Source organism: Pteropus medius, unplaced genomic scaffold (genome assembly GCF_902729225.1).
Source record: "Pteropus medius unplaced genomic scaffold, Ma_sr-lr_union100, whole genome shotgun sequence".
In the NCBI taxonomy this organism is placed as follows: Eukaryota; Metazoa; Chordata; class Mammalia; order Chiroptera; family Pteropodidae; genus Pteropus; species Pteropus medius.
The window spans coordinates 16092396-16236132 of record NW_024342467.1 but is presented as its reverse complement, the minus strand read 5'-3'; the positions used below and the strand labels follow the sequence as shown (position 1 = coordinate 16236132).

General features: G+C 43.5%; 4 protein-coding genes and 3 pseudogenes across 8 annotated transcripts in view; 3 read left to right on the top strand and 4 right to left on the bottom strand.

Annotated features, from left to right (window-relative positions):
- PLEKHA8 (pleckstrin homology domain containing A8) overlaps nucleotides 1–37426 on the bottom strand; it is a 63011-nt gene extending 25585 nt beyond the window's left edge. For all 3 annotated transcript variants that reach the window (XM_039862635.1, XM_039862634.1, XM_039862636.1), the window contains exons 1-12: nucleotides 36961–37426; nucleotides 21831–21947; nucleotides 20773–20928; nucleotides 19291–19415; nucleotides 16257–16415; nucleotides 15225–15265; nucleotides 13642–13799; nucleotides 11675–11834; nucleotides 11202–11287; nucleotides 9234–9292; nucleotides 8721–8851; nucleotides 8013–8083 (exon numbers count right to left, since the gene is read on the bottom strand). In XM_039862635.1, the coding sequence (XP_039718569.1) occupies nucleotides 8013–8083; nucleotides 8721–8851; nucleotides 9234–9292; nucleotides 11202–11287; nucleotides 11675–11834; nucleotides 13642–13799; nucleotides 15225–15265; nucleotides 16257–16415; nucleotides 19291–19415; nucleotides 20773–20928; nucleotides 21831–21947; nucleotides 36961–37411 (1714 nt within the window). In that variant the 5' untranslated portion in view covers nucleotides 37412–37426. The remainder of the gene's footprint in view (nucleotides 1–8012; nucleotides 8084–8720; nucleotides 8852–9233; nucleotides 9293–11201; nucleotides 11288–11674; nucleotides 11835–13641; nucleotides 13800–15224; nucleotides 15266–16256; nucleotides 16416–19290; nucleotides 19416–20772; nucleotides 20929–21830; nucleotides 21948–36960) is intronic.
- On the bottom strand, nucleotides 6405–6523 carry LOC120602496 (uncharacterized; annotated as a pseudogene).
- Nucleotides 37427–39062: 1636 nt separating the features above from the next.
- Nucleotides 39063–48945, top strand: FKBP14 (FKBP prolyl isomerase 14). The gene is made up of 4 exons (XM_039862637.1): nucleotides 39063–39455; nucleotides 41808–41959; nucleotides 44109–44236; nucleotides 45912–48945. The coding sequence occupies exons 1-4, from the start codon at nucleotides 39259–39261 to the stop codon at nucleotides 46068–46070; spliced, it is 636 nt and encodes a 211-aa protein (XP_039718571.1). The 5' UTR covers nucleotides 39063–39258; the 3' UTR covers nucleotides 46071–48945.
- An 8038-nt stretch (nucleotides 48946–56983) lies between these two features.
- Nucleotides 56984–115548, top strand: SCRN1 (secernin 1). 3 transcript variants are annotated; one of them, XM_039862633.1, is made up of 9 exons: nucleotides 56984–57185; nucleotides 74165–74324; nucleotides 85634–85815; nucleotides 90990–91192; nucleotides 94157–94351; nucleotides 96530–96695; nucleotides 104630–104810; nucleotides 107084–107243; nucleotides 115277–115548. In XM_039862633.1, the coding sequence occupies exons 2-8, from the start codon at nucleotides 74166–74168 to the stop codon at nucleotides 107240–107242; spliced, it is 1245 nt and encodes a 414-aa protein (XP_039718567.1). In that variant the 5' UTR covers nucleotides 56984–57185; nucleotide 74165; the 3' UTR covers nucleotide 107243; nucleotides 115277–115548. The 3 variants fall into 3 exon arrangements, with proteins under 3 accessions (XP_039718567.1, XP_039718566.1, XP_039718565.1); XM_039862632.1 differs by lacking the exon at nucleotides 115277–115548 and adding an exon at nucleotides 107521–111250; XM_039862631.1 differs by lacking the exons at nucleotides 56984–57185; nucleotides 115277–115548 and adding an exon at nucleotides 57669–57690 and having other exon boundaries at nucleotides 107084–111250.
- Nucleotides 83661–83778, top strand: LOC120602544 (uncharacterized; annotated as a pseudogene).
- LOC120602499 (uncharacterized) lies at nucleotides 105264–105381 on the bottom strand (annotated as a pseudogene).
- Nucleotides 115549–115616: 68 nt separating the features above from the next.
- On the bottom strand, nucleotides 115617–138172 carry WIPF3 (WAS/WASL interacting protein family member 3). Its single transcript, XM_039862630.1, is given in 10 exon segments — nucleotides 115617–115702; nucleotides 117686–117759; nucleotides 124269–124370; nucleotides 125344–125493; nucleotides 128862–129349; nucleotides 129351–129408; nucleotides 129411–129569; nucleotides 132404–132538; nucleotides 134609–134741; nucleotides 138097–138172. Coding segments are annotated over 10 exon segments (1383 nt in total). The 5' UTR covers nucleotides 138157–138172; the 3' UTR covers nucleotides 115617–115678.
- Nucleotides 138173–143737: the final 5565 nt, after the last annotated feature.

Genomic DNA, 143737 nt, shown 5'->3' with positions numbered 1-143737 from the left:
GTCTAATGACAAGACTATGTATCCTAAAAGTCTTGAGCAGGGAAAAAACCTACAGAGATTTTTTTTTGAAAAGAAAAATAGGTATTCCCACTCTTACCCTGTATCAACATATCCCAACTCCAGCTTATTATCATGGTGGGAAAGGTTTAATACATGTAACAATAAAAATATAACGATGCAGTTTCTTGAAATGCTGTGTGACCCTGAGCCAATCCCTTAGCTGCCCTCTCTATCCACCTGTTTCACTCTGTGTTAAATGATCTCTAAGGATTCTTTCTCATTCTAGCATTCAATTCTGGAACGTCAAATGTTTGTCCTAAGTGTCCCTAAGATCCTGGATATACAGCATTAAACCTAGAAACCATTACAACTATCATGAAAAGAATGGCTTAAAGTTACTAAGCTAGTTATAAAGTAATTGGTCAGGCCTATTAATAAGTCATTCATACTCTAGACCTTAAAGATAAAAACATTATTTTTATCCCAATGTGTTTTAAAGTGAGATTTAAACACCGGTATATGATCATTTTAATTACAAAAAAATTAATCTCAAGAACAAAGTTACTGCACTTTATGCAAGGGATGTGTTCCTGAAGGCTTTAAATAATTCGATGTATGTAAAATTCAAAATCAATTTCTCCGTAGGAGTAAATGCATCCTCAGGAGGCACAGATCTGTATCCCTGTAGCGCATTTTTATTTATTGCTCCATTTTATTTCCTAAGCATGATCCCCAGCAGTTTACAATGCTTACTCCTAAATTAACACAGAGTATCATGGGGGTGGTTTGACCTTCTTCACCATGTCTGTTCCAAACTTATGTATTTTCATGTGCTAGTTTCAGCACTAGTACAAGTACCACCATCATTTAATCAATGCTTAGGTGACATTATCATAGGATGTAAAGATATTTTACATTGTAACAGGAGTGGAGTGCAGTTCACTGGGGCTGAAGACCACTGGGACTGTGGCCGAATTTTGAGGACCTTTATATGCCATGTAAAGGGTTCTGAACTTCCCACCTGAGGCACAGTGGCAGTTTTACGAAAAAATATAACACGTACTTTAAAAAAAAATTGTATTTTATGAGTAATGCATGCACATTGTTTAAAATAAGGGAAACATAAAAAGGAGAGAAGCAGCCTACAATCATGCACTCCAGCACTCAGGCACTCTGCGGGTATAGCCTCTTCCTCTTGCTTTTTTATATAGATTGCTTATTTTTTTCTACTAACAATCATGGGCAATCTGATCTGGAACTGTGGCAGGGAAGAAACCAGGTGAGACCCGCACTTCTCTATAGTCTCAGCATCTGAGGCCATCCGTGTGCCTGAGCCTTCAGCTCCAAAGGCACCTGGCCGGACTAACTACCTGTATATGAGGGCTCTGGATCCAGTGCTATGCCAACCTCAGAGACTTTATACCTTCCCTACACTTTGCCATTTAAGTCCACCATTCAAAAAAGCCTGAAACATTTCGCCACGCCCCTTTCAAGGGACAGCAAGAAAACCAGGGTGCTGAGTCCGAATAACGTGGGCGGCCTGGTCTAAGGAAGACGGAGTGCTTGTTCTGCAGCAGTTTGCATCCCCCCACCTGCCCTTCCAGAGGAGGCAGCTACGCCTTACTGTGTCTGCACTTTGCGAGAGAGGAGTCTCCCCGGGCAAATGTGAGCCAGGTGGCCTAACGGGAAGAGAGAGGTGTCAGAGAACCTGCGTATCGTGACTCAGTCTCCCTGAAGGCCACCACTGCAATTCTCCTAAAACCAACAACGAAATAAAATCATTAAAAAAGACTGGCCCAAAGTCCTTAGCTGACTTCTAGAGCTGCAAATATCCTGGCCACGTGAGGCTGCATTGAAATAAGATGAAGTCTAAGCCTGACCTATTTTGGTTACCTAGAGATTAGATAATGAAATACATTAATCTTTACTGTAATACCCATTCATTACCATAATGAGTGTTCTATAATCTGGAAGTAATTTTGGCTTTTGAAAGACAGAAATGATACCCTTCTCCCAGTTCTTTGAGATGTGTCAGTTCCTCAGAGACTGAGTCAAAATTTCTGAGCAGGAAGCCTTTGACAGTCACCTCACCCAGTTCTCTTCCTTTACAAACAAACAAGAAAAGAACAAAACAAAACAAAACAAAACAAAACAGAAGACCCAGAGAGGTAATGACTTGCCCAAGGTCACAAAGCTAAAAGCAATGAGAACTTGGGGCATTCTTGTTACATAGACCATTCTGCCAGAAAATGAATGTTTATTCTTTGGGAAACAAAATAACGAAAATGAAAAGATGTACCCTTTTCAGCCATTTCCTGGGGAAAAAAAAGGGCTCATTCTGTCATTCTGTTTACGGGAAAAATACAGATATAATTTCTTTATAGGTAACTGAGAAACTTGCTGTGAGGTGCTTAGAGATTATGCCAACACTGGTGGTAGTATCTGAGAGATTACTGTTGGTGGATGACTATTCTGTCCAGGAAATGAACATATGAGAAACTGTTCCTCTGTGGTAAATCTATAATTGGTAAGAATTTGTAAAGTTACTTTGCGTTGCAGAGAGGACAAAGGAGAAATGCAAATCTAAGTTTTAAGACAAAGTTTAGGAATTAGATAAGCAAAGCCAGAGAAGGTAGAGTCAACCTTTCGCTAAGCTCAGGAATCAACGAGTATCTCAACTCTGCAAATGAGCTGAACTGGGCAGCCCTTAGGCCAAAACTGAGAACCAGGAGAGGTCTGAGAGTGAATAAAGAGTGAAGAAATATGAAAAAGACACAGAGAGGAAGAATGTGTATAATGTGACACCATGTATATGAGTTTAAAACATGCAAAACAAACTAGATACTGTTTATGGACATACACATCCATAGAGTTAAAGTTTAAAAAAACATATATAATGATAAAGAGCAAATTCAGGATGAAGATCCTCTCTGGACAATGAGAGAAGTAATGGGGACAAGGGGTGGTATGTGGGTACAGCACTAAACTATTTCACGTATTAGGTCAAGTGGTGATACTTGTTAAATGCCTGAAATATTTATAATAAAAAAAACTGAACTACTAGGAAAGTACCCTCTGAATTCTTGACAGTGACTAGACTTCAGGCAAAATGAAACATCTGGAGAACAGCCAACCCAAGAACCAGTGGACGGAGGTGAATAAGAACTGAGGTGTCCTCTGACGCGAGGCACTACTGCGGCCGGAACGGGCAGCGCCGTGAGCCAGCTCCGCCATCAGAGGCTCCTGCTGAAAAGAGCAACGCGATCCATGGGCTGTTGTACTTTCAGAATAATTAGTCACAGTGTGATCTGACACTAAATATCTGATTATGGGTTTGGACTTTCTCACATAGCTCTCCTTGTCTTGAAAGCCTTTTATAGTAAACAACGTAACTGAGCATCCTTTTAAAATTTGTCCTCTTCTGTACTAGAGATCTTGGTGGAGCGAACATTTACCCGACCTTTGTGGAATTGTTTTGAGGTGAGGGATGCACGATATGCTATCTGGTACTGAAGGAAGAGTCCAGAGCATGTCATGTTTAGTACAACGGGGCATGAAATGCCAAAGCAACTTTTCTTTCTGCTGCTTACAAGGATGTTCCCCAAAAGCTCGTTCTGACGTGGGATCTGTGAATGGAGGGGCTCGGTCATAGGGCGGGTCATTAAAAATATCTGCCTCGTGGACCCAACTCTTTTCTTAGGATGACCTCTAGAGAACGTCATAGGACATTAGGGGTTCAGAGCAGCTCTTGGCATGAGCCCAACCAAAATATTCCACTCTAATCATCATTATGGTGGCTCAAACGCAAAAGTGGGTGTATAAAGCCCAAGGCCTCCTTCTGGATGCCAGGGACTCATCCTACTACAGCAATACAATTGGTCTACGTGTGTTTTTCAGAGTGTTAATAGATGCCAAGGCTTCCAATAAGTCATTTAGGACTTTTACACATCATTTTCCATTTTCAAGGACACTTAAGATTATACAAGTTTAATGAACATTTGCCTCAAAACCTTTCTTAAGCAGTGTTTTCAAACATGGGAGTGCCAGTCAAGGTTTATTCTTAATTTATCCGTCTTGCTGTTCCTAGGTTAGGAAAAGTTTTCAGTCATTGGAGAACTAGCTAATTATCACGAAAGGAAGGTAAAATTAACTGAGGCTGAGGATAAGTGAGCTTCCATGTCCTAGCTCTTGATGGTGGGTCTCTAACTTTAACATCAATCAGAATCATTTGAATGACTTATTAACACATGGATTGCTGGGCTCTGCCAGACGTTGAGTCAGCAGGTGTCAGGTGAGGCCTGGTAGTCTGCATAGCTAATACGTTTCCAGGCGATAAAGATGCTGCTGTCCTTGGACCACTCTGATAAGCAATGACCTAGCTTTGAGACCCCACGGAAGGTACTCATCCTCTTTAAACCTGTTTACTTGCTGTAAAAGGGGAGTATGTGGAGGAGTAAATAAAATGTTTATCACGAACCTAGGGTCATACCTACACTGCATGCTCTGTAAGTGGTAGCTGTACTCAAATTCAATTTTAAAATTTAAAACATGCAAGCTAATTTGCCTATATATGGCACATAAATTGCACACATACCCCTCCTTGTTTACTTACATGCCCAAATTTCCTCATTTCAGACAAGATATCAGTTCTCCTTATAAAGGCTGTGACTTCAAAATGAGAAAAGAGAAGCCTTTAAACCAAGCAGAAATATGCACTGAGGAGCCTGTGGGCTCTCTAAACAGTTGACGTGTAAATAGTTCTCATAAAACTACTTGTTTACACAGAGCAGCTGGTGTCTGTGCCTGGAGGGGAGGGTGAGCTGGTTAGGGGAACATTTTCTCTCCACATTAAACATCAGCAGAAAACTAAGGATCCCTAAAAGCAAGATAGAATTTAAATCATGCACAACTCTGAAATAATCCTGGATCTCGGGATGCAAATCTCAGATCTACAGCTCCCCGCTTTCCTTTTCACTAAAGAGTGCTGAAGGGGAAGAGAGGAAAGGAAAAGCTAAGATTAGCTGTAATCACTTCATTTTTGAAGCAGCATTTGCCCTTCAAGTCTCCTCTCTCTTCACAGAATCAGCATTTCTGCGTCCCGGCTCTAAATCCAGTAAAATGTCGAGAAGACAAAGGGGTCGAATGAGGGGTGGAGGCTGGGCAGAAAGGGCGTATCTTGACTTCCTCTGCACCTCCAGGGGGCAAAGCTTTTCTTTTCAGTCGCCAGTGTCCGGTAGGCACGTGGGTTCTAGTCCGTCCTGGCTCCAGCAGAGGGTAAATGAGATGAGCATCCCCCTCTTCCCCTCACACACAGCGGAACAAAGCAATGGCAGCGTGTGGCGTGTAGAGCCCACGAGGCACCTAGGGCCGAATCCCCATCTTCTGCATTTCCTGCAGGTGGAGAAGTCTCTCGGCCAGTGTGAAATGTCCATGTTAAGAAAATAATCTGAAGAGAAATTTCTGGCTTGGCACCTGAGCATTGTAAACTTTTCATTTCTGATTTGGGACAAATAAACCCCATTTTCTGGCAGATTATCGACTTCATGTCATGACGATAAAAATATGAATGACGACAGAAGCTAATTTCTACTAAGTGCTCATCACGTATCGCTTTTCTAATCTTTGCACAGGCACGAAACTACTTAATCTTTACAACAACCTTGTTCGGGAAATCATCTTCCCATTTTATAGATGAGGAAACTGTAACAAAGGTTAAGTAAACTGACTAAGGGCACAAGGTTGTGAGTAGCAGAATCCAGAAAATGCAGGATCTGGACGTCTCCACAAGTCCTAAGTCCCATAGGTACGGGTTAGGGGGCAGGAACAGTTATGGTGGATAAAAGTTTAGTACGGGAATCAGGACACCGAGGGGAGAACGTGACTGAGATCGCCCTGTAAATTCAGGATACGTGAGAAGCCCACAAATGCAGGGCGCTGGCGAAGCCCGTCTGTGGGAGAACTGGGGGCCGTGGCGGCAGGGGCCCAAAGTGACCCTGATTCAAACCCTCTATGGTCTTAGCAACTATTTTAATCTTTCATCTTTCAGAATTCTGGTTACTTAACCTGCAAAAGTGGATTGATCTGAGGATTAAGTTGTCTAAATTCTTCACAAAGTGTTACTGAAATATCAGCTTCTATTGTTTCATGGCATATCAGCGAGTTTCTAGGCAGAAAGGCCTCGGAAAACTGTGTGGAGGCAGAAACCTCAGGACTCGTGGTCCAGAGGGAGGACTATCAGGAGGAGGCGGACTCACCGAGACCGACAAACTGCTGCAGTGGGCGCCGGCTCCTCCTCCCCAACAGAAGCAAGCACCTGATTCATTCATCCCTCTATCTATCTATCTATCTATCTATCTATCTATCTATCTATCTATCTATCTATCTATCTTATTTATTTATTTTTATGCCTACAGCACTTGGTATTCCTAAGTGGTCTCCCATCCAAGTACCAACCAGGCCTGACCCCACTTAGCTTCCGAGATCAGATGGGATCAGGCACATTCAGGGTGGCATGGCTGTAGACTCATTTCACTATTTATAATCACGGCTACTTAGAGCTTGACCATGTGCTTCTCTACATCATAATAACACAGCACTTCAAGGTAATATGAAATTTCATTCCCCATTCCCCGCCGCCATGCCTCAAGGCTCACACTGGAAGAATTTCCCATAAGCCAAGAGAGCAAGTTCAGCCACTTTGTCAGGAGCACTATGAGGATGCTGCCAAGTCTTTATTATTTTTCAAAACTGGGGTGATAGATACATCGATCCATCCATCTGCTCACCTACCCACCCAATGTTTATTAAACATCTACAATGATCCAGTCACTGCACTAAGATGCTGGAGATACAGGATGATCTCCTGTGACCAAGGCCTTGATCCAGTTTCAGCTCTACTAATGTGGAAAGGAGGCAAGAGAATGAAAATGTTAAGTGAAGCTATATTCAGAGACGGCAGTGAGCTGATCAGCCCTGCAGCCAGACCACAGAACAAAAGATTTCTGCTGGGATTGCTAACAGCCCATTTCCACACACCCTGAGGGGAAAACAAGAAAATCAGAGTCTTTAAGTGCCGCTCTACACAAAATAAAACCATTCATTCCCTACGGCTGAAACCATGGGGAACCTGTGGATCCAAGGCTGGGAACCCCAGCAAGCCTTTCACTCTGCACATTTTACCTTTCCACACTCCGCACTCATCCTTCCTCACTGCATGCCCATAGCAAAGGAAGATGGGTAAGCAAAGTCTTTAAAGTGTAACTCACAGGAGCTAAAGAATAATATATAAACTGAAATCCTGGAACATGGGGTCCCTCTCAGTGTCCTCACTGTGTCTCTCTCACTGTCCTGTCTCTACTGTCTCTGTCCCTGAGTCTCTCAGGCTCTCTCGCTCGCTGCCTCTGAGAGGAGACCTCGCTGTCTGTGGAGTGTCACCCCTTCTCTAACAGACTTCCCTTTTGACTCTAACTTTGGTGTTTGAATTCTTTTTCACGCTCCGCCAAGAACCCTGTGTCTCCTCTCTCAGTGCGGGGCTTGAGTCCCCACAGGGGGAATCTGCCCTGTCCTGCGTCACTGCCACTGCAACGAGGGGACGCGAGGGCCTTGAAGGAGGACGAGATGACGACCTGCCCAGATCTCACTCCAGAGCAAATTCCCAGGGTTCCCCCACCCTCTCCCTCTTATGGTCTCTAAACACTAACTTCTCTTTGGACATTGATTTTAGAGGGCTGTATTATATTTGAAGATTAACGTAGGAAGAACTAATTTCTTGGAAATATTGGGTTTTCCTATTAAGAGATGGCTCTCTGTTTATTTAGCTCTTAAGATACACTGATTTTTAATAAGTTCGATCTAGATTACCAGGTCACTATAAGAAACAATTAATAATAATAAATAGAAAATAAATCAAATCTTGAAAAGCAGTAACTCCCCCCACACCCTTGTCTCTTCTCCCAGGGGGCTCCGTTCCACATCCTCTTCAACCGAGAAATCAAAATATGAAGAACACTCACTTAGGGCTGTCTGGATATCTTTTTCTCCATTTTTCACTTCTGTCAAAAATCCTTTCAAAAATTTGAGACCTCTGAAACAAAAAAGAGGAAGAAATATTATTTTCAAAGTTCCCTTATGTTGACTGGGTATACATGAACAGCAAACATCAGCTTTTATTTTTTTCAGTAATATCTTGGGCACAGCAGTAAACAGGTCAAGTCACATGGCGGTTCCTCGAGTGTCCTCCCTGTCATTTCCCTTTAGCTGGCTCTGGCCCTTCTCATCCGATGCACCTAAACGGTGGTTTTCAAAGTGTGGTCCAGGATCGGCAGCTTCGGCATCACCTGAGAACTCGTTAGAAAGGCAAACTCTGGGGCCCCACTTTGGACCTACTAAATCAGAAACTCTGGATTTGGGGTGGAGCCACCTGTTTTTCACAGGCCCTCCAGGTTGATTCTGATGCCACTGAAATTCGTGATCCATTGACGTAGAAAGAAACCAGTTGACTTCATCATGCTTTTAAAGCCCTGTCTCATGGACACTACTAATAATGTTGATCACCATCACGAGGTAGGAAAAAAGTGGTGCTCTGTTTGTTAGACCTTCTAGAAAAGGCTAATGCAGTAGGGTTAGGTCCCTTACTCAGAAGCTGTCTCCTTTATGTGAAAATGTTTTTGCTGGTGACATTTCCACTGAGCTGGATTTTGGCCGCTGCCCTCCCGCCTCACCTCTTCAGCCACAGGAGGGCTTCTGTGGCCGAGTTCCTAACCTGGGCAACATCGGCCTCCACCTCGTGCAGCACTATCTTCTGGAGGGTGGTAAACTCCTCCCTGTTGGTTATATACTTCTGATTCACTTTCTGCAGGAAAAGCAGGGGAACAATCTAAGTTAAAAATGCTACAGCTACCAAGCCAATAGGTACAGTATTGGGACTTTCAAGTTTGTCAAGCAGGGCTCTAAGAAGTCAAAATAAATGAAGCCTCTATTACTTTCTTCCTTATGTTTTCAAAGTAATGTGTTTTTTTGGTTTGTGAATTCTTATGAGGCTTAAGCGAGAATTAGTCTTAGGATTTTAAAGTACTGTTTTTAAAGTATTTTGTTTTCTGCTTTAGAACCTTTCTTATAGCTGGCCTATACTTTTTATCCTGAATATAACTCTCAACAATCATTTGCTTCTAAATGAGATTTCATGCAACTATTTCCTCCAAATACAGTTTCCTCAGAGAAAAGTGAGTATATACCTTAATATTTCCAACAAGATCCATTTTAACAGGAGCAAACACCGTAGGGCCCAGTTTGTCTATGAGAAAAGATTAAAAACATCGTTGAAAAAGTAATTTTTTTTTTGAGTGGAAAAATTTTTTTACAGTAACAATAAATTTAGCAGTTTACTCCCCCCCTCAAACTTTTGCTTTTAAATCATTTTCTAAACACAAGCTTCAAAGGCTTCTAGGATTCTCTTATCTCTTTTTGCTACACCACTCTGAGATGAGTAACTACAATAAAGTCCTAAGTGGCAGGCGAGGATCATCTTGTGCGTTTAGAATGCATACTGGAACCCTTAGGGCAGCGCTGTCCAACATGGTGGCCACTATGTTTGTGGCCACTTTGCACTTGTAACTTAGCTATTCTCAAATGAAATGTACTGTAAGTGTAAAATACATATCAGATTTCAAAGACTTAGTATCAAAAAAGAATGCAGAATATCTCATTAATGATTCTTTTATATTGCTTACATGCTGAGATATTTTAGATATACTAGTTTAGATAAAACACATTATAAAAATTCGTTTTATCTGTTTTGTTTTTACTATTTTAATGTGCCTCTAGAAAATGTAAAATTATATATGGTTCGAATATTTCTGTTGGACAAGAACAACTACAAAAATAATATAATAGGGTTTAGTTAAAAAGCCAAACGAAAATACAATGGAATTCTAAAAAGCACTATATGGATCTAAAAGAAAGGCAGGAATAATGATAGGTAGCTAAAAAGCCAAAAGAGGTAATAAAATAGAATACTAAAAAATAATTAATTAATTGGCTAGAAGTCAAGAAAGGAGTAAAAAAGAAACGAAGAAAAGACAGGACAAACAGAAAATAAATAGCAAGATGGTGGAAACAAATAGCAAGATAGCAGACTTAAATTCATCCCAACAATGTAATTCACTACATTAACAAAGTACAGGAAAAAAACATGATAATTTCAGTAAATGTGGAGAACATTTAAAACTCAATTCATTCATGATAATAAAAACTCAATGTACAGAAGTCAATGGTATCTACACGCTATCAGTAAACAACCGGAAAATGAAATAGTTTTTATAGCATCAAAAAACATAAAATTCTAAAATTTATTCCTTAACAAAAGATGTATGTGTAAGACCTTTACACTAAAAACGATACAAAACACTGTTGTGAAAATAACGAAGACCCGAGGAAATGGACAGATACAGCATGCTCAGGGATCAGAAGACTCGATGTTGTTTAAGGTGTCAATTTCTTCCTAATTGGCTTACAGATTCAATGTAATTTTAATCAAAATATCTACAAGCTTTTTAACACGAACTGAAAAGCTATAACTTATATAGACATGCAAAGGACCTAGAGTTGCCAAAACAATCTTGAAAAAGAACAAAATTGGAAGATTCACATCATCTGATTCCGAGCCTCACTATAAAGGCACAGACAGGAGTGACAACACCTCGTACTGGCGTAAGGAAAGACAAACAGATCACCGGAACAAGAGTCCAGAAACAGACCCGAACTTTTTAGGTAAATGAAAGCTGCCAAAGTAATATAAAAGGGGAAAATGTTTTTCAACAAATGATTCTTGAACAACCAGATATAATAAGAAAACACAAAAAGAATCTCAACCCCTACTTCACATTGCGTATAAAAACGAATTCCAAGAGGACGCAGAGGTGTAAACATAAAACCAAAACTCAGGGGCACAGGAGACAAACACAGGAGAATATCTTCACGACCTTGGGGGAGAGTGAAGATTTCTTAGGACACTGAAAGCATTAAACTATGAAAAGAAAGAAAACTAACAAATTGGTCACACAGTAGGAACTGTGCGTGGCTGACGGCATGAGGAAGGAGTGGAGAAGTGTCATCCCGTAGTTCAGGACATTCCTACTGCAAAACAACTGCAGTGGGACGGACTCTACAGACGAATGAATTTAAGACGAATGCAGCAATCTTACCCAGCACCGGAACCACAGCATAACAAGATGCCAAGAATGCTTCTGTGGGAATGCCGCCATCTTCCAGAAGTTCAATGTCGCTGAAGCTAAACAATTTGGCAATAGGAGGAAAGAATGAAAATACAATATTAGCACTCTCTGTAGTTCAGAGATAGTCATGAGAACAGCTGCCCCTCCCTATAGAGAGACAAACCATTCGGCCTCAGTGATTTTTCCTATTATAATCAAGTCTAATAAAATCATTTTCCACAGGCAATCTATCAAAGCAAGCTAAAATTTGTTCACAGAGTATATTCTCACAATCCAATTCCTTCTCATCCACTGCCTCAGACAAGGTAAACAGTCAAGCAGATACGTGGGTAGACCATATTCTCAGTTAGAAGACACCATCGCCTGAAAAGAACACCAGGACTGATTTTCCAGAAGGGAAACTGGTACCCGACTGCTAGTGATTTTTAGAGAGTACGGAATACCTGGTGTTCATGGTACTGAAGAACGTCGGGATAACTTCTTGGCCCTCTTCCCACTGGGATTCTGGAGAGCTACTTGAGGAGTCGGACCCAGGCTGTAGCACGTTGGTGTCATGATTTCCCAGGTTTTCCTCTCCATCTTCCTTCATTATTTCACCTTGGACTTCAAAGTAGAAGACAGTAATTACTAACCTATTATCAATTTATTGTAAAAATTTATATTTATCGTTGATCATTTCTAGAACATCGAAAAGTACACAGAAATAAAAATCTGAAATACTGCACACACACACACAAACAAAATTGGGTTTAAATACATGTAGATTTGTATCCTGCTTATTTTCACTGAACAGTATATCAAAAAAAATTTTCATTATCATTCGATAGTCTTCAAAACATGATTCTAATGACCATGTAATCTTGCATCACGCTCACGTGGAGGGCACTGAGGTGGTTTCTAAAATTTCGGTATTGGAGACAGTCGATCCCTGTCGTTAGTGTATTCTGGATTTGTGAGTCTGCCCACTCGCTAGTTTCTGTGTAATCCTGAAGTCAATGCTCGCAGCACTTCTGCAGTCATCTGTGGACATGTGTAATTTAAGCCGCGTGACATCCATGTTCCCAGCTAAGGCTGAGCAAGGTGACAGACACTCCGGCTGCCATACCATACACAAGTGTGTTCATTGAGTGCCAAGGTGTTGCACTTCTTTTGTTACTGATTTCACTGTTTCAAAGGGCCCCCAGGTGTAGTGCTGGCTGGTGTCCCTCAGCACGAGAAAGCTGTAATATGCCTTATGGTGAAAGTACATGCGCTAGGTCAGCTTGATTCAGGCACGAGCTACAGAGCTATTGGCCATGGGTTTAATGCTAATGAATCAACAATATATATTAAATAAGGTATCTTTAAACAGAAATACATAAAACAAGGTTATGTATTGATCAGTCAATAAAAATGTGAACAGAGGTTCAAAGGAACCTAACCTTGCATTTCCCCTAGGAGCAATGGTTCAGTATTTGCTAATTCAGTGTCTGCAGTGACTAGACAGAACATAACTACTGTGAATAATAAGAATTAACTGTAATATCATAAAGAACAGCTCTGTCCACAGAGATTTGTCCTTAAATCTGACTATTCCCCATGGACAAATTCCTAGATGCTATATTTTGGGGTCAAATAACAGTACTGTTTCTACACAAATTCTCCTGTCTTTGTTATTTACTCAAGGGACAAGGTTTCAGTGATGTGTGGATTGTGTGCCTTATATTAACAGCTATGAAAACGCACTTTTTTCCCAACTCACCTGGAAAAAACAGGGTCTCTTATTTCAAAGGAGATGAGGAGAAAAGTTTTTTAAATTTTATTTTCAAAATATTTATTAAACACTTATAACACAATTAAAGGCTTTAATACAGTTGTCTTGGACTGATCCGAAGTTGCTTTTAGTGGTTGGAGACAATGTAATTGGGAATTTCAAAGGGCAGCATTACCTGAACTGTGAGACTTTGGCCCAAATGAACACAGAGAAGGCCAGGTGAAAACCTGATGGTGGTTGGTGCATTCTAACATCCATAGGCCTCAACAGAAACCAGAAGGATGGGAAACTGACCTGCTATAACTTTACACACTTTTAAGTCTGACATTGTGGCCTAAGTTCAAAGGACTCTGAGATTCCGAGTAGAAGGCCAGCAACTATACTCACACTCTGAACAGCCAGTGCGACAGCTACTGCTCACAGCGGCCCATGAGCATCGCAGCCAAGACAGTGAACGGGAAAATCCCCCTGCACTCTGCCTTTTCAACTGCGGTCAGACGGGATGGCAGAATGTTGTCAAGTGACCTGTTGTCAAGCTAAGGCATCTGCCTCAGGCGCTGTCTTGAGGTCAATCCCTCACGAGTGTCACAACAGGGATAATGACTCAAACCCTCATATTGCTCAATGGTTTGCTTTGGGCTTTACTGTTGTTTTTACCTGTTATATTATCATCTGTATTTTCTTCACTTGATATGCTGCAATCTATCTCTGCAGATTTCATATATAAGGAGCTCTTGTTTTTCATTACGATTTCTTCGTCATCATTTATTTCCATATTTAAAGATCCGTTTTCACAATTGTTTAATTCCATTTGTCTAGAAATTAAAGGAAAAAAAAAGCCAGAAGGTCCAATTATTTGGTCATATATAGACTGCCCAGGTAGATCCTATTCTGAGAGATGGGGGAAGGGTTCACAACTACCAACTTCTTTTAACATCAGTTACAAAACAGAACTCCTAAATCAAGCCAGCTCTCTTACCCTCCTGCCTCCAAGGCAGGTAGGTATCTGCCGTGATGCAGCAGGCCTGTCTCCAGGCTCCCTGAGCTGACTCAGACTTCCTGCTCCCCACAAGCAACAGGAAATCGTCACTGACAGCTCTTTGGGTTTCAATCAGCTTTCTACAGGTACCACATATAACGCTTTTCCCACTCTCCTCACGTTCTCCCTGGGAGGTTTTTTCTTTCCTGGCTCTAGAAATCACTGGCCACATCCAAGTGTTTGCCTAGCAGTTAACTGTCCGGAAGCCACATGCTGTGGTCAGGGGAGCACACTCCCTGCTGCTAAGTATGTGTGACAGACCAACCCAGGAGGACAGGCTACTTCCTGAGGAAACGGTGCTCTTCAGAGTAATAGAAAAAGCAATTTAATATATAAGCAACAGACGATCCTGTCATGGAACAATCATAACATCTTACTGTAAGTGACCAGGACCAGGCAAATCAGCACAAATATATTTTCTTCTCATAAAAAAGAGAAAAGGCCCAAGCTACAGGATGACTCCAGGAAAAGCATTTGTTTTCTGAAGAAATACCACATTTTAACTTAGCAATGAACAATATAGTATAATGAGGAAATATCTCAAAATAAAAAATGTATAATGATGTTTTTAGAAGAAATATTTAGGGCAGGAGAAAGCTGTTAATAACCAAATTGGAAACACTTCTTGTACTAAAGAAGCAAATAACAGCATCTAGAAATGAAATGTTAAATAATAACTTTAAAGGACAAATATATAGATGGACTGTCAAAATACGAGAATGCTTATATCAAATAATTAAATAAAAACCCCAAATAATAATACTACTATATAAATGTTTCCTTTTTAAATCAAAGGCATCTTCAGAGGAAAAAATAGACGTTGATGTTAGACTTTCAAATTAAGTTCTTTTTTCAATCTGTAAAGCTACCTAAGATTTTTATTTTTATACAAAACAAAATAGCACTGTCTTTTCTGGGTAAGAGTACACTTACTAGTTACTGACGTGATGGGTGAGAGCCAGCCTAGGAAACATGCACACGTCTCCCCAGCAGTCACTGAGGGATGGAAGGCCTGCACTGGCTGAGGCTGAGGAGGACCAGATACTGTTTCTTTCTGGTGTCATCTCAGATCATTAGGAAAACCACCAGATAGTCAAAACATTCTCATTTAAAATAAAAAAAAGACAACAAAAAAAAACAAGGAATAATAATACTCCTTTTTATTTTTAGAAAGAAGAAAAAACGAAAAAAGTTACTGTACCTTTCCAATGAATTATGAATCGGGACAATAGGATGTTTCATCTTTAAAAGAAGCAAAGAAATGGAGGTTTACATGTTAAACGTTCAACAGAGCATTTTTATAGTTTTATCACACATGAAAGTGGTAAATATGACCATAATATACACCATCCCAGTGTTCAGAAGGGGATCATTGATCCCAACTCATTCTTCATAATGAGGCTACCCAAACTTCTAAGGTAAAGGAAGATGGCCTTTTGAAGGACCTAATTATCACAGCCAAAGCCTTGTTGGTTGGCTTTCTTATAATTTCGATTGTGCTCATTAAACATTAATAAATACCAAACTATGATGCAGCACTGTATCAAACACTGGAAGAATAAAGGTGAACAGTATGGGGCTCTTGCCCTTAAGGTAATCTCACTACAGAGTAAGGTTAATATAAGGGTAGGCAGGGAAGAGGACTTGGTCCAACTTAGGGATTCAAGAAGAGAGAGTAAATCTTGAAGGATGAGTAACAGCTAACCAGGGAAAGAGGTGAGAAGGCTTCTTGGCACTAGGAAATAGCAAACACATGTGAGGGGAGCTACAAGCAGGTAACATGTCCAAGCCAGGTAATGACGGAGAAAGAGGCTGGGGATGTGAGAAGGGGCTAAGAAGTTCCAGCTCAGGGGCAATGAGGGAGCTGCTGGAAGGCTTTTTAGGTAAAGTGGTCCAGTTTACACTGCATGACTAGAAATACCATCAAGCTCCCTGGAAGGGTCAGGCTGATGGCAACGAGTGAGAAGGCCTCTGCAAATCTCAGCAGGACTCACTGGACAAGGAAGCTGGAGAGGAGAGGTTGGCTACATTACAGGCATGTTTAGGTGGTAAAATAGCCCAAAATAACTGACTGGATATGGAGGACTGAGGACAGATATAAAAGTGGACATAAAGGAAAGTCCGCTAAAAAAAAGTCCTTAGCAGTCGCCAAAGGGTGATGGAGAACAACGCTCGGTATGTCACCTGAACTTTTCATTACCCCTGCTGCAGCCAAGCTGAGCTGGGCTCTCACCTTGCTGGATTTGAGCATGGCCAGCTGGGGGGATCCTGGGGGAGTGCGATAGAGCAGCTCGGAGGTGAAGGCTGCATTTGCAATCTGCATGCATTCTTCCAAAGTCTTCAGAAAAGTATTGCAGGTGGATTTCAGCAAAGTCCCCACATCAACTCCCTCCTACGAAACAACCAGATGGGAGACTCCTTTACCTTGCCAAGAAAGAAAAAGCCCAATTGTGGGATGTCCTTAGAGGCTGTTATCCACAATGTAATAATAATAATGTACCCACCTATGTTGCTGAACAAATATATACATCAGTTCTAAAAGAAAAAGACTGAGTCCAATTTGTCTATTAACCATACACGAGCCTCACCCTCGCTCTGACCCTTCACACTCACCCACTGTTCCAGCTGAAGGCCTGGGCACGGAGCCCTCATGGAGTTTCCAGTCCATAAGGGTGGCGGACATGAACAGGGAATCACAGAGACTGACGATCAGTGGGATCAATGGGAAATGACTCCCACTGCCTGAGTAAACATAAAGCTCTGTGACAGAAGCACTAGAAAGCAATATCACACGATTTGCTTTCACACGGGGTTTTTGGAACTGGAATTCTTTTGAACATCTAATTATTATTTTCCCCTCCAAATTTTTTTACTTGTTCAGGGTGTTCTTCCTCTAGATGCCGACATTCCTATGTTGTTCTGGAAACTGAAGCCACGCCCTGACTGGAGCACAGTGACACTCGGTAGTGTTATTGTAATCAGATTGGGCCCAAATGGAGTCGCTCATCCTAAATGTGTCAGCAAACCAAAAATGTAACTAAGTTTCCATGCTGGGCTTTCCCAGAAAAGTAAGGCCTCAACCCACCAATCAGAAAGTATCTGCTGTTAAGCAGAGCACGACTGTAAGAGGATACAGGATTCTTTACGTCGTAGCACATATACTAGTTACAGGATCGAGAACAGCCAAATGAAGAGGTACACAGGGCAAGGCACGCAGGAATGGGGTCAAGGCTTCCATGGTACCCACAGAACCATCTCAAAACGGCCCTGCCCTGTTTCTAAGATACTGAACTGCCTTTCAGAGACAACGAACCCAAACTGCAAGTCATGCAGCCGAGACACGTGCAGAGAGAGAGCTCTGACCTCGAGCCGCACCTGGACCCAAAGTTTTGTACCCTCATGGAACCAGAGGACAAGGACATGACCAGAACTGGACACTGGGACGCTGTCCGAAGTGAAGGGTCTCTTGTGCAGGAAGACGCAGAGCTGAAGCCACTCACTGCATCGTGCCACACACGGCCGCGTCATGAAGCTGTCCAATCACACCTGCCTGCCAAGGCTCCTGCTTCTCACTGCCAACCTTTGCCTTTGAAACCCTTGTTCAGAAACCAGGGCGGGGCTTGGGTTTTAAGCTACAGCCTCCCATTCTCTTTGCCTGGCGTCTTACAAATAAACAGCTGAATGTCTCCACTGCAAACCTTCCTGCTGGGCATTTGGCTTTGGACCCTCGTTTGGGTCTACCTCCCGGAGTCTCCACATGTTCCCCAACTCGGGAGCTCCCCAAACCCTGTCCTTTGAATAATGGAAGCTCCATTATACAGGCAGGATTGATTAAATTGGTAGCCACTGGTGACTAAATTCAATCTTCAGCCCCTCTCCCCTCCCAGAAGGTCAGGGTGGGGGCTGGGACAAAGTTTCAACCCTCTAATTGCATGGTTGAGTACGCCACCAATCAGCCCCCAACCTTAGATACTTTCCAAAAGTTGCCACATTAACATAACAAAAGACACATTTATCGCACTCATCACAGGAGATTCTAAAGGTATTAGGAGCTCTGTGTCAAGAACTGGTTGAAAATCAAATATATGTTGCTTTTTAAAATCACAATATCACAACAGCAGGTTCATGATCAAGTTCCCAAGGCACTTACTACAAGCACTTCCTTGAACTGAAAACTGCTGTGGGACATTCTCCCATCCCTCTAGACCAGAGCTGCTCCACCTCTACTTGGGGCTGGCTGTTTCTGAGACCAGGGGACAGGAGTGGCACTTCTGCCCACTGAGGGACGTGAAGCGGCATCCTGGCCAAACAGCACTCCCTCAGTCATGACAACCAAAACGTCTCCAGACACCGCCAGGTGTCTCCAGAGGGGCAAAACTGCTCTGGGTTGAGAATCGCACTGCTCTACACCATAAGCATCCCAAGAACAGGATGTTTTTGGTGCCCCCACGCCACCCCCCATCCCACAACAGTCTTGCACACGACAGGCAGTTGCTGAATAAGAGAGCCCAGAAGGCAGTGAATGGAAGTGAGTTAATCACCTTTGTTACAAAAACTCAAAGCACATATACTGCAGGCAGCATAGTGTTCTACTACCTCAGAAAAGTAATTTAACACCATTAATTACATCTACGGATTCTTCACGTTGCAGGCATTGTTTTCCAGATTGTAAGTTCTTAGAGAGCAGAGCAGAGACCGTCTCTGGTTAATGTGAGCCACTCAATACATAGCTTAACACCAGATAGATCTTTTAATGTATGTTTTAAGACGAGAGGATGACAACTTTATTAATAAATGTTAAAAATTGTAGTCCTCGCTGCTGATGGAGAGAACAAAAGCCGTGTATCCGGCTTTGAAAGCACTAGTCTATATTTAAGCACAATTAGTGTGAAATAAAATCCTGTTACAGTTTCATCGAAGGTGACAGACATGCATCACTGACAGATAGGATGGTGGCATCTCTGTAGTAATACCTACAGAAATGGCTCTGCTAGAGGTAAGACTGTGTTCTAAAGAGTGATACAAACTGGAAGAAATATAGTTTAGGGCTTCAGTACTAAATTTAAAGGTTCCGAATATTAGCAATTAACTAATCTTGAATTCACTCCAGGAAGGAAAACTAGATACTTCCACATGCTGAAATGCCTCACACTTCTTCTTTGTTGAATTTTATTATTTCTTTCCTCGAAAAAAAATAGTAAAATCCAAGCTAGTCAGGGATGATGAGACAGCAAGCATCCCTGTGGCTAAGAGAAATAATATTTTACCTCAGAACTGGACACACCGGTCGCGGTCACTTCTTTTGTTTTACCCACTTGCTGAACAAGAAGGTCACAGTAGAGTCTTAGTTCCGACATTTTGGTTTTCAAGTTTTCAGTGTTTTCAGCAAACTCTAAATGACAAAATGATGATAATATAAGTCATTATCAAAATGAATAAATGATTTATTAGTTAATACACTATACAGATAGTGGACTATATAACCTATGCCTAAAGTCAGATGTTTATGGTATGGGTTATAGGTAGGATATAGATGAAGATATGGGAGCAAGAAAAACAGAAAGGAGATTTCCAGTCTTCTGAAGTAATCTACTTCTTGAGCCAACGTTTTGCATGATTAGTACAGGGAGAAGGGACAGCATACTTCTGATCGACTCGTGAACGAAGGACAGTCAAAGGTTCAATTTTTGTCCCAGTTTTTTCCCTGTCTGTAAATTGGGTCACAGCTATCTACCTGCTATCACAGTGCTCAAAACTGGGGAGCAGCGTCCTGTAATGTGCAATTACCAATGATGAGATGGCTCGTTAATTCAGAGCACCGGGCCGGCCTGTCTGCGCACCTGCTGCTCCCCCATCGGCCCGGGCCGAGAGTTCGGCTGCAGCCGCTGCCGCCGGTCTTTATCCAACAAAAGCTGGACGTGACCCCGGATCCGAGTCAAAACTGACAATGTCTAAAATTCACTCCTGATTTATCATTAAAAACACCAAGAGAGAGGCCGTTCTGCTGTGTCTACTTGGAAAGCACATCTGCCACATCTGTCACGAGAAAGATTCCCTGAAACACTTTTCTCAGAGGCCCCCCTCTCCCTCCAGTCTCTTCAGGTGTACGTGTGGGTCTAGGTGGCTGGGAGGGGGCAACGAGGGCGCAGGCAGTGAGCCCTGGCACTCCTGACCCAGTCCAGGTAGAAAGCTGTGCCATGGTTCGCAGGAGACTGAATGAGGTCAAGTTAATGAGCATTAGGCAGCGGCAACCTGACAATTAAGTATCCATCCGATCCCAAGGAAAGGGAGGGGAAGTGGGTGTCACTGCGGAAAGCCCCCGTCCCGGGCGACTGCGGCTCAGCTCCTCCTCGCCAAAGGTAAACTCTGTGCCAGACTGGGTACAGACAGCTTCCTCTCACCCCTGGTTCTTGTAGCATCCTTCTACTATCGGTTATTACCTCTTTTTAAAATATGAGGAAACTGAAGATCAGAAAGATTCAACGACATATGCCAAGGTCACAAAGCCAGTAACCTGCAAAACCATGATTTGAACCCAGCTATCTCTGGTCCAAAGTCTGAACTCTTTCCACTGTGATGTGCTAAGAAAGAGAGTTAGAGATCATGGATTAAATTCCACTGTGTTCTGTGTCAATTGCATGGTACAAAAAGCTGGCCAGGTGGTCAGAAGCAAGATAACAAATGAGGGACCCAGAGGTGCCAGTGCGTGATTCCCAAGGTCCTCGGACCACAGGACAACCAACACTTGCCTTTTTCCTTCTGGGTCCTACTGTCTGTCAGACAGGCCTTGGCTGACCCCAGGGCTACAAGCCACCGCTGTCTCTCAGCCACGCTTCTGGCCTTCAGGTAGAAATACTGCTCCCCAGGGATGATGAGGTCCATGCGTGTATTATCTACAGAATGAACTGGAAGAAAAGGAGAGGGAGGTCAGAAAGAGTCCTACCTGGGTAGCCTGCACTGCACCCAAATTCTTGAGCTCAATGAGTTCCAGTAACTGAAGGCTTCTCCCAAGAGAGGATGCCAGCCCTTGCTACCTCTCCTAAGTTAGTTATCTCTTCCTGGATGTTTCTGCTGATGAAGAGGAAAAATCCTGCAGCTGGCTCCATGATAGCACCAAGATTTTGGCCAAAAAAAAAAAAATTGCCCAACTCTCCTTAAGATATTTTAGCAGAATAGAGAGGGACTCTCTCTTTTGGTGCATGTGTGTGTAAAGTGTGCTGCTTTGAGGTCAAAGAGACTTACATGCCAACAGGTAAGGGTGCACTCTGTTTCCTTGGGTTTACTGGAAAGCAAACCACACTCACCTTACCCAACACCCCACCAACCCCCCAAATTCCCTTCTAATCTGCTTCTGAACCACATCTTCTCAGTATGGCTCATGATTTCCAAAACCAAGAAGCAAAGAGTATTTGGAGGTCTGTCAGGTGTTTGCTTGTTTTGTTTTGAGTATGTGGTACTGGCCGGAAGGTGTGTGTGTCCTGACTCAAACACAGAAGCATTTGATGCTGCAGTAAAAAGACTTAAGTTTTGCAATAGCCACTGGCCCCAGGTGGGCAGGTGACTAAGGAATGAACAATAGGTGCATAGTTACATCCATGGCTCTCATTTATTATGACTACTTTCTTAACCAACTTTGTAAGAACTGGCTGCAGTTTTTTTTATTTGCAAAGCTTCCTTTTGCAATACAACACTATGCATTTTTGTCTGTACTATAGGGGCGGCAGAGAATGGCACACAGAGGCTAGTGCTTCTATAGTTTGGTGGGGGAGACAGAAAAATAAAACCTGCAACTCTCTTGGTTTCTCACCTTGAATCTCACAGACTGCCATTTGGATGCTCCCTTTGCAACCTTTCCAGGCATCTTCAGGGGAATCGTAATAGGACAATATTCCTCCACAGAGCAGGAACCACCGAGGCTGCCAACCTGAAAGCAGAAGCAGGAACAGGGGCTCAGTTACTGCCTGTGCTTGAGGTGCCTCCCAGAACACGGGAACGGGGTCTAACAGTGAACGATGCTGGGCCCCCGCTCCGAGGACCTTACATTCCTGGGGAAATTCTGGTGGAAAGAAGTAGGTTAGTAAAGACACGTACATTTGATTCCACTTTTGTAAAATCAAAAACACCCACAGAGGTGACTTTCATTCCCTTGTTCCCAATATAGTACTAGTAATCTGAGGTTTCCAACTTTTTTAAAAGATTATTGTTTCCTGACCATCGTTATCACACACTTGCTCTCCTCCCCTCTGGTTATAAAAAATTATCCCAAATTTAGAAATGGGGCAGAAGATTCTAATGCCCTTTCAACATCAGTCTAAGTGCTAATAAGCCTATCTAGGATCACATGACTCCGAGGAACAAGTAACTCCGACTTACTATTTAATACTGATCCGCTGAAATGGAGTAATCTTAAAACATTTAAGGGCTGAACTTCTTCAGAGAATTTCAGGGAACAAACCATAGTTAGTTGAAGTATGTATCTCATCTAGTCCTCTTCCACAACCTATATTCTAGACAAAACACACTGGCTGCATTCCTGCACCCGGTCTTTGCTCGAGCTCGGTCTTCTTTCTCAATGTTGTGACCACCCCCTTCCCCTACCGCCCCCCGCACAAGCCTGGTCAGTTTCCTCGGTCAGGTCTACTGAAATGCCACTGCCCTTCCGGGATACATTTCTCATGGGACTCTTCTGAGGCTGAGGCAGCCAGAGAGAAGGTGGTAGAGGCTTTGGGCAGAGCCCCAGGGGCTGCTCAGGAACAGACACCTGACGACGGGCCCTTAGGGGTTGATTCACACAAACCAGGTGCATAAGACACCAATCAGCGTCAAGATGGTGTCAGTGTATATTACATATAACAGGAGATGAGTGCACTTCTTGGAGCATCCGCAGCCTAAGATCATGGTACAGGGAAACTACGTATGCAGTCAGGATGCTGAAGCGAAGCTCAGGTACAGGAGTCAGGTGCAGGCGAGATGTTCCACTCACTGATTACCTTCTTGGGGTCTGCTTTTCTAGGATCCAGAATATTTAGGCCTGCCAGGTACCTGTCTCTCACTTCCTTAAACAAAACTGGGTAAATACAAATTCTCAACATCTACCCTCTAGTAACTCATAGCGGTCTCTGAAATATGCTGCCACACAAGCCTTTCTCACCAAAAGTAAGTAATCTCTTCTAAAACTATAGCTTATGTTCTTCCTATTATACTTTATGTTGAGAACCTCCTTCCCAGGGAGACAGCTAGAACCCTAACTGGACATAAGGAGCCCCACGCTGTTATCTCGACACCGGTCAGTTATTAATAAGGCTGCCAAACCTCTTGGGATGAACTTTAAACTTTTATGTCACAAAGTGATGCTTCCTGACCTAGGCTTCAAATTCTATGAAGACTGAAACTTGAAGGCCACTGCCCTCGGCCCAAACACTACAACCCGGGAAACCACGCTGATCATCAGACTATGTCTTATTGAGCAGAGAAACAGCACACCTCGAATTAGACGGTAGCGGTGAAATTTTGGCCCTGTGAAAGAGAGCCTAACTATTCACATCGCAGGCCACCTCCTCTCACTGAAACAGAGGAACCAATTCCTGAGAACCTGAGAAATGGAAGAGGCCCCTGAAATCGCCTAGTCAGACCAACCCATTTTATAGATAAGGAAACCAAGCCCAGGTAGATTAAGCGACCTACCTAAGGTCACACAGGAAGTACACAGATTTGGGAAGAAAATGATGTCTTTCCACACTGCGGCTCCTGGTGTTCACAACTCCCAAGTCTGATTTCTAGAATGATCGAACAGCACCTATCCTGGTATAGAACAGGAACACCTTCTCGCTTACAGCTCAACTCCCATGACTGTTTGATAGGAACGTTCTCCAAATCCCCCTTGACTTTTGAGTAGAAGGAATTCAGGATACCCTCGACCACTGTATTTTGTCAAATTTAGCACCCCGTCTGTATTAGTCAGGGTTCTCCAGAGAAACAGAACCAATTGTGTGTGTGTATATGTATGTTTATTGTAAGGAATTGGCTCATGCAATGATGGAGGCTGAGAAATCCCAAGATCTTCAGTCAGCAAGCCGGAGGCCGGGAGAGTCGATCTGTAACTCCAGTCCGTCCGAAAGGCAGGCTCTGAGACCCAAGAACCGAGGTTTCTGTCCCAGTCAGAAAGCAGGAGATTGATGTCTCAGCTCAAGCACTCAGGCAGGAGGAGCTCCCTCTTAGCCTCTTTGTTCTATTTAGGTCTTTGATTAATTGGATGAAACCCCCTCACACTGGGGAAAGCAATCTTCTTTACTGGATCTACCATTCAAATGCTAATCTCACCCAGAAACACCCTCGCAGATATATCCAGAATGATGTTTGGCCAAATGTCTGGGCACCCCCTGAGCCAGGTTAAGTTGACACATAAAATTAACCATCAAACTCCAATTTTAAGACATGTCATTGTTTTATGTGTCACAAGAAAGAAAAAAGAACCTGCTTATTAAGCCATGACATGGCACTGATGCTGAGATGCTTCCTGATTTGAGTTGTTGAAATATGAAAAAAAAAGTCTAAAAATAAAAAAAAAACATGTGATACTAAACTAGGTTTATTTTATAGGTATCTGAAAAATGTTAACAACCTCCCCCCAGCCGCCCCCCTCCTCCCCGCCAAAGCAAGGCTGCAGTAAGTTCTGAAAGTAGCTAGTAAACAATAATACTAACTGAAACAATAGGTTCCCTGTAACAGGTTCAAGTTATTTACCTAGAAGTTACAATTATACCAGGGGAAGTTAAATATATCATGTTTTCTGTAGATTGTAACTACAAAAACTATGACCAAGAATAACCTTTCTTTAAAGCATAAAGTTCCTGGAATTTCCAAAGGCACATGACGAGACCACAGAAATCTCATTCCCATTATGAATCTGAGTCTCATTTAAAGGCAGAGAGTCCAGAGTAGTACTGGGACACACTGTTCTCTCAGGATGAAGCTCACATACAGCTCGAGAATGATGAATTCTATGAGAAAAGTGGCATGAATGATAAAGAGGCCATTAATCAATCCACTTCTTATTTTAAATTAATCTGCAGTTACTTCGGTTGGTATATGATGGTTGATTTTACGTATCAACTTGACTGGGCTAGCTGACCAGACAGCTGGTAAAACATTATTTCTAGGTGTGTCTGTGAGGGTGTCTCTGGGAGAGATGAGCATTTGAATCCGCAGACTGAGTAAACAAGACGGCCCTCGGCAACGCAGGTGAGCAACCTGCGATCTACTGTGGGCATAAGCACAACAAAAAGGCAGAGTAAGGCTGCGTTTGTTCTCTGCTTGAGCTGAGACATCCATCCATCTTCTCCTGCCCTGGTACACCGGCACTCCTAGCTCTGAAGCCTAAGTTCAGACCAGGCCTTACCCCTGCCCCGCAACCGCCCATTCTCAAGCCTTTGAACTCAAGAATTGCATCACCAACTTTCTTAGTTCTCCAGCTTGCAGACAGCAGACTGTGGGACTTCCAGTCTCCATAACTGCATGAGCCGATTCTTATAACAAACCTCCTCACACATATCTCATTAGTTCTGTTTCTCGGGAGAACCCCTGCTAATACACTTGGAAATGACAAAGTATTCCGGGTAACATAAGAGTAGACGGAAACCGTGGGTCTGTACCAGTCCCCGCTCCCTTGGATTGACATTAGACTATCTTCCTGTCCAACTCCCACTCCCTCTCTTGCCATCCTCTGCTGGAGGTGGAATGTGGTGTCAGCCAAATTCTTGGCTTGGGAGGATTAAATGAGAAACTTCAATAAGCAGGAAGAAGTTTTAGCTCATGTGAACTACCGCTGCTAAGGATGGGGTAGGAGAATAAAAGTATTTAAATGCCAATTTCACATGCTTTGTATTATTCTGGATTACTTCACCATAGGAAATATAATGGACATTTATTTTTGGCACCCTGGCACCTGCCCCCGCCTCCCCCCACATTTCTAGTACTGAAAACCCCTATCTCCACACTCCAGCCATGTAGTGTGGGTGTGGCTGACCAGCTCCAGGATGGGAATGTGATTCAGGCTCAAATGGATCTTCACATCCTCTGCCCTCAATGATCCACTCCATGATGGCGAAGTGCCAACCAGAGATGATGCTGGGACTTTTGCTGGGATTGGGAAAAAATGGAAAAGAAATGGAGACTCTCTCTCTTTTTTTTGAGTGTTGGGGGGGGAGGGCGGTGGAGGGTGTCTTAAAGATGTTTGTGTGGAGCTGCTAGGAGTCACTTTGCCTTCAAATGGGACCTAAACATGATTTGCAAATAAAGGGAAGGGGGTGGGAGGACTTCAAGGATGAAGGAAAAGGAAGCAAATCTATGACAGTTTTTGAACACATCAATTAGACCATGTCATTCCCACAGATAAGAAACGCTCTGGACTTTCAGTTAAGTGAGCCAATAAATACCTCATTAAACGCAGAAAAAGCAAGCACTTGATGAAGTCTAACATCCTTTCATAATAAAAACTCTCAATAAACTAGGAACAGAAGGGGACTTCTTCAACCTGACTGAAGGCACAGCAAATATACTTAATGACAAAAGACTGGATGCTTTTCTCCAGGTATCAGGAACAAGATAAGGATGCTTGCTTTCACTTCTTTTTAACATTGTGTTTTACTCAGCAGCCTTGTGAAAAGTAGCTCATCCAGACACATCACTAAAACAAACAACAAACAACAACAAAAACACTGTACTCCATTAAAAAGACACTTAAATTTTTGAAAAATTTTTATTTCTAAATTGGCACACAGTAAAATTTCTTCTTTGGTTAACGGTTCTGAGTTTTGATAAGTGCATAGTCCTCTATGCAGAAAAACTCCACTATCTTCCCCTCAAAATTCCTCTGTGGTACTCCTTTGCAGTTAAGCCCTACTCCCACCCACACATACTTTATTTCTGGCCAATCACTATTGTGTTTTCATTTTAAGATGAAAATATTTTCTAATTTTCTTGGAGACTTCCTCTTTGACCCATGGGTTACTAAGAAGTGTACTGTTTAATTTCCTAACATTTGGGCATTTCTCACATCTTTCTGTCATTGTTTTCTAGTTTACTTTTATCGAAGACACAGAACATTCTTTTAAATTTGGCAGGTTTTCTACTGAAGTCTACAACATGGTCGATCTTACTGAATGTCCCACGTGCATTTGAAAAATGCAGTATTCTGCTGTTGTTGGGATTATTCTAAAATGTCAATGAGGTCAAGTTGGTCGACAGTGTTCAGATCTTTTAAATATTTGGATAATTTACCACCTATTTGTTCTACGGATTCCAGAAAAAATGTTGAAGTTTCCATGTATAACTGTGGATCTATTTCTCCTTTCGGTTCTATCAGTTTTTGCTTCATGTATTTTGACCTTCTGGTTTTAGACATACACACTTTAGGATTCCTGTCTTTTTTTACGAATTGGCCCTTTTATAATTATGCGATGTCTTCTTTACTCCTTGCAATTTTCTCTGTTCGAAAGTCTACTTTGTTTAATACCGATACGACCAATCCGGCTTTCTTCTGGATTTTTTTGCTATATCTCTTGGTATTTTTCCGTTAGTTGTTCTAAGGTTTATGAAATGCAATCTCTAGAAGGGGGAGAAGAGCTGAGGGCTGGGGAGAAACACATATTTAACTTTTCAGCCCGCTTAGAATTAATATTTTACCATTTCAAGTCCTTTTAGCCATAGTTACAATTTGTATTACATCTACGTAAAGTGAAAATCCCCACTGATGATGTTCTAATTTTTGCTTGTGGCAGTCATACACATTTTGAAGAACTTAAGAGAGACGAAAAGTCTATTACGTTGACCCAGACAGTTATCATTTCTGCGGCTCTTCCTTTAATCCTGAGGTTCTGAATTTACCCTGGTAGCATTTTCCTTCACCTTGAAGAACTGCCTTTAAGCCATGTCTTTACTAGAGTTTTCTTCTGTCTAAGGACGTTATTTAACCTTAACTTTTGAAGAGTATTTCACTGGATATAGAATTCTGTGCCGACGCTTCTTTCTCTCAGCACGTCAGCGATGCTCTGCACCGTCTTCCAGCCTCCATGTTTTCCGATAACGAATCCCAGACAGTGCAGTGTCGTTTCCCTATATGTATCTTCCTATCTCTTGCTGCTTTTGAGATTTTTTTTTTTCTTTTCCAGTTTTCAGCAGTTTCATTATATGTATGGGTATGTCTTTGAGTTTATACTGCTTGGAATTTGTTGAGCTACGTGATTCCGTAAATTTGTAATTTTCACCTAATTGGAGTTGTTTTTTTCAAGGCCTTTTCCTCCACCAATGTCTTTCTCCTTTCCCCTTTTCCGTTCTCCGATGCCAGAATGTTAGATCTTCTGCTATGGTCCCACAGGTCCCTGTAGCTTTACTCATTTTTCCCTCAGTGTTTTTTTCTCTCTGTCCTTCAGACCGGATAATTTCTATTGACTAATCTTTAAGTTCGCTGGTTCTTTCCTGTGTCATCTGTATTCTTTTGAGCCCATCTATTGAGTTATTTGAATTTCGAACATTGTACATTTTTTGTTCTAAAATGTCCATTTAGTTCTTTTTAATAGTTTACCTTTTTTCTTCCAGGAATCTCTACCTTTTCATCTGTTTCAAGAGTGTTCATCTTTATCATGTTGGCAGTTCAGGTTTAGTCTTCCCTCCCCAGTCTGCCCGTTACTCACTTTTCAGAGTGCTCGGACAGTTGTTTTTAGTATTTTGTTCAGCGTTTTCAGTTATACTCGGTGTGAGTGAGGCTACAGTGGGCTCACTCCACCCTGGCTCCACGACGACACCCTAAACTAGAACAAGCAGCAGGGTGTCCACTGAGTGAACTGTCAGTGAGGACACACCACTCTGTCTAGAACCCATCACGCTTTCTTCAGAATGTTTGCCAATCAGGTGTTAGGGGAAAACAGTTTGTAACCTTACTGTTTAATAGAAAAAGAAAAAAGAAAACATTAATACATTGTGAATTTTTAAAACTCCATAATGAAATGCTGCTGTGGAGAAAAGCAAAAAACATAGGAAGGGGCTATTTACATCCTTTTGTAGAAAAGTAAGCCAAAAGTAAAAAAAATAAAATAAAATAAGGGAAAGGTGCTTTTTCATCAACTGTAAGAGAAAAAACAGCGACCATAACTAGGCTGGTACAGAACGGAAGAAGCATAAGGAGTGACTAAGTCCCTAACTTCTTCCGGCTTCAGATTCTTTTCTACAGAATTACAGCATGAGCCTAATAGTGTCTAGTAGTTTCAGCTTTCAAAACCTGCAAATCTCTATCCTAATATAAAATAACAGGAAAGTCAATTCTTTCATGGAACCAATTTCAAGAGAAAGTAACTAATGTCAAGAAAATAAAGTGAGATTAAATCTCGTGATAGGATCGACAATCTCTCTTAAGAAATAAGTCACGACTTAATTTATTCACTATGAAGTACGGTTGCTGTGTTCATAATCAATATATACTATACGATGGTTGTAATATATTACGTTATGGACGTTAGATAGTATGTTACTATTTTCAAAAACCTACCACTTTTTATTTGAAACAAAGCATGGTTATTGACCCCTGGCCGCCACGGCCTCGGTGTTTTACACTGTCCAGCCCTGGTGCTGGACATGTGCCACCTCGCCAGAGCCCTCCCCATAACTCAGCTCTCTCAGGGGAGCTCCGATGGGAGGGACAGTGGATAACAAAGCCTTGGGTTTTTCTGCCAGGTCAGCCAGTAAGAATTTTGCTACAGCTGTAGAGCAGGGGAGAAGAAGAGACACCCCTAATAGTAACAGATAATAACCAAGCATTAGCTAAATTATAGGCTTGTAATTTACCATTAATTAATTCGCAAAGCATTTTTTGAGCACTTATAATTTGCTGGGCTTGGTGATGTACAGAAAAGAAGATCCCAGCCCTCAAACAGGGACAATCCACTGGGGAGTCAGGCACACACATGGTGAGGAGACTATAATTACAACATATTATATTGAATTCTCTTTAGAACCTACTGTTAGAGCCTGATGTAAATCACCTCTCCTGCGTGCTCTGGGCTTCCAAACTGGGTATTTATTTGTTACGTTCATTTGTTCTGGGCAATGCCTCTTCTATGTCCCGCCATCACCTAACCCAAGAGAGTAGAACCAGGAAACTTTGGTTCAAGTTCAGACTCATAAGCACCAGATGTGTCAACTTGAGCACATCACTTAATTCCGCTGGCCATACCAATTCTAAACGATCAAGTTTGGCTTGGTTTAGCAACCAAATCCCAGCCCAACACCACTCAGTACTTCCTCTTGCTCCCAGACAAGAACTCCCTTTTTTGAGTCCTGCTGGTTTTTTTCACTGAGGGTCACTTCTGCTCCCTCCCCTTCCCCCTTTTGTGAGGCCAATTCCACCCACCCTTTGGTCCCCCCTCCTCCATGAAGATTTACCTGACCAGTCTGAAAAAGGATTCTCTACATTTTTCTTGACAAAGGTATGCCTGTTTGCTTTGACCAGTTTTAGACCTTCCTCACATAATTACTTTCTTCTGTACTAATTTCCGGCTGTTTGCCCTGGCCTCAGAAGTTGAAGTGCTGGTCTCCATCCAAACAGTATGTATTGGCCAACAGAGGCAGAAAAGCAACAGGATGCCTGTGATGCCAAACTGGATAACCAAAGAATAACATTCCAGCCTGCCAGGGGTGCCCCAAATTTGCCTTTAAAATTCCAGTAAAGACACTGGACAGTGATAGGTGACACCTAACAGAACCTCAAGACCAGACATATGCAATGCAATCTCTAAGCCTTATCAAGACACAGCCTCAGAACAACTACATAAAAGCTTAAAGGTCAAAATCATGATTTTAGCTGGAAGAGCATTTTCATAGTTAAGTAGAATTTCCATTAGACTATGATCTCCTTGAGAACAAGGATTGCGTCTTACTCAAAACAGTATCCCCAACACCCACACAGGGTCTGGTAAGAAGCTGATACTCAGTGTTTCTTGAATGAATGAATGAATGAATGAATGGTGGGGAGCTATTAGTGTTAAAAGTAGATTGTTGAAACCATTCCTCTGGTATTTAATAATCAAGGCAGCACCATCCTTGTTTTGCAGTGTCTAGGAACGATTCTATCTGAAGGACATGGGGTTGATTCTTAAGCAAATAATATTTTGCTTCATCTGATGTGACAGGAATACTCAGAAAGGTCAGCTCTCTCTCTGCTTAACTCTATAGGTTTTATCCATTTCTTCATCTCTCCTGGTCCTGTTACGTCCTCCACAAGCCAACGTGAAATGGATCCAGAGAAAGAAATGCCCAAGCATCATGGTATTTTTTGGACTTACCCTCCCTGTTGTCTCATTCATCTGTCTTGTATTCAGTGACAGCTCCATTGCCTATTTTTCTGCCTGTCTCAAATCTATTCCTAATGGAATTTAACTGGCTTTTGCTCAATTCTAAACAAGATGAAAGTAATGGTAACAGGAAGTGGTAAGAATTCAACACTGACAGTTCAGTCCGAGAACAATGGTTCCCAGGCTTCTTCTGTCCACAGACCATTTCAACGACATAAGACTCCATGGCCCACTCCCAGCATCTCTGACCACATCACACAACAAAACCGACGGGAAGACGGGTGCAGCTTTTGACAGAGTGGCAATGAGGCTATGGTCTAATGCCTCTTATGTTCCTTAACAAAAATTAATTAATTTTTGCCGGAAACAAAAATACAGACCAGTGATACGCAAATTACATGATCTGTAATCATCATTCATCCAAAGAGGACTGTCATAGGACTGCAGAGTCAATGCTGAAATTCTAATGGTTTATTTGAATCTTTTCCTTTATACTTGACATCTATCCAATTTCCAAAGGTAGGATTTAAGAAATTCAAAATATATATACTCTCAGAAGCCACAAGGAGTCACAATTTGCATAAAGGCAATATAAACTGAACTTTTTTGGCATCGTTAATCAAAACAGCTATTCAATTAACCTACCCCTAAGTGCACTATGTACCAGGCAGGTTCACGTATATGTTATACACTTTATCTTTATAACAACTCTTGTATGGCTATTATTCTTGCTGTCATCTTAAAACTGAGGCTCAGGGTTATTAAGTAACTTGCTCAGGTTTCAGCACTAGTAAGTAGCAGAACTGAGGTCTGAACTCAGGGTTTTCTGACTTCAACCTTTTGCACGTAGGTATTCAAATATCCCGGCTCGTGGCACTATCACTAACACCAGGCATAAGTAAAGAGGTGGACACTCGACATCTAAGTGCAAAGAATAAGTTGTACCCTTACTTCACATCGTACATAAAAATTAATTCAAAATGTATCAAAGACCTAAATGTAAGAGCTAAAACTATAAAAACTTTTGGAAAAACCACAGGAGTAAATCCTCATGACCTTGGATTAGGCAATAGTCTCAAGATATGACACTAAAAGCACAAGCTAATAAAACAAAAAAACTGATAAATTAGACAACAAAATTAAAAACTTTTGTGATGCAAATGAGAGCATCAAGAAAGTGAAAGACAACCCACAGAATAAGAAAAAATATCTGCAAATCGTATATTTGATAAGGAACTCATATTCGGAATAAAGAACTCTTACAATTCTACAGTGAAAAAATAAACTCAATTAACCAATGAATAAAGACTGTGAATAGATACTTCTCCAAAAAAGATATACAGATGGCTAATAAGTACATAAAAAGATGATCAATATCCTCAGTCATTAGGGAAAAGGAAATCAAAACCACAATGAGATACCACTTGAACTCACCAGGATGGGTATAATTAAAAAGACAGACAATAACAAGTGTTGGCGAGGATGTGGAGAAACAGGAATCGACTTTCATTACTAGTAATAAAGAAAAATGGTGCAGCCACTTTAGAAAACAGTCTGGCAGTTCTCCAAACTGCTAAACAAATAGTTACCATACAACCCAGCAATTCCACTCCTAGGTTTATATTCAAGAGAAATGAAAACACATCCACGCAAAAATCTAACACAAGTGTTCACAGCACCATTATTCAACTATCCCTAAACTGATGAATGGGAAAACAAAATGTGGACTATCCATACAATGGAATATTATTTGCTAATAAAAAGGAATGGAGTAGTGATACATGCTAGAACAATAATGAATCCAAAAAACATTATGCTAGGTAAAAGAAGCCGATCACATCAGCCCACATAATATATGACTCCTTCTATACGAAATGTCTAGAAAAGGCAAACTGATGCACACAGAAGATTAATGGTTTCCAAGGGCAAGAGGGGTTGAGGTGGCAATGATTGCTGACAGGTACTGGGTTCTTTTGAGGATAAAGCAAATGTTTTAAAATTGTTATGGTGATGGCTGCACTCTGTAAATATACTAAAAACCACTGACTAGTACACTTTAGATGGGTGAAATTTATGATAGCTGAATTCTCTCAAAGAAGATGTTAAACAAATGAACAAGGCTGACCAGTGGCCATGTGACCATGAGAATCCTGCTTTTGATCAATCGCATTTCAGATACTCTCTTGACACTGTCTCCACAGCACAAACATACAAGAGTCACCTCCTTCCACCTGGGAACTGGAGGGTAAGCAAAATTAGCACACCTCCTCAGACAACCATCTTGTTAGCGTGATTTAAACTTTTGTCATTTTTGAAATGCAGTGCTGCAATGTGATTATGGCCTGACCTGCCCGAGGGGCCCGAGAAGCCTGCAGCCCTCCTCCTGCCTGCTGAGTGGGCAGGAAAGGGACCTAAAACTGCAAAGCAGACCGCTCACAGTAAGGCTGAGCAACTTTCCTTGCGACAAAACAAGTGCACAACACTGGGCAAAGTCGTCCTCACGTCTGAACTCCACCCCACTTTCCACCCCCAAATAGTCTGCTATTCTAGGTCAACATACTTTAAATATAGGTGCATTATGAATCAGCTAGAGTTATATAATGATCAAGCAGGAAGGACCTTTAAAAGTATTATGTAATGGAGCACTGACTGCGGAGCCACTTACTATCTGTGTGACCTTGGGCCAGCACCTTTCTGTGTCTCAACGTCGTCATCTGAAAGATGGTAATAATAAAGGCAACTGCTTCCTAAAATTGCTGTGAAGATTAAATGAGTTGATCCATGTAAAATGTTTAGAATAGTTCCTGGAACATTATAAGTGTTAAGTTTTTTACTATCCTTATAAATATGAACTTGTAAATCTTATCTTTTTATAGAGGAAGACACTTAAAGCTCAGAACGGTAAAGTGACTGCAGATGGTAGTAATAAAGCTGGTATCAGACTTTAGGTATCTGACTCAACTCGTGTTCTACGACAGAGCCTCAGCGTATAACTGTGCATATGTAACATCCCTCGATTAACTTTTAGGGCTTGAAAGATGCAAATAATAAACATACAGTGCCCAGCACTATGTCTCACACAATATAAGTGTGAAATATTTAATCCATTCCCTTTTCACTGAAGGTTTAATCTTCTAATATCTGAAGAGAGGGTTTGACAGTAAATCTCAGAATGTCCAATGTTCTGCTGCTCAAAAGGCAGGATGGCTCAGGATGTAAAAGGAAATATACATAAGCTCCCCCCACCCCCATTTTCCTCTGAAGGAGCACCTGAGTATGCCTAGCATATTAGGGAAAAGATACTTTTCTCTTTCTGCATTTTAGTGGTACACTCACACTGGCGATTTAGATGCTATCCTTGGGGCTTGATGTTTACAACTTTTAGTAATTGATATCTATTAGTTTAATTCAAGAGGCAAGAGCTGCTCACAAAATAACTACGTTATTTAGCAAAATACAATAAATGCGGCCAAGGTAAGCTTTGAAACAATTTTACCATTTCTCTCTCTCTGAGTTTGTCATTAACGTTCACACTAGGCTCTATGGGGAGACTAACTCGCATAGGGGATGGAAGAAACAAGAATGCATTTGTTTGTCCTGGGTTATTACTGTTCCTTTCCAAAGTAAATTTATCTTCTAATGAAAGAGAACATGCTGAACTATAATTCTAAGTATAGGCAGGAAAAGTACCCAGTGGTGTGACGGGCCTCTGTGAACACTGTGCCCACAGGGTCAAGGGAACAAGTGGTGTGGTGTGCGGATGGCTGCCTCTGGCAATGACCCCTCTTCTTCAGGGCTTCCACCCTGGCATTGCTTGCAGAATTCACTTTTCTTAGTTGGAGAAGAAGAAAGCAGACTCTTTTCCAACAGAACAGATGCTACAGGCATTACATGATAAAGATTCCAAAAGATCCTTCTAGAGGAATTTTGCTTTATTGAAAGATAACACAAAAACAGCTGGGGCGTGGGGGGCGAAGCAGCATTCCAAGGCCAGACAGTAGGTACTTTCCTAAGAGACTAAATTTTTTATACAGAACAAAGAAGAGGAAAAAAACAGAGACCAAAAAAAAAAAAAAAAAAAAAAAAAAGACGGGGAGATGGAAAAAGAAAGAGCATTGAGAATGAAAGAAAAAAAGTTACAAGCACATGTGATGGAAAAGGGTGAAAAACCAGAAACCAAATTTTACTCGAGGGCCTAAGATCCATACATCTCGGAGCCTGGAGATAGCTCAAAAGGAAAATTACCTGATCGAGCATCCTCTCTTTAGCTTGGAGTGTCAACCAGCCTCTGACATTCCCGGAGCCCAGACACGAGTTATCTGTATCTAACGTAATTGCCTGACATCAATGGAGGTCACTGGAGCAAAGCCCAGGTCTTCTAAAACAACTCTCCCTCATTCAGTCTCTACTAATGATTACAAGAAAAATAAACATAACTCGCTTCTAACCGAACTACGCACAAGGAAGAGATTCTGGGTACACCCAACAGGTGCATTCATGGCTGTTCCTTGTAACCTCACCAAATCACTATGCCACCTGAGCCTCCCAGACACATCTGTCCCTAAAACACCCCAGGGCATCGCCACACTAAAACCTTTAAAAAACTGTCCTTTTAGGAAACATAGAAAGATTTATTTCCCTCACTCTAGGAAACAGGGGAAATATTTCTGGTCTTGAATACATTGCCGTTAGAATTAAAAGTGCCTAGCTATTTCCCATAATAAAAAGTTTAATTCCAAAAAAGTGCCTACTAGTTTCCAGCATACAGAAGGCTTTTACTAAATACTGGTTGCACAAATAGGGGGGGAAAAAAAAAAAAAGCTTGTTCTGAATCATATTCCCAGCTGAAGAATAGTCATGACCTTCTCAAGAAAAGAAAGAAGTACTTCCACAAAATGGACAGGGGGCTGGGTACTATTTTAAGCCACTCTGCTCGGCAGGGCAAGAAAACAGTCCTTAATATTTGGATCGATTTAATGGAAATTTCTGAGTATGTACAACAAAAAGAGATGCTCAGTAAAAAAACCAAAAACCTTGTGCAAACCTTGGAGCTCTGAAACTGTTGAGATGGAACTCTGTCTGAAACCTTTGTCTGCACGCAGCTGACTGACGGTGACAAAAGGAAAAGTGTTTGCACTGGGGACTTTGTTTGGAAAAGGACTTTTCACTTTTGGAATTCCAGGTTACTGCGGACATTCCTTTGAACCCGTCGAACCCAACTGCTGGCCAGGCGAGACCAGATCCTTCGTCAGAATTCGAGAGGCTCCCAGAGGACCCTACAGTGGAAGCCAGCGCCTCCCTCCCGCTGACACGGAGGTCAGCGTGTCTTTCAAGTCTCCCCAAATCTCGGGATTTCGTAGCTTTCCTTGAAGTGAAAGAGGCTGCGACTGCTCTCACCCAGCCCCAACAGGGGAATGTGTCCGTACAGCATGGGGGACACAGTCATGTGAGAACGGCTTTGGGGAGATAATCCTGGTCTGCACATCTCTCTACGGTCCCCGGCGGGGCCGTGACTCCGACCCCCAGGAGGCGCGTCCCGACGCCGCCCGCCGGGCGCTCAGACAAAGGACCGGGGCGGGCGCGCCCCCCACTCACCGCTCAGATAGTTGGTCCACTTGTACAGCACCCCCTCCATGGCGCCCGCGGCCCCTCCGTGCGCGCCGCGCCGGGGCCGCTTTCCGTCGCTCGCCAGCCCTCTCACTGCCCCAGGCCCCCGGCGGCGAGGAGCACCGGCAGCAGGGACATCTCCCGGCGCTGCCGAGCCGCCCACTCGCGGCGTCCCGTCCCGCCGCGGGGACGCCCGGCGGGTCTCACATCGTCGGCCCGGAGGCGGGGTCACTGCGGCGGCCTCGGCACGAGAGGACGCGACCCGGCCGGTGCGCCTCGGCCAGGAGCCCGAGGCACTGGGTGGGCCCGACGGACGGCTGAAGCCTTCAAAGTGCCGCAGGCGAGGAGCGGGTCGCCGGCAGCGCCACCGCGCGCTGAGTCCGCGACCCGCCGGGCCCGGGGCCCGCTCGCGCATGCCCAGTGCTCCGCTCACGCGCATGTTCCCAAAATCCACTCCCGGGTTTGGCGGCGACGGCGGAGGCGGGGCTGGCCAAGCCACAGGGGCCCTCCGGGAAATCGAGTCCTGGGCGGCGAGCTTGGGAGTCAGCCTCGAGAGGGGAGGCGGGAAGCTTCTGAGACAAGTGTGGACACACTCCTGACTGTTAATGAGGCCGTGGTGGGGTCGAGTCCCACCTCCCGATGTTTGGGGGTCAACGTGGCCTCTTAGAGTGTCCCCTGGGTTCCGGTCCTCAGTCGATTTCAAGGGTGCCTAATTGATCCCACACACTCGAGGTACCCAACAATAGGGCATGCGGAGAGGATAGGAATTTCACGGTAGTGTACCGTGTGGCCAGTGTAAATGAGTGTTGTCTAAACACTAAGTCCTCGCTACTGAAATGCGCTGGCATTACCTAGGAGCTTGTCAGACTTGCAGAGCCTCGCCTCTAGTCCAGACCTCCTGAATTGAAATCTGCATTTTAACAAGATCCCCAGGGGATTCTTATGCACAAGAAAGCGTGAGAAAGTACTGTGCTAAGGATATTTGAGCAGAGAAAAATGTTAACTACAGATTAAGTGAAAAGAGCAAGTTAGGAAACAGTGTACAATGTGATCCAAATTATTTTAGGCGTTAGCCACTGAAGCATGCACCATATATTAGCATGATTATTTGAGGGCGTTATGGGCGACCTTTTTTCTTCTTTAGTGTAAAATAGCCATACTTAGCAAATAAAAATACAGAACACTTCGTTGATTATCTGAAATTCAAATTTAATTCGGCTCCTGTATTCTAAATAGAAACCCTACTTCAATGCTTTCCAGTTTCTTCCATTAGATTATAATTAGTGAACATGTATTGCTTTTGAAATTAGGTGAAAAAAATGTAAACAAAAATTTTAACTAAGATGAGCCTGTATAACTCGTAGTCGGGATTACGATTTCTTTTTTAAAGTGGAGGTTTGCACGTCCTTATCCTTGATAGAAGCTCTCACTGACCCTCTACAGTAAGAACACGTAAGTGATAAATTATTAGTAGCCATAACGTTATGCTGTGTTGTGGAATGCATTAGACCTGGTTTGAAGGCGGAGCTCAACTGCTTTGGCGCTGAATAACCTTAAGCAGGACACTTAGTCTTTCCTGGCCTAAATATACCTATCTTCTATATGGGATAAAATAACCTGCCTTAATGGCAGTGTAGTAAGGTTCACGCACAGAGACGCGCCTGTGAACCCCACTGCACTAAGTCTTTATCGTTTATACCTTTAAGTTAAAAAATAAGCAATATTAGGAGTCTTAGTCACCTACGGTGAGAGTAAATGAGTATTTCCTGAAACCTCTACCATTTCACCTGGCCCCAAGACTCTTCTCACCACGCTCAGTCGGGGTACTTTACAGATGTAAATCTGTCGGGGCAGTTTCCGGTTAGCTGTGCGCCCCACTCTTCCCAAAATTTAAGGTTGTGGAATTCTTTAATCCGCGGGTCTCTAGGACCGCTCAGAATCGCTGCCGGGTGCCTGCTGTTCAGGCGGGCTGTAAATTACATTATTGTAGCGTCACTGGCTTGAGAGGTATCTGAGGGACAGCACCTGAAGCCAATAGGAGACCAGGCTTCCCAGGCGACCTTGTAGTAAGAGCCAATCGGACCCAGGTTTGAGTTTAACTCTTTAGAGGTGAGTTTGCAGTGCGTGGGAAAGTTGTCGGTAGTAAGTGTGCCACGTCTGCTAGGAAGGAAGAGTCATGAACTTGCCAGAGGCCCTTGTCCTTAAGCCTTCAACTACATTCTTAACTCTATGAGGTCCAAGGCCCTTACTTTGTTTTTGTAGGAACTTCTTTCCTGCTCCAGCAACATGAGACTTTTCTTGTGGCACTCGGCCCTGGCGCTAGTGGTCTCTTCTTTGAGTGGGGCTATGATCCCTGAGCCAGAAGTGAAGATCGAAGTACTCCAGAAGCCTTTCATCTGCCATCGCAAGACCAAAGGAGGGGATTTGATGCTAGTCCACTATGAAGGCTACTTAGAAAAGGACGGCTCTTTATTTCACTCCACGTAAGTAATTATACCCCGCGAGTAAAACATTGACGAGCCCACACATCTATGCTAGCCCTCTGGCAGGAAAAAGCATGTACCAGGTTTTATCTCTCTTTTAAAAAAACTGAAATACCTTATTTCCTTCTTTGGGGAAAGGAAATTGTTTAAAGCCAATCTTTGAAGGTCTTATTGGAAAAGCAGTCAGGATAAAGCTGTTGATTTTTTTTATTATAAAAATTAGAAGTAAAATTTTTGAAATACTGCAGAAATACCTAGGTGTATAATTAGGCAGTATATAGAAACAGTTTAAAGGAATTCGCATTTCTCAAACTCCATTCCTGAGGGAAAGTGACTCAGTTCCATGTTTAATGTGGTGTAGATGAAATTTACTTAAAACTTCACAGCAATTTCATGAGCAGAATACACATTTACTTTCTTGTTGTAGGATATGCTAATGCTAGTCTATTGACTGATATAACTTTTGTTCTGACAGATGACATTTTGGTCAAGGCACAGGACCATGATATGTTTCATCATTTATTTCTTTCTGGAAATTCAAGACTTCATGGATGGGTGTGGTTATGGAAGATTAATTCAATACCTACAGTGAAGGATTATCATAAACAAAGAAATGGCAACACGCAAAAAGTTTTACAAGTGTAATGATTTCCACCTAGTGTTTTACAAGTGTAATGATTTCCAAAGTGTTTATCGAGCACTTCGTGTTAGGCCTTTTGCCTGATGCTAGGAGAAAAAAAAAAAATGTTGGGTTGGCTTCTCTCTATCCTCGTTCATTCGTTTATCTATCCAGATATCAAACCTGGTCTGTCCTGAGGTTTTGGAGAAGTGAATGGCACTCTTCTCTGAACTCTGTTAGCCCTTGCAAAAAGTTCCAAAATGATGGCTTGCCATAGAATTCTTAGCAGCCCTATCTTCTCATCAACAAGGCCAGTGCCACAGTGGACATTAAAGAATATTATGGTTTGCATTTTAAATTTCCAATTACATCTCTTTTAGAGTCAGCCAGATTTCTTTCAGATCTCAGAATCAAAACCCTGTGTGGACTTTGGTGGTAGTAATGGGATGTTATTTAGCAGTTTGCTACTAGTACCTGATGTAGAGACTGTTGTCATGCAGCTTCTATGCAAATGGTCAGGAACTGGCTATCCTGAGAATCAGGAAGAACCATCAAATGATCAGTTTATAAAACATGTTCGCCATTTCTAGAACTATAGCCTATGTGGTAAGTAAATAAAGGTTTAAATCCTTTAACCGTGCCAAGAAATGTGCCAGAACAGTAGTCAGTGCTGGGTGGTAGATTGTTTCTTCCTTTTTTACTTTTTTCTTGCCTTCTCAAACTTTCTACAGTTGACATTTTGTTACTTTGATCGTGGGGGGAAATTAAGGAAAAGAGGTAATAATGGCCTTTATTTAAATTCAGTGACCGAGGTACCCATGAAACCTGTTAGAGTGACTTCCCCTTCTCACCAAGATATTCTTGAATAGAATGCTTTCCTTATTGCACCAAATGCGAGCTAACTGGGGCTCAGACACTACTCAGCCCTCAAGGTCCACAGTAACTTGGCAGGTTGGTTTTCTTAGGTTGGCCTCCCTTCAACTCATGAGTCAACTCTTGACCATTCCCTTTTTCCTCATTCCTTGACTAGCCACTCCTCCAAGCTTCCCTGCAGGCCCAAAGTAGACCCTTTCTGAGAGAACTGGGCCAGGATCTGAGTGGGAATACAGGATTGAAGAGCAGCCTGTTCCAGCTATCAGATAGCAGTCCGTGTAACAGGAACATTTGTAGGCAGGCTGTAGGATGCTGTGCTCCGAACTCTCAGTGTCCATGTGGTTATGGACCCCTGTGTGTTGGCTGTAAATTCTCCTTAGCCTCTCATCTTCCTTCTCTAACTCACTCATCTTCCATTATTTTTCTCCCTCCTCAGCACCACAGTGACCTCCTTGGGACAGCATCACTCTGTGGTTAAGACCTTGAATTTGAAGTTAGGTCAGATACTGGCACACTTGACCCATTTTCCTCATCTGTACGTGGAGAATAATCGTACTTATCTCATATGATCCTTGTTAGAGTGAAAAGAAGCGAACCTGGTATACAGTAAATGCTCAAATAGTTGTTAATTGGTTATTATCCCCCCTGCACTTCTCGAGCTGTATCAACTGTGTGAGATTCGCATCAAGAAATATGGGCAGCGAGTTGAATTACTATAAAGTTGACTTGGTTTTGTGTGCGTGTAGCTGTTTTCATTTATTTCCAAATTAAACTATTTATGGGTAGGAAAAAAAGCATCACAGCAATAAAAAAAAAGTCAAGTTATTAACAAGTTCTAATGTGTTTTCTTTCTGTCTCAGTCACAAACATAACAATGGTCAGCCCGTTTGGTTTACGCTGGGCATCCTGGAGGCTCTCAGAGGCTGGGACCAGGGCTTGAGGGATATGTGTGTAGGAGAGAAGAGAAAGCTCATCATTCCTCCCGCCCTGGGCTATGGAAAAGAAGGAAAAGGTAACAATAACAGTCTGTGTTTACTATAGTACTAGAGCTCTTCTCTGAATTAGGAGACGGAAGTCAATGGAACAAACTACTATGTATTTTTTTCCTTCTAGAAGGAACTAGAGGACTTGTATTTGTTTGGGAAATATAATTATATCTTGAATATCATTTGAAATGGCCCATTAAAGCCATGAGATCTAAATGGTCGACTAAGTTAACAATAAAAAAAGGTTCTAGAAACTTCAATTCCATTATAATTAACATTGTTCACCAATATGGTGGGTTTTTGTGTGTGTGCGTGATACAAAATACGTAACATAATGCTCACCATTTTAGCCATTTTTAAGCGTACAGTTCAGTGGCATCAAATACATTCACATTGTTGTAGAAACATCACCACTTTCCATCTCCAGAACTTTTTCATCCTCCCCAAATGAAACTCGCCAATTTATTTTCACAAATTCTGGATTCTCTACAATGAGCACATGTTAGCTACATAATGAAGAAAAAAAACTTTTTGAGTAGTCATGAGAACCAGACAAAGAACTACTCTGATGTAGTAGAAATATAGACAAAATAGCATCCTTAGGTTTAAGCTTAACCTTTTACCTAGTAGGAATTCTAGCCCCAGTTTCCTGGGAAGAACATAGCTATCACTGTATATTCTAAAGTGAAACTTGCTATATACATCTTACCCATAGAATAGGATTTACTAACCAAATTCAATTCTCAATAATAATCTTTTAATAATAATCTTTAGAGAAGAAAATCAAGTATCTAGAAAATGTTTCTCTGATATTCAAATGTATCCTTTCACCTTTCACCTTCAAACGTATGTTTATTATCTCACCTTTAATATTTATACATATAGTATTAGTCCATTACTCTTTCTTCATACTACATTTAACTCAATTTTGCTTTATAGCAAGTAGAAATCTAAATTTGAGTCATTTCCTTTAAACTGAGCGCCATGAAACTAATTCTGCTAATATGTATTTAACACTAATTTTTAGTCCCTTAGTACCCGTTTGCATGCCTCCTTTGGAAAGATACCAGTTTTATCAACGACCTTGTGCATGCCTCTGTCTAGATCTGGAATGGTGAGCTTCTGCACACAGCGTGAGTTTTGTTCTCTTTAGCACTTATGAATGCTCTCTCTTGGAAATACATGGGATGGGGAGACTAAGAAATATTTGTAATGTTTACCCAGACTGTATGTTAAATATAGTTATACGGAAACAAGTTGAAAAAAATTCTCCATACTTCCCAGGAAAAATAATTTTTTTAAGGGCCCTGAGACTTTAGCAATGCTCTTTTCACTTTTAAATATTTTAATCTCTTTTCTCAGAAATATGTTTTAATTTCTCCCCTCTTGTGAGATTTCTTCTACATATGTACGATGTTGTGTATCTGAGGGGGTTTTTCCAAACTTTCTGAAATTGTTGAACCTTCTTGCATTGTTTTGAAAGCCTATAAGAGAATTAGATTTTAGTAACATATATTGAGAACTTACTATTTATCAAGCACAATGCTGAGTATTTTGCATGGATTTATCTTCCTTCATCTTCCCAATAGACACAGGATGGGCAACATTGTCATCTGCATTTTACAGATGGGGAAACTGAGGCTTAGAGAGGGGCAGAAGTTGTCTGCAATCCCAGATAGTATGATAGCAGAGCTCACTCAATTCTGAACTGTGTCCCAGTCGTAGTAATTGTATAATTATATATATCTCTAGGTCAGGACTTTCTGACTCAAGTTAGTAAATCACTTATATTGTAAGTAACACTTTTATTTAAGTCATTCTTGACATGTAAATGTAATATCTTAACTATATTTGAAATTTAATACACATGCCATTAAGCGTGTGTGTGTGTGTGTGTGTGTGTGTGTGTGTGTGTGAGAGAGAGAGAGAGAGAGAGAGAGAAACAATTTTTAATTGCAAAGCCAAAACAGACTGCTTTTGATCTACTAGTTTGGATTATTCCTTCTTTATTGTATTTGTTTGAATAAAATACAAGTAATTTCCATAATATGTGATAATCTTAGGCTTTTCATTTAATTCAATTAAGAGAATAGTTTGTCCAGTAACATAGTATTCTATCATCAAAACTTTGGGACCTTTTGAATAAAACTTAACCTCCCTTTCTCTTCATGTCAGGTAAAATTCCCCCAGAGAGTACACTGATATTTAACATTGATCTCCTGGAGATTCGAAATGGACCAAGATCCCATGAATCATTCCAAGAGATGGATCTTAACGATGACTGGAAACTGTCTAAAGATGAGGTGACCTTTCCTTCCTCCTACTCTCTCTCTCTTTCAGATCACTTTTTTAGAAATATATTTTTAAGGAAAATTTATTTTTATTTAGGTTATAAATGTTATTTATAAATCTCAAAATACCTGCGCTTTGAAAGTGAACTTCTTCATAGGAAATCATTGTTTCGGAGAGAAATATATTGAGAGAAATATATCTAAAAAATACCGTTCATTCTTTGGCTTTTTTCTGTCTCCCCAATGCTTCAGGCTCTCTGTATCTTGCTCTCGCCCTGAGTTTCTGAGAGATCCATTTTTGCCAAAACAATTCCCATTTCGGAATTACCATATAAGAAACATAGGTGTCCTGAGAAATATTTCACATGGACTGTTTCTGTTTAAACCTGTGACCTGGTGTTAAATGCATTTCATAGTGATTTCTGAGCAGTTAGCAGCAAGCAGCTCTCAGGCTCAGTTTCGTTCGGGTCAGCACCCGGAGAAAGGCTCCAATCTGGATTTTCCACAGCAGGAGACCTGTTTGAAACCCTTCAAAGTCCTGGTTTTGAGTAAGGAAAAAGGGAGAAGTCTTCACCTTGTAATTTAGGCTTTTCCCGCCATTGCTACACATACCTGTCTGAGTCTGGCTCCTGTACGGGAAAAGTGGAGGTAGATACTTCTCCCTACATTTTTTTATCTACCCTTACTCTCCATTCTGGCTTGGCCGGTCAGAAATCAAGTCCCTTTTTATGCTTTGAACAAGTTCATTCTAATGGCCCGGCAATGATTGTCTTGAATAAGCTAAATCGTTATGAACCACTGGGTCATGCTCCACAGCTACTAAATTTGTAACACCTCAGAGTGTTGTGGCCAGTTTTAGGGCTTCTTTTTGATCTGAGATAAATTTTAATTCCTTTCGTTAATAAAAAATCTCGAATATACAACCCATTCACATGGTTCCAAAAAAATCAATCCAATTTAAAAAGATGTTTATTAAGAAGTCTTTCTCCCACCTACATTCATGTGATCCACCCCCTTCTGTATCCAGCTTTTTTAGTTTCTAATGTATCCTTCCAGTGTTTCTTTTGCAAGTACAAACAAACATGAGTACATATTTATATTTTCTCCCTTCTTACACAAAAAGTAGCATATTATATATAAAACTTGACATCTTGCTTTATTCACATAATAGACTCTGGATTTTGCTTTAATTTCTGAGACTGGAAGGGCATGTGGCATGATCATAGCCAGGTCCACAGTATGTACTATTCCCAGACAGTTAATTAAATTTAAAAATGCCATCATTTAATCTGATTTTAAGAGAAATGTCTGGAATTCTGACCTTTGTTAGAATATATGATCTGGATAATTGAATGGATTATTAGACAGCCCTCTTTCAAATGCTTAGCTTTATTTAGGCTCAGGTTGACAATGGATAGTATGCTTTCATTGGGTGTTTTTCAGATGATATAACCTTATCTTTGCCTCTGAGCAATATTCTGTGTTTCTACTGTGGAGTATAGTAACAATTTTTAAGGGAAAAAATTCCTTGTAATTCTTTGACTATCATTAGATATACATCATAAAGTAGTTGTTTGATAGTTGTTACGTATCATTGAATAAGCTACCAGTCCAGTCTATGACATTGATTGACTTGATGTGGATATCTTATGAATCAGAATTATTAACGAGTCTCATTATTTTATAGGTTAAAGTGTATTTAAAGAAGGAGTTTGAAAAGCATGGTGCAGTGGTGAATGAGAGTCATCATGATGTTTTGGTGGAGGATATTTTTGATAAAGAAGATGAAGACAAAGATGGATTTATATCTGCCAGAGAATTCACATATAAACATGATGAGTTATAGAAATACAGCTGCCCATTTTATAGAGCATTCATCCTTAAAGAGAGAGGAACCATCTTTAAAGAAAGGCTTATTTTTTTTTTAACATGGTTCTGTTCTTGCTTTTTTATTTTTATATGTTTTCCTGAATATTGTCTGAAGAACCCCTTAGGGTTCCTAAGTTCCCACTTATTTCTGGTGAGTTATTGGGAAGAAAAAATTTTTTTGTCTTTGAGTAGAAGACTTCTGGACCATTTTCCACTTTCACGTAGGAAGTCTTATGTTTTACTTTCTTACTTGTAATTTTAAAATATTGCAGCTGGGAGCATGCCCAACATCAAGCCAGGTATAGCTCAAATCAGCACTCTCTGTTTTTGCTTCCCTCTGTTTTCTCTAAATTAGATATCGACAATGGAAAGCCTTTTGCAATAGCTCAAGGCTTACTATTTTCGTGTTATAACGAAACAAGGTGTCTGTAACTGCCTTTGAGTCTCTGCTTGAGGAAAGAGGAGAATGGTGGTGTCACTCTACTTGTTAACAGTTACTGCTTTACTTGAGGATATGTGCAATGCTGAAGTGATTAACAAAGTTAGTAACTTATAAATGTGTATACGTGCTGCCTAGGACTTAAGCTATAGAAGGTTTGGTTCCTGATGGCTACTGGCCTATCATAATAAATAGGACCAATTGTTTATTTGTTTGTTTCTTCTTAATAAAATGTGTCAAAATATTGCAGACCAGGTAGAGTCGTATTTAGTCTGTGTTTGCTTTTTAAGGCTAGTAGATTACCCTTCCTGGTTTTTTAAGTTGATAACTAGTGGATTTAACTATAATAACACTCTATCATAAAAGAAATTGGTAAACCAATCAAAATTTTACCATTTTTAGCTCATCAGGAAATAGGGCCGACCCACAGCAGCTGCTATTGAGTAAGGTCTATCCTGGTCAAAAAATTGAAGATTTTATCATATTTTCTTGATTTGGCTTTATCCTTAATACTTTTAAAAAGTGTCCAGTCTTCATTTACTGAGAAGAGTCCTTTATCGTTTACAGAGTGATGTCAGATTCACCATTAACTTTGATTCTCATTGGTCAGAAGCCTATGAAAAAAAGCTGGTGCATCTTGATGAACCTATTTTATAGGTGAGAAAATTGTCATTCAAAGAGATTGATTGTTGGGACCAAGATCAACAGCTAATAAATGGAGCCAGATTTCAGTCCCTGAGTCCAATATCTTTTTACTGCCCTCTACAATTGAAAAGTAAAATTTTTCTTTGAATTCATTGGGTCTTATTTTCTCTTCAATTTACTCTCCTCGCAGTCAACTCTGTTTTTTGTGTCTGCATCCTTATCCTTTGAAGACTCTTTACTGTCTATTTTTGGTGCCTTAGACTTCTCCCCATGATCCAGAAATGGCCCTGGTTTCATTGAATAATCTTGGGGTTGGCACCGAATTACTTCAAAAACCCTGTGAGGTTTCTAGTGTGTGTCTTAGTCCTTTCATTCCTATTTACCTCTGGATTTTAAAAAGTGAATTATGAACAGTTATTACATCATATATAGACTACTTTCACCAATTATATATTGACATTTTCCTCACTAAAACAACGTTCTTGGGAAGAACATATATAGCACCTTTACTGATGAAATCAGCTATCTCTTGAAAACTCTTAAGTTGTCACTGCTGATTTTCTCAACCTGGTGGAGTTAGAAGTCACAATACAGAAAGCCTTATGCTGAATGATGAGGGGAAAGGAAGTAGCTTGTCATATGGTGCTACTCTGTATAAACTTTACTGACGATGCTATCTATGGTACAGCATGAAAAGTAAAAAGAATTTTGATTATTTAGGCAGCGTATTTCTTTATCTCATGTGAATTCATATCAATTCCCATCTAAACATTTAGACACAAGTATAGAATGAAAACATGTGACTAGGTTATGGTTGTTATTAAGTTATCTGCCTTTTTTATTTAGTTTTCCCTTTGCACCTTGTCATTTGTGGGAATAATCAGACATGAACTGTGACTTCACTTGTATATAATTTGACTCACTAATACTGCTAGATGTGTCATATTTAAATTTATAGAACTATGTTGTGTTATTTTCAAAATAAAGTTTATTTGGGAAATAATTTGTTTTGTGAAAAATTCTTTCACACCAATTTCTTCAGCAGCTTTATTGATTTCTCAACTGTTATTCTAGGTTTCATATCAAAATTAAGTGAGGAAGATGGACAGACGGGGGAGAGGTAGAGTGGCACTTTGAATGTGTCTCTGATTACCTTTTTTGTTTAGGTAGGATTGTAAGGAAAGCTGTGATTTGATTTAAATTGATTTTGAAATAAGCGTTAAACCTTGAGCAATGAGAGCAATACTTAATAGTGAATTTTTGATACTGGAGAAAGTGTATGTGGTTTTTGTTTTGCTTTGTTTTTTGGTGGTAGTTGTCACTGTTTTGGTTTGTAATTTTGTGTGTCACAGGTGGACATCATGATGATTAATGTCTACTGAGTAAATTAGTGCTATAAAATACCTTATCTAATTAAATGAAATGCTGGGGTGCCATGAAAATAATAAGAAATAATGATTTCTGATTTAGATGGGCAACTAGTTATTTGAATCTTTCCTTGTGGAAATGAATTTGTGCTCATCTTAATCACGATATCAGATATTACTTAACATCTGTAATGCTATTTGAGACATCAGCATGCTATCTTTCCATACTGAATTGAATATGTGGGTAATTTCTCAGTGTTGTTTACAAATTGTAAGAAAAGAGAAAAGAACTTGGTAAATGTTATAGAAAGAAATAAATTTCTCACCTTTTTGTTAAAAAGCGAATTATCATTGTATTAACCCTACCAGAAAAAATAAAAGAGCCTCAGACTTACCCAAAATTATTCTTCTATGTTATTTTTTCCAGAATTATCCTTAACCCACCCTTGTAGAATATACAGTCAAGAGATTTTTAGAAAAAATAAAACTATTATGTTAAAAATATAGATGTATATATGTATGTGCATATATATATGTGTGTGTATATATACACATATAAAGTTTTGTACTTAAGATAGTCATTGAAATGCTCTCTAATACATAATTTTCCTCTCTGAAAACTTGTCTTTACTGTGCAGGTAAACTTTACTCTTGTTCATTTGGAGTCATTCTGTATTTTGCCCACATTTCTGTGTTTCACTTAAACAATTTAGGTAAAATTTCCTAGTAGTTCTCTATGTAAAACCAACAATAATTGTTTTTGCCCCTTCAGCTTGCGGTTTAGCAAAGGAATTAAGTGGCTCATTTTGATATAGTACATTGATTATTGTTAAGGAACAGGATAAAAACAGTTGGAAGAATCCAGAAAATCTGCAACACTAGCACGCTGGATTCTTTTGTTTTCAAGTTCTTTGTGTTCCTGTACCGCTAATAAAGCCTCTGGGATAAAATAGATGACTTTAGTGAGAATGAGTCAGCCCACCATTTGCAAGGCCCATCTAAGTGCCTATGAGCTAGACTAACATCAATTTTATTTTATGACCAAAAAACAAATGATATGAGATGTTTGCTGAGGTTTACTCTAAAAATTCAAAGTAAAGTGACAGCTGTTCCCTTGGTCTCTAGTAACAGCTGAATTATATCCCACTTGGGAATTTCTGGGAATTTATAAGTCACTTCATTAATTTAAAATTCCACACTAGGATAAAGAGAATTTCCTCTTCAGCAAACAGTTGCAATAAAAACAATTCCACACACAATGCAAATTGAAGTGGCGAGGGACCATTTTCATTAATATAAAGAATGAAGTAAGAGTCAGGAGACCCTTTGGGGCTTAAGTCTGATTTCTTATCTTTCATCTGTTGGACTTACTGTGGCATACTGCATTTTATGTTAATATAACTGAATCTAATTTTTACCTCTGGTTAGAAACTAGGAACATTATAACATTCACCCACATATTGGTTGGTGGTTCCTTCCCGTTGTGATTATATCTCCTGGAATTGCTATGTAGCTATTTTGTGCAGAATATGCTCTGTTTGAGACATTCTAGATTTTTAAAAAATGGTTCTTAAATTTGTAACTAAATTCAATGAAATGGGTAATTATACTTGTGTAGAATAACCACAGAGAAAAGTGGAGATTTCCCTTAAAATAAGAGACAGCATTTTACTTATAGAAAAATACAGAATTTTAAAAGGATCATACAATAAAATTCCTACTGGAATTACCCGAGTTCTCCACAGCAGCATAATTGTTCTATGCTGCCTTCTTCATACCAATGTTCCTTGACGCTGCTCACCTAAGTTTTTCCTTGCTTTATTTTGGCTAAATTTTATAAAGCATAGAATCTTTTATAAAATGTCATGTCCTTTTTTTTTTTTGCCTCATGCAGTAGTATTCAAGGTTTTTCTGTTTTGAATCATAATCTTTAAAGAAAATTAAGCAGCCTACTAAAGTGAATCGATTCTTACATTAATACTGAATAATAAATCAACTCCACTCCTTGGATTTTTTCCCTAACATTTTACTTCTATGACAACAATTCTTCAAAACTCTTTTAACTCAATCGTTTCCTTTTTTCCTCTGAGCTGGCCAATGTTCGATTGTTTTCTAATATTTCTTTTTCCAGGTGCAGTATTTTTTAAATAAAATTAATATATAGTACTATGTTTTGTTTTTACAAATATTTTAGCATATTCACAGAGTTGTGCAGCCATCACCATAATTTTGGACATTTTTATCACCTCTACCCCCAAAAAACCCCATACCCATTAGCAGTGTGATTCCCCGCCTTCCCCTAGCTCCCTAAGCAACCACTAATCTACTTTCTCTATTTACTTCCCTATTCTAGAAATTTTTAATAATCCTTAAAACTCAATCCTTTCTTTATGCTCAAGGTAAAGAAAAATCAATTATCTGAGAAATTCATATGACAGTAAAATAATTTCTGCTTTCATTTTTTTCAAAGTATATAATAGCTGCTTTTTGAAATTTAAGTGAATTAGATATAGATTCCAGCTCATAGATTTCACATATATAAATCATATATGTGAAAAGGCAAATCCTTTGCACATGTAAAAGCTAGAAGCAATGATATAAGCGATATAATAAGAGTAGTAAAAACCTAGAACTTGGTTTATTATTAAGGGTAGAAAGTCATTGGAAAAGAGTAAAGAATAATCAGGAATTTTTAAACTGAAATATCTTCATATATCTAGATTATTCCCAATTCTCTGAAAGTCAGGTAATTAATCCAATAGGAAATAAAATAATACTGGTTTTCTGGTCTTTCATAGAAAACAGAAGAGCACCCAAAACAAAATTCTCTTTCTCTAGAGTCAGAAATTTTATACATTCTCTCAGTAGGCAGAATCATTGTTTAATCTCTCATATGAAGGAAATCTTTTAATTGAACACAAAATTTCTAAGGCAATTTAGACACACTTTGTTACTTCTTTCAAGAATCGGAAAATGACTAATAGTAACTTGTGTTTAAAGTCATATATTATCTCAAGTGAGCAGTAGTGTTGCAGATATAACAGGCTCAATTTTTGCAATTCTCAATTAGCTTTCATCTATTAAAAGGTGCCCCAGGTGTCACAAAATATTATAAATCAGTCCTGTTTTAAAACTACATAGCATGAGGTATGTAGTTTTTCCACACGTGTAAACATCTGCAAGGACGGATTACGTTGAAACTCCCAAGTCTGATCATAGAATCTTCTAGTCTGTTCTTTGATGTCACAAGATGAACTCTCAGAAAACTCCCTTTAAATGATCTGTACAGTTGACTAAAGCCATGAATGACCCCTAAAGGTGAGGCAGTGAATGTGATGCAGGTATAATCATTTGTTTCTAAATCTAGGTTCAAAATGTTCTTGAACTGCTACCTTATTTAAAATTAAATAGGAGCCATTCATTGAAATCACACATTTGAATAATTGAATTTAGAAACCCATCTCCTAATTATAATGAATAGGATTTTAAAGCTTTTGACAAAATACAATTTATAGTTTTCTAAAACTATTTCTAAATCACATATCCAAAGGGCTTGATGGATCATTTAAATTCTAAAAATAATTTGAAAATAGATTTTAATATTTATAATCTCTCTGTGTGGTCTATACTCAATATGGGCAGTAATTCTGTACATTGATTTGAGGGCATTCTAAAGATTTGTTTCTATGGTAACCAAATTCGGAAAACTAACCTCAACATGGTTGTCATAGGATTAAGGCAGGTGGCTGACAAACCTCATAGTGCTTTTCTTTTTCATCTTTCCATGGCTTTTCTGTCAGCTCTTTTCTTTGGTTCTCCTAAGATTACACACAAGGCGATTACACAGACATTCTTACACATCCATGAGTGTCTCATTCACATAATATTGTCTGTCATTCATCCCCATGAGATTTGCCCAATAACAGATCTTTTTTCCTCCTGTTACAATTTTACTCTAGAAGAAGCACTAGGTGAAAAATACCTCTGTATGCAATGTGCTAAAGGCATTTCTCAATTACACATATACTTCAAGCTCCTCAAAATTACCGCATAGGGTTCTTTAGACAATAACATTGGTTAGAAGAAAAGGCAAAATTGTCATCAATAGCATTTTTAAAAGGTCCAGATTTGGGTAACTCTCATTTATGATCATGTTTTAAATTTGTTTACATTTCCCAATATGCTAGATCAGTGTATTTATCTATGTATAACTCTTACGTTACCCTGACAGGAACATATAATATATACATATATTACTTCCATACTTAATTTTCTACCTTGCCTCCGAATTCTTGAGAGGCGAAACTATGATATGCCTTTTTCGTCTCTGTAGCAACAGTGTAATTTCTAGTATAGGTGTTTGATAAATGTTTCTTGTTAAATCAGTATACTGAAGAAGTTCTATAAGTGAACTATACTTTGTAGTTCTTAAAATAATAGGTCTAGTTGAGTCTGTCTCAGGACACTTGGTTCCAAGCTTTCTACTAGGAGGTAATTCCTAAACTGTATGTGGCAAAAAGAAGGGAAACAAAACAGAGCTCCATTGTCTTGTGGGTTGAAGAAACAGAGATCGGAATATGTGGGGCAGAGCTCTGGAGAAGAGGAACTAAATGGTAAAGAACTTCAGATATTCGTATGAGGGTTTCCTTGGGGCCTCGACTGAATCTGTGCATGTGTGTGATAAAAATCCACAACGCTGGGCAAACAACTGAGGAGAGAACTACCGGGGAGCTATACACTAAACGATTCCCAGAATTCATACAAAACCAGGAATTGTTCAAGTTCCAGCCAGAATCACCTTATCGATTACACAGAACATTCCTTAGAACCCTTAGGTGAGTCACACCTTACTTAGTAGGAGGGCTACGTAGCCACAGAATTAGAGCTACCCTAGAGTGGTCCTAAACAGTTTATAAACAAGCCTCAAATGGGTCAAACTGATTCTTAAGTAACTGACTGCCAAAATCCATGGTCTGGCATCCAATGACCAATTACAAGAAACAAGGAAGCAGAGCATACATCAATAAATAAGAATGGATTGAAAAACAACAGAAATGATGGAAATAGCATACAGGAAGTTTAAAACAGCTATTAGAAAATAAATATGATCAGAGATTTAAAGGAAAACATACAATATAAGAAATGAATGATATAAAAAGAACCAAGTAGAACTTCAAGAAATGAAAAATAAGATATCTGATATAAAAATTCAGCCAGTGGAATCAACAGCAGATTAGAGACTTCAGAGGCAAGAAAACTTGAAGAAATACCAAAAGAAATTAGTCAAAATAAAGCACAGAGAGTAAAGAGTCTAGCAGGGTGAGGGAAGGACAGCATTTCTTGACCTGTGGGACAATATCAAGTGGTCTAATAAATGTGTAATTGGAGTATCTAAATTTAGGAGAGGCTGGGTATATAGGTAAAATACTTGAAGAAATAATGGCCATTTTTTTGTAATATATACATATATATGTGTCTATATATATTATATATTATATAATATATATAATATATATTATATGTGTACATATATGTGTGTATATATTATATATTATATATACACATATATATGTATATATAACATATATATTATATATTATATATATTATATATATATATATATCCAAGAAGCTCAGTGAGCCCCAAATAGAATAAACATAGAAAAATAAGAGATCAACATACATCATAATCATATTGCTCAAAATCTGTGATAAAGAGAAAACTCTAAAAGTAACCATAGGAGAAAAGGTCGTATTATGTACAGAGGAAGAAAGACAATTAGACTTAGACTTCTCTCCCCCAGGAACTTTGCAAGCCTGATAACGTCTTATAACAATAGAATAGTACTTTTAAAGTGCTGAAAGCAAAGAGGCTTTCAACTAAAAGTTATGTAGCCAACAACAAAAAATGTTTTAGAAATGCGACTTAAGTAACACTTAGACAAACTTGAGAGAGTTAATTACCATCAAACCTGCACCAAGAGTGGAGCCAGTTTGCCTCCATGCGGGACATTCTGGCGGGCAGCATTTGCTTAGAGCTCTCCACCAGATTGGCTGACAGTTTGTTGGGCCTGCGTTGCAGTTCAGCCTCTTCCTCTGCCCAATCCTGTTTCCAATCCCTTCCTTTCACATGTGTCGATCCCTCTGAACCCCTTATACTCAAAACACATCTCACTGTCTGCTTCCAGAGAAGCCAGGCTATGGTGGAGACCAACCCAAACTGGCCCTCCATTGGCACAGTCACTTTCCATTGGTGTTAGGGCACCTTCCTTTCCTCTAGTCCAGGCCGAGTGATTACTCATCTTTAGAATCAACTAGAAATTTGTTAAAGTACTTCATAAATCCCCTAGTTTGTAGTAATCCAAACTAGGGGATTTATGAAGAAATACAGTTGACATTTTTCAGCCCTGTCAGAATCAATTAGTTTATGGTTTCCTCATTAAATTTATTTTCATGTTACTGTTTGTAAATAAAGCCAGAAATGTTTCCGTACTGCTTTTCCCCTGATACAGGTGACTACGGAGAGGTTTTATGAGTATCTCTGCATGACAATGCATAGGAGCTGAAATTACTCCCCTACCTTTTACCACTACCCCTTTTTTTATCCTGGAAAAAAAGGGAAATCTGGTGTACTTTTACTTGTAGCCCTTAAATCTCTGAACATGGCTAGATGGACTATAAATGACTGTAATAATTGCAGGTTATTTATGATAATTTTTTTGTGATTGCAATGTAGCTCACAGAAACTCTATAATTTACTCACACCTAAACCTCACGTGATTAATAGAGGCCAATGATGAAAATCTATTGATATTTCTTGATGTATTCTATGTTTGTTGGGCTATTTGTTTTGTTCTCTTATCTTTATTTCTGAGGCTTCAATAATGGCGGAGACTGTCTCTTGTATACAAAGCAGAGACAAAGCATTGCTGCTCCTTAATAAAGGTTAGTGATATCACATAACAAACTTCTTCATGCAGGCCTTGAGGAAAGCATATGCCCCTCTATCTTCATGTGTTCCTGGGCTCCTGGCCCTGCAGCCCTGTGGCTGTGCAGAGAAATGTCAACAGGCTTCAAAGATTTTAGGCCAAGCAGATAGCCTGGCAGGTTCCCATGTCTCCTTTCCTTCCCAGCATCCAGCCACCTAGTACTCCTCGGTGGCATCTACTATTGCTGTTTCTAATGGATCCTTCTGAAGATATTCTATGCATTTGCAAATATGAGTACAGGTATATATTTTTTTTCTTCCCACAAATGATAACACACACAATGTTTTGCACATGACTTCCTAATCCCTCCCCCCCAACCTACTTAGTACAGGTTGGAAATCTATATCAGTATGTAGTGATCTTCCTCATTTTTTTTTTTTATAGCTGGATAGCATTCCGTTGTATTGTGCTGTAATTTATTTGAACAGTCCCCGATTGATGGACGTTTGTTTCCATTCTGTGCTAGCACAAATAATATAGTAACTGATAACATCGTACTCATATCATTTCACACCTGTGTTATTATATCTGTAGCATAAACTGCAGAAGTGAATTCTCCAAAGACTATATAAGTATTAGTTTGTTTCATATATTGATTGATATTGTCTTATTTCCTCCATAGAGGTTATGAAATGTTTTGTTTTTTTCTAATCTGACAGGTAAAAATTGCTACCCTGTGTATCTGATTTGCAGTTAGGTGAGTTTTAACATCTTTTTATACGCCTGGTAGTATTGCATTTGTATTTGTTTTCCTGTGAACTTTCTCTTTACAGGATAGGCTTTTTATTTTTTTATTTTTTTATTAATTCGTAAAAGGTAGAGTCTATGTGTCCTTAACAGATGGATCATGTCCTGACCAATGACCCTGACGCCAGCATTCACACACACACACACACCCCCTCTGTCACCTGTCTGTGTTAATAACCCAGGTATGGAATCTTGGCTTTGCTACTTGCTGTGTGACCTTAAGAGAGTTACTTAATCTCTTTGGGCCGCATCGGCCAGGTGCCCGGCATAGGGTCTGACATATCCACATGGCACAGGACGGCACCTTTAATACCAGGGAATTGGCTTGGACATGTGAGTCAACAGAGTGCAGGACACGGTCCTCCACGGGGAGCTCTCGCTTAGGCACCAAAGCCCGCACGTAGCAACCAAACAACAGAGTCCGGGAGAAGCGCCCAGAGGAACCGGGTCCCGACTCCCTAAGCAGGGTTTTCCCTTTAGAGAGAGCTGCAACCCCGGCGGCGACCAAGAAATAAAAATTGAGCAAAGAGCCACTTTCTGTCGCTAGGTCTGCCCTCTCCGCCGCTCCTCCGGCTGTTAGGCGCCCTCCCCCACCAGGCCGAGCGCGGCGCTGCAGCCTCGGTGGCCCAGACGTGGCTCCGGCTGCGCGGCCCCGCGGCCCCGGGTGGAAGCAGGAGGGGGTGGACCTTGCGGTCACGTGAGCAGGGCCAGCTGTTAGCCGGGGGGCGGCGGGCAGAGCGCCAAGAGTCTGAGGAGGGGGAAGCGCCCGACGGCCGCCTCCGCCACTGCAGCTGCAGCTGCAGCTCCGGACGTCGCCGCAGTGATCGCGGCCGCGGCAGCATCCGCACCCTCGGCGGCCGCAGCCTCAGCACCGCAGAGCCGAGCCCGGAGCCCGCCGCCCCGCAGGTGAGCCTCGGCGGCACGACCGGGAGCGCAGGGCGTCTGCAGCCGCTTCTCCCCGCGGGTTTTACCCCCAGTCGCCATCGCCGTCCCCGGCGCCCCGTCACCTCCCGGCGTCCCTCCGAACCCACGCGTAGCGCTACCCCGAGACCAGTCCCGGCGGGTGCTGGCCGGGGCGGCCTCGGGGCTCTGGGGGAGAAGGGGAGTTGTGGGTGACTCGGCTTGTGGGCTGCGGGGGCGCAGGAGAGGGACGCCCCACCCCAGGGCGCGGGCACTGCAGCTGGTCCGAACCTGTCCCCGCTCTCCGCACCTCAACCTCATCCTCCCCCACCCCACCATCCTTTAACTCTCATAACACCCCCCAGGATGCTCTTCCCGTTTCCTGTTCCCGATATCTCAGCGGCCGCCCGCTGCGGTGTGTGCCTGTGCGACCCCCACCCTCGCCACTCTCGGGTCTCTCCCGGGGTTCGGGGCTCGCTGGGGCGCAGCGGGCCTGGCATCTTCTGGGCAGGTAACGCACCTGCCGCGCGGGTGGGCTGGAGCGAACATGGCTGCCTGGCGGGGCCGCTCCGGTGGCCCGACTCTGTCCCCTCGTCCGGGGGGACGGCCCTTTCCTTAAGGGCGAACGCGCGGGCTGTTGCTCTTGTCCCTGCGGGCCTCAGGACTTGACACAACTTCCCATCAAGCCACACCCGGAGCGGTTCTTGAGGTTGGGGGTGTCGGGGCAGGTTAATGCGATGGGGCAGGTTAATGCGATGGCGCCGGAGCCCCTATTGGTAAAAGGCTCTCGTGCGTTTCTGAGACGATTATCCACTTAAGTTTGCCTTTGCGTCTTGGGTTCTCTCGTCTGTCGCGACGCCCATTATTTGGCAGCATCCTTCGTGAGGTCTGAGATGAGTGTGGTCTGCAAAACAGGAGGGACGCTTGAACTTCAGGGAATGGTCGAGAACTCGGATTCAGGGGTTAAAAATGTCCACTAAACGCAAGTGGAATCTGTCATTTGCCGTGACTCAAAAATGAGTCAGGGTTCTGTTAATATGGGATTTCTGGATTTGCTGCTTAATTCTGGCTTGCAGGTGTCTTGGTTTAGGTTGTGGCAAGCTTTCCGTGTGTGTGTGCACCTACTGTGTTCCAAGCCTGACCAGATCGTGCGTACATCAGTTGCAGAGAAAACCTATGTTAATTCAAAATGGCAGCATGAAAAAAAATCAGGCCGGGCGGAAGCAGAGCAGACCACAGCTAACAGTGGCTGCCCCCTGACTCAGGCGGCGGTGAAGGAATCTGTGGGAGGGAGGGCTCTCATGGGTGTTGTTGCTGCAGCCAGCCCTAAGGGACAGGGAATAATTCTTGCAGCAGGCTAGATTTTAGGGTGCTGTAGGGCCCTTGGGGAGGTTAAGTGGGAAGTTTGGGGAGCTGTAATTATTTTCGCTAACTTATCGAAAGCTGGTGCAAAAATCTAATTAAAACTCTCTGTGATTCTGATCTGATTTTCTCCCTGCTCCACTATAGCGGATTTATGTGGCTGCTGATGTCTGTCTGATACATAACTTCAGTGTTGTTTTGTACCTACAAGTGGCTCTTAAAAGAGATGGGTGTCAAGTGTAAACATCATCCAAAAACAGAACACATAACAAATACCAGATTCTTAGAGCAAGTTCTACTGCGAGAACTGATTTAACACCATGAGCGAGCATCCAGGCACCAGACAATGGCAAATTCTTGAGAGGTGACTCATTTTAGGATTTCTTTCTTCTTCTTCTTTTTTTTTTTTTTTAACAGCCTTTCTTCCCCTTTTCACTGCTGTGCTGCCAGCCATCTTCTCATTTAGGAAGGGGAAGATGCATGAGGAGGCAAGTGTTTTGGAGATAATGGAATAGAGGAAGATTAGCACAAAGGTCACGAATGCTAATGCTGGAAGCTGCCCGGGGGAGCAGTCTGTTGTCAGCCCCCTTTACACAGCCTAGGAGGCCAAAACCAGCAGGGCGCATGGACCACATTCAAGGTCATATAGCTGGTTGGCAACTGGCAAGTGAGGACTGAAATCCAGGTCTTGTAACTCTCCAGTTCAGAGGTCCACATGCCATATTTTAAAGCCTGGGAGAAAGGACAAGCCTGTCATGAGTAGGGTGGCACAGAGCAACGAGAAACCAATCTGTAACATGAATTTAAAAATATACAGGTATTTAAAGTAAGCGACCTTACTTTAGTTTAATTCGGGTCCAGTTAACTTTTTAAGCTGTGTGTACCTCCTGTTCACATTTTCCAGTGACAGAACTGCTTCAATTTTTAAGCACCAAAAACATTTTAATCATAGTCTTTGAGGTGAGAAGCGCATTCTCTGATCAAAAATTAGTCGCTGATACTTGTGGAGAACCAATAGGCCATTTTTTTTTTAAAGAAACCAAAGTGGGACATATAATAGCTTTTGAATCTATTTAACTTTAAGTAAATAATAAGCCATTGAAAAATAACTCTGAAGCAGCACTGAAGACAAACCTTTTCTATAAATTGAATTTGAGTTCTCCAAGTCATATACTAGTGACTCCAGATCTACTAAAGCGAAACTAGAAATTGTACCTGGGTTAGTATTTGTGCAGAAGTGGTGAGGATATGGAAAATATTTCTTCTGGGCATTCTGTAACTTCAATCTGGTGATCTGCAGGAGAAGGTAGGTGGGTTGCAGGCCGCAGGGGGAATAATTAGCTATGGTGAAGCATATAGGAGCCAGTTATGGCTAGATACGTTGAAGTGAAGGCAGATGCTGATGCTACATGTGCCATTAAAAAAATAATTTGCACTAGAGCACGAATGTGAAGATTAATTCATTTAAATTCCCCTGCTATGCCAAAGAGATTTAAAATCACAAGTTTTAAAAATACATACAAATGTGCAATTTGTGTTTTTTTAGAGACCAATAAAAATATAGATAAGCCAAAGTTATTTGTTTAAAAATCACCCATGATCCCTTTATCCAGAAATAATGAGTCATGAAAGTTTGGGACTATCTTCACTGGAGTGAGAGCCTAGGTCAGCGCTGTCCAATTCAGTAGCCACTAGCACTAGCCACATGTGGCTATAGAGCACCTGAAATGTGGCTAGTCCCAATTTATATTAAAAAAGAATTTAAAATATCTCATTAATAATTTTTATATTGATTATATGTTGAAGTAATAGTTTGGCTATATTGGGTTTAAATTTAATATATTATGGAAGATAGTTTCCCTAGTTTCTCTTTACTTTTTTGGATGTAGCTACTAGAGAACATAAAATTACACATGTGATTCGCGTCTGTCTTCGCTTATGTTTCTGTTGGACTGTAGTGGTCTAGGTCTAGGTTGGTTGAGGTCTGTGATTCTGTTCATGGAACTGCATATGTTAGGAGAGAGACACTTGAAAAGAAACCGGAGGGGACATGGGATGGATGGAGAAGGACTATAAGGCATGAGAGAGCTCAGGGACACTTCGTAGGTGGAGAGCGTGGGTTTGTCGTGGGCAGGGACTGCTGGGTTCTAAGCCTGTGTGAAGCAGAGAAAGCAGAGTGTGGTACTCCAGGGGTTGGCAGGGGTTGCGGTGGCGGGATCGTAGCGAGTGGCGGAAGGGCCGCACGGACACGCTGCCCGCCACACCGGAAAGCACCTTCCACATTCCGATGTGTCTGGTGTCACAGACATACCTAACGCATCAAAATAAGGTGAATGCATCTCATACAAAGAGAGGTTCCCAGGCTGCAAGTCAGGGGACCTTAGTCCCAACACCGGTTCTGCCTCTACTTAGGGGTGTGATCTTGAGCGAGTCACTCATAAAGGCACTTATCAACCTCTTTTTAAGATGGGGTGAATAAGAGCTGTCCACCGCCATGGGATGGGATATGGCATGTTAAAAAACACAAAGGGTTGTCAGAACTGATGTTATCGCAACGCTACACACGGAGGTGACTTCCGCTTCCGCACTCGTGCATGTGGGGACAACAGCAACAGACCGATGGGCCTTTCTCTGGTTCTTACAATATAAATGCTCTAAACATTAAAATTTTTGAATAATAATAATATATTTTTTTGGATTAGGAATGATGTGGGGGTCTAGACAGATTTCTTCCCTCCTTTTTCCATCCCAAATAGTTAATTATCCCAGTGCTGTTTATGGTTTAATACATCTTTTCACCTTGGTTTCAAATTTAGCCTTTCCCATATTCTAATTTCCTACATTATATGCGTATATTTTAGAAGTCTTTACTCTGTCTATTCTGATATCAGTATCAAACTGATTTAATTATTGAAACTTTATAATATCCTTTATAATGCCTAGCAGGGCTTAAAACTTCCCTCATTAGTTTTCATTTCTGAAACTTCTTGATGAATCCCACATATCCTTTCTTTCCAGATGAACTTCAGGATCATTTTTGTCAGATTATGTCCCAAATCGATTGCTGCCTGGCAACTCCATGGGTTAATGTAGCAAAAATGGACATGTCCGTATAGCATTGGATCTTCCCAGCAAAGAACAGGAATATTTCCCTGCCTGTCATATCTTCTGTGTCCCCAGTGAAGCCCGACAGTTCTCTTCATTGAGGATTTGGACTTATTGGAAAGTGGACAGAAAACTAGAGAACTCCAGTGATGGGCTTAGAAAAAGCCCGAGACCAGCCCTGCCCGTGGTTGGGAGGATGGAGTGAGGGCAGCCTGGTGGGTAGGGGCATTTTGGAGTCTGGATGCCTACTCCACCACTTTCTTGTTATATGACCCTGGGCAAGACTTAACCACTCTTTACCTCAATTTTATCATCTTTAAAATGGGGATAATAATACTTGTGTGACGTAGTTATCATGAGGATTAAATTATTTTACATGTTATTTATATATACTACATATACGTATTGCTTAGTATGTTATTAAGCACAGTGAATGCTTAATATTCTAACATAAAATATTAGATTTTATGATTTCGATTATTTTTAGATATCCCTGTCAAATGAATTTATAAAGCCAGTGTAATTCCGATCACAGGCCTAGAGGGACTCTGAATACATTTTGCCAAATTTTTAAAAAGTTTGGCTTGGGAAACAAATGTATGGAAGAACTAGGAAGTATAGAAAAGAGTTATTGGGGCGGTTAGGATCTGTACTCACTGTCCCCGAGGTAGATCGGCCACAGCCCTCTAGCAGTCTGTACCTGCCCTGTACCAGGTAGCAGGCACATCCTGCTCCATCATTCTGTGCATCTCTTCTTACCTTCACTCTCATACCTACCTCAGTCTGGGCTTTATGTGGAACATTCTTCTCTGCAGCTCTTAGAGATGTCAGGAGAAGGGATGGCTAAGACCACAGTGGGCTACCTGAGATCCAAGAAAGCAAGAAGTGATGTAGGCATCGATCACATCCTGTCCTCCCTCCCTCAGAAGCTCTTAGCAGTATCGACCTAGTGTGGGATGGCGGAGAACTGAACTGGATGGGATGTCGCGTCACTCGGTCAGTGGGACCGGATGGGGAGGGAGCTCGTAGCCTCCCAGATTGAGTCTCAACTGAAGTAGAGAGAAGGAGCTGGATTGGAGATGGTTAACATTCTCTTCTTCTGTTCTTAACGGTTATACATTTAACTTAAGTCACCCAGTGCTTAATCTGCTCCCCTACGGTGAGATAGACCTTCTTGAAAGCTCCTATGAGCATTTTTGATCATTGTTTTAAGTTGGATTTACTGCCCTCCTCTCTCGGTTATGTATGTGAGCACCTCTTATTCTAGATAATAAAGACCTTGAAAACGTCTTCTTAGATCCATTTCCCCTTGGGTTGAACCTTTAAAGTGCTTGTAGGTGGTAGGGGTTCAAAATACATGTTGGAAATTTATCTGACTTCTTAAAAATCCTAATTCAAATAATGTAACTATCAATGGCTCTTCTGAATATTTTTCGCTTCTCGCAAAGAAAAACCTTTGTGTATTTTAAAATTGCACTTGGCAGTGCCCTAGTAACCTGAAAGAATTAAACGAATGTCTTAAAATGTCCTTGTTAAGCACTAAAGTAATTGGCTTAAAAAATAATTAAAAGACCAATAGTGTGAGCTTGCTACAAAAAAAATTTAAATTGACATAACTAGACAAAGTACAATTTAAAGTTTCTAGTGCTCTCTCCCACCCTTACTCCCACTCCCAACACTCAGTTAGATATTCATCCAGGCCCCTCCCTTCCTATCTATCAATCTATCTATATTATATACTTATATTTACATAAATTATATGTACACACATATATATGCATATGCATATATACCCTAATGTAGTCATATACGTATGTTAACATACATATGTATAAAGGTTCCTTTTGATAATAAAATGGGATACATACCCTTCCTAATGGTAAAACACAGCAAATGCTCTAGTATAAATCGACATTTACGAAGTCGTTTCTAAGTCCATTTTGCTAGCTATAAAGTAACCCTCTGGTTATTAGCAAGATTTAAATCTTATTCCTTGATTTTGTCCGTAGGAAATTAATGTTTAGCTAATTTTTTACAGGGACAGAGTATAAACCACCACTTTAAGAATGGGAAGATTTTTAAAAATCCCGGTTTACAGAGTTAACAGGTACATATCAAATCACATAAGTGGGAAAAGGTCAGAATAGACGATGCCATATTTAGATGGGAGAGTAGAACAGATGGTGGGCATAAGAAGGCCGTGATTCAAAGCAGCCTTGCCAGGTTAGTGGACACAACGGTGGCGATGTCAGAAATGAGAACAGAAGGAAATGAGAGGACCTTCGATGCAGCTTGCTCAGTAGCTCTCAGATCTTCCCCACAGAGAATGCTTTTGGCAGCTAACCCTGTCCCTGCTTATTTCACACATTTCTTCTTTCTTTATCTCCGTTATCATGACACGCTCAGAACCCTGATCTTTAAGAAAACATTAAGGGAACAAACTCCTTTTGAATGTTTCTCTGTCTCAGATACTCTGCATATACAATGCATGGTAGACAGCACGACCACATTTCATAGTAAGTGGAGGGACTGCAACCAGAATTCTACCCGACTCTTTCTTAAAAAGCCATAATAGAAGATCTTAGAGAGAGAATCCTAACTGTACAGGCCTAAGGAATGTTATTAATATGACACCAAGTCATTTCCCTCCTTTTTTTTTTTTATATTGCTATGAAAGATGGAAAACTGTCTTCCATCCTGCCATGTATTGGAAAACAGCTTCCTTACAATCAACTTCCTGACTGTATTTTTCTAATTTGATTAGCGTGAGTAAAAGATGAATCCTGCTTACGCTGTTTGTCTACTCTTCTCTGCATTAAAAAAATTGTTGCATCCATGAGACATGGATGCCATTCAACTCGTCTCTCCTCTTTCTTTCACCATATATTTTTTATAGTTGTGTATATCTCTCTCTAGCTATATGAATAATTGTATATAGCTATATATGTAGTTGAATAGTTGACTATTGTTTATATAGTTGAATAGTTGTACATAGTTGCATATACAGTTGAATAGTTGTATGTAGCTGTATACACAGTTGAATTGTTATATATATCTGTATATATACTTGAATAGCTTTCTAAAGCTGTATATATGGTTGGATAGTTGTTTATAGCTCTATACATAGTTGAATAGTTGTACATAGCTACATATGCAGTTGTATATTTATACATAGCTGATTATATAGTTGCAGAGTTCCCCTCACTTTAAAATCCTTAAAAGAGTTCTTGCAAAAGAGATATGCAGAGTAAAGTTAATGACCTGGAATTTTTGTTTTACAATTTTTAAATAGACACTGTTTTATTTCCTCTTGCTGATCACCTGAATTGCAGTATTTTTGAAACAAAATAACAAAAGTTTATGAGCATTTCCATAATTAATAAAAAAATGTCCAAAGGATATTTCTTAGTAGTCTTACGGATTTAGGAACATTCAGCTACTTGAAATGATACTTAACTCTTCTTTTTTCTGACGCGCATGCTTACCTTCTGTTCAAGGCAGACAGAAGATTCCCAATAGTCACCAAAGGATTTACCTTGCATTGATGTTAAATGAAGAACACTTTTTTGGAAAAGGGCATTTTTAAAAAGTTGGATGAGGTTATTTCTTTAGAGTAATAAAAAAAGCAAAACATTTAAATAACAATTAATAAGCCTAATCTTCCTGATTATCATGTAGTCTGATTTTCCAGTTTTAAAGCTAGAGGCTGAGAAGAACACAGCCTCCTACACCCCTATTTGTCATACTGGGGGAAAACATCCTGCTTTCTCAAGTTAATCAAGGACGGGTTTCACCCACTTTCATCTTGAAAGCAGAGAGTATTGATGCCAATGCGATTGCTGAATCCAGCAACATGCAGTTAAAAGGAAATCGTTTCCTCAAAAATAAAATTGAAATGCAAGATGGCAGAATGTTGATGGCACTTGGAGCTGGTGGATGCCATAAGGGGTTTATTATACTCTTCTCTTGCGTGTGGGTTGGAAGTTTCCACAGTCAAAAAAAGAGCCAGGCAGAAAAAATGAATAATACTTTCAGAAGCAAAGAGATTAAACAACTTATCCTGGGGAATATTGCACACCAGTCTGAATTGGCTGCATCAGAAGCACCTGGGCATTTGCTAAAAATATCTATAATGGGATCTCGGTTCAGACTTACTGAATCAGAGTCTCCAAAGAGGTGAGTCTAGGAATCTGGCATTTTAACAAGCTCCCTATAGACCATTTTGATGCGTGGTCAAATGGGAATACCGTGGATTGAACCACAGCACGGGAGCTCCTCATCAAAATCAGATTTTCCTGATTTTTTTCCCTCATTGAAGTTGAAATGTAGATACCCTTTTCCCTTTCATTTGCCCAACAAACATTTATTGTGGTCTTATTATGTGCCAGTCTGTATGCTAGGTGCCAGGGAAGTAAGGATTTACAGAAAGAGTCCCTGCTCTCGCTGGGCTCAAAATGGGAGGAGCAGAGCATGCATTTTAAAACTCAAGAAGAGATTAGGCAAGGCAGAAGTAACCAGGTAACCAGGTAACCAGGGGCTCGCCTCAGTCTCTCAGGCACTAACATACCAAGCCAAAGTAAAACCGCTCCCCATCCTTCCTGCCCCACTTATCCTTCTTCAGGGAGGTATCTGGGACCCAAATAAGTTACTTATATGTAGTAACGCCAAGAAAACATTCTCTGTGTTATATAAGTCCAGTGCTATTTGTAACCTTAAAAGGATTTTAAATATCACATGCTTTCCTTTTTAAAAATTATTTATTATAGAAAATTTCGAGCATACACAAAAGTAGAGAGAATAGTACAGTAAAATACTGTGTACTCAGCTATTTTTATTATATTGCCAATCTTGTCTCATCTGAATTCCTACCCTTTCTCCTTGCCCTGGATTACTTTCATTATATCCTCTCCAATGGGAATATTTCACTGAGCATCTCTAAATATATGGGCTTTTCCCCTAGACATAACCACAACATCATCATAGCTAAGAAATTAACGGTCATTCCTTAATATCAAATAGCCAGTTGATGTTCACACTTTCCCAATTATCTAATAAAATTTTTGTGCAGTTTTTTAAATCAGTATCTGAATAAGTTCCATTCATTGCAGTTGACTGATATATCTCTTAAGTAACTTTATCTCTTAATTTTTTTTCTTGCAGTTTTTGATGTAGTTGTTGAAGAAATCAGATTTGTCCTAGAGAGTTTCTCATAGATTGGATTTGTCGATCCGATCCCTATGATGTCATTAAACTGTAAACTGATGGTTAGATCTAGGGGTTTGATCATTCCAGTTTGATTCTTTAAGCACATTTTAGTTACACTCTGGAATGTGGGTGTGTCTGATGTGCTAGGTGCAACCCATTGGTGAGAAGGTGAAGGAGACTAATCGGGATTGGTGCAAAACTGGCAAATGCATTCATATAATTGATAAGAAGGAAGAAAGTGACCATTTATTGAGTGCCCACTGAATACAGCCACTGGATTAGGTGATTTTCACATCCTCTTGTGTAAACACTAGTGCTACGTTGTGAATGGGGGCTTGATCTCATTTTCACATGCACAAACTCTGATGCAGAGGGACCTCATAACCTGCCTGTTTCTCATAGATAATGGATGGAGTCAGAAAATAAACAAGGGTCTGTTTGTCTCTAAAGCGTGTCATCCTTTTGCCCTTGTACACATGGGACTAGGTAGGCATTATAAATGAGTACAGTTGGCCTGGCATTGACTGTGCAGGGGAGGTCCTACCCTACTCCATTCTTGCTGTGATGCAGGATGCGGATGCAGTGTTGCCAGATCTTTTGAGTTTTCAAGAGAAGCCAAGTATTTGAATTTCTATGGAAAAATCTCTAGATTTTAAAATGTTAGCTGCTATATTCAGATTTAAAACAATAAAAACACTATGCCAATACTCTGGGCCAAACCAAACAAAGGTGTAGCCTGCCACCCCTGTCCCATCTCGTGCTGCCCTTGAAATGAGAGAAAGGGAATGTTAAACAACTCATCAAAGACATGGAGTGACACTGAAGAAAATCTTCAAAAGGTGAAAGAACATTTAGGTAATGGCAAGGAAAAAGCCACGTTTCTGAAGTCTGAACGGATCAGACCTTGACAAAGCAACAGCCTTTACCATGTACCTTTTCTTATCCTTGTGACAATTGAGTCCTTGCTGTGTCCCAGATCATATTCTGAGCACTTTGTAAGAATTTGCAAGTTTTAGCTCCTCTAAACCTCACCACAACCCTGTCATTATTTCTGTTATGTAAAAGTGACATGGGGCTGAGATTCAAACCCAGGTTGACTCCAAAGCCTTCCGACTTCCTTAATATTGTCTTTCTACTATTAGATAGTTTCTAACTCAAGGCACTGAATGTGAGAAGCTGGAATTCACTGGCTCTGGACTCCTAAAGCTTCATGCTTTACTCTCTTGAGCCTTCAGTGAAACATTTAGTAGCATCTTTCAGGCAGAACTTGATGACTCTGAGTTAATTTATGTGCCTTTCATCAGCTGGTGTTTACATCCCAATTTTTCGTCAGATAATTCTTTCCCGCACTCCTCTTTATTCCTTCCTATTTCAATAGCAGATGTATGAGGGAAAAATCAATTTATAAGTGAGCATGATTTGTCCTATTTTCAGTTCAGAAGGAATATCAATGCTTAAAAAAACGAATTTATCAATAAATAAAATAACATAATAAAATAATTTCTTCTTTGCTTTTCCAGAAGATGGTAATTCACAGACAGCAGGTTTAAACTTACGCAGTCTGCTCAGGAAAGCTGGGAGCTTATAGAATAAGGAAGCCCAGCTGGACTTGACTTTGCGCAAGTAAAGGTGCTTTGTCACAGTTCATAAGCCTATAACTCATTTCTCCGTCTCAGGCAATTTAGACTTCCTTATTACTAGGTAAGGTGACTGATGAGGGACACTCTTGCTTTATGGAGATAAAAGGGCCAGGGCGGTTTGGCAGGCAGGCAAAGAAAAGAACCCCTACTGTGGCTCAGAGCATTCACACCCTTTAATAACTACTCAGTGAACTTGAGGACAAAGACCTTTTCTCCCAGGCGGCTTCCTCTCTTCTCGTCTAGACATTCTGAAAGTGGTCTCCTAGTTACAGGGGGACAGTGCTCCACCCCTGCAAGCCTGCACCCAGCTTCCCCTCACTCGTCAGAGGATGAATGTTGGAAGAAGCCGCTCCTTTGCTGCGAACTCCAGGGAATCTGGAGTTCTTCTATCTTGTTCCCAAGAGGAAGTCTTGATTCCTGAGAGAAGCTTGATAAAGAGGACAATGATGGTTAGAAATTGAGCTTCTGTGTACTTTACCAAGGCTGATAGCACAATATCTAAAGCTGTGAGGTCTAGTACTGTAGCTTCTAGGCACGTGTGCCTATTTAATTAAAAAAATATTTTAAATCGTGAAATACACATAACATGAAAGTTATCATCTTAACCATTTTTAAGTCTACAGTTTAGTCGTGTTAAGTGTATTTATATTGTTGTGCAACCAATCCCCAGAACTTTTCATCTTGCAAAACTGAAGTTCTATACCCATTAAACAACTCCCCATCCCATCCTTGCCCCCCCACCCCAGCCCCCCCTCGGTCACCACCATTCTACTTTCTGTCTCTCTGAGTTTGACTCCTGTAGGAACCTCAAATGAGTGAAATTATACAGTATTCACATTTTTGTGACTGGCTTATTCTACTCAGCATAACGTACAGATAAATGTATTTTAAAATAATCTTAACAAGTGCTTATTAGGACATGCCTGTTCATTTAACCACTTTGGGGTTAAGTTAAAGTGTTTCATTCATTAGAACCGTTAGCTTATTGCTAACCTGGCAAGAATCCTAATGGGTATTTAGCACAAAGAAGCCTTATTCAATAGATCTACCCTTTAAGCCTGCTGCTTTTAAAGATTTTTGCTTGAGACCCACAGTCAGAGAGAAGTGTTGTATTTCAACCCCATACACACACACACACATGTATATGGGTGTATGTGAATTCTCATATTTAAAATTCAGGTTTCTTGTACCAACATTTACCCGTACTATGTGAGATGCATATATATTCTTTTCTAAAAAAATGCTTCTCTTAAAAAAATTCTGATCTTATCCACTAAATTGAAATATTATCCACTCAATTGATTTCATAAACCACGAAAAGGCCACAATGTGTAGTTTGGGAAACACTGCTTTAGACACACCTGGGGTTTTTTTCAGGCCTGTCATGTAACACTGTGCATTCACCCCCCACAATTCTGGGTCCCCATAGCTCAGCAAATGGCTTCAGAATTATTCCTCAAAACAAACAAGTTTTGAAAAAAAGCCATCAGTCATGGATTTATTTCTGGATAAGCTCTGTTCACTGATTTAATGTTGGTTTAAGTGTAGTTATGATAAAAAAAAATTCATTATCAAATGTTATACTCTGTTTCTCAAAGCCAAATATAAATGAAAAAATTTTAAGCAGTATATTTCTGCATTAGCATGTGTGATTGGGAATTAATTGACTTTTAGTTTATTTTTCTTTGTGGAGGAAAATATGACAGCTGATAATGCTGTATAAGGTTATAAAGGGGACAGGAGAAAAATCTTAAAGTGTTTCTTGTGTCATGCATGAATAATGTAAAGTTTATAAAAATCCTCTAAATAAAATTTTCAAAAAACAAGTATATAGATGAGTTAATTTGTTATATTAGTTTAAAAAACTGGTATGTTAACCAGTATTTTGATAAATAATAGGAACAAAATTGAGTTTCCTTCAGTCACTTTCAGAAGGATTTTATCTGAGGCTCAGCAGAGAATTGGCTGCCTGATAGGCCAGTTTTTCTTTTTCTGTAAAGGAGATAATTGCAGGAGTCCTGGCCACTGTTTGTGTGAATAATAATAATGAAAATTTGTGTACACCTTCAGTAACTCTGAATTAGGCAGACTGCAAAAAAAAAAAAGTAAAAAAAGATATCAGAGAATAACTATAATAACACTGAATAAAAAATTTAATCTTATTTAATATTAATATTACTCAAATAAGAAGAGTTTGCCAGTTTTGAAATTTTATTGTCAGGACATAGAAGTAGAGCCAATTTTTTTTTCTTTAAAATAAAATCCCCAAATTGGTAGTGTCCCCTGGGTTTATCTTTAAAAAATCATTTTTGTGATCATATAAATACTTACAAGAAAATTGGAAATTAAAGGAAAATATGAAAAAAACAAAGAATTCAATGGTGAGGCTACCGCTATTAGTATTTTGGGCACATTTCCTTCTAGTTTTTTTCTATGCATATTTTTACATAGTAAGAATTTATTTTGGACTCTCTTCCCAAACCATTTTTCTCATTCAATTAAAAACTTTTTATAAACATATTTTTAATGATTTTATAGTATTCTACCATATAAATCTATCATAAAATTTTAGCCATTTTTTCTGATGCAGGACAATTACGTTTTAGTCAGTTTTTCACCTATGTAAATATCTCTGTGATGAACACTTTTCTGCATAAATCTTGCCATATTCCCCACCATTTTCTTAGAGTAGAAACATAGGAATAAAATTACTTGTTAATCCCTTCATCTCCACCTAATGAGCTGTCTCCCACCATCACAACTTCTTTGAAAAGTTGTCCATATGCACTGGCTCCACCTATAATATAAAACGGGCTTAAAAACCTTCAGTGGCTTTAGTGTTTATTATGGGCTAGACACTAAAATCCTTGCCTTGGCCTTCAAGGCCCAATGCGGACCGGCCTGCTGACCTGCCTCCTGACCGGCCCCAGCCTCTGCCCGCTCTCTCTCTGGCCTCAGTCACACCGGCTTTTTCCTTCTGTGGCTCCGCCCCCTTCCTCCCCGCACAGGGCCTTCAAACCTGCGTTATCATCTCTCTGAAACAGTCTTCCTCCTCGTGCATCTGTCCTTTGTGGAGCAGGGGGTGAGATAACTGCTTAGAGGAGGTGGTTGAAGGTTTGAAGAGAAGGGAAGGTGTCAAAAGCTCATTTAGGAGTTAAAGAGAGGGACTGACCCGAGAAGCACAGCGGGACTCCCAGGTGGCCGTGAGGGCCCCTTCGCGCTGTGTTCAGAGTTGGGAATATGAGATATGCTTCAAAGGAAATAGACTCGGCGGGCAGAGCTCTGTCACCTTTAGCTTCTGGAGAGAAGGGCTTGCTTAAACGCGGTCTACCTGTCGAGTTCACTAGCGGCTTCCTAATACTTGTTTTCTTCAGGCTTCTGGAAGCATCCTGCCTCCTCCTTGCTAATTCAGTTTATATGGATGATAGCATGTTTTGTCGTTAGACTAAGCAGAGGACTTCACAAATAAGTACTTCCGGGATCACTGGAAGCCATAATATAAAAATCTTCATTTCTGGGTTTATTGGGAAATTGTAATGCTGCTCTGTGCAATGGGATTTCTACTACCTGTGTGTGACTATTTAAATTTAAACTAAAGTTTGTAATAAAATTAAAAATTCAGTTCTTTAATCACACTTACTACATTTCAGTAGCCTCATGAAGCTAGTGACCACCATATTGGACAGTGGAGATAGAACAGTTCCGTCATTATAGAAAGCTCTTTTGGACAGCACTAGTCTGGAAAGCAGAAAACGATCCAGCCGACTCATCTCTGAGGCTTCAGTGTGTAGAACTGTGGTCCAGGAAAAATAAATGGACAATTAGCCTCGGCTAGTTTGCTGCTGCTTGCGATACACAGTTTGCTGGTTCAACTAGCAGTAAAAAAAGAAAAAAAATTCTCCCTTCTGGCATTCCCAGTCATTCACAGAATTCACGGAAGAGCCAGCCTCTCTGAGCCACATCCCCCTGGGCCTCACCATGGTCAGCCGACCCAGAAGATTTGCTGACCAAGCAAATGTCCAGGCGGAAGAAGAGGTTCTTAACAAAAACCCCGTGGGTTTTATTTATTTTCTATAGATACATCTCATAAATGCAAGACCAGTGGGTTCCTAGTATTTTTAAAGATCAAATAAAGTAAGGGTCTGCTCACAGATGAGACACCAGCACTTTTGTAATGTCCCTGCCTTCATATTGCTTAGACTTTAGAGGGAAAGACTCAGTATTGATTGTTGGTAATCAAATAATCGCACAGATATTTCAGATTTGATTGTTTATATAGTACGGTGACATAAATTTAGGTGGCATTTGAGCTGGTCCACGAAGGAGCAGGAGTTAACGAGGCAGATGGTTTTGGCGTAGTTGGTTTTAGGAGCAGGGACAGGAATATCAAGAAAGAGAGCTCAGCCTGTGCAAAGGCCCTGGGAGTCCTGGAGGAGCTGGAAAGGCCTGTGTGCTGGAGCTGGGAGAGTGGAGGTACGAGTGGCAGATGAGGCTCGGGAAGGGGCATGAGCTTGATCAGATTTTAGTCTTTGTTCTAAGAGCTGTGGGAAGCCTATAAAGGATTTGAAGCAGGAATGACATGAAAAAAAAATCTTCCTTTTAAAGCGATCCCTTTTGCTTCAGTGTGGACAGTGTTTTGGAGGGGGAATACTAGCTGTTAGGGACTAATCTTTTAGGATGCTGCTGCAGTGGTCCAGCCTAGAGATGATGGTGCTTGGGGAAGGGTGGTGGTAGTAGAGGTGGAGAGAAGTAGATAGTTTCCGTACAGATTTGGGAGATCCAACCTACTGGATTGGTAATATGTTAGATAATGGAGAAGCAGATGGTAAGGATAGTTCCTGAGTTCTGGACGCTCCAGTGGGACAGGCGGTGGAGCTGGCCACTGGGATAGGGAACCCTGGAAAGGGACCAAGTTTGGGGAAGAAGATGATGAAATCAATGTTGGATATCTGGTAAGCAGTTGGGTCTACGGGTTCAGAGCTCAATGTGTAGGTCACTGGCACTTAAGTGACAAGGGAGGCTCTGGCTGTGGATGAATTTTCCCAGAGAGAAAAGGGCATTAACTGAGGAAAGAAGGAGCAAGCAGTGAGGATGCTCAATGGCCAAGTAGACCAGGAGCAGCTGGAGAGGTGGGAGGGAAACCGAAAGATGCTTGAGTGTTGTGTTTTTGAGGTAGAGTCAAAATATATACATAACAGAGGGAGTATCTTTCCATTTAAATCTAGACCCAGTTCCATCACCGCCCCCAAATCTGTTATATGGCAGCCATGCATCTCTGAGGCACTTCTGTAGGGCACGGTTACAAGGTATATGTATTTATTTTTCTATTACAGTGACAGATTGCAGTGTGCGTGTGTTTCCTGCCGGGAACAATAACCTGCTTTCCCTTCTCCTCCATCATTGATTGCACTTTTGGCTGCCACGCAGTTTGTTGCAAATCCGACCTTGTTTAATCCCACGGAATACTAAACAGTATCTGGTCTCGGGGGTGCTGTAATTCTACTCCAGGTGCCCCACCTTCATTTGCCAGCTGGGATCTCTTAATGAGCTGGCTGCACACAGTTCAATACTAAAACTATTTTAGCTGGTGAAATATGTTTGAAGAATTCACTGTTGGAATGTTCCACGTTAGGCCTGCTTCCATTCCCTGTCTGGCGATCTCTCCCTTTGCAGGATGCCTGTGGCTCCTCCAAGTTGCTGTTTGGTGGCCTTCCCGCCGCGTGCTAAGGACGGTCTGGTGGTGTTTGGGAAAAATTCAGCTCGGCCCAGGGATGAAGTGCAGGAGGTTGTGTATTTCTCGGCGGCCAATCACGAACCCGAGAGCAAGGTGGAGGTAAGTGATGCATTACAATCGCTCGATTAGCAGTTATTCTGTTGCCTTGGCTTTGCCCAGCATCCCTTAACTTCTTTCGTGGAAGCCTGCTCACTCGTCAGAGCGGTCATGTCGACCCTATTGATTCCCATTTTCATTAGGTTCGCTCGTAGCCTTAAATATAGAGTCATATAGAGAATTCTGTGTTTGTTGCCGTGGCCCTTATTTTATAAAGTACAATATTTGTGCGGTTCCAAGTCAGATCTACAAAACATAGTACAGGCGTACCTTGGAGATATCGGAGATTCAGTTCCAGACCAGTGCAATAAAGCAGAGATATAAGAAAGCGAGTCGTAATGTTTTTGATGGTGAAGGGTCTTGCCTTCCATTTGTAAAAAACTCAACATCTGTTGGGTACGAGACTGATTGGGGTGATCACTTTGTAAGCTATATAAATGTCTAATTGCTGTTGTGCACCTGAAACTAATATGATATTGAATGTCAACTGTCATTGGAAAACTCCCCACGATATCTGTGAAGCACAATAGAGTGAAGCGTAATGAGACAGACGATGCCTGTGTATTCGTAGATGCCTCGCTTTTATTTTTGTCTTCTCTACTCCATTGCCTTTTTTTCCTATAGGTAACTATGCTTGGGAAGTTTTTTGGTTTATTCTTTCATTAAACATTATATAGATATGTAATAAACCACACACACACACACACACACACACACACACACACATGCATGTGCATATTCCTCCCAAGCCCTTTCTTCCTTTCTCAGATGAATAATAGCATGCCATATACACTCTTTGGTGTTTTCAACTAGAAGCATATCTCGGAGACCACGCCATGTGGTATGTAGAGATATTCGTCATTCCTCGTCAAGAGCTGCATGGTGTTCCAGTCTACGGGTGTATCGTAGTTCGGTCAGTCCCATACTGCTGGACATTTGGGTGGTTTTCTACTCTTTCTCTATTGCAAATTGTGCTGAAGCGAATGACAATCTTGTGCATCTGCCACAGTGTCTGGCCTTGGTTTATATATTTTTATATTAAAAAAATTATCCGTCAATTTCTATTTTTGAGTGCTTGAATGAAAAGTTTTTGTTAGTATGTTTGGGAGGATTGGTGCCTAGAAACGGGATTGCTGGGTCACCAGGTAAATGAGTATGTAATTTTGTTAGATATTATCACATTTCCTTCTGTAGGTGGTATATTTGGCATTGTGTGATGTTGTATGTGCACCAGCAATGTGTGACAATGCCTGTTTCTCCATATTCCCAGTGTGTCGTCAGACTTTCATGACAACTCTTTTATGTTAATTTTATATCCCACGATTTTACTACAATTATTTTATTGGTGTGTCAACCCATATCCTTGACGCTTTTGGGTTTTCCAGTTATAGTGTTATAACGCCTACAAATAAAGATTGATTATTTTAACACTTCTAATGATTTTCTTTTCTAATTGGGTTCTAGCTGGGATTCAGTGTTAACACAAGTAGAGATATGGGTCTCTTTGTCTCTGTTCCTGAACTGAATGAGGCAGCCTCTTGTGATTCCCTATTAACATGCTGGCTTTGGGACTGAGATCTAGTAGCTTTCTCATGTTGAAAGGTACACATCAATTTCTATTTTGAATGCTTTAAAAGAAAGCCCTACAGAATAAGTGTTGAATTTTGTTAAAGGTCTTTTCAGCCACTCAGTAGCCACCTCGGCGGCTGTGGTGTTGCAGTGCTTGTCTTCAGGTCACCTATATTTCACTTAACAGTGGCCCCAAAGCACAAGAGTAGCGATGCTGGCAATGCAGACATGTGTCCAAGAGAAGTCGCAAAATGTGCTTCCTTTAGGTGAAATGGTGCAAGTTCTTGACTCGATAAAGTTTTTTTTTATCATCTCACATCATCAGCATAAGGGTGACAATACAATTAAGATACTTGGAGAGAGAGAGAGAGACCGCATTCACGTGACTTTCATTATAATATATTGTTACAATCGTTCTATTTTATTATTAGTTATCGTTCATCTTTTACTGTGCCTAATTTATAAATTAAACTTTATCATAGGTCTGTTATGTATAGGAAAAAAACAAGATATATATATAGGGTTTGGTACTATTTGCGGTTTTAGGATTCCACTTGGGGGTCTTGGAATGTCTCCCCCACAGGTAAGGGGATCTACTATGTCTGAAATAAATACGTTAGAAAAATCTGATTTCTTTTTTTGGAGCATAGGCTAAAGAAATTAATATTTTAGTCTCATGGTCACAATTGTTTCAGGGAATAGAATAGATTCTTTTTACTAATTAACTCATGGTGTATTATTACTCAAATACGCTATAGGTCGAGATAGCTCCCCTGCATAAGTGCAGCTTGATCCATACCAGAATTCGCCTCTCAGGCGGCCCTGACCTCTTTTCTGGGTTGCGTATCTGTGTTTTGAGCTGCCCTGTACATTTCCACGTTCACATTCTGCAAGTAAAATAACCTCACAGGTCAGAAGCCTGATTCATTTTTCCCATCTCGTTTGCTCCTTTTCCTCTAATAGCATCCTCGTCTGCCACATAGTTTAATCTAGAAACCAAAAGAAACATCGACCCTCGTTTTCCCACGCATCCCTTTATGCCCTGGGGACATCCCCGGGGACAGCCGTCACTGAGTCCTGCTGCTGCTTCTCCTGTGTCCCGCCCCCACCTCCTTCCGCTGCCCCCATCTCATGCATCCCACCCCCCTCTCCCTTCCATAATCAGCTTATTGGTGCCCCAGTCTCTCCTGGATTCTCATCCCTGCGGTCACCAGATTTTTTCCCCTCTAAAACACAGCTCTGTCACATGTTTAAAAACGTTGGGTTGTGTTTATAGGATGCAAATCCAGGCTGCTTTGTATGCCATTCACAGCTCTTCCCAACAGGCACCCTGCTCACTTTTCCTTTCTTTTCTCTTTCACATTAATAGATTTTATTTTTTAGAGCAGTTTTAGGTTTACAGAAAAATGAACAGAAAGTACAAGAATTCCTAAATATAACCCGTTACCACCCCCACCCCCGCCCCCCCGTTTCCCTTCTTGTGAACATCATGCGTTCGTGCAGAACTTTGGTTATAACTGGCGAGCCGGTATCGACACCTTCTTACCCGCTAAAGCCCATGGTTTACATTAGGGCTCACTCTTGGTGTTGCACATCCGACGGGTGTGGGCAAATGCATAATGACATGGGTCCACCATGACAGTATCATACGGAGTAGTTTCACTGCCCTAAAAATCCCCTGTGCTCTGCCTGTTTAGCTCTCTTTCCCCTAAGCCCTGGCAACCACTCATCTTTTCGCTCTCTCTGTAGTTTTGTCTTTCCTAGAATGTCATGTTGTTGGAATCACAGAGTACGCAGCTTTTTCAAATTGGCTTCTTCCATTTAGTAAGATGCATTTCAGGTTCCTTCGTGTCTTTTCCAGGCTTGGTAGTACATTTTCTTTAAGCGTTAGATAATAATTCCATTTTCTGGATGTACCATAGTTTATTTTGCCATTCGCCTATTGAAGGACATGTTGGTGGCATCCAAGTTTTGGCAGTTAAGAATAAAGTTGCTATAAACATTTGTGTGCAGGTTTTTATATGGACATAAATTTACAACTAATTTGGGTGAAGATACTTTCTAATTAATTTTACATTTTGAATAGGTAATATACTGTTGTGGTTCAAAGAGGGATACTAAAAAGATACTAAAATGGTTTACAGTGAGAAACCTTACTCCCCCCTATTCCTAACTACTCTGACTCTCATCTTATGTAACCCATTCTAATAATTTCTTGCACATCCTCTCAGTGTTTTATGCAAATAAATACAAATACTGAGCCTTCTTTTCTTTTTTTTCATTAAAGTAGCACATTATATACACTATTCCAAAACTTGATTTTTAAATATATAATTTCAAACTTACAGAAAAAGTCTGCAATTTGCTTTTCTTGTTTAATAACACTTTGTAAAGATTTTCTATATCTGTACATAGAGATTATAAGTTTTACAGCTGATAGTTGTTTTCTATATCTGTACTGATAGTAGTTCATCGTGGAGATATTCCATAATTTACTTACTTATCAGTCTGCTACTGGTGGACACTAGTCTAGGAAGGAAAGCCACAGAGAACGTTGCACATAAGTCATTTCGTGCATGTGTGGGTATAGCCATGGATCTACTTCCAGATGCAGGATCACTGGGTCATAGAGTAGTTTTTCTGGTGATTGACCTCCAGAAGCATTGTACAATTCCCTGCTTACTTTTCTATCCTCATTATTAGTTTTTCTCTCCCAGTTTACACCTTCGGTCCCAGCTACACTGAGCTGCTTGCCATTTCTTGAATAAACACACTTGTATTTCTCTGTGCTTTTGCTTTTTCTATCTTTTGCTGAGAGTGTCCTTCCTCTCCCCTACTTGGTAGACTCCTATGCATCCTTCGAGGCCCCAGCACGAATATGCCCTCCTCCCTCTAGCCTGCCCCTCTTCTGTGAGCATGTAGCACTTTGTGCATATTCTGCCATTACAAATCAATTGAAATTTACAATCACCTGAAATGAGGGTGATGAGTTTTGGTCTGGGAGGCGGGATCCTGGGTTCCAGTCTTGCTGTCCCCATTTACTGCATCTTGGGTCTTTGAGACTCAGTTTCTTCATTGGCCATACGGAGATCATAATGTCCACTGTGTCTGCCTTCCAGGGTTTTTTTTGTGAAGCACATGTGAGCTGACATGTGAAAGCACCACGTAAACTCTAAGGAGAACATTGTGCAGAGAGGAACTTGTTCTTTTTTAAAAAGAAGAATTGACTAGCTTTGAGAGATTCTGTGATTCCAGGTCTCAGTTCGCAAACTCCTGTCTTTAGCACGTGCTTTTGAATCTACTTTTCAAATTTATGCTTATGCCTTCAATTCCCTTATAGTTACACACCTGTAACTTGTTCCAAGTATAGAATGATGGCTTCTTTCCGTATTTGGGCTTAGGAGCCACCATGACTGTCATGTAACTTTCATAAAAGCACTCACTAACATATTGAAATTATTATTTTTTAACTATGAAGAGTGGGAACTTCCCATAAAAACCCAATCTATTTTTCAACCATTTCATGACATTTTCAACATACAGATTCTGGTGGTTTCCCTAGAAATGTCATTCTTGAGGGCCGATGTCCCAGGAACTCATTTTCTGAGAATAACCATGTGTAAAAAGTCATCCTGATTGCTCATTTACTCACCCACCCACCCCTCCAGCTGGTCCATCCTTCTAGGCGGTCTTCCCTTCCAGTTTGTCCGCTTACCCACCCCTTCACCCTTCCCTCAGTCTGTCCACCTGTCTGCCTATCTGTCTATCATCTACTGTATGTCAAGTTCACTTTGCTTGAGACTGCAAGAATAATAAATAGGGTTCTCCAGCACAGAGCACTTTATTTTATGTTCTTTAGTCTTTCTCGGGTGGATTCTGGGTTTTTAACAACTTCTTTTGGTTGCAGAGTAGGATGGATAAATATGTATCTATTTGTGAAAGCCCTTTGGTCCTCTCTGAGGACGCCATACCTCTGTGCATCACAGGACTCCTCTCAACTTGACCTGAGCTCCGCTCCTCCTTATAGGGAGGCTTGTTGAGGAAGCAAACGAGTAATTTCCTGGGTGATGATGATGATGGTGATGATGATGATATGTGTGCATTCCCCTGGGTGGATATAAGTCTATTCTTATATGGTTGAACTTTCTATTTGGGGGAAAAAAAATGGATCCAACATTAGAATACCGCGTTCCAGAAAAACAATAGATTTCAACTAAGGTTTATATTATTTACACATGGCACCCAAGGGAATGATTGTACCATAATTTGTGAGGACAGAATTCTTGACAGCCAAGTCAGGTTTGACACATAATGTTTTTTTTGAAAGAGTCTCTCGTTATTATATAATAAATCTCATTTCCATTATTTTCCTCCTTTAAAGTTTAAAGTTTTCATTTTATTTGAAAGTTCGTTTTAATTTATTTCTGTTTCTCACGGCATGAGGTTCTGTGTGGGATCGGTATCCTAGGGTGAGGTTATACAATGTTCATGATTCGGGGCCGGCTTTTGGTGGATCGTTCCTCTTTTCTTCCCCAATGAAAATACTTGAAAAGAATAAAACATGACCAATTAACGACAGCGGCGGCATTGTTAGTGTAATTGTCCAGATCACGGCTTTATTTGTGGTGTGTGGGGGCATGCACGTGTAGGGGGATCTGAATTTTAATTCTGAAGATTATTCCTTCCGGTAGGAAGCACAAGTCATTCTGGAACAAAGGATGCTGAGCAAAGCTCCGTGACTGCGGCTCGTCCACTCTTCCCGTCTGTTTTTGCTGTTGTTGTTTGTTCTCTTCTCTTCATTCCCAGGAGCAGAGGACCCCAGCCTTGTGCGGATTCAGAAGCATCTCCCTCTCCCCACGGGCGAGTGGCTCAGCAGGGGTCTTCCTTCTGCCATGTCCCCTTTTCCAAATTTATTTCTGAGCCCAGGTCTTTGCATAGCCCGTTTTCAAAGATCTTACAGCTTCAAGAAAATAAAAAGCAGTTCTTCAGAAATGTTGCTGACATCTTCTTTTGTTTTTATTTAGACCTACTATGAACCTTCAGGCCACATTTTCAAAACCAGCCACGTAGCAGGCATGACGCTGGGCTAAAAAATTTTTTTTTAAAACCCAACCTAGTAACCAACCAACCAACAACTCTCAGTGACAATTAGCAATGCTGCTTTAGACTTGCAAATTTTCTAAGACTAAAAATATTTCTCTGAAGCATCCCATTTTCCCTGCTTTTTTTCCCCCCACTCTACGAAGTCCGGCTGACTCATCAACTCATTTCACAGCGGTTTTCGCTGGTGGTGCCAGGGTTGTGTTCAGTAGGGAAGGCACAATGGTTGCGTTTCATTAACTGAAATGTCTCTTGTGTGAGTGTCTATTCTTCCTTTCACTGGGTGAGATCCAGAAATACTGTGCGTTGGAATGAGCAAGGGGTGGGCGACAGCACGAAGCTGATTTTGCTCTTTCATTTCTTGACACGATCGCACAAAATAATAGAGGGCTCGCTCTGCAGAAGAACCGTCTTTTGTCTTTGTCTCGAGGGTCTTGTCAAGGTTCATCTTTTCACCTTCCGACCTGGCATGTGTCCCCAGGAGCCACCTGAGAGAGTAGCAAGCTCAATCAGGCAATACTTTGAAAACCTCGACAACTCGTGTTAGGCAGGGCTGGCATTTAGAAGTGTGCCTCACCGCACGCTCCGCTCTGGGCGTTCTTTTATAGTTATGTGGCCTTGGCACCGGAAGTCACACTAGCTGACATTTGTTTTATTAAAGGCTGGTTAGGAGTGGACGTGAGGCAGTATGACAATTTGCTCATCCCTTTCACAGCTTAATAACCAAAGCCGAGGCCAGAACTACCCCTGTAAAGACCTAAAGTGGTAAATATTTTATTTTTTCTTTTCCTTGTCTAGTAGAAATTTGGCTAGGAATTTTGACTTAGAGAGCTAAATTTTTTTTTACCGCACTGAAAGATTTCAGTTGCTTTTTGGATTTTTTTTTTTTCCCGGTGAGACCTTCTTGGCTACCTCAAATCCCACTTATTCTCTGCCTCATTAATAATGTGGCAAATGTGAAGGTCATTGAATTCTATTTTAAAAACCGACTGCCTGTGGTGTTCATGTTCTAGACGGCTGACTTTACAAAATTTAGCTAATTATAACACGTGTAAATGTTCCTTCTTGGCGAGGTTTGCTCCCAAAGTGGGATTTTAAATAACCCGTCTATATGAGATAAGCGTGTCCATCCTCCTCATTCTCTCCCAGACCCAGGTGTGATTTGTCAGATTTCAAACACAGTGGAGCGTGTGTGAATTGCAGCCACAGGAGGGTCCGTGTCAGGCCCTGGCTTCTACGGTTCCATGACAAAGGTGCCTGGAGGAGCGTGTGTTGCGGGCTCACCAAGGCTTAGGTGCCTGACTGCCCGTCTTCCCTTCTACCTCGCTCTGCTCTGTAGCATGTGAGGGGGATTTGGTGCATTGGTTTTCAGCCCAGTGCTTCGGAGGCACTGATCTGGCCCTTCTGGAAAGATCTTCGTCCTTCTGCTCATTCTGAGTTTGGCCTGAAAAGTGTCAAGCTGGCTGCGTGTATTTTGAAGTCTCACGAAGACCATATGGTTTTTCTGATTCAATTTTAACATTTTTATCAGTCGGTACTTACTGAGCTCTTGGCAGTCCTGTGACTCAATGACATCACAGTAGTTCCCCTGAGTGTCACAGTGGGGGACCTCCCTGCACCATGACACACCTTTAATGTCCCCCATCGGTCTCTTTTCAGGCTCTTACCTCTGGAATACCTTGACATCTGGCCCTTTTTCAAGGTCAACTAAAGTGTCACCCACTTGTAAAACCTCTGACCACTTGGATGTGTTATGTGTTATGATTTCCTTTGAATCTGTTATGCTCTCTCTGATCTTGGTTACTCGTTCATTTATTCATTCATTAAAAAAAAAAAAGGTTTACTGATGTGATTATGTACCAGACTTGGGGTATATCAGTGAACCGAACAACAAAGACGTCTCCCTGCCCTCATGGAGCTTCCGTTCTAACTGGGGGAGATATCATACGTGAACAGCACATGTGATGCCTACGTAAGTCAGATTGTATTTTGGAAGGGGATAAATGGAATGGAATGTGAAAAAGAAAAAGCGGACAGGACTGGGTTGATCAGAAGTACAAGGTGGGAGGAGGGATCAAAATACAATGCAAATTGAGTAGACAGGCCCCGGTGACACTGAAGCCTGGTGGTCATGGTAATTTGCATGTGTGTTTTCTCCTTCTTTCCCAACCAAAACAAAACAAAACAAAACAAAACAAAACTGGACATCCTCATCAACTCATCTGCCAGCAGTACTTAGCACAAAATGCTTTGTATGTGGTTGGTGCTCTAAAAGTAATCGGTGAAATGCACGTGAACGTGTAAAAATCAACTTAAGGACTATGAGAGGTGAACACACAGTGCAATATATATGCCTTCCTGTTAAATCGTATACCTGAAACTTACTGGATTTATTAAAAATAAATAAATAAATAAATTTTGTAAAGGTAAAAAAATGAATTTAAGGACAAATAAGTAAATCAGTTTCCTATTTTTACTTTTCTCCTGCCCTTAAAAAAATATTTAAATAAATCTAGGCTTAAGAATCTGAAGATTCCTTCCCTATTTACTCATTCTTTTTAAGACAATTTGTCACTGGAGCTCAGTGTGTATAGGGGTTTTGGAAAGTGTTGGTCGATGCCTGAACTACTTTTTACATGAAAGAGTGCAATTTTAAGATACAGACTTCAAGTCTACGGCCATGCCACCCTGACAAGCCTGATCCTGTCTGATCTTGGAAGCTAAGCAGGGTCGGGCCTGATTAGTACTTGGATGGGAGACCACTTAGGAAGACCAGGTGCTGTAAGCGTAAAAAAATAAAAAATAAGGGATTGTAAGCTGACAAGGTCCTTGCAATCTGTGAGGTCAACCAGGGATTGCCTAGCCTAAAAATAAATAAATAAATAAATAAATATATATATAGGCTAGGCTAGGTAATTTTATATATATATATATATACAGGCTAGGCAATTATATATATCTATACATATAGACCAATTATATTTAGAAGAGCAAAGAGGACCATAGCTATTTCTTGCTTCGGCCAGGTTTTATTCTAAAGGGATCATTTTTTAAAGTAAATAACTTTTGGAAACTGAATGGGGAAAACATTTCAAAAGCTTATTTTCTTATCGATTTGCCATGAAAAACTCCAGGGTGTCTTGACAACCTCCGGATTTAATTAGCTTTCAGCTGACAAATATTTATCAAGTGAAATAACGTTATCCCAGGGCAGAGCAATATCTCCAGTGGCTTGTGAAGGTACTGATGTCACGTGACCAATGAGTGTGCATGCTACATGCATTTCAGCTCTTACCTGAGGTTTAGAGATTATGGAAAATCAATGCAGAAGAATTTCCTGGGCTGCATTCAGTCGATATAATTGGGTCTTGAATGGCAAAAAGATCTAAGGCTGCACTTGATCAATGCTTTCAGCTTCCCAATTTAAAATGTAAATGGCTTCTGCAGCTGATACAATTCTCCCTTGAGAGCTAAGGAGCTCTGTGTAATTTAGAGACCCAAGTTCCATGCCACGTTAGCCGCATAAAGGATGTGTCATGGACTGATAGAATGTCAGAGTCAGGAGGCCTCCTGTGGATAACTTAGGTTAGATATCCAGCTGAGTACTCCCATGGACCCAAGATGGGGAGGGAAAAGGGGAACCAGCAGGGAAGTTTTGAGTCACCCAGTTCCGATCTCACACCTGTTCTGTTTGCCTCTCAACACACTTTAACCAGTTTCATCGTCTTCATGCTTCCGCTTAAGAGTTTGTATGAAGGAAGGGTTCTGAGGCTAAAAATACTTTGGAAGAAAGAGTTCGATCTAGATTAGCTCATTGCTTTTCCAGGTGAAGACAGCAGCCTGGAGAAGGTAAGACATGTAACTGTACGTGGCGCACCCTGCCATTCTGACAGCAGTTAGAAACAGTCCCACCTCTCTGGGACTGTTTCCTTATGTGTCCAGCTCATGGGTTAGTGTGAAAATCAAATGGGACAGACAGGAAAGCACGTTGTATAAGAGAGTATACAGTTAATGCATTAGTTAAATGTAAAGTATTATTATCATTTTCTTTTTTCTGCCAGCAGAGCCATCGTGTAGGTTGTCAAACTGTGTTCCAGGGAGCCCTGGGGATCACTTCAGGGGGCTTAGGGACCTCCCTTCTTCAGAAACAAGCGCTTTCCCTTTTATGTGTTTTCTATGTCAGGCTTCTAGGTAGAGTTTCTTTTATAGATAGGGATCTGTAATGTTAAAAATATGTGAAAACCACCGATCTAGAAGGATTTTTGCAAATGAGAATAAATAGCTCTATGTTTGAAGTGCTGGTGGCCATCGGTGCCTATTGAAATGATTAGGCACATTATTCAGAGCAGAGATTTGGCCAAATGCCTGGTTCAAGAAGATGACCACCATAGATGTAAGCATTATGGACAGATTGGCTTGAATCAAAGAGAGTAAAACCGAGTAATTGGCAAGACCGAAACTCACTGTGGAGAAGACCTTTGAGCTGTTTTGAGACTTGGGGTGTCTTTTAAGTCTGGTTTTCCCAAGGCCTTTCAATTTTTGGTCTGTTTGTAACTGATGTGGTGGTTCAGTGTAAGTTCCAAGGTGAAAACTAAGTGGCACCTGATGGTGATGTCTCTTTCTTTCCTGTCTTCATTTTTTAGTGTACTTACATTTCAATCGACCAAGCTCCCAGGACCCATGCCATTGTGATAAGCAGACCTGCCTGGCTTTGGGGGGCAGAAATGGGAGCCAATGAACATGGAGTATGCATAGCCAATGAAGCCATGAACGCCAGAGAACCGGCCGCCGAGACGGAAGCCCTGTTGGGAATGGATCTAGTGAGGTATTGTGCGGTGATTCGTTCAAACAACTGCTCAGGACAGTTGGGGAATGGGGGTGGGATTTATCTCCCTCAAAATCTCATATTTTGTGACATGATCCTCCCAAAGAAGACATGTTCCTTTTGATATAAACTTTGAGATGATGGGAAAAAAAGGATAGATTACAGGGGAATATTATTCAGCAATAAAAAAAAATCAAATACTGAAACATGCTACAAGATGAATCTCGAGAACATTACGCTAAGTGAAGGAAGCCAGACACAAAAGGTCACATATTATATGATTCCATTTCTACGAAATACTAGAATAGGCAAATTCATAGAAGCAGAAACTAGATTAATCATCGCCTGGGGAGTGGGAGTGATTCCTGATGGAGACAGGGCTGCTCTCTGGGGTGCTGAAAATGTGCTAAACTTAGATCATGCTGATCATTGCACAACTTGTTGAATACACCGAAATCCAGCGAACTGTACATATATTTAAAACGGGTGACATTTACGGTATTAGAAATATATCTAAAATATATAAAAGAAAAAGGATGCATATAAAATACACGACATAGAAAGGATGAAAGAACAGAGATCGCTTCCCTCCTTCCCCGCTACATCTCAGTCACCTCTTCCTTTCCCTGCTCTTCCCATCACCGTGTGACAGAAGGAAGCGGTTATGGACGCTCGACAACAGGGATCTTTGTGTGCTTGTTCTCTACTGCTTCACAAGTACCAGGGACTGCGTGCCTGGCACGTAGTGGGTCATCAGTGACTGCGTTTGGAATGAATGACTAAAGTGGAGTTGGAACGAAACAACATTCTGACATGGCTTCCCTTTTTCTGAGATAGCGAGATGCGATAGAGTCATGGATGTACTTGAAAGATTTTGCTGGGAGCTGGGTCCTTGGTTTTCAGTGTGGATATACCAAGTCACATCACCTCTCTGGGCCACGGTTTCCTCAGGTGTCCAATGTGAGGCTTTAGATTGGGTGACTGTCAAAGAGCCTCCCCAAACTAACATGCTATAAAAAGAAATAACGGCTTCCACATTTTGCAGGTTGTATAGGGAGAAACTGCATATTTACAGAGACCTCAGTGGCCCATAGCTTCTGCCAGCCGATGGATAAGTCTGTTAGTAACACCCTTTTGGTAGCAAATCACCTTCCTCATCCTTCCTTCCTATTTCCGGTTCTTATAAACTCAGGAGGAGCAGGTCCCCTGAGCTGGAGAAGAGGAGGGAAAAGCCTCATATTTACAATCGGTTTTCTTTTGATTAATAGATTAACAGAATGAAATCTATGGAATAACAACAAGTTTCGAGCTTATGTTCTGACAGCTGTCCCAGGATTTTTACCTCTATATTTAATAGAAATCCTAAAAATGAAGAGTTAACAGTGAAAAGTATTCCTCTTTTATGCCTTAGTTATAACCTTGCATTTTGAGTTATCGTTATATTTGTGGTATGGGTTTTATAGCATCGCAAAGACCACCATTTTAACAGTTGATTTCTGGGACGGTGGAAGAGGATTTTCTTTTTCCTTCAAAGCCTCTGATGTATCTTTTTAAGGTTATCAAACTCTAAGCAACAGGGGCTTACTGAATACCTGCTTTGTGCTTGACTGTCGGCACATGAAGAAGCTCAAAAACTTCAAAGAGACTTTAGTCTGGTGGCAGGGAGAGGACAAAAAAATTGAGCAATACAAAAACTTTAAGACCAGTTTAAGAGGACAGTAGGAGAGATGTGCGGTCTGAGATTTGCAGCCACGTGAATGGCACAGAATTCTAGGGCATGGCCCTCAGCAAACACTGCCGGGTGCTTAGAGATTATCACAGACTACCCGTATTTGGGAATGCATGCTTCGAGAAGGAGGTACCTTTGACTTGGATCTACAAGGCTGAGGGATTGGTCAAAAGATTTCACACACAGTGTGGATATACCCCAAAATCAATGCAGCAATTAACGCCCACCTATTTCCTTTCTGCTTCTGGCCCTCTGGCTGAAGACTGGGTATCTTTCAATGTCTTTAAGGTCATGAACCCAGAGGGGCCTGGCGGACTCCTTGACTGGGGGGCAAATGGAAGATTACAGTTGACGCTTGAACAAGTTGAGTTTGAACTGCGAGGGTCCACTTGTACATGAATTTTTAAAAAAATACTGTAAATGTATTTTTTTCTTACAATTTTCTTTTCTCTAGCTTTATTTTTACTTAAGAGTGCAATATGTAATACACATAACATACAAAATATGTGTTAATTGACTTCGTGTTATTGATAAAGCTTCCAGTCAACAGTTGGCTACTAGTGGATAAGTTTCTGGGGAGTCCTTTTTGGCTGCACAGACATCAGTGCCTCTAACCCCCGTGTTGCTCAAGGGTCAACTATATTTGCATCGGCATCTTTATAAGAACACCAGGCCCATCCCATAAGGGGAGGGGTAGTGACTATTTTCATGACTTTGCCCTGGGCAGTGATTATATATCCATGATATATCTAGTTACAGCTTGGCTTTACTTTAATTGGGATACAAAAGCGACGGAGGTCTCCCTAGCCTATGGAGGCGTAGCTTTAGTAACACCCTTTTGGTAGCAAAAGATAAGTGAGCAGAGCTCCTAAACGGGGCTTTAAGCAGGCCAAGTGCAGGCGTGAGATGTGCCAACATTTCAGGGATGGGCACAGCGAGCTGGACATACATGTAGGAAAGTCATGGGTCCCAAATAGGGATTTGCCCAGGGATTTGAGTTCGGAAACATCTAATTCCAAGACGCAGAACAAGCTGGACCGAGCACGTACTTTGAAAGGACTTGAATTGCACTTGAGGTTGAAGTCAGACTCTCACCTTGGCCCCGTTAGTTTCATCCCTTTTCCTGCCCTGCTTCCATGACGAGGTCTAGCGGCCAGTGTGAAATTAGGCATGGGGATCAGAAAGGTGCCGCTTTCATTTTGAACCTCATGAGTCCAGGAAGTGGAACTGTCGCGAGAGGCTTTCGAGTAGGCCACCTGCTGCTGTGCGACTCGCCGCCCTCGCCCACCGTAGCCCTGGTGCTTCGCCACCTCTCAGTCGCATGTAGAGAGTGTGTGACGTCGTTCTCATTCATGGCCCTGGCACTGTGGAGCAGGTGGTCCTGTCCTGGTCTCATGGCAGGAGACCAGGTGGGAATGGCCAGGTGGGACAAAGGAGTATTTTTTTCCCATGGTCCTGGCAAAAGGGCTAAAATGAAAACTGTGTCTGTGGATGAGTGGCGAGGTCCCCCCTGCAGATACTGTGCACAGAGGGCACCAAAGTCAGTGTGTGTGTGTGTGTGTTTGGGGAGGGAGTGGGCAAGTGCAAGTATTGAGAGTCTCAGTGTGGAAAACAAACAGGCAGAACAGCACGAGAGTGAGTTAGAAACTGCAGAAGAGAAGCCATAGCTTCCAGAGGCGGGGCCGTTACCCTGGTCGGATAGTCACATGCTCCTAGCGTGTTTACCTGGGTAGGTTGAGGCCCTGCAAAAGCCTGGGGACAGGGTTCTGCTTGGAATACGTGCATGAGGCAGTGTGACCAGGGGCCTGTGGAAAGGAGGAAGGGGCCCTCCTGGGTGCACAGATCTGGGTTATGAGAGGTGCTCATAGCATGTTTGTTTGCTTCAAGTCCTCAAGATGAGTGTTTGCTTCTCCGACTTTTCTTTGGAGGAGATGGCATTGACCAACAGAAAGCTGACTTAAGTCAATCTTCTAATAGGTTTATTCTCACTCTCCTGAAGTCTTAGGGTTCAGCCTCACAAATCATTGCCTTGGTACCGAGTCTTCCAAAATAAGCTTAAATTGAGAAATGCCAAGTGAATCAATATGTAATTATGTGACCATGAAAATAAGCCTGTTAAAAGAATAAATTTGTAGCATGTAGTTGCATTATCTTCTCTTCTTCCTGGCAGCACAGTGAAATAAATGTCTCTTCAGGAAGAATCCAGCTGGGTGAATTATATTAACAATTGCTTCTCAAGATGAAAATTCATCAAGAACTGGCCTATGCTACCACCATAGCCAGCTTCATTGCCTCTGTTCTAAGACTGTGTTCCTGCCCCCAGAATTGTAATTTGAACAAAGAGATGAATAAATGGACATTTACTGAGGGCATAGCATGTGCCATCCTCTTTCAAATCAGCCAGAGGGAAATAGTACTGTTTCCAGTTTACAGATGAAAAAAATCAAGGTTTGGAAAGGTTAGATTACTTAAGATCATACTGCCAGTGGGTAGCAGAACCAGGACTAGAAGCTGGGTCCATTTATCTCTGAGTCATTTGTTTTCCTGCTACAATGTGCTACCTCTCAAAACTTACTGATCACTTCCTTGGGCCTGGGCACTTGAGCTATATATTTCCATGTTCGTTATCTCATGAAACTCATCCTCATAGCGACCCAAGGATGTAGATACTTGTTTTACAGGTGACTTAAAAGTGAAGTTTCAATATATTATATAAATTGTCCAAGGTCACACAGAGGGCAAGTTTCGTGCCTTCCTTAAGGGGTCTATTAATTGGAAGGACTGAGAGGAGATTGCTTTTTCACTTTAGAAGAAATGTGTACTTTTTGATAACTGAAGTCTGTACGCCACAGCAGTAGAGGTAGGCTGACGGGTGGGAGGAGAAATACGTAGAAAAGAATCACACTCCTGTCCTAACCAGCCTCCCATTTCTACTGAGATCTCTGTGTCAGTTTTATGCACCGAGGACAATGGCTGGCTATGGAACACTTATTACCAACTGAAATACCTGTTATAGAATAATAGAGGACAAGGCTGGGCAGAGATTTCCTTTTGCCCAGGTAGGAGGGAGAATAAGCCACCGAAAAGGGTCTTGCTGGGGGCTAGAGCTGGGCTGGCCAGCTCCATGAGAGACAGAGCTGGAAAAGAGAAGGAAAGAGGGGTGGCTTAGCTTCCTTTTAAGAGGGAGAAGCCACTGGGTTCCTGACTCTTTGGCTGTGTGGGCGGCAGATGCCGAAAGACACAGAACACCCCAGAATTTAGAACTGAATGTGTGAGAGTTCTCTGAAAGTGCTATTAAATCTGTTTATGTATGGGCCTGCGTACTTAGTATATTTACACATACCGGCATGCTTCGTAACTCAGCCTCATTCCAGTCTTTGGTTACTATGCTGATAATCACGTGGTACCAAATGACCGAGGTATCCTTCTGGTTCCTTTACTTCAGGCTTGGTTTAGAAAGAGGGTCGACCGCTAAAGAAGCCTTAGATGTCATTGTTGCCTTGTTGGAAGAACATGGACAAGGTGGGAATTATTATGAAGATGCAGATGCTTGCCACAGCTTCCAGAGTGCATATCTGATTGTGGACCGTGAGGAGGCCTGGGTGCTTGAGACCATAGGAAAGTACTGGGCTGCTGAGAAAATCACAGGTGAGTGCGTGTGGATGGTGGAGAGTTTCATGGACAGAAAAGGCCGAAGTGGATGTGTCTTGACTTACAGGAACCACGCTAATGATGCAGACCCTTTCGGTGCTGGATCTTCAGCTTTTGGGATGCCTCTCAAGTCTGGGCTTCTGCTTCTAGAGAGGAAGCTGGAGTCTCCTGAACCTGGAGTGACTGGCTGTCAATACTTGGGAAGCATGCTCCTAACATCTCCTGTTTTACATTTGCTTTCTGGGCAGGATCCAATTCAGACTAGTAGCTGTTTCATGATCCAAATCGTTGCTCTGTTAATTGGCTAAAGGAATGGTGATTTTTCAGTTTTGTTCATAATAGGTCAATGAATTACTACAACAGGGAGCTAGCTGCTCCTGATCACCTCCAGCCATGTAGCATTTTTTGTTTGGACCGTTCTTCCAAAAGCAGAATTGGGATCTGTGTGGGGTCCATTTGCTCCCCCCGGGCCAACAAGCCCATGTCTCTGTGAGACACTGTTCCCAGAACATCAGAGGACTAGAGAATCTACTCAGAAGGATTTAGTGCTGAGTAAATTGCTGCTCTGCGCCCCTGTAGCATTTTGCTCTAAGACAGCTCTGGAGAAGGAAATGTTGTGGGTGAGAGTGGCGGTCTTGTATCATCACCCATATTCAGGACAGGATGGAATCCCAGAGTGGGTTAAAGGGCTTCCTAGAGGACTAAAGAGGTCTAAGAAAGAATTGGCCAATGAAGCTCCTCTTACATCCCTTAGAACTGGACGATAAATACACAGCACGCTTGCTGCCATTCTCCCCTCCCGTGTCCGTGGCAGACATGGCAAGTAGATTGCAGAACTCTTCTCTTATTGCATCTGTACTTGGCCTGTATATTTTTCTAAGCTGAATTTACCAGGAAATCTCTTCCGGTTCCTCAGAAATGATGGAACCTGTTTGCCATCTCTGCCTTAGCGGTGACTGGAACGAAATCTGACCCGAGTTAGGAGCAGATCTATTGCAGTCGTTGAGAATCAAGGCTGTCGATTTCCGTGGCTTAAGTCAGTCCCGTGTTAGGGTTGCCGTGGACGGTGGGCACATTCTATCCTACACAAGGCTGCCCCACCGAGGCAGTGAGATCTAGCCGTGCTTTCTTAACTGAGCTGTGCAAAAGCTGTGTCTGCCTGGAGGAGGCTGTAGTTTCTCCTCCTTCTCACAAGGGTGAAGATTAGCTAATGGTGCCCTCGAAGCGATCTCAGAGAGTTTCTCCACCCACGTATGCCCCACATATGCCCACATGTGCCTGCCTACCCTACTTCCACCGTAGTTACAGGACTCATGCAGCCAGTGTGGTCTGCCAGTGCGCTAAGCTTCCTGTGATGCCGGAACTTAAAACTCCTTTTTTAAAAAAATCCCCTAAGATGAAGTCCTTCTATCGAATGGTTCCATCAAGAAGGCTAGTGATCGATGCTGAAAAGCAATCATATTGCTTTTAAGTAGAACGTAAAACGTTTTGATCTATAACTGCATTTAAAAAAAACTTAGTCTCTCTTTAAAATATAGCTTAAAAAATCCATCTCAAAATGAATGTTGTCTTTCACTAATTTTTTTTTTTTTAAACCCAGCCATTCCTTGGACTCATTGATTTCATGTTTCCTGAGCTCAGCAGAAGTGTGATTGCAGTAGGATTTAATGAATTCTGTCTCTCGAACGCTAAAATTCTGGAAAGCAATGTCTTATAAATTATCCCTTTTAGGAATAAAACATTTGTGGAGTTATTCACAAGACTTAAAAATATCTTAGGGTGAATAATGTCAAAATCACTTATTTAGGCTAAAGCTATTTTTTATTTTCAATTTTTAAGAATAACTTTACATGTACGATGTCCTTTAAAAAGATGAATGGCAAAGGATAAACACCCATCAGGCAGGAATGCTTACGTTGGAAGTGTAGATCAGTGAAGCAGAAGATACCGAAAAAACTCAGTTCAGCCCTGACCACGCCTTTGGGGAACTGGCTTTCGGGTAGAAATGGTTTTATTGCTGCTTGTAGTTTGGACTTTTCCTCTCTCTCTACTTCATTCTCCAAGAATTTAGAAGATCATTGTGCTCCTTGGAAGCAGCAGCTATGAATGGCCATTTTGAGCTGCAAGTGATAACTTGGTAATAGCTGGACATCATTTTGAACTTGAGGGCCAGGTTATCCTGTGTATTTGTAGCTCAGGCTTTGGCGAAGCCATAGCAACCCTGCCAGCAGATGGGAGAACTGCTGCCCTAACCCTCATTCATCGGTGTGAAGTGTACTCAGAATGCAGGCATTTCCGATCCTAGAGTTATTTAGCTACACTTAATTATATTTTTCTGAGAAAAGAATTCCCATGGAGTCTTCTTAGATGCGCACGTGACACACAGCTATTCCTAGGTACATTCTGTTATTTAAAAGCTATTCATTATCAGTGCCCTCTACGTTTTTCTAAATCTTGGGACCTGAAAAGAAAAATTGAATGAAGAAGTATCACATTTGCATCTTTACAAAAATACACATTTATCTGGGCAGAGGGTGGAGGTGTGAAGTGTTCCTTCAGGTGGAGCAAGACTAAATTGGGGAGAATTCTCTACAGTTGCGACATTCTCAAGTCTTGTTAGTAGCACAGTGCCTCTTTCAAAGAACCTTTCACTTTCTTTGTAAGGAGTAAATGCTTGGGGTTTATTTAGCAAGAAGGGCCTCACATCTTTCCTTTTGATTGTGAATTTAAGATCAAGTGACCCCTGCTCACTTACACCGTGATAATGCCCAGTCAGAACTGGTCAAACCTGGGACATCGGCTGAAAAGAGGGCCAAGGAATATCTGTTTCTCTATCCAAAAATGGAATTTGATTCTTCCTTTTCATTAAAGTTAAGTTGCAGGGAAGAGATTCCCTGTAGATTTCCATTTCTTGATTAAGTCTTGATATTTCCAACTAACTGGGCTTTGTACTCTCTGCAGAGGGCGTCAGGTGCATTTGCAATCAGCTTTCACTCACTACCAAGATTGATGCAGAGCATCCTGAACTCAGGAGTTACGCTCAGAGTCAAGGTTGGTGGACGGGAGAGGACGAGTTCAATTTTTCCGAAGTGTTTTCTCCAGCCGATGACCATTTAGACTGCTGTGCAGGCAAAGACAGCTTAGAAAAGCAAGAAGGTGAGTTAGTACATCCCTTAAGATTCTCCTTCTCACATGTACCCTTTGTCTTGAAGCTGTTTTAGAGAACCTGTCTGAACGTACATAGGAAAGTGAAGAATGAGTATAGGATAGACTACAAGTATATAGAGACCGACTTGTGATAAAGTCCCTGATGTGTAGGCAAAACGACAGCTTGCACTTATTTTTTACAGGGTGCTTCCTCATCCATGGAAGTTTCCTGCTCCTGTGTCCCCTTTAAACACTAATGTCATCGTACTTCTCTTTGTGATATTTATGCAGATTTCCTTATAGCTCAGCGTTTGTGTATTTGACTTAGCTTCTGCCTATATTTTCTTCTCCCGTTAGCCTGTTGAGTCTTCGGGGTGGGGCATTGTCTCTTTTACTCATCTTAGGATTCCCTTTTGATACCTATTACAGTCCTTTGTTCCATGAACATATATTAAGATATTAAGTTAACTATTGATTTGAATTCTCTTCATGAGCCCTCTGCTTCCCACCTAGTTATTGACTTAATCAGAACCCATATTTAGGTAAATATGGTGACTGGATAACTTATTATTTTTGTGCCTAAGTAGAAAACCTTCCGCATAAACCATAATGGCCACATTTTTATATTTGTTAGTGATACTAGTGTTTTGTAAGTCAAACCTTTGATCATTTAGGACAGGTCAGCAAACTATCACCTGTCGTCAGCTACCTGTTTTGTAACTAAAATTTTATTGGAACACAGCCACACCCATTGATTTCCGTTTCATTTATGGCTGCTTCCATGCTACAGTGGCAGAGATTAACAGTTGCAACAGGTAAGTTACGACAGAGATTGTATGGCCATAAGCCTAAAATATTTACTATCTGTTTCTTTAAAAAAAATTTGCTGACCCTTAATCTAGAAGAACATTTTAAGACTTTTGCTGTAGAACTTAATATAGTCTGGGTAAGAAGGCAAGGAAGTATCCATTTTAAAGTGGGAACACTAAAAAAAGCTCAAAGTTTTTAATTAAAAATAAACTAGCTTAATGAAAGTATACAATACCATGTATGAAGTAGTCCTGCCAAAACATCAAACCTAAATCTGCTGAAGACTTCAGATCTAGCTATTAGTTTATGGGAAATACAAGGAATGGGGGGACATAATTAAATGACAGCATGGGGGTGCCATCTGCAGAGTCCAGACTGGGAAACTCTACAGGAGAAATGGCCCATAAATAAAATGCAAGGGGGCAAAGACGAAAGGCAGAGATTTGAGAGACATTGTCAACCTATGGGATCAGGAAACTCGTTTATGAGACAAGGAAACTTGAATCCTGGGTAGGTTGAAGAAATCAAGGAGTTATTGTTACCATTTGTAGGAGTGATGTGTTGCAAATAGAGTTTTACAAAAAGGATGCGAGTTGTGCTAGTGAACTGTAAGCTGTCGTCTCTCTGTGTGATGCTTTGATGTCATCTTCGTGAACACAGACGGAAAGAATTGTGTTTTAGTGAATTAAAACCCGAGGGAGAAAATGTAGAACTGGGATCCTGTGTAGTCAAGGATTTATCTATCTGAAGTCAGAGCCAAAAGTTGTAATGGCTCTGACTGTTCTAAATACCTCTCTCTGTTTATAGTTTTCACTGCAGAGAAGTAATTTTTCAAATATACACTCCAAACTGCGAGAGTAAGAGTGTATGAGAGAACTTGCGTGGTAGACTGTGCATAGATTGCATGTGCCTTCTACGGATATCATTTTGTTGTGTTACTACACGCGTTGAGGTATTGTTAAGTGCTCTATCAGAAGACCTTGAAATACTGTGACTCAGGAAAAATGCAAGCATCTTTCTCTCCCACATTATGGTCTGGATAAGATGACAGTCCAGGACCGATACAGTACTCTGCCTCGACACATGACTTCCATTTGGGGTCCACTTGCTGGCATCTCCCAGGTAGCGGGAAGGGGGAAAAGAAAAGTGAAGGGTAAGCATTTCTTTCTATGGATGTGGCAAGGAAGTTCTACACGTGGCCACACCTAGCCGCGAGGGAAGCTGGGAAGTATAGTCTGTAGGGAGGCAGTTATGTTCTCAGCTATAATTTCAGAAGCTGTGTTACTAAAACAGGAAAGGAGTAAACGAATTTTGGTTAACAGCCGCCACAGTTAAACCTCTCTCTCCCCACCGCCCCCATTTCTTTTTTCTTTACAGAAAGCATCACTGTGCAGACTATGATCGACATCTTAAGGGACAAAGCCAGTGGGGTCTGTATAGACTCCGAATCTTTCCTCACCACAGCCAGTGTAGTGTCTGTCCTGCCTCAGAACACAAGCTCACCGTGCATTCACTACTTCACCGGGACCCCAGATCCTTCCAGGTTCGTCTGAGACACAGTCGTGTAAGCAGAAAGTGCGAGCTACTCTTGAGAGCTCAGCCAGCAAGCATACGTGAAGTTCCTGTACCTCCCTGGTGTAGCCAAGTCACATTACTTAGTTGGCCTCAACTTGGCTAGTGTGGTACAAAGAGCTCTGACAAAGAGTTCTTGGTTTTAGTCACATAGCATTTGTCAGCATCATGGCATCAAATAGTTTTAAATTTAGCAAATAGTTATTCATATATATCATGGACCGGGCATTGTGCTATGTATGGGGGATGCAAAGATAAACAAGACCCAATGAGACAGAGAGATTTGACAGAGAAGTGACCAAGATTTATCAAAATAACCGGTTCCTATGAGTTAGAGGACAGAGTGGCCCAGAGGCAAAGCAGACTGAAGCAACTTCAAGTGCGCTGGCCAGTTCTTTCAGGCGTCGTGTTTCAGAGGGTTGCTTTCTGCCCAGCATCTCAGCAAAGAGGTAGTGTGGCACAGTGGTTAAGGACACAGCCTGTAGAATAAACTGCTCGGATTTTGAAATCCACCGCTGTCACTTAGTAGCTGGGTAAGTTGCTTCACGTCCCTAAGCTTCCGTTTCTGTACTGTTCAGTGGGGACAGTACTAGTCCCTACCTTTGTGTGCTTGTCGGGCCTCGTTTTTTAAACTACTGCCAATATCAATAGATCCTTCTAGCAGGACCTGACTATTAAATTTGGTATGAGCTATTCTTGGTTATTTATTCACTCATTTATTTATTCATTTAACAAGCACTGATGAAGCACCTACTGTGTACCAGTTATTGTGCTTGTCGGGTACTAGGAACCAAGTGTGTACAAGGTAAGAGGTGGCACTAAGGAGACGACAGAGAGGGAAACTTCACAGAGGAGGAAACTCTTGGGCACTGGGCCTTGTGGGAAAAGTAGGAGTTTGTTAGGTGCACAAAGCAGGAACGGCATTCTGGGTAGAGGGAACAGCATGTGCAAAAGCACAGAGGCAGAAAAGCTTGCCTCCCAGGGCTGGTGGTTCAGCAGCCTCTTGTGAGCACTCGCTGCTGGCCCGCAGGGGTGCACGTGGGCGTTGAAAGCACCTGGCATGCTCTGCCGAGGTATTCGCACCTTGTTCTTTAGGGAACAGGAAGCTTCGAAGGAGTGGGTCGAACCAAAGAATGGCCGTCCCAGACCTCGTGTTCCCTGATTTCTCACGCACCTGCTCTGGCAGTGCTTAGAAGACAGGCCTTTGTGATGCCAGGACACTGATGTCAAGGAATTCTGTTGCCTAAGCTGAAATGCATGGCCCGATGTAATTAGAAAAGAAGGTTGGGAAATAGCCTTCTAATATTTAAAATGGAAAATTTCATGTAGTTTTAAAAGCAAATTATCCGTGGTTAAATTAATTGAAAAGACCTTAAAGAAGATTAAGAGCTTTCTGGAAGTCGTTCATTTTTATCTGCTTGGTTAAATGAGCTGCATTTCCTGCTGTGGCTGTAGAACTGTCATCGATTTATTTTCCTATTCAGCATTTTAACATTTTTCCGTAGTTGGGCACGTTCACCATTTTATATTTTGTCAGCAGGAATTACCTACCCTTGGGTTTTTAGGTAGTAAAATTAGGGACATTTTGACTGACTTCTGCTGATACTAAAAACATTGGAGAGATTGTGTTCAGAAAATAGTTTCAGAGCAGCGGACTTGCAAAGAGCAGACTGTGCTGTTTGTCCCTCCCAGTTCATGTTAGAAGCGAAAGGACACGACCTGCCCGTCGTCCTGTCTGCTAGGGCGTTTCGCCGCCCTTTGTTCACTGTATTGATTATAGGCCCTTGTTTCGAAATAACTTGTTCTCACATTCTTTTTCTCTCCCTCTTTCCCTCCTTTCTTAGCTCCCTCCCTCCTAGCATGTACCAGGTACTATGTAAGTTTGAGAGCTGAAAGAAGGTGCAAAAGTCAGAGTCTGAGAGATGGAGGGAGATGCAAAAGACCCTTAATTAATTTTATCGAGAAGGCAAAGTCCATCATATTAATATTCGTTGAGCCAGCTAGTGCCTTAGTCCTCTATATGGGACACTGACTGGCTTTAGTCCCCTGGTTCTGACCTTTGGACACCATTTCCCAGTTGGAATCCAGTGCTTATTAAAGCTTCACTGATGTGAGAAACAGCAGAGGGGTAGAGCAGAGAAGCACCTTAGCATTAGAAACCGTGTGAAATTCGGAGTCCCGCAGCGCACCGGGGCCAGTGAGAGCTGATTACGTGCCTCGCTTCCTGACCGTGTGTTCAGTGATGTCACCTTGGGAGCTCGAAATGGGCCACCGTGGGTGTATTTACACCACAGAAGTTGGCAGACACCACGAACCGGGGCTTATATTTTCAGAGATGGAGTTGTCAAAGCAGCACACCACTGAGAGGCCCCCACATTTGGGAAAACACATCAATACTCAGCATACAGAATGAACAAACCAAGATGGGGAGAGAATTAAAAACTTCCCATTTTAAATACTAGAAGGCTGTTTCCCAACCCATTTCCCTAATTGTATGTACTTCAGCCTAGGAAACAGAAAATACGGGAGTGGTGCTAGGAAAATAGGATGTTTGAAGTACTTTAACTAGTGGCAAGGATCTGGGGAGATGAAGGACCACGACGCCTTGGCAGTAATGTGTGTGTGTGTGTGTGTGTGTGTTGGGGGTGGTTCTCTTCTCTTAAGAAGAGCTAAATTGGATCAGCTGAGACCGTCTCATCAGGTTAACTCAGATGTTAGTGACAAGTGAGACCTTTTTGTTATTGGAGATGACATTACAGGCCTTAGACACTGTAGCGTGTGTGAGCTCAGCCTCTGGAGCTGTGCACGCGGAGTCTGATAGACACACACAGAGCTGAGGGCCCAATGCAAATCGCAACCCCCTCCGATTTCATTCCGAATTCTTCCAACACCATCTTTCTCCTCTTTTCTACTCTCCAGTTTTTACTTTTCAAAGCCTCCCAGAGCATCTGCCCCCAGCCCTGAGGTTGTCCCCTGCTGCAAACTACATCTCTTTCCCTCTAACTAGAAATACCCTTCACTGATAGTCCTGCTCTCAGCCAGATGTGGCTTCAACTAGATGATGAAAGCGACTCCCAGTAAAGCTGGAATGACCCCAAGATAAACCAGAGGGACACTCGCAATGGAGAGAAACTGGTTATTTAGATTCTTTCCGGATTGGTTCAAAGTTTAGCAGATTCTCCCCAGTGGGAGCCTTTATGCTTTTCCTGTCTGTGCCAGAAGCCCCTCGGGATCTGCTGGGGACTCCAGGGCAGGGGATAAGCCTGGCTCAGTCACTTGGGGGAGTTTCTACACCTTCAGTCAGAACAAAGTCATGTTTGAAGTCAGAAGTGTTGGCTGACGCTGGTATTAAAATTTCAAATTCCAAAGCACAAAAAGCATTTTATTTTTCTCTAGTAGCATGATGTGTGTATGTAAATAAACACATAAAAGCTGTAACAGTGAGAGGTAGTGGGGAAAAAACTGACCTTGGCTTTAGAAGATTGAGTTCTTGATCTGCCACGGATCAGTAATGTGTCTTTGGACAAAGCTCTTGGCATCCGTGAGCCTCAGTCATCCCATCCGTGAAGTGGGGCAGAATTATTGCCCTGCCTTGTTCGTTGCTATAGCCCTCGTACCTAGAACAGTCTCTGGTACTCAGTCAGCACTCAACACGGATTTACCGAGTGGATGAATGAATGAATGAATGAATAAATAGGGTCCCTTGAGAATCGAATGCAAGCACTTTGAAAATTAGGATATACTATAAAATGTTAGAGATTTTCATGATAATTTCGTTTTCCTTCCAAATGAGACGACAAATGAGAGGTAAACAGATTTTTTACACTGGCTTGGTGCGTGCATCACAAAATTTTAGGAAAAAGAAGACAGATAAGGCAGAAATGCCTCAGTGGAGCTTGTTTCTTGGCTGTGGCTCAAACTGTCACCCGAAGCTAAAACCCTGCAGACCTCTGAGATAGACCTTGGAAGTGCTGCTGTGTTTCGTGTCATCAGACCTTAGGTTTTTCTCGGCGAGAGCTGACAGTTGCAGTGACGTGATTTTCTTCAGTGTTGCTCATGGACCCCTTTGTTTAGCTGTCCTTCACCAGGGTCCCTGTAGAGTAGCTCAGCCAGCTTGCGACCTCCTCATTAACCAGCCTCCGGCCGCCCTTCGCATTGGAAGCCTTTTCTCCTTTTGGGCCTGTTGTCTTAGATTCATGTCACACCACGCCGTGGAGGGGCTGAGTGACCAGAGTGAAGTCCCAGGGAGGTGACTTCTCTGAAGGTCAGTGTGAGAGGTAACCTTGAGAACAGGACAGAATCAGCTTTCTGGAGCCCTCTGCGCGGTGTCTTGAATCAGAGCTGTCCACGGGATACTCTGGGGACACCCCGGGGACGCCCCGCATGGGTAGTGAGGCGTGCCCTGCCCTGCCCACGTGGACTGGGAGGAGTGGTCACAACTAGATGGCAGTTTCAGCTTTGCTGGTAGCTGGATATGTGACCTTGCTCAAGTCATTTCATCTCTCCGGGACATTAATTGGTATACATTCAATCAAGTAGCATTTAAGAAGCCACCATTTGAGATTTAACTGTGGGAAATGTCAGAGATTCTCACCTATTTGGATTTTTAATGTGATTTTTTTTATAAGGACTGGCAAGAAATCAGAAGGTTTCAGAACCACTGAGTTATCCACATTCCTTTTCTGGATATGTGGACACAAATGATTAAGCCTGAATGATAGGTAATTATCTCATTCTGGTTTAAATAGATATTAGTATTGCAATTTATTATCAGCCATCATTTTCACTTTACTCAGTCGCTAAGTCTCCCTTTAGCCACCTGACAAGTCTGTGCTTTCCATTTACAGTGGTTGGGGATGCCGACTTCCTTACGGACTTGCTTTAGTCTATCGTGGGAACTTCGTCAAACTGATAGGTGGGAGAGATAAACACATGGTACCTCTTATCTTAGAAAAGCCACAGGCGCCCTCGCCGATGTTAAGCTAAGCTCCACGTCCCAGTGAGGGTGGAGCGGGTTCACAGTCCCATCTGATAGAATGCTCTGATCTTTGACTGTGTTGTCATCCTGTACGTTGGATGTAGAAGACCACGACTGTGCTTAGCATGAGCTTTCAGAAGTCAGAGTCACAAGTTCACAGTCAGCCTGACGTAGAAATAGAAGTAGCACGATAGGTTTAGAAGCTGGAAGGGACCGTGGAGATCATTTTAGTCCAGATGAGACGCGGGGGAAGCGGTGGGCCCATAGCTGGTCAGGGCAGAGAAGGGACGCAAGCCCCCATTCTGAGTCCCAGCTCAGTTCCTTCCCCGACGTCACGAGTCAGGCAGACCCGGGATTGCAGCTGAGCCTGGCAGGTGCTGCCAAGCTGTACCCCTTGCGGCCCCCCACTGCCACGGTCCTCCCCCATGGGGCCAGTGTCTCAGGTTGGGTCTGAGATGCATAGAAATGAAGTGACAGGTTTCTTGTTGAAAACATCACTCCCACGAGGGCTTTTGAGGGTTGGAGAGAAATGAGGAGCTGAGGGCTGAGTGGGGCGCCATCGCACCTGTGAACGTCATCCGTGCCCCGGGGCTGGGGGAAACGGGAGAGCTCTCAGGAGGTCTCGGCAGCTCGGGCCCAGCCCTCTGCTGGACTCTGCAGTCCTCGGGGCTTGCCAGTGGTTGATCCTGCACCCACCCCGCTGCCAAGCCTGAGCCCGTGGAGGCCACGACACCGACCCCTTTTGCCCAGTGCAGGCCCTGGGGCTGAGAAGGTGTGAACCACGCAGGCTCTGGCTGCTCACCGGGAGCCCCAGGCCTGGTCCCCCACAGAAAGGTCTCTGCAGAGTGGCTGCAGAGTCACGTCTGCAGAGTGGCTGCAGAGTCACGTCTGCTGGCAGGTGGTAGGATGTGCACCGACTTCAGGAACCCCGAGCGCCTGGCCCTGAGGCTAGGACGCTTGTCTGCTGTGTTGTCAGAGACCAGAGGGGCCCGAAGGCAGCTGGTTCTGGATGTCTCCGTGCCAGACTCTCTCCCCGCCATTTCCCCTGTCCCCCTCCTGCACTTTCAGTGAACCTTCAAACAGCCTTCAAACCGCAGCCCCTTTGCAGAATCAACTGAATGACCAGTTGGAGACTTCAACGTCATGCAATCAAAATTTCTTTAGACACTTTTACATTTTGCATTAATTGCTTTCTTTTCAAGTCATCCATGAAGCATTCAGTAGAAGGGAAAAGAAGAGATCGATTTTCAAGGGGCTGTAGGAAGTGGCAGCTCAGGTTCCCTCTGTGCAGGGGCAGCTCCCCCATCCTGGGGAGGGCTTGGCCTGGTGGAATTGGGCCCAGGCCGCATGCCGTGTGCTTCCCCGGGCAGGCGGCTGCGGATGGGCCCAGCCTCCTCTACGTGTTTGCGTCACCTGCAGAGAACAGCAGAGTACCTGGCTGGCACCTCTCCTTCACCAGGACCATCCACTTTACCAGCTTGGGGTGCAAAGGTCTCCTCCCTTTTAACATTCAGTTAAATTAGCCTGAGCTCAGTCTTGCACACTGCGATCAGCCCCTCTGGGAACTCACCGAAGAGGTCACTTCTCGTCGCTGTTGTCTTCGGTGATGATCCTTAGACTTGCTATGTCACCTTGTTAACTTGTAGATTCTGATTCGGCAAGGTGGGAGTAGGACCTGAGGATGATGCTGATGCCTCAAGTCCAAGGACGCGACGTGGGTAGCAAGGGTCATTGTTTCCCAGTTCTTTTCAGATCGTGGCACGCGCGAACATGTTTGTGTGGCACACTGGCATCGCCGCTGTGGCTGCCTCAAGGCCATACACCTGGCTGCCGAGGGAATCAAGATCCTAGCGCACTTCTAACCCACCTAAGGCATGGAGTGGGCCAAGGGGCACCAGTTAAGGGAAGAGAGAATAACCAAAGTCTGAAAAACATGGAAGGGCATGTCTCTTTCCCTCCTACGGTTATTGCAGCTGCTGCCCCATAGTGGGGCTGAACACAAGCCACCCTCGGCGCCCAGAGGGGCCGTGCTCTGCCAGGAGCACTGTTGTGATCCAGCAGTGTTATTTATGGGTGTAGAGAGGGAAGAATAAGGCTCTGTCCCTAGTGTTATAGTCCGCTATGGTTGACACACACCCTGGTGGCCCGGGATCCCAGGATGTAGTCTTTTAGATACTGGCCTCTTCTGATGTGTGTGTGTGTGTATGTGCCCAGGTATGCACAGGTACACACACACACGCACACACACGGCCATTTTCCCTAAGATGCATCCATCATGCCAAAGGAGCCGAATCAAAGAGTTCCTACCTCATCCAACTGCGGTGCCCGGACCTGTCCTCTCACACGACTAGACTTCTCTCTCTCTGTGGTGTGTCCTCTCTGGGACCTCTGGAACCCTTTTTTGTCATCCGTCATAATCTGTCCCCTTCCTGAGTCTGCCAGAGATATTCCAAAAAATTTTAAATAAGGTAAAACCTAAAATTAAGAAAAGAGAGATGGGGTTTCAGATTCTTCCTTTCCAGGAGGCCACAGTAAACAGCTATCCAGCAAACCACAGTAGAGAAAGGTGACCTCTTCCACCTTAAACAGAAGGCCCCTTACACCCTTTCTTAAAACACCGCGTGTCTGTGCCTCACTTAAACTGAAAGGAGCCTCATGAATGGTCTTCCCGGCACAAAGCAGGTCTGTCTGGCTGTCTCCTCACCGTAAATACAAGAATTTGCAGCTTGCCAATGGCAGTTACTTTTACTAAAATATTTCCTAAAATATGCAGTTGTGTCTCTCTTGGCACGCACCCACCCACCGCTCACCCCCCGCCGCCTACCGTCCACCATGAGCTGGCTCAGGAAATGTTTGCTGACTGAAAGGACAGTTTCTGGGTGTCCTCAAACCCCAATCTGGCTGAAGCAACTTTCCTTTCTCTCCAGGTCCATATTCAAGCCTTTCATCTTTGTCGATGACGTAAAACTTGTCCCCAAAGCACAGTCTCCCTGTTTCGGGGACAATGACCCAGCCAAAAAGGAACCTCGATTCCAGGAAAAACCAGACCGCCGGCATGAGCTCTACAAGGCCCACGAGTGGGCACGCGCTGTCATCGCAGGTGACCAGGTGAGCCTGCGGGGGTGGGCCCCTGCAGGGTGATAAATTTAGCGAGGAAAAAAACGCAGGAAAGCAGTTAACAAGCTCACCATTTTCCTCCCCCGTCCAGCACGGCTCCTCCCAAGGCCCTTCCTAGAATGCCAGGTATTGATTTTCTCACTCAGTCTCTTGAAACCAAATGAAACAAAGCCTCCACTTTCGGTGTTATCCTAGAACTCAGTGGGCTGAGAATAGTCTTCTCACTGTTTACCTAGGAATTATAGAAATGTGTGGTTCTAGTAGGGATGACTGCTTTTCTGCTCTGAAATTCTCTGTGTATTGTTGGGGGTGAAAAGTCGTTATATGATGGCAACACTTTAAAACTGCCATCGTACATTGTTTTATTTTATTTTATTATTTTATTTTATTATTTTATTTTATTATTTTATTTTATTAACTTTATTTATTTTATTATTTTTTTAACGCCTACAGCACCTGGTCTTCCCAGGTGGTCTCCCATCCAAGTACTAACCAGGCCCAACCTGCTTAGCTTCCGAGATCAGACAGGATCGGGCTTGTTCAGGGTGGCATGGCCATGGACCATACGCTGTTTTAAAAAAAGCGATCCTTCAAAAAAGTTCTGGAGAGGGATAGGGTTGCACAGCGATGAGAAGGTACTTAATGCTGCTGAACTGTGCATTAAAAATGGTTAGAGTGGTAAATTTGGTGTATACTTTATGACGATGGAAAACGTATCCAGTTAAAAAAGAGTTTTCAGTTAAAAAATAAAGTTATTCAGAATTGAGCTCCCCTCCTCCACGCAAAACTTTGGTAAAGTTCCAAGCCATCAGTTCAAACAAGGCAAACACGCAGTGTGTGCCCACAGCAACTGTCAGTGATGTGCTTTCATTTGGCGCCCACGCCTCTGCTTTGCTGAGGAAGGAAGAAGGGCTGTGGCTGTTGGATGCTCATCTGCTTCCCAAGCATCCATTTAAGAACTTGTAGCAGGTCCAGTTTCTCCTGAAGAAAGGCATCCCTTTTGGGTGGCCTGTTACGTGCATTTAGTGTGGGCTGGGTGAGCTTACCTGTATTTGGCACGGTAGACTGTAGAAAAAGAACGTAAAATGTAATAGCAACAGTAAGTCCAAGTGGATTCAGAACGTATCCCCGAGAAGGGCAGTCTCGCTTTGCATAGAGCTCGCTGTTCCACGCCACAGAAATGACTGTTATGACATGTAAAACTTGCACAGTCACTTTATATCTGTCTCCCCTGCCAAACGTGCCCCTGGAACCGTGAACCCTGCTGCTACATCACACTGAGTTTTGTCCAGGGCCATCCGCGTGAGTTCCTGACAGTGCATGTTTATCTAGGTGGATGATAGTAAGCCACTGTCAAGTGAGTAAAAATATCACTTGGTAGCGCCTGGTTTTGTGGCTATTTGGTAACTAGAAGGCAGAGGCAGAAAAGACTGTGTGCTTTGAGCTATTCTACACAGGATTTTGATGAGATGAGACTGTTGAGCCTTGGTGGGCTTTGACTGCTGATTTGAGTCAAGCCGGCGTTAGGAAGTGGTGGATGGGTAGTGACAGCAGCTTCTGTGTGACGGGACTAATTAATTGAGCACATGAAAGTTTTTCACTGTCATCCAATGAATAATTCCCACTCGAAAGAAGAGATCTCACCACCTCAGAAAATAAGTAAATCAGAGGTAGACATGGCGTGTGTTTATTCATAGATCCATTTATTTCTTCGACGGACATTTATTGGGAGTGCTTACCACGTCCCAGGCATTGGAGGACAGAGAAAAGCCCAGTTCTCACCCCCCATGAGATGATGCTCTAACAGGGGACTCTGGCAAGTAGACAAACCATTACAGGACAGGAGAGAGCAACCACGACAGAAGGAAAGGCATTGGACCGCGGGAGCCCAGAAGGAAGGCTTTCGAAGACCAGGCGCTGAGGGAGAGCATGGCTACCTGCTCAGTAGCTGGAAAGAGTGCGATGGGTTGGAGGAATGCAGTTAATTCAGCCTGGCTCATAGAAGGAGCTTGGCAGGAGGCGAAGCAAGGAAGAGCATTGTACGTTACAACAGGCCTTCCCTGACTGTCACTCGGGATTTATCCCGGAGGCCATGGCAAGCTGCGTAGTATTCTAAGCAGAGCAGCGACATAGCCACGTTGGCATTCTAGAAGGATCTTTGTGGCGGTCCTGTGGGGAACCTGAATAGGGTGGGTAGCCCCGCACCCCCTGAGAAGCTTTCAGTGTCCATCGCAATGACCCCCACTATCTTTGTCCTGCCTCAGGAGCAAGGTCAAAAGCTGAGGAAGACCATGCTGGAGCTAGAGAAACAAGGCCTAGAAGCCATGGAAGAAATCCTGACCAGCGCCGGCCCCCCGGACCCTGCGGAAGTGGGGGATCTTTTCTATGACTGTGTTGACACGGAGATTAAGTTCTTTAAGTGAAGTAAGCGTTCTCTTTCCCCTTCTTATTTAAAACTTCCCACCTTACTAAATTACCAGCAAAACAACCACTCTCCTGTTTGAGTAAAATGAGAAAGTTCTGATGTGGTCTCCTTTTCTGAAGCCAAATCAAACTGTTAACCTGTGTTCTGCTCGAATCTCAAAAAGGCCCCTTCTGCAATGTCGGTCCCCTTCCTCGGCGGAGTAACGCGTATCCCATTCGCCTGTTGTTCGATCGTATGACTAACTGTGGATTTTAAGCTGCTGTTATTGTATTTCAGTGACAATGGACACATTAGCCTCTCCACGGGAGGACTGGAGTTCATAGAGCCCTGGAAGGCAGGCTCCGCGGTGCTGAGTTTGTGGGGAAAGCAAAATCTTCAAAAGTTTTTATTCTCAGTACCGGCTCCTTTCACGTTAAGAGAGGGCACTTTTTTGTCAGGCCTGGGGCTCTTGTGTGTGCTCCAGAGAAAAGCGTCTTGGCCTCCCACTACTAGAGTATGTGCCTGTAGTGCAGAATGTCTCCAGATGTGTCTTCTAAAGCAGCGGTCCCCAACCTTTGTGGCACCAGGGACCGGGTGCTCCAATGAGAATCTAATGCCTGGTGATCTGAGGCGAAGCTGAGGCGGTGATGCTGGTGCTGGGGAGCGGCTCAAATGCAGACGAAGCTTCGCTCGCCTGCTGCTCACCAATTGCTGTGTGGCCCGGTTCCTAACAGGCCACAGACTGGTACCGGTTTGCGGCCCTGGGGTTGGGGACCCCTGTTTTAAGGGACAGAAGCCATGGGAGGAAATTAAAGGGAGCTCCTCCCCAGTCCCAGCTCCATCCTCGTTCCGTGATCCTGTGCACTGTGCTATGTGCCGTGGCCGCACAGAGTGCTTCCACGTGTGGGATCGCTGGTCATCTGCGTTAGCTGGCACCTGCCCGCTTTAGAGATTCAGAGGCAGCTATGCCAGAGACTTCCCTGAATCACCGTGGGGCTCTCCCAAAAGTCACCTGTCTCTCCTACATAGCAGCATACCCGCCACATGGATGTGGCCTTGTGTAGGAGTGATTCCAGGCCCGGTTACTGCCATGTAGTTTAGGATTAATTAAATGGCCCTGTGGCACAGTTCCACCCCACAAAGCTGCGAATCTCTCAGCTAATGAGGGAGAGAAAAGGAGAAACTTTTGACGGTTTAGGTTCTAGTTAAAGTAGCTGGAATCTGAGCAGCCACAACGTTATCTCAGCAGAGACATGAGTTAAGATGATTTGTTTCCAACATCGCGTTCCTATGAAGGGTTTGACTTACACCAGAGCATAGAAAAGCGTGCGAGGAAGACCAGATGGGCTCGGCATTGAGAAGGCAGAGGGCAGGAAGGCGACAGATGGATGTAGAAGCATTTCACGCCAGGGTACCCATCCTGCCTCCACCCTTCCTGCCCAGCCTGTTCAATCCCGCAAAGCTGTATCGGAGGCAGCTGGCTTTCCCTGGTCCTTCTCTTCCTCCTCCCACCCGCATGTCCCTTTAGCTGCCTTCAGACCGAGAGCTGAAGTGGGCAAGGGGTAGTGGGGGTCTTGCCTCCAGCTACTGAAACTCTCCGCCACTCATGAAATGGAAAGTGGCCAGCGGTGACTGAGAGAGGGTGTGTCCCTCTGCCAGCTCGTGGGATAATGGCAGCCTGATTGCTCCTAGTGACTCTGTCTCAGCACCAGTGTGTGCGAGGCTGTGAGAGTCGGGAGGGCCTTGGGTCCCATACACCGCTGTGGACACTGAGGGTCACAGGTTTTATCGGAACAGATCTGTTTTTCCACCAGCTCTCTTTAAGAGGGTAGGCATAAGAGCAGCATGAGCTTTTTGCCCTGCAGCTTTGTAAATTCCGTATGTAAAATCACTAACCATGAGTGGTGAGACTCTGAGCCGGCAGAGTTAACCGCGGCTGTTCGTCGCGGCTCATAGTTGCTGAGAGGGTTGTCCAGGTTTGGCCGAGGCTTTCACTGTTGATGAACTCGGGGTCTCCTTGGAGGTGCAGCGGCCATTCTGAGAGTATCTGTCTACAGGGGAAAGGGTACCCGTCCCCCTCCTAAATCCACCTGTTGAGTGGTTGTTTAAAGCAAGGTGATGCATAAAGCATCAATTTCACCATGTCGTCTTACCCCCTCCTATTATGGAAACATTTCATCAGACCTGACATGTCTGTGATTTGGTGATTCGGTGTTTGACCAAAAGGGATCTATGAGAATAGGTTACACAGAGGCCCGCTTTCATTATTAGGGGCCAAACAAAGGTCACGGACAACCAAGGCAGCCTTATGCCATGCCCCAGCCATTGTGCAGTGGGAAACACAATGGCAGCTTGTATTAGGGGACGTCGACCTTAGTCCAGCACTTCAGAAAAGGGTGGACCCTAACTCAGAGTGGTCTTGGCTAATACTGTGCATCACAGGTGTGGTGCCTCTGTCTGACCACTAGAGGGCGAGATAGCCCAGAAGTTAACCGGGACTGGGCTGCTTCCATCAGGCACAGGTGGTCTGTGTGTAGTCAGATCTGAATAATAGCAGTGGACAGATTTTTTAATGCATTGGATGGATGGAGAAAGACAAGAAGGGAGCGAAGAATCTGCCTATGTGGCTGTTCTCACTTCTAGTGACTCATCTACTGAACAGCTTGAAGTGTGTTGGATTTTGAGCAGGCTGTTGTTGCGGTGGGGTGAGGAATGTTAGTTTTTAAAGGCTCCTAACCGACTCCGCTTTTGAAAAATGCTTATCATTACACGGATCATTTATTGACCAGGAATTGCTCTTCTAAAGGCAATATGGCGAAAACGAATATTCAAAATGAACTATGAAAATAATGTTTAAAGGTCAGTATGTAAATAGCTTCCTAAAATATCATTTGTGTATCCATTAAGGCTCGGGGACGGGGGCGCTATGCATGTTTTGTACAGAAAGAAGACATGGCCATAAAGGACAGAATCCCCTCCCACCCCCGGCTCCCGCGTCCCATAACCAAACATAAGCTAATTAGTCTTGTCTAGTAGAGGGGAGTTGTCACAGAGGAAGACAGCCCTCTACGCTAATGGGGGTGGGGTGGGGGTGGGGGGGCGGCAGAGGCTCCAGTGAAAGAAAACTAGCAAAGCAGAAGTAGTACTCTTTCATTCTTGGAGGTGGTTGGGAACGTTAGGTAGGATAAGGATATACTTGAAATTATGGTGATTCTTTAGTGTCTAATAACATAAGACACAGTGTTATTATTAGCCTTTCTTACAAGCTGTCTGACAGAGCAGGTGTACGCCTATTAGATATTAGCAGTGAGGTTCTTTCGCTATTGGGTAAACCAGTAGGTATAAAAAATAATTATCAACCAGGCACACTTCTTTGATCCCTGATGTCATCCACATGGTTACAGGTGGGCACAGCTCTGGCTGGCCCAGCAGGGGAGCCAGGTGGGACCAGTGTCTCTGTTATGAAACCACTAAATGCATTCTTGACTGAAGAACAGTCAAATCACTTATGGGGAGGTCTTCAGCTGAGCTCTCAGCTTCAGGAAGAAGCGTATGGAGGAAGGAGGGAGGGGACCCCACCTAGCTGGCCATTCTTATACGGAGGGGGAACAGGAGTGGCAGGTCACACACACGTGCGGTCCCAGCGCTACCTCGTGCTTCCCTGTAGCTGTGGCATTTCATTCCCCTCGGCCCTAAGTCCCAGTTCCCCTCCTGTGGTTTGTGTCAAATGTGCTTTATGCGATTGGCTTTCAACACCCCGAAATGTCACTTGCAGATTTCTTATGGGGACGGATTCGTACATGTTCGCAATCACATTGTGAGAAGTTGAATGTATGAGCTGGAATTGCTATTGGCGGGGAATAATAAAAAGGAGGGTCTCTGTTTCCTGCAGTGGGGACTGACCGTGTAGTCTTAACAGCCTTTTGTACAAATACCTGCAAACCAGATAACTCCCATCCAGCGCTTGCCCTTGGAATTGTCTCTAAATACACCTAGCATACAATAAAAAGTACCGAAATTAACGTTCCGTGGCCTCTTCTATTTTGTGTTTCATGAATAAATGTCGGGCATCAGTTAAAACACAGAAAATGTATGGAAAGGCATATATTTTTCTGGTTCAAATCTTCAGAAAACCTGATTGGTTCGGCAGTTTTCTCCATTTTATGCCATTTTGTAGACAAATTCACATTTTAAAAATAAACAAAACCACAAGATAGCACCTCTTAGGGGACTGCTTAAGGAACAAGCGCTCTCTCCACTCTTGTGACTTAGAAATGCAGATGGCTTCCACAATCCTGTCTCCACCTTGACAGGTAAATGCAACGGAACATCTTGTTCATGGAAATAGGACTTAGTTACTGGCAACGAGTGACTTGTGTCGAGGTCACAGTAGTTAACTGCCCCGTTTATATGACAAGGAACTGCTAACTCTTTAAACTTTATTTCTGGCTTTGTTCATAAACATAATGTATTCCTACAAAGTCAGAAGGCGATAAAGTTGGCTTTAGCTTGCTAGGGCGGCTATAACAAAGCACCACAAACTGGATGGCTTAAACAACAGAAATTTATTGTCTCAGTGTTCTGGAAGCGAGAAGTCCAAGTTCGGTTGTTGGTGGGGTTGGTTCCCTCTGAGGCCTGTGAGGGAGGCTCTGTGCCATGCCTGTCCCCTGGCTTCTGGCGGTTTGCTGGCTGTCTTCGGCATTTCGTGGTTTGTAGACACGTCAGCCCAGTCTCTGCTTTCATCTTCACGTGACGTTTTTCCTGTGTATGGGGCTGTGTCCAAATTTCCCTTTTTTGTACAGTATCAGTCATATCGGATTAGAGGTTCACCTGCTTCATATGACCTCGACTAATTACATCTGCAGCGACCCTATTTCCAGATCACCTTCTATTCTGTGGTACTGGGGGTTAAGACTGTAAGATATGAAGTTTTGGAAGACACAGTTCAACCTATGACAGAAGATTCGTGAAGGAAGTCAAAGCCTCCTGGGGCATGGAAGTTGCTTCTGGGGTCTAGAGCCCTTTCCATGAAATTGCTCCCCTCACCCAGGCAGGCACCCCCGCCTCTCCCACCCTTAACTAAGGGGGTAACTAAGATTACAGCTACTTCACCACCCTCCACAATCAATGGCTTTGAAGTTCACCATCCACTTTGTCAATTACCTTAGGCTGTTGTCCTTCTCTACTCAGACTGGCCTGGCCCTCTTGGTCATTAAACAGCCTATCTGCACCTCCACCAATAAGACAGCAGATAAAACAAGTCAGGTGCTTGACTAATTTGGGTGCAAAGTGTGTAGCAGTTAACTTTGAAATTAGTTTCTACATGAGTTATTTCAGGAACGTCTATGAATTTTAATGACCGCTCTCTCCAACAGCGCAGCTAGTGGAGGGTCATCTGAGCAGCACAGCAAACATTTCAATGGTCTGCCTGGGGCACAGCCAGCAAGAGCTGTTTGTGACCGAGCACGTAATAAGGCAAACTGGCTGTGCCCTAGAGTGTGTCATGTGCCGATACCCGGGTGTGGGCTAAGGGTTCGCCCAGGCGCCATGTCACTGAACCTTCACCGCCATATGCTCAGGCACCTATTTTATGTCTCCATTTTACGGATGAGGAAACTGAGGCACCGACTGTGATGAAGGAAGTTACTTCCTCAAACTCGTAAGATGCAACGCAGCTTCAGATCCACGTGTGCCCCTGAGCCAGCTTGCCCAGCAGGTAAACCTCGTCTGTGGGACCACGTTTCAGAGAGGACACCTGAAAACACTATAGTGGAGATTGAGATGATACTGCCCCATATAGGAGAATTTTTGAGGGGCTTGCTAACTTGGGGTCGGGGTGTTAAGTGTATTTTGGGTTGAATGTCATTCTATTTTAACACAGAGGAATTTATAAGCAATACTGTCTACCCATATTGTATCAATACAACTGAATAGAGTCTTACCTACTTTCTGAGAAAGTTTTTCCCTTGGTTGGTTTTTCCAAATATCCATTTATCTAGTTAGCGTACGAACACCAGGAAAACACGATGATTAAACTACGACTTTGTGTTGTTTCATCGGAACTGTCCGCTCAAAAAAAGAAAGCCCCCATTCTAACACAGTATGTTACAGCAAGTCTGGGGTCCTGTGTACACATCTTTTTTGCTCTGTCATTCTTAGAAACCCTCCAAATCCTTAAAAATGGTTGGCTGGGACTAATACCGGTGGCTGCCGATGGGTTTGAACAAGGAAACGACTGGAAGCATTTCCACTTATTAAAGTTTATTAGGTACAAAGAAATGAATCAGCAGAGGGGACATCAACAAATATGAAGTACGTGGGAGACGCCGCAGGAGCACAGACAGCAGTGCCGGCGGGCGCACGAGGGTGGGAGGGGCGCCGTGACGCCTCCGCGTGTGAATTCGTGGTCAAGGAGCTCAGCCTTTGTCCTGCCGGAGGGACTCGGTGCTCCAGCATGGGTCCCAAGGGCCTGAATTCAGGGGTAGGTCTCCAGGAGAGATGTGATGCCAGATTCCTGAGATTTCTCCCTAATTGTGATTTTTGGTTTCTGCTCATTCCTTTTTCTCTCTGTCCTCGAATAGTTTTATTGCCCTCCCTGCGGTATAGAGCACAAACGTATAAACAGCACATCAGGGCAGGCCGTGCATTCTAAAGATGGAACTGTCTTTGTGCAGGGCATTCTTATCCATGATGAGTAAGACCTCTCTAATGATTTTGTTCAACTGGGAGGGAGGTGGAGTGGATACTGTCAGACTAAAGAAATTCTGACCTTCTGGAAACCTTCCAGAACCAATGAGACAAATCAGGTATGTCCGGGGTCGATGACCTGGAAAAACCTCTTTTCCATCGATTTAGCCGTTACAGTTTTTGGCATGATTTATTCCCTGGAGGAGACTTGACCTTGCTCACTTGCTTCTGTCCGGAGGGAGGAAGCCCGGCCATCATGGAGTCTGGCATCTCAGTCTTTACTCCGGTCCATAGCTAGGTGTATGTGGTCACGTGTCCGCCCAAACCCTCCTACCCATCTACCATTTTGGGGTGGCTCGATCTGGGCGTGATGTCCTTGAGGTGCGAGCACGCGAGTGGATGGTTCCACAGGAAACTTATTTTTCACGGCCCTTCCCACCGCTGGCCTCGTTTTCATCTGCAGCCATTTTGAGCACAGACGAGGGCTGAGCCTGTTTCCTTCTATTTTCTCTGCTTCCTGTCACGGTCTTCTTCTCCAAGGACAGGGAGCATTGAGGACCAAGAAGGCAAGCAGAAGCACACTTCCATTCCCTTGCCAGGTCAAGACAAACGGTGTGAGAGCAGCCGCCGGAATCCATCCTGTCACCTGCCACGTTCGGGGTGGCTGAAGTCGCACACTGCTCCCCCGCAGAGAGCTGCCCCACTGCGTGGAACGGGAGCTCTCAGGCTGCTCAGGTTCCCCTTAGCTCAGAAGGGAGCTAGGTTTTGCCTGATGTTTGGGTCCAGGTTTCCCAAGGCGGGTGGGGCACCAGATATTTGAAGCAGATATTTCATAATAAGTTTTGATGTACACTTTTTAGTGTCATATTTTCCACGAAAATCCTGCACTTGGTGGGGGTCGGGGGAAGACCCCTGAGACAGGATTAGTAATTTACTCTCATGATGAGTTATGTAAGTTTCTAGCTTGCAGGGGAAATACCGAAATCTCATCAAGCTCCCTCCACCTCACTCTGGCTGCCAGGATGGGGCTGGGGACCTGGAGGAAAGTCTCAGGGACTTGGGCACGAGGGGCACTGTAAACAGTAAGAGCGTTGGCTACTTGTAGGGTCATTCGGTCACAAAAGGGGCCCTGTGGTTGGCATTGGAGGGACCGACTCCACTCCTGCCTTTATTTTGCATTATATTTACATTAGGCAGAAAAAAAAAAAAGAGAGAGAAATAAAAAGGAAAATTCCCTGTACTGCGAAACGGAAGCGAGACATGGCATCTCGTTTACTGGAGGCTGTGTGGCGTTGTCTGGGTGTGGGACACACTACTCTTTCTGAGCTGCGTCATTTATAAGGCATTATTTGGTTTGACTTTGCAGTATGTGCGCTGAGCGTATAAAATCATGCCAATAAGAAGCCGTTGTGGATACTATGACTCTGGGACTACTTGCCAACCAAGGAATCTTCTAAAAACTGTTTCAAACCTAGGAAGGGCCAGCCTGCACGCATATTTACAGTCATGGAATGGACGCTATGGGGTGGGGACCGGGCTCTATCGGCACCGGCAGACAAATGCCAAGATGCGTTTTAAAAAATGGAGAAACAGTGTATGGGTTTTTTTTTTAAAAATAAAAGTCGACTACAGTACTGATTTAAAGCCTGTGCAAACCACGTATTTACAATAAATAAATGCTCCATTCAGAGCCTGTATGTCAAATGAGTTACAATGCGAGTGTGGTGAGGTCAGACACGTTCACAGCATGTTGGCTTCAGCTGACTTCTCACCGGAGTGTCTTCAGAGGCAACTGTGGAAACACGACAGCATTACCGGGTGGGGTTAGAGGACTCACTGCACACAGATGACCCACCCCAGGGCTGGGCACCGAAGCTTTGCCTCATTCATGCAAGGATGCCAGGGCCTGATGGTCCCATCATATGCAAGGAGCTGATTTTTACCCAGAAGGTCATGGGTGGAAAAAGGGATGAAATGGGACATGGAGTTCATGGCATGTGGGGACCTAATGCTATCTTAAACACATTTATAGGACGGAGCAGCATCTGATTCACTTGACAGGGAGTTTAGGGAAACAAAGAACTTGCTGGAAGTCCCAAGACAAGGTGATGGAAAGAGAGACAGGGTCCCAGGCCTTCAGCTTTCCCGCCGAGGGCTCCCACCTGTGCATGGACCACCTGGGCTCTGCAGCCATAAAAGATGAGCACCAAGCACCCTCTGGGGCACCACTTGCCCTGTCTGGAACTCAGCGATTCTCTGGGCGATTGCTTTTTATCTCAGCGAAGTACAAATGAATTAAGATAGTGCCCAGCTAGACGGGAAGGAGAACTTGACAATGGGATGACCAAGAAAGACTTTCTAGTCCATCCCCGACTCAAGTTTTATGGGTTCAGGTGATCCAGGCGTGTGCCGGCCACGAGGCCAGGGACCAGACACTGCACAATGTTTGATCATCCCTTCCATGTCTGAAGGCGACGGTGACTCCTGTCCTGGCCAGTCTGACATGCAAGGAAAAGCACTGAGGTGTAGTGGAAGGAATATCGGACGAGGAGCAGAGGTCGGGGCATGTGACCTTGGACAAGTTCCTTTGCCCCTTAGAGGTGGGTTTTCTTGTCTGAAAATGGCATTAACAGTCTCTCTCTAGTTTATATGACAGGGTTAATGAAAGGGTCAAATGAGATAACATATGCAAGTTATCTAGAAACGTAAAGAGCTATATAATGTAGGGATGATTATTTTGATTGTGACTACATTTTTATGATCACAGGAGTAATGTATTCATTGTAGAAAATTCAGAAATAGCAGAAATGCACTAGGGAGAAAGTAAAACAGCCATAATCTCCCAGAGCGAAAGCCTGTGAACAATTTCATCTTCCTTTTCCCTAGACCTATGTACCTATGTACTTGTATGTCTCCCTTCACTGCAAGCATATGCCCAGCTTTCAGCCTGTGATCATCTGAGAACGGTTATTGCAATTCTTGGATTAGCTGTGGCAGAAAAGGGACAGGTGTTTGTCCTCCTTCCAGGAACTCATCCCAGCTTCCTCTTCTTCTCGGGTCACTTTCTTTGAGGGTCCATGCAGTTTCAGAGGGGCCTAATTTAACAGCGGGCCACCCTCTTTGTCACATAGAACTCTGAAACGGCGGGGCAGCTTTAAGATGAGCCCCTATCACGTGCAGTGAGAGGCACCATCTCTGCCCAGGGGGGGAAACACTGTCCCAGCTGTCCCGCGTGAGAATGAGGACACTTCAAAGAGTGTCTTCTCACACAAGCACCTATTGGGTGCCCCTCTCAGCTTTTCTCTCGCTACCAGGATCGGGATTGTGACTAAATGTGGCCAAAATAAATAATAATGTTGATGCAGGAAACCCCCCAGGGGTGCCGTAAGAAACCATGTGTCCTAGAGACGAGGACACTGAACTGTGTCTTATATGTGTTACAGTTTTTCTCTCAGACTTCTCACGACGAGGGAAGAATGAATGGGGAGTGAGCAGGGTGACCATTGCCCAGTGATTCTCAAGGGGCTCGGGTCCTTAAACTTGCTTCTGTATGTGGCGGTGATTCCAGAGAAGGTCCCCCCTTTCATTCTTCAGATTTTGAAATTGTGAGTGTTTCATTCTCGCTGGAAACAAAGGTCCACCCAGTGGCTTTCCCTGAGGAGAAAGTGTCTGAGGCTAAGTGTAAAGCTGTCGGGGAGAAAGCACAGCCTCAATATCTCTGGGCTTCTTGAGAAGAATTCCTGGTTTTACATTCAGAGACCGAGGGACGTGTTACCTGAGAATTTCTGCCTTTGATGTCATCGGAGCTTTGTGCCGCTTCGGCGTGGAGCCAGGGACCAGGTGTACGGCCTGAAAGACACAGGAACAATCGCACCATCTGTTGGCCCAGGGACTGGCTGCAGGCTTCACAGAGAGACTCAGGCTAAACCAACACTCCAGCGACCATGACGGAACCAAGGGTAAGGTGAGCCGGTCAACCTGAAACCTTCAGGCTGCTGGCCCAAGACCACGTGTTTCCACCCCTGCTTCTATATCACAGACTGTGGATACGGAGCCGTCACAGTCGGCGTGCTAAGGGAGAAATGTTTACAAAGGCTCAGACGATTTGGCATGATGTGTGAAATGTAGGAGAAAAAATTGTATAAATTAGATGACCTCGACTAGTTTTAAAATTCATAAAAAATATAAATAATATACTGAAGTGATTCCTCCTGAGTTTACTGGTTTTTTTAATGTCTAAAAAAATACTTTTCAAGTTTTCTACAATGAACATATGAGTCATCTTAAGAATCTGTGAAGGTAAGATACGATTTTTTAAATTAACTATCGCATAGAAGGGTCTCCACAACTTACAAACTATTAATCCAACAGGCACTGGAACTTTCATTAAAACGCTTTTTAAATTAACGAGTGTGTTTGTCCTAGGATAAAGGTGATTTTATCAGGATAATGACATAAGGAGTCCTAAATTCTTAGCCAGTTTATTAACTAAGTAAAAAATGAAAAGACACTGATATATAGCCCCTGACCTAATTCCACGTGGCAGTGCGACCTTGAAGTGACTGTGCGAAGGTTTCAGAACCTCCAGTCTACTACAGAAAAGGCTTCCTCTTGGCCAGCATTTCCTAACGTGGCTCTATTGACATCTTGGGCTGATTAATTCTTTGCTATGGGGGCCACCTGCGTGCTGCAGGCTGTTGAGAAGCATCCCCGGCCTCTACCTACTACATGTCAGTGGCACATCTGCAACCCAGATCATCTGTAACAACAACAACAGAAATATCTCTAGACAGCACCGAATGTCCCCTGGGAAGCAGAATCCCCACCACCCCACTGGAGAACCACTGAACAATGAAACAGGCTTCTCTGTAGGTCAGCCTCGTTTTCCATAAAAACCACTGGAAACAACGGTAGAGCTGAAGGAGACTCCATTTCTTCATAAAACAGGAAGGAAAACTCTGCATCTTGTTAAAGAAATTTCATGGCTGCGGAAGTGGGTGGCTGGGAGTGAGTCTGGGTCACTCAGGGTATTTTTAATCCAAGTGTCTCCTTAGAGGACTGTCCCTTATGAGATGCCACCAGAATTCACAAGTCAGAGCCATTCTGTTGAAATAGTCCTTCACTGGGCTGTTTTCTCACACGAGAGTATCTCAGAATCGCCAAAACCGTGGTTTTCGAACTTTGGGTACCACGAGTTGCAGTAAGAAATGTGTTTACATCTCTACCCAATGACACGTGTCTCCTGCGCTCGGAGCAGCTGGAGTGACCGCTGCTGCTGCCGCCCCTGGGTTTTAACAGCTGTGCTGCAGGAGCCGCCACCTGCAGGGCGGCTCAATGTGACAAGTCCTCTGAACTGTGGGGCTTCACAAAGAATGTCTGTGCTTGGGGCGAAGGAGCAGAGGCCGGGGGCCAAGCTGGCTCCCGACTTTATTTTTTGTCATTTGTAAACCAAGCCAGCCATGTACTTTTTTCCTAGGCACAGAGATACTTTCATGTCAGAAAAAAAAAAAAAATCCATTTTGTAGCCAACCAATAAGAGGACATATCCTGCAGGGCTCGAGAAAGGCGGGGAAGGATGCAGACTTGGCTGGCTGTCAGCGCTGGGTCCCTCCTAGCCTTGGAGGACAGTCCCCGGCTGCGAACTTGGGTTAGGAGAAAGGTGGGCTCCTCAGAGAAGCAGACCTAACCATCGGCTCCGGGCCAGCATGGCCTCTCCGTGGTCCAGTCCACACGGCCTGAGGTCGAGGGGTAGCAAGTGTGGTGAGGAGAACACTGGACATGGAGCAAAGAACCTCAGCCCGAGCCTCAGCTTTGCCACCAGCTGTGACCAGGGGCAGGTCACTCGACTTCTGCCTCGGTTTCTTCAGCTGTACATGAAGGAGTTGGGCTGGATGACCTCAAAGGCCTCTCCTGTCCTAACAATGGAGGCGGAGACTAGCCTCTAACTGAAGGAAATGACAGGTTTCACTGGAAATGATAATTCTAGTATCTGCCAGATCTAAAGCTTAGAAATCGCAGACCTGGCCTTTTTTCTCCTTCCCACTCACTGTCACAGCTGAGGCTGGTGTGAGGGGCCCGTCGTTCCTTCCTCGGCCACGTCCCACTTGTTGAGAACTTGGAGGGGTCACCCTACAGATCTCGGGGCCCTACTTCCCCTGCCACAGGTGCTCAGACCACGGGCGGGGTGATCAGAGTCTCTCTCCCTATGATTTGGGATTTTCCAATTAGCTGTAATGATTATTACAAATAATATGTATTTGTTACAGCAAACTTGGACAAAATAGTGAAGCATAAGGAAAACAAAAATCACCCAGCATTCTACCATTGAGTGTCGCCATTTTTAACACTTTAAGGCTTCTATATTTCTAGCCTCATCTCTTTATTTGGTCAAATTCTCCTTCTCCCTCTCCATATAGATTCGCGACATGTTTCTTTTAAAAATTAACCGTAGGTTCTATGTTCTATACTTTTCGTGTACTGGTTTGTTGCGTTTTGTTTTGTTTTGACTTCTCAAGGTAGCGTTAACATTTTTCTCATGTCACCAAATATCCAACAATGCCGTTTTGATGGATGCATAGCATTCCACCCAGTGTCTCTGCCTTATTTTATTTCACCCACTTGTTGCAGGTGGATGGCAAATTTCGTGTTACGTATTTCCAAACCACAATAAAAAGTTAGAAAAAGAAAAGAGTTAAGCATTCGGGTATCTGTGGGCTGTGCGCGTGTCAGGAGGAGAGAAAGCAGGCAAGTGGGAGGAGGCCGAGGGCTACAAGCGGGCGTGAAAACGCGCTGGACCTGCAGAGCCAGCGGCGTCTCCCAGATCATGCAGCGCTCTGACCTCGGGGAGCCGGGTCAGCGGTGAGCAGGAAGAAAAGCATCAGGAGAAATGCAATCAGACAGGCACGGCCCGTAACGGACTCACGCTCATATAATGAACAAGGCTCTACCCTGTGGCTCACAGGGACGCAGGAACATGCTAATTTAATTGTGCTAGGAGGCGATGGAGGTATTTCATGTCTGCCCGTGCCACAGCAATCTGAAACCATATCTTAGTTTTGAAATTGCAAGCGCTCTTTCTGGTCTGTAAAATGTCAGTTTATTTTAGTAGGTTTTCTTTTTACTTTTTGTTTCTTTTAACTGCGCCTACCTCAGTGTTGGGAGATTATTTTTTTTTTTGGTGTGGACACCGATTGGAACATTTCTTTGAGATGAGAGGAACACAGCGCAGACTGCCAACTGTGCCCTCCTGGTGCGCTGTGTGGGGCATAGATTTTCTTCTGTTCTCAGGGACAAGATTGGGTTCTGAGTCAGAAGGCTGAGGCACTCCACAGCACATTACTGAAAGAGGCTGTACGACAGACAGAGATGTTTACGAATCTGCTTTTCCAGAGCGGTTTAAGGCCGAGATCAGCAAAATATGGCTAGCAGAACAAATCCAGCCAGCACCTGTGTTTGTAAATAAAGTTTTTTTAGAAGTTAGCCATGCCCATTCATTTATGGCTTGTCTATAAATGTTAAAACAGCAGAACTGAGTAGCAGTGGCAGAGACCACATGGCCTGCTGAGCCTCAAATATGTTGTCTCTGGCCCTTTAGAGGAAACGCTGGCTGACGTCTGGTTTGGAGGAGGGGTCACCAGCTGGGTCACTGGCTGGAAAGCCTCCAGGGGCCAGGTGGCCTCATTCATGTGCTACAGTCTGGGGGTAACAGAATGCGTGGGGCTTGTGGTGTGAAGGTGGCCAGTTGCGAACCTTCGCATAGAGAAAGGACATGAACCTGAACGCGCCAGTAACTGATTCTCTTGCGACCTCCTATTTCCTATAGGTAAACTTTCTTCCAAAGGACTGATGATAAGGTATGAAGCCAGGCACATCCGAGGAGGCCCACAGCGGTATGACTCACGGTGCTGGGGGTGGTTAGTGTTTTACTGACAGTCCTTCTCTGCTTCTAGGTTCAAGTTCCCAAGCCTTAGAAGGGTTAAAAAATCCTTCATGTTAGAAGACACATCTCTTTGTCTTCTTAATTTCATGCGTAGGCACCTCCTGTAGGGTAAGTCCTGGCCACTCTCTCTCAGCTCTTTTCTGGTGAGTTCAGGAGGGGGAACTAGCCATGTGCAGTCTGGTCCCACCTGGGGCAGGGTCTGTGGCTGCAGAGGAAGGCCAGCGTGGTCTCCTCCCCTGTAACTCACCCTGCCTGGGCGAGTCTGGGAGCCCCCACTGTGGGGCACAGTATTAGGGAGTTCAGTATCATACACACGTAAGCCTTGTCTTCCAATAAAAACACTGGCACTTGGATCTTCCTCTGTCTGACTCTTGTGAACATTTCACACGATGGGAAGGGGTATTATTTATTGATACTCTGCCCTACCAAACCTAACACCACTGGCATCCTACGTGGCTTATCCCAGGCCAGCCAACTCTTGCCCTTACGTGCCACGTGGGACTTGCTGGTGGTTCCTCAATGTCCCAAGCACTCTCCCATGCCTCTCTCCTGGGTTCCTAGAATGCTACCTCTTTCTACGCCTCCAGGTCCCCACCCTTCACCCCAGCTTCACACCCACCATGGTGCCCTTAGCACTTTAAACGGATCAATGATTAAGACACTCCACGGCAATGTAGTTAATTTCTTCTGTTGCAGGAGTGTGTACAGTAGGTGTGTGATGGTAGAGACCTCGTTTCTTATACATTGTAGTCTCTGGTGCCAGCATGGAGCCTGGTGCATAGCGGGAAGTACAGGCCCATCTGCTGAACTTGAACTGAGGAGCAGTGGGAGCCTGCCACGTCACCTGTCTCCTCCCGCTCCCACGCATCTCGGTCTATTTAAACCTTGTAGGAACGGGGCAGGTGGGGGGTGATTTCTCTCTGTCTTCTTTATCCTTCTCTTGTTTTTCTTTTTCTCTTAATTCAGAGAAGTAGTACTTATAGATTATTTAAAACACACGCAAGGTCATTTCTCTCTGAATGTGCAATCCCACAGGCCAGTGCAGGAAGATCTGTGCCGGGCTGAGCCTGTGAGCTGAGCAGACAGCAGACTTGAGCTCCTTGGTCTGCTCTGCAGGAAGCCGAACCCTCGCCGAGGTACCTTGCCAAGGTCCCTCTGAAAGGACAGGCCTATGGAGCCTGCTGCCCAGTCCTGGGTTAATCCCAGACACGATTTTCCATTGCTGGTCCACTTGAGTCTGGGATTGGGAGCCTTACTCAGGATGAGGGCTGGGGACTCATCCGGCCCTCACCCCGTGTTATTGACTCTGCCCTCCTCTTAGCAAGTGCCGCCCATTTGGACTGGCTCAGATCCGGACAAGCATTGGCTCACGTCAGCTAACAGAGAGCATCACTGCTGTGTGGTCAACACCCCACTTTGTTTATTTTCGCTTCCTGTTTTCCTAAAGCACTTGGCTTCCCTGGCCTTTCAGCCTGAGGGGCAGGCTGGCCGGCCTTTCCCTCCTCCACCCTTGGAGCTGAACGGGTCAGCCGAGTGAAGGCCATTCTTGGGGCCTGGCCACATAATGGAATAAGCAGAGGCAGCTCTTACGGGGCTGAGACTTTGAGTCTTGGCTAAACATTGGAATCACCTGGCAGCTTTCAACAATACCGACACCCTGGTCCCATGCATGTATTCTGATTTAGTTGGTCTAGGTGCAGCCTAGCCTTTGAGATTTTTAAGTCCTCTAGGTCAGGGGTCCCCAAACCCCCGGGCTGTGGACTGGTACCCGTCCGTGGCCTGTTAGGAACTGGACCACACGGCGAGAGGTGAGCGGCAGGTGAGCGGCAGGCGAGCGAAGCGTCATCTGTATTGGCAGCCGCTCCCCAGAGCTAACATCACCGCCTCGGCTCCACCTCAGATCATCAGGCATTAGATTCTCATTGGAGCATTGGTCCCTGGTGCCAAAATGGTTGGGGACCGCTGCTCTAGGTCATTTTAATATGTAGCCAAGGTTTAGAATGACTGGCTTGAAGACTTTCACCGTTTCACTGTCTGCCACAGTTCTAAACTGGGGGTTTTCAGGTTCTTTCCCAACTATTAATGCAAAGTTCCTGCATCCCATTTTCTTGGAGTGTTTAGCTCCCTAGTCAAAAAGCCACAGGGAGGGGAGGGACATGTAAATTCAAGCCCCCCAAAAATCTGACACTAAGCAATTAACTCTGGTATTCTGTAAAAGCCTCAGAATGAATCCCTGGGGACTGGGACAAATAAATGTTCTGAACCTTCCACAAGTATGAATAGCACTGCATCCTTGCTGTATAGGACAGTGAAATTATGACGTCATCCTCTAGACAGCCTGTAGCCAATCAATGAGCACCAAATTCCAGAAGATCAGGGACAATCTGGGGTCTCATAGGGAGGGTACTTCGGTACTTACTTCTGGGGATCTTGCTGGGGTAAACCTTCTGGCATGGTTTGTATTCATCTGGAGGAGGGAAGTCTTCCACAGAATGGAATGTGAATTTAGACTCAAAGTCATCTGTACACACGAGAAATGGCAAAATCATTCTGATTACTGTGGCGACCCAAGTTTTGATTATTTCCAGGAGCACACAGGTTGTGTGTCCAGTGCAGGCATTTTAATGACATCCATCTATTTCTCATTTTTTACTGTTTAGCTGAGACAGAGAGAATCAGGGAAAGCGAAATCAACAGATTCTCCCACCACCCACCCCAATATACTTCAACCCACAAGGAGAAGGCCAGGGATATCCAGGGCTTGGCGTCCAGAACCCGGCAGCAACCAATGACCAGAAAAGTCCCTGTGGCCTAAAGCTCCCCCTGAGCTCCTGGGGACATCTTTGGTGGGAGAGGTGGGCAGAACAGGAGTCCTTGGCCTGGCTGGTGGGAAGTAGCACAGCTTATGTCCAGCTGGGGACCTGGGCTCCCCAAAGGAAACAGGTTCTGCCCTGAGCCCTTGGTGGAAGAGGAGAGAGGGCTTGTGGCCCTTTCATGGGTTGAGTCCCTGCTTTATGATCTAAGCTTTGTGTCTGAGAGTAGCTCAACCTACAAAGGGATTCAAAGATTTTTGGTCACACCTGACCCCAGGTGACTTTTGTTCCTATCTCCATATTTTTGCCCTAATTGTCCCCCCGCCTATTGAGCCTTCGTTCATTCATTCACCTTGTCTAAATCACTCTCTTCTTTTAACCCTATGCATAGACTTCTCCATGGAGACACACACACACACAGAATTTGAAAGTTGGTTTTCTTCCCTCTGTCTAAGCTCCATCGGGAGGTTGGAGAGTGGGTTCTGGAACCCCCAGAAAAACCTCAAGAGAAACCCTATGTTTAACACAACCTGTAGGTTGTTCTGTGCCACAGTGAGCCCCTGTTCCTGCAAAGCATTTGCCCTAAAAATGACAACACCACAGGCTGGCAAACTCCCTCCTGAGCCCGGGGAAACCAGTTCTTCACTGGCAGCCAACACAGCCGGCAGCGACCCCACTTACCGATAATGTGCAGGCTTCCATTCCGCAGCTGCCCTCCGGGCTGCTGTGTCGGGGTCCAGGCTGGGGCCTGCTGGCTTTTGCTTGAAAGCTCTGTGGTGGGTGATCTCGCAGGGGGTGCCGGGGGCGGATTCAGTTTTCCTCCGCTGGTCCCTGACAGAGAAGACCATGGTGTGTTCAGATACAGGAATGGGGACGGTGACCGCTCTAACCTTCTGTGAAAGGTGAGGTACTGAGATCTTTGGATGTAATATGACAAGGTGAGTAAAACGGCAGCCTCTGGAGCCAACCTGCTTGGGACTGAATCCAGCTTCTCCCGCTGGGATAATAACTTTTTGTGCCTCTGTTTCCTCATCTGTGGGAATAATGGGAATAATCCTGGTACACACACCTCCCAGAGTTGCTGAGAGGGTTAAGTCAAGCGGCATGTAGCAGAGGCTCAGTAATCGTTAGCCGCCGTGATGCTAATAATGACGATGATGTCATCAGTTGGCACCGCCCACAAAAGGGGAACCACTGCAGTGTCCTAGTCCGACGAGAGGGAGGGGCTGTCCGCAGGCCCGGCTCAGAGGGAGGCTAGAGGAATGAGCTGTCGGGGGCTTGCTGCTGCCAGTTTCTGCTCACACTGGTTCCCCTGCATCGCAGACCTCGTTTCTCCTTCCAGCCAGTCTAAGTCCACCCCGTCTACCCGGGGCCCATTTCGAATCCCAGCTACATCATCAAACCTTCCCTGGGGACCGCTATGGGAGGCGCGCCCTGTTTTGCCAGTACTTTTTTGTATGACTCATTTGGCAATAAACGAGCACTGTCTTGGCACCTCCGTGCGGGCAGGTATTCTACTGATTCCACCTCATGACATGACAACTGCGCTGCTATGATCTGCGCTAAGATGTTCGCAATTACAACCCCTTTCTCTCCCCTGCAGTTGGCCTGAGCAGAAATGACCTTTGTTTTATTCATGGAAAACTAGGTTTCACATCCAAAGACACGATGAAAGAGGCCAGATGAGCTTCAGCTCCTGGCCTTGATTTTACTGCTCCAGGGCAGGCCAAGGCGTCCGCTCGGCCAGCCGTTCTCTGTCACCTGCCACCGTCAGGGCTCCTCCCCGCCCTTCGGTTCCAGACCCAGTGCAGAAGGGCAGCTCCCAGACCCTACCAGCCATCTGCTCAGCCCCTGGTCCCCTGCCCTCCAGTTCCCCACATCCCAGCTGTGTCCCCTACTCCTCACTCTTCAGCTGCACCTCAAGTCTGTCGCCTCTTGGTCACATTCCCAATCTACACCAGGCTCATGTGACCAAGGCCCAGAAATCCAGCTTATAGTTCAAGGAGCTAGGGTTGCCCCCAAGAACTGGCAGCATTCTCTGAGGATAAGAATCACCGAGGGGGGCCTGGAGTCCATCCTGTCTGCCCACCTCCAAAGAGGCATCTGACGGTCCCGCCTTCCTATATGAGTATGAGCCACTCTGCACCGCCCTCTGTGCCCAGGTCCAAGCTGCCAGGCTCCCTCCCCAGCTCCTGGCATGGGCCTTGCACTTTCTGATGGAGCCACAGCCTGAACCTGAGCAAACCCGGGTGTAAGGTGGGTGGATGTGTGCGCACAGGTCTGTGCCTGTGGGTGGACAAACAGTCTGCTTCCTTTGAGATTTTTAAAGAAAATAATCTCATCCTTCCTCCCCTTTCTGGTCTTTCCTTCCTCGATACCAGGCACCGCTAGAATTTACTGGCTCCCACAAGCCGACTAAAGGGGTTAAGGGGCTGCTGACCCCTCTTCTAGATGAAAAGCTGCCCTTCTACCTGACAAGAGAGAAGGAAAGGAAATGACACTGCCTAGCCCGGCGACATGCACAGTGCTTCAAGCACATTTTCTCCTTTAATACGCGTAACAATCCTATGTGCAAAGTGTTATTGTTTTCATTTGTCAAAAAAAGAGCAAGGTTCAAGAACATTAAAAAAAAACTAGTATGAGGTTACACAGGAGTAAGTGAGAAAACCAGAATTTGGACTTAGATCTCTCTAAACTTAAAGCATTGTTTTTTTTTTTTAAACCACATAATGAATATTTAAGAATCACAAGTGACAGAAAGGGCTCACCAGCACTAATGCTGGCTTTTCTGGTGACTAGTCAATTAAAAAAAGAATGATTAAAACCTTGTCTCTTGCAACTAAGAGACTTAAAAATATTCTTGCTCTTTGTACCAAGAATTTTCTCTGGGAACCCATCTTTAAAAAACATCCAAAATGTAGACTACAATTGCTATGAAAATATTTCCTGCAGTATTCTTGATAATAAAAAAAATAATAATTAACTTCATAATACTATAAATATGGCATATACTGATTATCACACGAATGTGCTTATAAATTTTAATGATTTGACAAATTTGTTTTCAATGTAATATCAAATAAAATAGAAAAGAGTATATATAAATAGTAGTAACAATGTAAATATATAGATATAGAAAAAAAGGAAAGGAAACATCTGAATACAACAGTTTTACTTCTGGGTGATGTTGTTATCGGCGATTGCAATTTTTATCTATTTACTCTACCATGAGCTTGTATTATTTTCAATGCAAAGAAATACATTTAAGAGACTTTCTACACCAAAAGACTTTCTGAAAGACCAAGGAATATGTGTATAAGTGCGGATGTGTGTTGAGGGATGTGTGTGGATATGAGTGTTTGCATGTGTGGATGAACGTGTGTGTGTGTGTATGTGTGGGTGTGATTTCCACTCAGAAGGACACCAAAAGTGAACGTAGCCACTGCGCTCCACACAGATCACAGTCATGGGACATCTGTACCTAATCCAAAGTCATCGCTGCTGGACGGGTGAAAAAATTATTCTTACTATTTGGCTGAAAATACAGATACTCAGTTTTTTGAGTCAGCTGGAGGATCTGCCAAAAATAAGGCAGCGTGATAATCCCATCTCCTGAGGACCGGTGAAGATTCCCGCTGGCAGCCAGACTGGAATCACTCAGCCAAAAATTGAATGGGAGAGCTGGCTCTGACACAAATTGCACCCACAGCCCCTCCATCCCAGGGAGAAGATTTGGGGTCTGTACCAGGGTGGCAAGAACAAATAACCCTCCTCTAGATCTCACTGGTGCCAGGCCCAGGTCCAGCAGCTGCATGAGAGGGAGCTATTGCTATTCCTATTTTACAGCTGAGGGGAAGAAAGCACAGAGAGGCTAAGTGATGGCCCAGGGTCACACAGCTCGTAATGGCAAGATCCCGGCGAGGGGTCTGCATGACCTTGGAAAAGTCTTCCAGGCTCCCTCACTCTTCGTTTCCTTTCTCTAGCAAGGGAAAGGCCCATGCGATGAGATTTCACTCTGCTTCACGGGGTCAATGAATAGGTCTGTTCTCACCTCAGATCCCGAGCTAAGACCTCCCAAGGTGTTCCCGAGTGGCTCCTAGGAGTGGGCTGCTGCCCGTGGCCTTCCACCTCCATAATTGTTGGCAACGGTCAAGCGATCCGCTGCCCTGGCCACCCCCGTCCAGAACAGCGGTGCTTACCTGGGCCTCGGCCTGGCCTCTTCTTCTGCAGGAATGTCTGTGACCCCGGAGGGGCAGGCGGCGCCGGCAAGGCCTGCGAGCCGGGCTTCGGTGGCTGCGCTTGGAAGCTGGGGGACTTAAAAGCAACGGGGTGGGGCCTGCTGCTGTTAGCGCCTGGCAAAGGCACAGGCACTGAGTGATCGGGGCACACGAGGGCGAAGGGGAGTGGGGGTGGTGGGGCGGTGGCGGGGGAGGAGCGAGGCCCCGAGTATCTTGGCGGCTGGCTGCATCGGCATTGAGCCCAGGGTACCCGCAAGCATGAGGGAGGAGGGAGGGGCGGTGGATTTGGGCGGGAGGCAAGGGGCGAGCTGAGGCTTGCCGCCTGTCACCGAGAGCGATACCGGGGAAGCGGGGAGGGCTGGGGGAGGTATGCGGGCACAAAGGGCTTGAACTACCAAGCATTCCCTTGGTCTGAAATAGGTGGGGATACCAGTGGAACTCGATGGGGAGGAAGGCAGGGGTGGGGGGTAAGGGTGGAGGAGGTGGGGTGGGGTCGGAGGAGGCGGGCAGGCACGCTGGGCCGAGGAGGGACTGTCCTGGCAGCACCGTGCGCCTCGGAGGCATTTCCTAGCCTGGGAGATGCTGGGGGGTTCAGCGGACTGCTGACAGTTTTGGTGGGAAGCCGGGGAGAAGGCGCGCGGGAGCCAGGGGCCTGCCCTGTCTTGCCACCTGTAAGTGAGACAAGTTCCGAGTTAGCTCGGCGACAGAAGAAAGAGACCTCAAGTGTGTGGGAGGCATGACCCACACTCTCAAGCCTGATGTCAGTGGATTGCACGGTGGATGCTCTCTGCCTGCGTGTCTACTGAGGGGCCTCGGGTGCAGGAACCGTCACACGAGAGGGCGAGCTGGACTTGCCCCCAGGTCCTTGCCAGCACTACTGTGCTGTCCAGCTCTGAGAGGAGCCCAGCTCAGGACGCCAGCTTTCATATTGCATTCCACCTCTATCCTCATCTGCTAAGCACCTCCCGGCTCCCGGCCCTGGGCACAGGACTGCTCCCCGCTCCTTTGTCCTTCCTCATCCCGAGGCCACCATCACACTCATTCATTCTTGCCCACTAGGTCCATCAACCCTTATGTCCCAGATTGGATGCTCAGGTGTCAACCAGAATCTCCTGGTGAGGGAGGTGTTCCTCACTTGTCCTTGTGAACAAGGACTTCGTTTCTGTAGAGAGCAGAAGCTTCACAATTTCCTGAATATATAAGGTAACTCCCAAGTCGGTAGGAACACATCCTGCCTTGGGGATCCTGGTCCAGTGACCTTGAACCTCCCAGTCTCTTGGCCTCTGCAAGTTCAGAGCGCCTCTTCTCAAAGACGTGTGCCCATTTCTAAGGCGCTCACGGTCTCCCGGGCTCCTGGCTTCCTGACCCAGTACCTCCCCACGCCACACTGACCCCACCTCGAAATCCAAGGCCTCTGGAACTCAACAACAACAAACCGCTCATGGAAAGCACCTGTTTGCTGGAAGACTACAGCGTGGTCCCCGGGAGTGGCCTTGTCACTCTCGGCACGTGCCCTTCCGCCAGACTGCTAGTTCTTACCCGTTTTTTCCCTTTGCTTAAGGCGGAAAATGTTCCTCTTCTTGTTTACTCCATGGGAGTTCTGTAACCACTGCTTCCCCATGCCCTCTCAGAGTCACTCTCCACCTTGAAGGCATTTAAAAATACTTCTTCCTAATAAATACAGTGTTCTCCCTCAAAGGAATTCTGGGGGAGACTTTTTCCCTATTTCAGCAACCCTATATTTTCTGGTTTGTGCAAGAACAGCAGGAAGGCAGTGTGGCTGGAGCAGTGCAGGGCGTGAGCCAGCAAGAAGGTCAGAGAGGCAGCAAAGGCCAAAGACCTTTTCTCTGAATGACAAGGGGACGGATGGGAGAGTTCTGAGAGAGGAGAGCCATGGCTGTCATACTGCGACATGGATCTACCTATTGGCTCTGTCCTTGAATTTCCGTCCTATAACAGGCATCGTTAATTACGTCGTTATGGAGTTCGGTCTCCTCTAGAGATCGATTCTTGTCTTCACAAACATAGTGCCTCAAACATCTGACAAGTGTGTCTTATTGGAGACATGGAGGAATACTGCCGCTTTCCGGTGGCTGGTCTCTGTTATAACCTGACTGCGGGTTATTTCTCCTATCTTCGTCTCTGTGAAGAGAAGTCAGTAGAAGTTTCCCAAAGGATATATTTTTGATACCGCTCAGGAAGTTGGAAAAAGAAGAGGGCACCGAAGAATGCCAGAATGCCAGCTCTTTTTTTCAAGTTGACCTCACACTTTCTTATCTGACAAACCCGCAGCAAAAACGAGGAATGAAATGGTCTCTGAGAAGGTTCCAGTTGGATCTCAGAGCATCCTAGAGCCCTTATCTCTGCTGAATTTTATCAGTAGGCGATGGCAGCAAACACACCCCATACGGTCAAACAGCCACAGAGCCCACTGAGAAAGTCAGCAAAGTCACATGGTAGAAGATTCTATACCAGGAATGTTTTGGGCTTGATAGTCCCTAGAATAATGAACTTCTTAGAGTTTATTCACCTTGCTGGCTAAAGAGCACAGTAATAAGGAAAACACTTTTTCTTTTTCACATGATAAATATGTATTTGCCTGATTTTGATGCAATGCTTTCAAAACATTTGATACCCACTAAAACACAAATGACTGTGGTAGACTGGTTGCAAAAATGGCCTTGATTATCCATTCAGTCCTGATTCCATAATCTTTGAAAGGTGATTTTGCTGTTCCTTTCACCGAGAGGTGAAGTCTCTTTTCTCACCCTTGTCTCGGGCTGGCCTTGTGACTTGCTTTGCTTTGGTAGGAAGTAACACTGTGCCAATTCCAAGACTAAGCCTCAAGAGACTTTATATCCTTCTGTCTTCTTTGCTGAAACCCTGCCACGACTATGAAAACAAACCCTGAAAAGTCTGCTAGATAAGGAGAGACCACATGGATCGGTCAGGCCGGTCATCCCAGCTGAGGCATCAAAGACATAAGAAATATCAAGCTAGCAAAGCCACCGACTCGACCTGTAGAGAGAGCCCAGCTGAGGTCACCCTAAATTGCCAATGCGCAGAACTGTAAGCTAAATAAACAGTTGTTAAAAGGCCCTAAGTTTTAGGGCATTTTGTTACACAGCAATAGTGAACTGACACAATGGGAGTTTACGACTAGTGCATTGCCGGTGAAGCCACGGTGATGTCGCTAAGATCTTCTGTCTGTACTTTGCAGTCTGGGCCACAATCACAACATTGCTAAATACTACGCACTATGGCAAATTATTCTTCAATTGTTACAACGGGATGATTGCAATAGGATGATGATTAAAAAGGTCCCATGAGAACAATTTTGTGCTTTGGCAACTTTCAGTGCTTAAGTTCCCAAACAGATGATCTCCTGCTCCATGGCTGTTCACTAAAAACATGTCGCTTACTGGCGTGTGAGGATTTCCTAGTTGGTTCTACAAGTGAAGGAGATGAAGGTCACAAGGCAGCCAGTCTGAGTTCTTCCTTACCTGCTGCATCTCTCTGGCCTGCTGGTCTCAATACAGGAAAGCCACCAGCAAACAGATCTCCCAGGGCTGGGGGGGTGCTTCCACCTCGGGAGTTTGTGGAACCTCCTCCTTCTTTGTTGTTGGGTCCTTTAGAACCTTTAGAGAGAAGAGGCAAGTAGATGAGGACTTGTGAGCGGAACCAAGCTGCTGATTCTCACCTGGAGTCATGGTCTAACGCTGCCCACGGAAGCCTTTCTGTTCTCCCATCTGCAATGTTATCCTTTTAGTTGGCGTCTTTCCCAAACAGCCTCTGCCTTGAAACCCTGCAGACTCATGTACCCAGGCCTGTCTGCTGTCTTCTCTGGACCTACCAAATAACCAACTGTCAGTGGCCGACCACCCCGAAAAGTGACCAAAACAAAGGAATCTATGCACCGTAATATAGCAGATGCCAATGGACAACTGGAGCGTCTTTCAAATTAGAAAACCCAAACATGGTGGTTGTAGAGCTGGTCCTACTTTCAACTTGATTGTCGTTGTGGGAGGACTAGCCAGAGAAAACCCACAGATTTAATTCAGTCGGTAATTTTAACTTCCTGTCCACAGAGCCTGGCCCAGAGCTGCAAGCAGGCAGTGAAGATCTGCAGTGATTTGCGCTTCCACATTTTCCTGTCCTGTCTCCCCGGTTCTCACCCCCCGAGCCCCGCATGCTCCCCTGCACCTTTTCTTCTGTGGAAGAGAAAGCTCATGAGCCTCAAAGAAGTGTCACTAATTCCTGCCTTCCTGATGTGTGTGATTACCAGCTACGTAAAATGAGAAGTCATTCGGCTTAGATAAGAATTTCTGGCAAATAAATCTTCACCACCTGAAGCTAATATGCACAGAGAAATTAAGACACAGTGCCCGCTGGTAGATAAACATGGCCAGGTTATTCTGAATATTAATATTATACATGACCTACTCATTGGAAATGATTAGCAAGTGAGTGTTCCAATAAAATGGACTTATCTGTTAATTCGGCTTCACCAATTAGTTAGTGGGTCTGAATAGAAACTAATTTTTATTGCAATTGTTGAAAATATTTCTGAAAAGAATTTGTTTATCCTTATATATTAACATATACAGCTATCGATACAATTATGTTTTCAGGGCTGTCTTTGAGAATTACCATTATGCTCATCACTGAAAAATATATGAAGACTTTAATAATACCTTACATTGATAAATGGTTCTGCATATATTATTTCAACCTTCAACAAACTTGACCAAAAAAAGAACATGTATTATTATTATTATTTCCCCCAATTTGCAGATGAACAGACTTAGTCTCAGAGAGGTTCCCTGAATTGCCTGGCACCAGAAGTCGACATGGGTTGTGTGACCCAAGCACAGGGATCCCTTTACCCTATTGAACTCCTGAAGACGTAGAAAGCTACAGTCGTATGATCCTGGGAGAGAGTTCTGAATAAATCTTTTTTTCTTGGGGAAAAACAAAACTTTGCATTTTCATAGGTCGAGACTAGACTTTTTCTCTCACTGAGTTTGAGGACCATGTCGAGACAGGACTGTGATGTTTGTTACCTCACAAAGAACAAACGCAAAGTGGTGTATCCATATGAGGACGTATTATTCAACAATAACAAAGAAATGAAGTTCTGGTACTTGCCACGGGGATGAACCTTGAGAACAAGACGCTAAGTGAAAGGAGCCAGTCGCAGAAGGCTGCAAATTGTATGACTCTACATATACGAAATATCCAAAATAGGCAAATCCATAGAGCTAGGAAGTGGATTTCACGGTTGCCAGGGACTGGGAACTGGGGAACGGGGTCTGACCGCTAACGGGTATGATTTCTTTTTGAAGTGTCAGAAATGTTCTGGGATTAGGCGGAGCGATGGTTGCAACCGCACCGCGAATCTTTAAATGCCACCGAACTGGACGTTTGAAGTAGTTAAAATGGTGAATTTTATATGATGCATATTTCATCATGCCAACAAAATAAGTCATCTCGCCATGATGGAAAATCCGTTATAAACCACCTGCAGACTGGAAGGGAAGCTCTGATTCTCTCCCCACGTGGCCCGTACACCGAGCAGGTCTGATATGGCCCGATATGCGTCCTGGGTAACAAGGAGGGCCCTGTCCTGGGCAAGCCAGGGGTGTCTGGCTGAACCTCACATGGCCGGCCCCTGGCTCCCAGCCAGCCCGGCCCAGGTGCTCACTTACTCTCGATTTGTGGGGCACTGCGGTCATTGATCTGCGTGACTTTTCGTAGGCGAGTTCCTTGCTGGATGTCAGCCAGCAGTGCGCTCCGGCCTTTGGGGTCTGCTTTTCTTGAGCTGGAAGTGTCTGTACTGACCTGTAAGAAAGTAAGAGGGATTCGAGTATAATCGCATATAACATTCGCAGATAAGCCCGATGTCCCGTTGGCTGTAAAGGTTACCTCCCATGGTTCTCTGCCTTCCCTGTTTGCCCTGCCCTACATCATTCCCAAGCTTGATCTCATCTGATCTCTATTCAGTTACCTACAGGTCTTGGTGGAGACTTATCTCCTGCCCTGCTCACGCCCCTCTCCCTGGGGACCTAGAATGGATGCCTTCTTGTGCTCAAACTCCCAGAAGTGTTAAGGAGCCCTGAGTTACAGCCGCTCTTGCTCCTCCTAGGTGAGACCAACCTGCAGGCCTGGCTTCTGACTGGATGCTCCTGACCCTGCTCCTAGGCTCTGAGTGATCACCCTGCCTGGTATCCCCAGGTCCCCACCTGGATCGAATCCTTTGCTGACCCCAGGATGACAGGCGTTGGTCCTGTTACCCTGTCTTGCCCTGGGCTGTTCACCTGAGTGGTATCAGGTCATGCTCAGTCCCCAGTACTCACATCCTCCCTGCTGTTGGGTGGCCCAATATGTCTCATAAATGAAGCAGATTCATCCTCGAGGAACTGGTATTGAGGGGACAATGGTGGCTCTCAGGTGAACATGGAGCAAAGGGGAGAACTGGGGCCCAGAGGGGTCATAAAATCGGGGAGAAAAGGAGGGCAGGGGATTACGGCGAAAGTTTAGTGACTGTCCACATTCTGTGCCTGGGTGCATTACTTTAATCCTCATAAAATCTTGTGAGTGTCAAATGAGCTCGCCCTCATTTTACAGATGAGAAACCGAGACTATGAAATTATCTGTTCAAGGTCACAGGGCTCGGTTCAAACCCAGATTTGCTGAATTCCAAAGGCTTTTTACTTTGCTTTTTACTTTGTAATCAGTCACATGCCATGGTTAGGATAAGTGTCCTGCAGACTGCTAAACTGCTTCATAAATATATTTGCATTTTATCCTAACTCTGCAAGTAGCACCGAGGTCCAACTGTTTCGCTTCCACTGTAGCCCGAGCTGACGCAGAAGGGGTCTCCATGGCTATCGGAACCAGGGAAGACACCAGAAAGAACATTTGTAGGCTGGCAGCAAACAAGGAGAGGAGTGGGGTTGCACCGGAAGACAGCCAGAAGCATCCTCTGCGGTTAGAAGGTTTGTCCCACATGACCTGAGAGCCGGTTAAGCATTTCTTAAAGCAAGAAATACTTCTTTGCACCTGCTCTATGGGGAATACCATGTGTCTTCAGTTTTCAGCTTAAACATCACCGCCTCGGAGGCCTTTTTTGACCCCCAGTCTAACTAAGTGTTCTCTTTTAGAGCACCATATTCTTTTTTTCCTCTGTCACTTTTATCACAGGGTATACATTTTTATTTCTTTTTCCATTGTGGAAATTTCCCATTTGTGGTTAATGAGTTTAAGGTTCACTGTCCCACATTTCTTTCTATCGGGAAAAAGATCTTGTTCATTTTGCTCATTCAGATATCTCCAGAGAGGAGAACAGGACCTGGTCCCAGACAGGCTCAATAACCGTTCACTGGATGAATGAATGAGTTAGTGAATGAATGAGTGAAATGAATGAACTAGACCCAGGATGTATAATACACTGGCCTTACCCCCAAGGGCATTTAACAGGGAGACAGGACATTCATGCAAGGAGTCAGGCCACTCTATCATGCAGTGTATGACCACGCATCCATGTGGGTCTCACAGAGAGGAAGCCCCCCGAGAGTCAGAAACGGCCATATTTGTCAGGCTGAGCAGCCTGCAAGGGAACATCACGACCTTAGAAGGTCCTTGAAGTATGGACAGGATTTGCAAATCCTTGTTATAGTCATTTTCTGTCCATAAAAGGACAAATCAAGTTTGCCAACTAGACGGTCAGAGACTCTCCAGTGTCAGAGATTAGAAACAAAGGCAACTGTGATTTTAGCTAGAATGTGCTGAGTTTGCATTTTCGCTGGCTGACTCTGCTGCACTGGTGACGAATCTTACGTGGGCTTTGAAGGGCACAAGCTTCAATGTCAGGTTCTTATTGCCTGGAGATATGCTTTTTGAACCCTTGAGAGGGGCTCATAGATCATGAGCTCCGAGCAAGGCACCCCAACTCTAATGCTCTATATTTTCCAGGAATGCATGTAAACACACACACATGGCAGGATATTTCCCACGTGGCATGCTTTAAAATGCATATATATAAAACACTGATGTCAATAAGTTATTTTCAACTGAGAAGTTTTGAGATTTTTTTTTTAGTCTCCTCTCACTTTATTTACTTTATTCACAAATAGTGACAGGAATAAGGGACCCATAGAAATATCATAACCCTAGTCAAAACAGGAAGAAACATTTTGTAAAAATCTGGCATTACAGTCTCAGACATGTATTATGGTCAGAGATTAGGGGAGAAACTGTTTTGTCATTTTTTTCCTAGTTACAAGATAAACAAGACAGTGAATTATAATGACAGTTAGGACCCAGCTTAGGTGATGGCCTTAGGGAAGGCAGGGTTAGAAAGGTGTATTCTGTTTAAAGAAGCAACTGGAGATGAGCAAATCTTAGCCCCAATGACCTGGTGGCGAGGGGGAGGGATGTTCTCATCTAATTTAGATTGGATTTTTAATTTATTACCAAAAGGCATCCCCCCCCCGCCCCAATTCCTTACTTTGCCCATTGCAGGCTTTTCAGGTGAGGGCTATGAAGAATGTCATATATCCTTAGAATAATGATTTTCATTTGAGTACCTACTTAGCACAGACCTCAATATGTTCTTGGTAATTCTGCACGACAGATTTCTTAGTAAACACCTTCCAAAATCAGCAGGAGGCTATGGCAGGTCATGTCATGTTTACATGACGCAGTTCAACTGGCTGGACTAAATTTAACATGCCTCCTGTGGCTTCTGGACTTTCTTTCCTGCTCCACTGCAAGCCCTGATGATTTTCCACTAGAGGGCTCCCCACCCCCTGACATTATGGCATCCTTCGATCCTCTCCTGGGAGCTGGAAGAGAGTGAATAACTTTGGGCTAAGGTAACAGGTTTTGTACAAAAGACCATCCAAGGACTGATGTATCTGCACATTGAAACCTCTAGTGCTCAGTGACGGTCATTTCTGTCACCTCTAATCTTTATTAATAACTCAATCATAATTCGCTTTCTTAAAAATCTACATCCTTAAGAAGTCTTGTTACTGTGGTTACAAGGATAAAGAAACAGGTAAGAGAAGATTTGCAAATATTCACTGGGTCTTTTATTCTATGCAACTACTAAACATATAATCAAGAGAGAGAAAGCCATTCCTGGACAATTTTCCCATAAATAAAGCCACCAAACCCACCTCCTCCTCCCCACCCCCAAACAAGAAACCAAAACATCGCTTCCAAGTCTGCTCTGGTCCTTCCTTGTTAGCATCGTTATGGAGTGTGACCATGTGTTGGGATCCACACCAGGCTTTTGTTGGCTCAGTTCTCTTAGAACGAGCATCAAATGATCCTGAAAAGATGCAAAGCAGCAAAACGGTAATGCAAATTAGCTCATTTTGGGGGTTTGCAAAGGCTGAAAAACTGCAGTGAACCAATAAGATTAAAAATGCAAAAACTGAATAGCGACGCTCCCAGAGGCAAGGGTGGTGAGTTGTCTGTCCTCCCACCTTGAGACACTATAAAAGGTTTTGTATGTCCATCTGTCATCCCAACAAACAAATTGATCAGGTTTCAGTGTCGTCTGGTGGAGGAAGGATGGCAGTTCAGCCCAGATCACAACTTTGAAACGCATGGCCTCCTGCTATTTGTCACCTGGCCCCCAAATGCCGTGACTGCATCTGTCTGATTGACACTGGTTTCTGTGGAAACGCTAATAAAAATCTAGCCCATGGATCCAAATGTAGCATTTTGTCTGTCTCAAGAGTGACTTAAACCCTATCATTTTCATACAATTTCAGCCTTGCAGCCTCCTAAAGATACCTTCTCCCACATGGCTGTTAAATCTAAAATTAGTACTCAGGTTTCCAGGCACACTGCCTGCTCATTACCCCAGCCCTCAGCCTCCTCCTGCCTCCTCCGGACCTTGGGTGCAGAACAGGTGTGGGCAGCCAGGGTACCTGCATTTCATTACAAAGTCTGAATCCCAAGTACAACCAGCGTGGCGCTGCCTCCTTCCCGCTGCTACCGACTTCACTTAGGAGGACACAGAGAGCCTGGGATGCAAGAGAGCGGCGTGGAACATTTTCAGAGAAAACTAAGCACCCCCTGTCAGGCCTGACGCAATGTTCCTTGCACCCCAAGTGTGTAATAGGCAGGCTGTTCCCGAAAGAGGCATATTGCGATCTAACAGTTCTCGGCCTCATTTTCAGAAATGCAAATATGCAATTAAAACCCGCAAGCAAAAACAACGGACCCTCTAACCTCCTTTCCTGAAATCTATTTTTTTAAAACAACGGACCCATGACTGTTACCTAGAGTGCAGAGCTGCCCCATGCATTGCCTCCTCTCTTATCCAGAGCTAAAGGAGAATTAAGGGCCCTTTTGTTGGGGCCACAAGCTATTGGCAAGTCTGGTCCTATTTTCTACACCTGCAAAAAAGTCACCCATCAGAGTCATCTCATCCACTTGCATGACTTTGGTTACTGTATGCTGGCAGCTACCTCCTTGTCCAAGGACCTGGGGGCCACCTCAGATCTTTCTCTCTACCTGAATCCCAAGAGCTACTCAATCACACAGGCCCATTGATTTTTCTGGGGTGATTTCTCTGAAATCTGGCTCTTTTTCTCCATCCCCGTGATGCTGACTTAATGTTGGCCACAGTCACCTCTGGATTCTATCGCCTGGTCTTCTATGCCACCTGTCCTGCCCTCCTCCACACAGCCGCCAGAATGCCCTGTGTAAGCGACGTGTCTCTCCCCTCTATACAACTCTGCCTGCTCCCATTGCCCTCAGAACCAAGTTCAAACCCTTTCACACTGAGCGAGGCCCTTAGTGACCAGCCCAGACCTTCCACTCCTTGATCACTCCTTGCTGGAGCTCACCTCTGGACTTTTGCTCGAGCCAATCTCTCTGCTCTTTTTGACACGTGTCTCTTGGCTCTTTTCCAGGAAGTTTCCTGACCCCAGACGGCCAGGGGAGGAGCCTGTGTTTGCTCCTAGAGCAACATGCTTACTCTCAGCAGAGCACCGGCCACCCAGACCATGTCGTTCTGCTCAAAACCGGCCCTGGTTTTCTATCTCGCGGGGGATAAAAAAATTCAAAGTCCTCCCTTAGCAGAGGCTTCTGGGGCGGCTGTGTTTCCGTTTGCTGCCACGAGTTTACTCCGAATGCCAGCGTTTCCCTCCTCACCCCGTGTGACATAGCAGCTGTGTGGCAAGTGTGACTCCTGGTACTTGTTCCCAGCAACGGCGACAATTTTGATTCCAACATGAATTCCAAGTCCCTTGAGTAGGGAATTCTTAGAAAAGCGGGAGACTATAGGCTGGGAATGGAAAGCATAGAAATAAAGAAATATGCAGAGAGAGGGATCTGAGATGCGTATAAACAGAGCCCGTGAGACAGATTTCAGAGGCAGGGATTAGAGAGTCAATTATCCCAGAGCTACGCATTTAAGAAGGCAGTCAACATAGGGATTGTGGATCAGACGGTGAACAAAAAGACATCTTTCAGTACAGGTGGTGGTGGTTCTTTTATCTGCATTTATAGCAAAATACATTCGTAAGTAGCTCATAGAAAGTGCTGGAGAGAGGGGGCCTGAAAAGATGGCAAACAGACATCAGTAGAGCAACCTCCTTGGTTATTAACGTAACCGGATACTATTTAAATATTGAGTGCTGACTTGGTGCCAGGCATGGGTTAGTTGTGGGGGGATTCAGTATGGGTAAGATTGCCAGCATCCTTTCTCAGAGAATGTATGTATGAAGGCGGGAGCGTATGCATATGCGTGTTTGCATATGTTACATACATACATGTACGTATATTCCTCATTTATTTTCTGGACCAGAGTCACTCGTCTGGTCTCCACAATCAGGATTTTGATCCATCTCAGAGGACTGTATTGAAAGCCTCCATTGACTCCCCTCAAAATGCTTCAGTGACTCTCTGCTCTCTACCAAATCACAGTATCCAGCCACACTGCTCCAAGGAACCCTACAACCTTATCATATCATATGAGGAGTTAAAACTGCTCTAGATTTCTACTGTGTTTCTTTTCTATTCCCAAGCCGGTGCTCATGCTTCTGCCTCTTCTGGGACAGCTCCCCCTGCCTCAGCCCGGCTATATCTGGCAAGCCGCTTACTTCTTTTAAACTTTACATTGAGAACAGTTTATAATTTCTTTTTCTTTTTAACTTCTTTAACTCATCTTTTCCTTGTATGATCCACACCCGGCACCAAAGTACCTTGTAATTCTCTACGGCACTACTCATATCTTGCCAAATATTATAGCTTTATATAGTGGTCTTTCTCCTTATTTTTGAGTGGAGATGCTTAGCATGCAAAAACTAAGCTATTCCCCTTTTAGTATAAGCGTATCTTGCTTTATAAAAAAAAAACCGTGTGAGCTATCTATCAATATTTCACTGAAATGAACTTTATAGAAACCTGCGCCCCTGGAACTTTGATATCCGTCTGCTCCGACAAACACGCAGGTGTGGGAATTGCTGCTGCCTTTGGGGTCATGCCGCAGCCCTCATTCTTCAAACTGTCTTCACACTTTTTATCCTTTGGTCACTCTGTCCTTAGATACCCAGAATTCAGTTCGGCACCATTTTCTCCTTTTTGATGATGCCAATATTCCCAGGCTTTTGAGACTCAAGCGAAATTAGGAGAAAACCTGATTTTAAAACCTGCATTGGATCTGGAAAGAACCACCTTGTAATCTCAGATAGATAGATAGATGATGATAGATAGATAAATAGATAGATAGATAGATAGATAGGAAGATAGGTGATAGACAGACAGACAGACAGACAGACGGATGCCAGCATCGGGAGTCAAGGCTCTGGCACCAGGCTAAGAATTGCTAACAAATAACAATACATAAGTTTGAAGAGTGTCTCAAAAACTGGTTAACGTTCCATATCTTCTTTTTCTCTTAGACAAAATGTACTTCCAAAAAGAAACATGCTTGCAGATTAATGTGCAAGCTCTCATCTATTCAGCTCTGATATCAGCATGACTGTCCCGTGAAAAGCTTTCTCCCTTCCATCCCGACTCCCTTCCCTCTTCCATTTGAAATAACCAACCTTCACCGAGACCTGGTTTCTCCTCTTTACTGTGCACACAGAGGTGATTTTGTAAGGAGGCTGCAACGTGCGAAGGGTGATAACAGCGGCAATGACGAGGAGGAACGGGGAGGCATTTGTGTGCGCCGGGCACCGTTCCAAGTACTTACTCATTGAAAGGGCCCCTAACGACCCCATGGTCTAGGTACTAGTTATTGCGTGTCCTGCCCAGCAGGGGGAGGCAGGCTGTCTACCACTAGTCAGTGGAGCACCAAGAGGCGAGCAGGCAAGTGTGGCTCTCTTAACCACCATGCTATTTCGTGGAAAATAGTGAAGGTGAAACACCCAGGAGATACGTAGCAAACCTGCAGCTGGGTGAAGGGAGTGGTCCAATTGCCCTCTCGCTTGGGACCATGTAGATGTTGCTTCACAGAGAATGTGACGGCCAGAGCAGAAAGGAGGAAGGGGGTCGGGGAGGGAAGGGCATCGGAAGGGAAAGAAAGGGCGGGAGGAGGAGCGGAGGGAGAAATAGAGAGAGATGCTTCTCAGAAGGATGGAGCCCACGGAGCTAAGTGCTAGGCTTTGACCAAGGCCAGAAAGGAAGGCGGAGGCTGAATGACGGCCTCTGAGAACAGTCTGATCAGTGCAGTAAGTGCGAGCCAGCAGCCGTGCCGGCCGGGGTTATGCTGAGAGCACATGAATGGAAACTGCACGGAGTAACCCTACGCTGTGAGGCTGATACCCTCTGCTGTAAATAGTCTGCACCTGAAACTCCTTCGTCAGGTAACACAGAACGTCCTGCGGGCCAACCCTGCTGGTCCCCCTTGTCCTCTCCAAGCATCAGGCCATTCTCCTCTCGCACCTGCCTGCTGGCTGCAGGGCAAACGCAGGGCTTTCGGCCTATGGCCTCCCTTGTTGATTCTGAAATAGGTACGGATTTTGAACATTGCCCGAATATGAAAGGAGACGAGAGTAACAAAAATAACCAAGAGGGAGTAAATCCCCAAATTTCCAGAACGTTCAAGAGGTTTCCAAAGTATTATACCTATCATAAATAATAGTGTAAATGGATCTAGACTCTCTTTTCTCACAGTGTCTTTTCTAGGTCCTTCGTGTGGTGAGTCCAACAGAAGCTTCTGGGTCAGGACTGGGTCGGACTGGATCCTAGAGAAACAATGACTAACAGCTTAGCCCAAGGTCAGCACTAAAATGATCTCACTGCTGGATCTGATGGTATTCTCGTCCATTCCAGAACCTCCTTCCCAATCTCTCTGGGCCCCTCGGTCACCAGACTTGGGCTGCTCCGCATATGTGCCCTACCACTCTGTAACTACCCTTGGACTTAGGTCAAGTATAAGTAAATATAAGAAATTATTTCCATGCCAGAATTTCAGGAAAAGTATACATTCTTCTTCTAGCATCGCCAGACTGAGGCTATTGTTCTCATCATTCAACAAGAAATATTCGCTGAGCATCTCCTATGCGCAGGGACGGAGCAGGGGGAAGCCAGACACTTCCACTCATAACTTGCTGGGTCAGACTCAGAAACATGCCAGCAGAGCCGAACCACCTGGAATCTACTCAGGCTATCTTTGGCCTTTGCTGGCATTTATGCAACACAGAAAGATGGCCACGGGGGGAGCTGAGTTTGCAGCGCCAGGCTTATGTTTCCAACTGGCTGCTGAGTGTCTCCATTTAAGTGTCCCACCAGCACCTTAAACTCAAAACATCCAAAACAAACTCATTCTCTCCCCTGTGTCACTCCCCAAGACAGACAGACAGACG

Bases quoted from the DNA above. Each gene is read 5' to 3' on its own strand.
- FKBP14 (XM_039862637.1), top strand. From the start codon at position 39,259: ATGAGACTTTTCTTGTGGCACTCGGCCCTGGCGCTAGTGGTCTCTTCT. The intron at 39,456-41,807 runs GTAAGTAATTAT...TTTCTGTCTCAG, and splicing joins GGCTCTTTATTTCACTCCAC to TCACAAACATAACAATGGTC. The intron at 41,960-44,108 runs GTAACAATAACA...TCTTCATGTCAG, and splicing joins CTATGGAAAAGAAGGAAAAG to GTAAAATTCCCCCAGAGAGT.
- SCRN1 (XM_039862633.1), top strand. From the start codon at position 74,166: ATGCCTGTGGCTCCTCCAAGTTGCTGTTTGGTGGCCTTCCCGCCGCGT. The intron at 74,325-85,633 runs GTAAGTGATGCA...TTCATTTTTTAG, and splicing joins AACCCGAGAGCAAGGTGGAG to TGTACTTACATTTCAATCGA. The intron at 85,816-90,989 runs GTATTGTGCGGT...CCTTTACTTCAG, and splicing joins TTGGGAATGGATCTAGTGAG to GCTTGGTTTAGAAAGAGGGT.